Source organism: Mesoplodon bidens, assembly GCF_964165515.1.
Source record: "Mesoplodon bidens genome assembly, chromosome: 6".
Taxonomy (NCBI): Eukaryota; Metazoa; Chordata; class Mammalia; order Artiodactyla; family Ziphiidae; genus Mesoplodon; species Mesoplodon bidens.
Genome location: NC_138162.1, coordinates 91,281,295 through 91,425,473, shown reverse-complemented (window position 1 = coordinate 91,425,473; position 144,179 = coordinate 91,281,295). Strand labels below are relative to the sequence as shown.

Here is a 144,179-nt window from a genome sequence, read left to right as displayed (position 1 = left end):
TTATCACCTGGACATATTGTGAAGTTTATGGGAGAGAAAGTATTAGAATTTGTCTTGGAAACAGCTATAAACATTTCCTGGAACAATCTAGGGTAGAAGGAAAAGGAAAGGAAGGTGGAAACAAAGGAGAAAGACAGCTAATGATGCTGGAGTCTCTCGCTGGGATTTGTGGTATCTCTTATTGAAACTAAGTACAGAAAGTCAGAACTTGACTGATTCTTTCTTGATCACGGTTTGTTTTCATTTTTGTTTTTTTCTTGCTCTCTCATCAGTTATTCCAGCCAGTGCTATGTCATTTTCAGTTTCAGTAAGCATTTTCCATTTGCATTATTCATGCAAACGTTGATTGAACTGATGACCCCGAGTTATCACGGAAACATTAGATACACCAGTGGATACATTTCTTAATTTTAGAAAAAAATTACCGAGTGAAGGTTAAAATAACTCCTCTTAAATTTGTCATTTAAAAAAAAACTTCTCCTGGGCTTCCCTGGTGGCGCAGTGGTTGAGAGTCCGCCTGCCGATGCAGGGGACACGGGTTCGTGCCCCGGTCCCGGAAGATCCCGCATGCCGCGGAGCGGCTGGGCCCGCGAGCCATGGCCGCGGAGCCTGTGTGTCCGGAGCCTGTGCTCCGCAACGGGAGAGGCCACAGCAGTGAGAGGCCCGCGTACAGCAAAAAAAAAAAACTTCTCCTAACATACAATACCTCGTTGCCTAATAATGCCAGATAAATGAAGAATTCCTATGTATTCATGAATGCAGGCCAGTCTGTATATTTTTTGGCAGGTATGACCGTTACCGAGGGTAACAGCCTGGTTTGCTGGCCATGTCCTGTCTCCTAGAAAGTTGTAGTTTCTGTTGTCTTTAAGTTGGTCCATTGGATATCAGAGGTGAATTTATAAAACTATACTTCCCTTTACACTTACTTTGTTTTGTTTTGTTTTGTTTTACTTGAAGTATAGTTGATTGACAATGTTGTGTTTCAGGTGTACAGCCAAGTGATTCAGATGTATATATTTCTTTTTCAGATCCTTTTCCATTATAGGTTATTACAAGGTATTGAACATAGTTGCTTGTGCTATACAGTAGGACCTCGTAGTTTATCTACTTTATATATAGTATACACTTACTTTGTGTGATCCAGGCTGGTCAGACCACATGATTATTTTCACTTCTGATATAATTTTTTCAGGTCCAACCTCAAATCTTTGATAAGAAGATATTTTAAAATAAGTTTAGCATGTGTGTGCTCTAAATCCAACAGTAGTTATTAGAGATATGGTTTTGCACTAGGTATTCCTCTCTTTTTTGTTCTTGGCCAACCAATTGAAAATTAGCTTTTATTTTCTGGTTGGTTTGCTAGATGTTTATGACTATAATAAAAGTCTTAAATTTTGTCTCATATCTTAAAACACAATCTGAATTAGCAACGGATATTGTGCTATACATAGGGGCTGTGATATAAATATAGTTTCTAACTTCAAAAACATATAACCTAGAAAGGAACACAGGCACATATGCAGCAATTATGGCAACTGCATTTGTTTACTACGTGAAATAGTACTAAGATGGATAAAGTGCTAGCAAGCCTTGAACAGCCAAATCAGCTTCAAAAATAGTTGTGCAGTTCTTTAAAAATATTTTTAACGTTTTTCCAACTACATATAGAATATAACAGCATAAAAACGGTATGGGTTTTATTTTAAGTAATTAAGCGTTTTGACATCCTCATAATGAAATTAAATCCAGAAGGAGGTTTCTCTCCATGATCTCTTGAAATGGTCCTTGATCATCCACAGTATTTCCCATCATCACAAAGGTGATACCGAGGGCAGGGAACTCCAACATTATTAAAGTATCATAAAGCAAAGTCAATTTTAAGAATATAATGTCCCCAAACTGATAAAGGTCTTGACAGACAATTTCAAGGGAAGCATAAATTATTTTCTGTTTGTCAGAGGGCAAAAATATTTAGATTGAGTAAATGAATGGTAGAGTTTTTGAGTGGAGTGTCCTTAAAATATTATGTAGATCTGTACTGTCAACAGATGCTAGCTACGTGGCATTATTTATATGTAAACAAATTTTAGAATAAGATTAAAAATTCAATTCCTCAGTTGCATTTGCCATATTTCAAAGATGTTTATTAGCTCCATGTAGCTATTGCATACTGCTTTGCATAGTCCAGGTATAGAATATTTTCATTATCACTAAAAATTCTATTGCGCAATACTAAAATTATACCCAGATATTCACAGAGAAGGCAACCAAGTCTCAAGGAAATAATCTAACTTCCCCAAGGTCACACAGCTATGTTTATAAAGAAAAACAAAATGACACAAAGGAAATAGTAACAGAGGCATTAAAGAAACCCAGTAAGTTTCTGGAGCAGTCAAAGTAGGGTTTAAAAGTGCATACTTAGCTGTTAGCAGGGTTGAAGCTCTTGATGGTTGTTAAGATCTACCTGCCTGAATTTGGACATTAGCATTTTATGCAATGAATTAAAACCAAAAAATCATTTCAACGTGTGGCTGCCAGCTCCATATTTTTAGCCACTGCTGTGCTTCCAGATTATGTTTATCACTTTCATATACAGGGCACCAGTGTGAAATGTGATGGTTTATCTGACCCCAGAGAAATCAAGAAATCTTGTGGGGGCTATGGCTATATTTGAAAAGGTTGATTTTTAAATGCATCATGCAGACTGGCCCTGTTTTAAAAGTGATTCCTGCCATCAAATAATCAAAATGTAAACTCTCTTCTCACCTTGCAAAAGTCAAAGATAGTCCCTGCATCTTTATTATTTCCTTGAAATCCAAATAGTATTTTTCCATTCCCTAACTTGTTTTCCCTCACAGTGTGATCAACTATTGCCAAGGAAAGAAACGTTAGATTTATCAATCAAAGTTTGCTAAAGGCCCCCTAGGTAATTGAACGCTCAGGAGAAACAATCCTCATGTATTCATTTTCTGTTGTTTCAATAGCTTTGTAAAGAGTCATTTCAGTATGTTTGGTTCTGTAGCAGAGGTTCTGTGAAGCGCTTATCTTCCTCAGAGGTCCAGAAAGCCTGCGAGTCTGTGGGTAAAGATGGGTAAAGAGAGAGAGGGAAGGAGGATAGAGAGCGGCTCAGGGCTGAGATAAGGACAGTGTTCTACAGCCTCCTGGGGTGAGGCTGGGGTGCACAGACACCCACGACTAATCTAGACAGAAACTGAATAATCAAGGGGACGACCACTGTGAAGTCATGTGGTCACCTCTCCCTCTAGAAATAAACATTGCCCTCAGTAAGTCTCCTCCCACCCCAGAAGAGCATTAGGAAGGTCTGGAGAGGGGGATTATTGGCAGAAATGGAAAAAGCAGATTGAAGGGATTAGCCTGGAGCACAGAGACCAAGAAACCCAAGCCAGTAGGTGGAAGGCAGACTTTTCATGGAAGTCTCCAGGCCCAAGTCAAGTTCTGGGACCACCAAGTACAAGTCAAAGAGTGCTCATTTAACCCCAAAGGGCCCCCATGGGGGTGGAGGAAGACTGGACAGAGAGGGAGAAGGGGCCAATGAAGGTACAGTATTTACTATGGGATTTAACTCCTGAAAGGCCTCCCAGTAGCTTCAGATCTGCTCAAGAATCCTTCATGTCCTGCTGGTTTGCAGTGAGTGGCTCACAGCTTCAAGGCCTCCTCTGCCAGATAGAGAACTATTTCAACCATCCTGCCTCTATTTTGTACTGTAGCAATGCAGACAGGAAACCTGACCCCATTTTCAGGTTCTAAAGAGAAATTCTAAGTACCTGAAAGACTAAGGAACATGGTGGCTTTTATTTAAGATGGGGAGCTAGAGAGCACATACCTGGACTTGGGCCTGCAGCAGCACCAAATTGCACCAAGAGTTCCCTTTATTTTCTCTCGCATCTCTGTTTCTCCTTTTCTCTCTGCTGGATTAGCCACAGGGACTCCAAGTTCTTCATTGTGTGGTCCTGGTACCAAGATTCTCCTGGGAATTATAAAGCTATTCACCTTCTACACCGAGCACTTCTTATTTTTTCCCGAGCAACGTTAAGTCATCCTTAAGAGGAGTCAGGTGCTAGCTCTTAAATATATTTTAGTCATCCCTTTGTACATTAAGTGCTCTTTCTTGGAGACTGCTCCTGACGTGGCGTTCACTGTGCTCTCAGCTGGCCTCCTGAAGTTCTGCCCTGCCTTCCCCACCAGGTACAGTCCAGGAGCTGCCTACCTCAGGGTGATAGGTTATCTTCTAGTTGCTTTATTCCTGTCCCTTTTACATTTAGAGAATATAATTTGAATATATAAACTTCTCTGTGACCACAGCTTTATTTGCAACCCACAGGTTTTGTTATGGCATATTTTCATTATCATTCAATTAATAAAATTCTAACTCCCATTGCTACTTTATCTTTGACCTACATAATGATCAGAAGTATGTTTTTAATATCCAACTATTTGGTAAAATATTGGTTATATATTTTAAAATTTCTTGCTTATTCGGAGTCTTGTTTTATAAGTGGAATATAGTCAATTTTATAAATGTGCCATGTGCACCTAAAAATTTCTGCGTAATATATATATTCCATCATTGTTGGTGCAGTGTTTTATGTAAATGTAGGCCAAAGTTTTTAATGATGGTATTCAGATCTTCTCTAATCTGCTGATTTGTTCTTGTGGTTCTACGTTACTGATCTAGGTAATTTAGATTTTTCTATTTCTACTTAGATTTTTGGAATTTCCCTTCATCTATTGCATTGAAGTTTAGATTTATAATATATTCCTTGTAAAGTAACAGTGGGTTTTATTATCCTGCCTTATCACCAGTGATACTTTTTGCTTTCAAATCTATGTTAACATTAAAAAATCTTCTTCAATTTTACTTATTGTTGTTAGGACATAAGTTTTGAATCCTTTAATTTTCAATCTGACTCTTGTCTCTTGTAGGTGGCATAGAATTAGGTTTTTTGTTTGTTTCAATAATCCTTGCCCTTTAATTTGAGTATTTACAGTTAATATATTTTCTTATAGACCGTTTACTCCTCGTTTACTATTTGTCCCACCTTGTTATGTTCTTTTTGCTCTTCTTTCTTCCTTTTAGATTTCTTCAAATTTCATTTTCCCTTGTATTAGCTTGTTATTTTTACATAAGTAGCAGTTACACATGTACCATGACTTATTAGCTCTTTTACTGCTTCTCAAGCAATGCTGAGATCTTAAATTTCTTTTACTACTTTTCCTCTTCCATTTGTTTTAATGCATTCTAATTTTTGATATATTTTATTATTACTCTTTTGTGCTGTTAGATTTTATTTAGGTTTATCCACTTATTTATCCTTTCTGTTATACATAATTCTTTATAAATTCCTTATTTTCATCTGTGATAATCTTCCTTCTACCTGCGGGTCTCCCTTTATAATTTAATTCAGTCAGTTCTGATGAGAACATATTTTCTAAATTTTGTTTGTCTGCAAATTTCTTATTTCATCTTTCCTTCCAAACAACATTTTCTCTGCCTCTAGAATTCCCAATGGGCAGTTCTTTTCTTTAGCACTTAAAAATGTTATTCCATTATTTTCTAGTATCCAGTTTCATTGAGAAGAAAGCTGTAATCTTAATCCTATTGTTCCCTTGAAAGTAATCTCTCTCTTTTTCCTCGGGCTGCTTTTAAGATGTCATGTTTTTCTTTACTATTCATGAATTGTACTGTGGTGATCTTAGGTGTGCTTTTCTTTGTATTTGTTCTTGTTGCATTCTTTAGTGCTTATTGAATTTATGGCTCCACATATTCTTTTTAGTTTTAGAGAACTCTCAGCTGTTAATATTTCTGAAATATTGTTTTCATCCCAATCTCTCTCTCCTTTTTTCTTTGGACTCCAGTTTACACATATGATAAAAATGTTTACTGTGGCCCATATGTCTCAAATGCGCTTTTGTGTACTTTTTATTCTTTTCGTTTCCCATGTTTTAGTCTTAATATTGTTACTACACTATCTTCCAGTTCATTTACCTCTCTTTACCTGTGTCCAATCCACTACCGAGTTTTAAATTTCGTATAATTTTTAATTCTATCAGTTCAACTTCAATCAGTTTATAGTTTCTAGTTGTCAAGTTAAGTTCTCCACCTTGTCATCTATTTTCTTGAACTTGATAATATTTACCAAAATATGTATGAACTTTAATGTTTAGGTCATCTATGATTCTGATTCTGTTTTGTTTTTTATTCTAATTTTCCTTTTCTTGGTAGTCTTGGTGGTTCTTCAGTGAATACCAGACTTGGGATATGACAAGTTGTAGGGAACCTGAATGACGTTACAGTTGCCCTTTGAATAACCTGGGTTTGAACTGCACAGATCCACTTATACATGGATTTTTTTTCAATAAGTAATACAGTACTACATGATCTGTGGTTGGTTGAATCCTCAGATTCAGAACCACAGATAAGAAGGGCCGACCATAAAGTTATATGTGGATTTTTGACTGTACATGGAGTCAGTGTCTCTAACCCTTACCTTGTTCACGGGTCAACTATATTTTCTTGAGGAGAGAATTTCCTATTCTCAGGTAGGCAGCAGAGGGGAAGATCACCTCAGTCACTGGACCAACTTCATACTCATTTTCCTTCTTTATAAGGTTCAGTGTAGATGTTGCATCAACCTTCCTAACACACAGACACACACACACACACACACACACACACACACATATGTAAAGACTTTCAATGTCCTAATTCATATCATTCGTTTTCCATTGGGCCACAAATCTTTCATAGGTTCTGAACCCCAATTTTGTCTCTTCAGCATTATGAGCCAACTAAGTCTTTGCTTTGACTTCAGTTAGCTTTTGTTTGACTTCTTAGCATCTTGCCTTATCTACCTATTATACATGGAAAATACTGCAAGGGAACACTGTTGCTGAATCCAGCTCTGTTCTCTGAATCTTTACTCTCTCTGTGATTTTGGTCCTTAAAATTCTAGCTGCCTTGTTATTTCTCAATTCCAACTCTGGTTTCCTTAGTCCTATGACACTGTCCTAAGATCTACTGGCTTTTCTACCTCTTAGGAGCCACATTTGGTTTCTCAGACTTTTGCTCTTCATCAGTAGTTTCTAAATGACTGGGCTAGAAAAGCATGTGCAGAATATTGTTCTCACTTCAGTGAGTTTCTTTCTCTATTTTACTTTTCTAGGTCATGGCTACCTCAGTAGCTTTCTAATGCTCACAGTCCAATGTTGCTTATGATTTATTTGGCCTTTCTAGTACGTTTTCCTAAGGTAAACTGATATAGTTGGAAACAGAAGTTTGTACCCACCATTTAAAAAATTCTGTTTTGTCTTTCTATGAATTCTCTTTTTGTCCCATCTTCTGTCACTTTTTCCTACCCAAAATTCCCATTCTCACAGATAGATTATTTTACGATTAAAAATTAAGATTTTTAATTTTTAATTATTTTAATTTTTAATCTTATTTTAAGATTAAAAATTAAGGTAATATGATAATTTTGAAAGGAATTAATTTTGCTTTGAACAAGAACACAGATTGGTGAATGGAATACGGAAGGTTCCTTAAGAGCTTTCTCATCTCTAAGAGTAGTATCCAACCATCGGTACCATTATAAGTTTGTCAACTATGGAATAAAGCAGTCTTTATAAAATCAGCATTATTCAATAATCTCAAAAACTGCTTCACTTTCCTGCTCATGCCACGAATGTCCAAATGTTCAATAGGAGCAGAGAATCATGGGATGGGACGTGGAGAAATGGCCTGTCATAGTAACTATAAATATTGGAAGAATGAAATTACAAATAAAGAGGGTTTTCTATGAATATATTTGAAGTGTTTGTTCCTAAAGAACTTCTAGAATAAGACTCAGAAGTTTAACATAGAAACACCTCTTGATAAGTATGAAACTCAGTAAAATTTATCTCATCATAGTTTTTTCTTTTGTGTTATGTGATTGTCAGAGTCACACAAAACTGTGTTTTTCTGGACTTCACAGATCTTCTTATTTTTACTATGGGATCAGTGACCCTACATTTTTGAAACGTGGTAAAATCATTAAAATTGGAACATTTCCCCAGAATCCAGGGCATATGACTTACATTTCTGTAGAAGGCAATATTATATTTCTGTCTAGTTCTGGGGTAAACATTTTCATACCTGCCAATCCAATTTGACTAATGTATCGTTTTTACAGTGCATTAGTGTAAAGTAAATGGTAAATTCAGTCAAACAGTCATTTCATACATCAAAAAGGAAAATCAGTCAACACAACTGTCTGACTGAAATGAACAAAGAAAACAATTCAAGGCAAACAACTGTCCCAGTAGACTTGTATAAATACAGTAGTGGTGTCATGTGCAGAATTAATCTTCCCTCACACTTAACTGGAGAACACTCTGCCAGCCAATTCAGTCACTCAAATGATACTGAATTACAATATTCCAGTTTCATTTACTCTCAGTTACTGGTGACTGCCCTTCCTTCTCCTTCATCTGTCCATCAGTGGAGAATGTCAGAGCAGGAGAATAGTAATATTGGCCTATTGTAATGTACTGTCTTGAATTCTACAGCTTCAAAATTCTTAGGCTAACTCAATGATCTTAAAGAGACTGGTGCAAAAAGGATATGTGAATTAAATCACAGACCACTGGCTGACCCTTCCAGCACTAACACCCCTTATTCCTGGTTCTAATATATCACAGAATACTCAAGAGGAAGGTTTTGAGTGGTCAGCATAAATATGGCTCCAAAGCAGGCACATGGAAAAGAAATGTTGTCATCTCTGATCCACTTTAAAGTTGACTTGTCTTTTACTCATAAACCAGATTCAGTGTGAATTCTGTTCTGCTAAAGGTTAGAAAATCTGTTGGAGGAGTGTGACCAATTCTTTTGAATTTTTTTACTGTCTAACTTCTTGTTTTTTTAACATCTTTATTGGAGTATAATTGCTTTACAATGCTGTGTTAGTTTCTGCTTTGTAACAAAGTGAATCAGCTATACATATACATATATCCCCATATCTCCTCCCTCTTGTGTCTCCCTCCCAGCCTCCCTACCCCACCCCTCTAGGTGGTCACAAAGCACCGAGCTGATCTCCCTGTGCTATGCGGCTGCTTCCCACTGGTATCCGTTTTACATTTGGGAGTGTATATATGTCCAAGCCACTCTGTTACTTCATCCCAGCTTACCCTTTCCCCTCCCCATGTCCTCAAGTCCATTGTCTACGTCTGCATCTTTATTCCGGTCCTGCCCCTAGGTTCTTCAGAACAATTTTTTTTTTTTAGATTCTATATATCTGTGTTAGCATACGATATTTGTTTTTCTCTTTCTGACTTACTTCATTCTGTATGACAGTCTCTAGGTCCATCCACCTCACTGTAAATAACTCAATTTCATTTCTTTTTATGGCTGAGTAATATTCCATTGTATATATGTGCCACATCTTTATCATTCATCTGTTGATGGACACTTAGGTTGTTTCCATGTCCTGGCGATTGTAAATACTGCCACAATGAACATGGTGGTACATGTCTCTTCTAATTACGTTTTTTTAAGGGTATATGCCCAGTAGTGGGATTGCTGGGTCGTACAGTAGTTCTATTTTTAATTTTTTAGGGAACCTCCATACTGTACTCCATAGTGGCTGTATCAATGTACATTCCCACCAACAGTGCAAGAGGGTTCCCTTTTCTCCACAGCCTCTCCAGCATTTATTGTTTGTAGATTTTTTGATGATGGCCATTCTGACTGGTCACACAAAGAACTTTGACATGGTGTTCATCATCTAGCTTATCCTAACATGCAGACATTTATGAGAGTAAAGTCAGGTATTTGCCAGAGTGGGTTGCTTATTTGGGCAACTGGGTCCAATCAAGAAGGACAAATGTAGGCTGCCAGAGTAAATAAGGAGAGGAAAAACAAAAAGAATGAGACATATCATTCATCAGTGATTTTCCCCCCAATATTTTTAGCCTCCACCTATCTCCAACTTACTGGTAACACAGGAACTAGACTGAACTATCAGGTAAAAGGTCTCTACAGAAACTGAGGTAATATAGAAAATAAAAAAATAAAATATAAAATTGTAAATTTTCTTCCTAAGAATAATTGAGATGATACTTCAATAATAACATAAGATCAGGGGAAGTCTAAAGAAATTTTAGAAAACTTGGATAAAGTAAGAAAACATCTGTTCACCAGCATCTGAATGTTTGAGAGACACCAAGACATGTGGGCCAAGTTCTGGAGAGAAGGGAAACACAGATGCAAGCTTGACATTAGGTGCAGCTTTTCTCCTTGGGGCATTTGCTGATTCAACTCATACAGCCTAGGAGCTGAAAAGCCAAGGAGTTCAAAAGACTGTAACCACAGAAGCCAAACGGCAAGAGCTCAAGCTAAAAGCAACAACTAATGGAATGACAAGCTACACGTATCCTTAGTCTCACGGGGCTGGGGGAACCATTACATTTAAAGCCTAACAAATACAAGGGTAGTTGGGAATAGGGAGAATCCAAACTTTCACATGATAATCCCAAAGGGCAACACCCGTAGAGGAAGGACAAGACAGAAATAGAGCACCCTTCACACAGACTGAAAAACAGCTTTGAATGAGCTCAAACTGAGAATGGACTAAGGTTTCCAGTCCCTATAGTAACTGTCTGCCATGGGCAAAAGGAAATCTTTTCAAGAGAACAATAACAACATCCAGAATGTGGAGGTATCTTTATAGTTTCCCAAAATAAGTTAAGCCCAATTTTAATATACAAAATAATTGGACATACCAGGAAAAAGACTAAATGATCAAAAGCTCAAAAAAAAATAAAAGAAAGAAAGAAAAAAGACAATATAAATAGACAAGGAGGACAAGAGTTAGTAGGCTTTGGTTAAAAAACAAAAAACTATGATTAAACAAAGAAAATAGACACACGGCAAATATGCATATGAAAAGATGCTACACATTCCATGTCATCAGGGAACTTTAAATTAGAACAATAATGAGATACCACTACACACCTATTCAAATGGCTAAAATCCAAATACTGAAATACCAAAGTTGTTGACGATGCAAAACAACTGAAATTCTCATTTGCTGCTAGCAGGATACTTGGCAGTTTCTTACAAAACTAAACATACTTTTACCATACAGTGATCTAGTAATCATGCTCTTTGGTATTTACCCATAGGAACTGAAAAGTTATGTCCGCATAAAACCTGCAAATGGATATTTATAACAGTTTCTTTCATAATTGCCAAAACTTGAAATCAACCAAATGTTTTTCAATAGGGGAATGGATAAACAAACTATGGTATATCAGTACAAAGGAATAGCATTGAGCAATAAAGAGAAAAGACTATGAAGCCAGGAAAAGACATGGAAGAAGCTTAAATGCATATTGCTAAGTGAAAAAAAGCCAATCTGCAAAGGCTACATGCATATTATATGATTGCAGCTATATGAACTTTAGGAAAAGGCAAAAGTGTGGAGACAGTCAAAAGATCAATGGTTGCCAGAGGTTGTGGGGAGGGAGAAAAGGATGGGTGAAGCACGGAATTTTAAAGGCAAAGAAACTCCTGTGTATGGTTCTGTAATGGTGGATACAGGTTATTGCACATTTGTCAAAAAATCATATAATGTACAAAACAAAGAATGAAGTTTAAAGTAAACCATGGACATTAGTTAGTAATAATGTATCAATATAGGTTCATTAACTATAACAAATGTCTTACGCTAATGTAAGATGTTAATAATAGGAGAAACTGGGTAGAGAGGTAAGGAGGTATGAGAACTCTGTCCTTTCTGCTTAATTTTTCTGTAAACCAGAAACTGCTCCAAAATAGTCTGTTAATTGAAAAAACAAATCTAGACCTGCATACAAAACTTGCACGTAAATCCAACCACAGCAGCATTATTCCTAAGAGCCCCAAAGTGGAAATAACCCAAATGGCCATTTACTGTGAATGGGTAAATGAAACATAGTAATATCCACACCATGGAATATTATTCAGCCATAAAAAGACATCAAGTACTGATGCATGCTACAACATGGATGAACCTTGAAAACATGCTAAGTAATTGTATGATTCCATTTGTATGCAATGTCCAGTCTAGACAAATCTGTAGAGACAAAGTATATTAGTGGCTGCCTAGGGTTTGGAGAAATGGGGGAGTGAGTGACCTATAATAGATTCTTTTTCTTTTGGGGGGTGGATGAAAGTTCTAAAATTGATTGTGGTGGTAGACGCATAACACATTAAATTGTACACTTTAAATAATATGGAAAGTAAATTATATCTCAATGAAACTATTATTTAAAATTATGATTAATGTATTAAGAAAAGGACAACATGTACAATTTAAGCAAAAATTATCTGTGAAATGCAACCAAAAGAAACTTCTAGAATTAAAAAAGCTGAAATTAAGCACTCAGAAGATCGGTTGAACAGTACCTTAGTCAAACAAAAGAAAGGATTACAAATGTCAATTAAAGAATAACTACACAAAAATTTGGAGGGAAAATGATGGAAAACAGAGAAATAAGTACTTAAGACATATAGAGTATATGTAAAACACTGTGTCTAGCCAGCCCCAAGTCACACAGCCTAGGGAGGAGACACACAGCCTACCTGAATCACAAGGACTTCTCCAAAGTAAAAATGAGGTTCTGATGCCAGAAGTGGAAGGAATGAATTACAAAGAAATATAACAATGGTAAACTACAATGTAGATATACATCGGTAAATACATAGGTTCCCTGGGGTTGTGATCTGGTACAACAATAAAAAAAAAAGATAAGACTCATAGTAGAGGCTGATAGATTCTGCTGAGGAAAATGTCCAGGGAGGGAAGAGTTGATTTATTTCATTATTTTTTTAGAGTCCACATATAAGTGACATCATGCACTATTTGTCTTTGTCTTATTTCACTTAGCATAGTGTCCTCCAGTTTTATCCATGTTGACTTAAATGATAGGATTTTCTTCTTTTCTAAGGTTGAATAATATTCTATTGTATATATATACCATATTTCCTTTATCCATTAATCTACTATGGACACTTAGGTTGTTTCCATACCTTGGCTCTTGTGCATAATGCTACAATGAACATGGGAGTACAGATATCTCTTCAAATCATGATGATGTTTCCTTTGGATATATACTCAGAAGTGGGAGTGAGGAAGAACTTATGACACAAATCGACCATGTGTAAAAGATGTTGTAGGAATGAAAAAGTCTGAACACCTAGGAAGAGTGTGGAGTATTTGGAAAGGTCATTGTTCCAGGTCATACAAAGTTTAAAATTATGACATTTCAGTGAGCCTGTGTGCATGAAGGCTTGCTTATATTTTGGGATTTGAATACAGTGCAAAGAGGTGTTGCTAAATTTTCGATCAACATCAAAAAAAGGGTGGAAATGTTTTTTCTTTGATTATGAAACTACAGGCGAGGCAAGCCTAGAATTCTAGGCCCACTAGAATTTTCCCTGATGATAGTGCTAATTTAGGAGAAGAAGAAGGATCCAAGGTTATAGAACAATTTTGCAAGCAAAATAAGACTGCTGAGTCTTCACCCAGTGTATGAGATTAAGTTTTTTTTTTTATTACTTTCTGCTTTATAACAAAGTGAATCAGTCATACATATACATCTGTTCCCACATCCTTTCCCTCATGCATCTCCCTCCCTCCCACCCTTCCCATCCCACCCCTCCAGGTGGTCACAAAGCACCGAGCTGATGAGATTAAGTTTTAATGGCGTATGATGAAGTGACCATGACACAGCCGGCAGAACTCGTTGAGTTGTTGAAAATGGCTCTTGAAGCTATAGGAAATGGACAGTAGACATAGAAAAAGAACAAGGTAAATCCCAAAGAGTGGAAGGACAAAATTAATCAAGAGAAAAGTCAAAAATAGAGAAGAAAAGCAGTAAACTTGACAAATAAAACCAAAAGCTTGTTCTTTAGAAAGACCAATAAAATAAGCAATATTGGGCTTCCCTGGTGGCGCAGTGGTTGAGAGTCTGCCTGCTAATGCAGGGGACACGGGTTCGAGCCCTGGACTGGGAGGATCCCACATGCCATGGAGCAACTAGGCCCGTGAGCCACGACTGCTGAGCCTGCGCGTCTGGAGCCTGTGCTCCGCAACGAGAGAGGCCGCGATAGTGAGAGGCCTGCGCACTGCGATGAAGACTGGCCCCTGCTTGCCACAACTAGAGAAAGCCCTCGCACAGCAACGAAGACCCAACACAGCAAAAATAAATAAATTAAAAAAAAAGCAATATTTGGCAAATATGATAGAGATGGGACTAGCTATAAAGCAGAGTGAATTTTTTTTTTAATTACAAAAGAATACTATGGTAGCTTTATACCAACATATTTGAAAATCTGGACAAAATGGCTGATTATTGATTAGTTACATGCAGCCATTATTTACAACTGTTTTGAGTAGAGAATACAAGAAGCTTTATGAAAATAGAAAATATAATCAAAGATATACACCTTAGAAAGACATGAGTTATTTTCCAATGTATATAAAAAATTAGAAGAGTCCTAATACAAAAATCAGATATGGGGGTTCCCTGGTGGCGCAGTGGTTGAGAGTCCGCCTTCCGATGTAGGGGACACGGGTTCGTGCCCCGGTCCAGGAAGATCCCACATGCCGTGGAGTGGCTAGGCCCGTGAGCCATGGCCGCTGAGCCTGCGCGTCCGGAGCCTGTGATCCGCAACGGGAGAGGCCACAGCAGTGAGAGGCCCGCGTACCGCAAAAAAAAAAAAAGTGAGTGACAACTTAAATGATATATGGAATATTTTGCTGACTTACAAGAGCATGCAGAATTAACTATGACCCAGTTGAAATGTTAATTTTATTTTAATGTGTATGTTGGGGTGGAGTCTTCAAGGTGCCAGAAAACAAGCATTCACCCATCCTGTTTGGAACTGCAGCACACAGACACCTTCAGTTACCAGTTCTGTTCATTCCACAGAATCATCTTGAGAAAACATACTGTTTTTTATGGACCCGGTATATATCTTAATTAGTTTGAAGAATTTCCCAAATACCTGTTAATATGTAGTTCTCCAATTCCAATCTTGCCACATCCTGTACCAGTGACACAGCACATATGAGTTTTATTTCTCTTTCTTTCTCTGGGTCGTTCACAACCAAACGAAAGAACAATGGAATGTCATCAAAGAGATCAGGGTTCTTGACTCAGATTTACCATAAAATAATAGTGTCCTCTTGGGAAAATTATAGTTATTCTAGGCCCTTTTCCTTTTCTTTACTTTGACAGAGCTGCACTAGATGACCCCAAGTAACATTGCACTCTTTGCAGTAGTAGCTTAGATGTTATTGGTTTTCTGAAACAAATGAAGACAATGACACATGAAACTGTGCAACATCTGTGTAACTATGTGTTCTTAGAGTTACCTCCATTTTACAGATGATAAGATGGCTGAGCACAGAAGTAAATGTTTTGACCAGAGGTTCCAGAGTAGATGGAACTGAACCACAAGTTTCCTTCTTTCCTGAAGCTCACTTAGCCAAAATACAGGCTTCTGAATATTAAGCTGTAAAGCATATTATCAATATGCTTTAAAAGAAGTGGTTCTTCTAGGATTTCCAATTAATAGCAGGAGGTTTTGAAATTCTTCAAAGATCATCTAATTTTGTGAGATTTACAGCTATATTTTCCTGTCAAGCAAGTTGTATTAGTGCCAATCATCTGAGCTTCTGGATGCTTCTTTGAACCTCTTGAAGTTTTCTTCTTGCTATCTGAAATTCATGCCAGATAAGCCTTTTTCTAGAGCATATATACAGACTTGTGTATTTTTATACAGGAAAGCGATGCAGTGAGTCAGGACGGGGGTTAAGCCCTCATTCTCAGAGTGGTATTGAGCTCCTGGTGAAATATAATCATCATTTCCTCAGAATCGAAAAGCAGTTATCTCTAGTTTTCAATCCCATTAACTATTTATACATTTATGTATGATACATGTATTTATTGTACCTACTAGGTGTGTTCTCTTTGGGAAGTACAAAGCTCTTTGAGACATAGGTTGTTCATGTTTTTGTTTTCCCAGAAATACTGCGACCTTTTGAGCAGGAAGGTCTATATTTTACTAACATCTAGAACCAGCAGTTAACAAGGTGTCTAAGATGTAGTCAATAAATATGAAGTACATAAATGAACACATTTTTAAGGAAGGGCCAGGACATGAACAAATAGAAATTTTTCATTTTCAGTCACAAAGAAACCAGAGACATAAAAATGATACAGTCAACAAGTGCTACGGTCATTCAAAGAAGGCATAGAATAGATACAACAAGGATCTCCTCTATGGCACAGGGAACTCTACTCAATATTTTGTAATAACTTATAAGGGAAAAGAATGTGAAAAAGGAATCACTGTGCTGTACACCTGAAAGTAACGCAACATTGTAAATCAACTATACTTAAATTAAAAAACAAACAAACAGACAACAACGACAAAAAAAACCCAAAGAGGTCTTAGAAGTTTTTATGAGATTCCATAAGAGAAGCCATATGAGGATGGGAGAGACGGCTTTTGAATCAATTCAGAGGAGAAGTCACAGAGAAACTTGTCTTTGACCTGAACTTGAGTTTCCATTAAGATTGCAACGCAGGGATATTACAGATGAAGGTAATCACATAAACTTACTATACTGAAACTTGCAGAGGTTATGAGCATTGTTCAAGATCCCAAAGCAAGGGCATTGTGGAATCAGAATTTTAAGTGAGGCCTAATGAACTAAAAACAAACAAACAAAAGAACAAGCCCTTTCTGTGATACCATGTTGCCTTTGAAGTCGTTCTATTGGTGGGTTGGTAGAAACTGGTTCCAGTGTTTCTGGCAGCAATGACTAGCTCTGTCCCCCCACTGTCCCCCGCCCCCGAGTTGATCCTCAAAGTTTCCTTTAGAATGGACTTGCTAAAATGCAGACCTGCAAGTATTCATGACGCCTGTGTCCAATCATTTCTCCTGCCATTGCCTACTTCACTTCTGGATTATATGAACAATTCACTGTCTTCTTTTATGCTTTTCCCTCCTCCAAGAATTCCTTTCTCCCTATGGGGCACCTGGGAAACCCACTTCAGTTTTCAAACCTCAGTTTACATATTATGTCTTTTGTGCAGTCTTCTTTTTAGCGTTGTGATCACACGCTCCTTTTTGCTACCCTTGCACTTCTGCGTGCCTGATTGCTGCACTTGCTACACTGTATTATAATTGTATTTTTTACATATCTCTGTCTTCTCCTGGGCAACATTCCTTGGGGCCAGGGACTACCTTTTTTCATCTATTGATGTTGCCTTAGCATGTTACTTGTTGTGAAGTAGTTAGCTATAAAAATGAGATTTGATTAAATTGAAAATTGTTATGTACATATTAGTTATTATCATTTACAGATATAACAGGAAAAAATATTAATGTTGGTGCTGAAAGTTCACTGCTAGTAAATGGTGGTGGTACTTGACTTCACATATTATTTTCCCCACTATTTTGTATCTTTCTACCTGATTATGTCTTCTTTATTTCCATCTATGTTTCTTTATTACTACACCAAGAAAAACAGGGATAAGGGTAGGGCTAGGCCATACTTGGCTGGAATAGTAAAGAAATTGTGTGGGGTTTTGGTGAGAAAATCCTGAAGCATACAGGTCTGCATCTTCCCTTTGCTGCATGTGGAGGGTTCTGCTTCTAAAGACTTTTATTAGCAACTAATCAAGATGGGTTTTTTGGTTTTTTTTTTTTTGTGGTACGTGGACCTCTCACTGTTGTGGCCTCTCCCATTGCGGAGCACAGGCTCCGGACGTGCAGGCTTAGCAACCATGGCTCACGGGCCCAGCCGCTCCGAGGCATGTGGGATCTTCCCGGACCACTGCGCCACCAGAGAAGCCCAATCAAGATGCTTTTGCACAAGGCTCCTGATAAGCTTTTGGTATACTAAGAGTAAATCAGAGTTAACGTAGCTTCTGATTTCTTTTACATTGTCAATGTGGATGATCATTTTTTACTGCTGGGGGTGGTGGTGGTGGGGAGTGAGGGAATGTTCCTTTCCTGCTCCTGATGTTTTAGTCCTGTCAAGAGAGCTCCTAGGGTCCTATTAGCGCTGCTTCTTTACTGACTCTGCCCCAGGGTGATCAAGTGACTTATATTGAAAGCTTGAAAAGAATTAAGCGTGCATGCTTGCCTTGACTAATTCTGTTCTCTCCCTTGAGAGTGTGAGTAAGTGTCTTCTGTTTCTCTCATTCTGTGTATTACTAGTTAGTAAATCTGCCCCATTCTGGGGTTCAGTTATGTGATCATTTCATTCAAACTGGATTCTCAAGCCAGGGTTATCAACAGTAACAGGAATATTCGGCCCTCCATCTTTTCTCTTATTTTCTAATTTATGCCAAACCAAATGGAATTAAGGCATTGTAGCTGCTGAAAGGTAATTAAAAGACCCTAACATTTGGTGCATTAGCTGGGAACACTGAGAAATAAAAAGAAAGGAGCAGACATTTTGGAGAGGAAAATGTCCATGTAGAAAATATTTTGGTACTGCCAAGGAAGGTATTCCAGTGCCTTGGTCTTTAATGTATGGTGGGATGTTGGGACCTTTGACTGTTTGAAAATATTTAAGTTTGTGCAGTAAACTGCTGAAGCCTAGAAAAGGTTTAAGACATGCTGTATTATTCTCCCGTGCTTATTGTAACAGACTACCACAAACTTGGACGCTTAACACAATAGAAATTTACTATCTCACAGTTGTAGAGGTCAGAAGTCTGATATCAAGGTGTCAGCAAGGCTGCTCTCCCTACAGACGCTTTAGGGGAGATTCTATCCCTTGCCTCTTTCAGCTTCTGGTGGTTGCCAGCTTCCTTGGCTTGAGGCCACATCACTCAGTTTTTGTCTCTGTCTTCACATCACCCCCTTTCTGTGTCTGTATCTTCTCTTTTGTGTGTCTCAAATGTCCCTCTGCCCTTCTTATATAATAAGGACAATTGTCATTGTATTTAGGACCCATCCAGATAATATAGGATGGAAATCCCATCTCAAGATCCTTAATGACATTTGCAAAAACCTTTTTTTTTTTTCAAATGAGGTAACCGTCAAGGATGAGGACATGGATATATCCTTTTGGGGGCCACCATCCAACCCACTATACCAGCCGTAAGATACTTTGATTTTGGCTGATGGCTGCAGCTTATGGTGTGGGAAAGTGGCTGTTTCTTTAGAGCCACTTAAGTAAAGGTCTGACATAAAGAAAAGTGGCATTAGGGAGTTGCAGGTGACTGAGCAATACCTGGAGTGGAATGAATAAGGCACCTGGAGGGTCTTTAGTATACCTGGCACTTGACTTGAGAGTGTGCAGGAGTTTACAGGGCAGAAAAGTCTCAGGCAGCTGTCCATCAGCCAGCTGCTGCAATAGCAGCCACAGCCAACTGTACCCTTCAGGTACAGTTTTTCCCAAGCAGGCTTGACTGAGACAAAGACTCAATTGTAAGGAAAACATGTTTTATAGAACTTGTCGGCATTGACACATATGGTCTACCGTAGGCTCAAGTGACTCCCCTTACATGTGGACCCAAGCTGACATTGGATTTGTCAATTATGTTGGAGAAAGAAATGTCCTCTTAAAGGCAGCTGCCTTTGGTCTAGGCAGTTCCATAGCAGAAGGCAGTGAAAATGGCCATGGCGGCATAGGACTGTCAAATCTACGCCTCAGAACTGGAGGTGTAATGTCACTAGACAGAACCCATAATTAGTTCAGTACTGCAGTATGAACCACAAGGTCATCAAACAGGAAGGATAGCTCAAGAGTCCACGTGTGATAGATGCTCAGGGCTGTGCACTGCACGTGGCAAATTCATAGTGACAAATCAACGTCAGGCTAAAAGATTCCTCCTGGTTCAAAGTTCGCAGGTCAGAAATTTCAAAGAAATGGCATAGACTAATGGACATCCTAGTGAGGCTAAAACCAAAGAGACTTTCTCTTTCTCTCAAATGCCATTGAGTTTCTGCTACGTTCTTTGGTCAAATTCTGTACTGGATTCTGGGAACAAAAATGTGCCTAGTTTCACTCTTCTAGGAGTGGGGGATTGGCTTGCTTTTGAGATTGTTTTTAAATTTTGGGGATAGTGCTGTAAAATCAAATTGTATCGTAGTAACTCTTCAGACTCAGCATGGTTCATGAGAGGCTTGATAAACTGATAAAACAGCCAAGGCCCTGAGAGACCCAAACCCGTATCAGTCTGTTCTCTGTGTCTGTGAGTCTGTTTTTGTTTCGTAGACAAGTTCATTTGTGCCGTATTTTAGATTTCACATATAAGTGAGATCATATATTTGTCTTTCTCTTCTGACTTACTTCACTTAGTATGATAATCTCTAGGTCCATCCATGACGTTGCTGCAAATAGCATTATTTCATTCTTTTTATGGCTGAATAATATTCCATTGTATATATGTACCACATCTTCTTTATCCATTCATCCATCTGTGGACATTTAGGTAGTTTCCACGTCTTGGCTATTGTAAATAGTGCTGCAATGAACATTGGGGTGCATGTATCTTTTCTTTCTTTCTTTCTTTTTCTTTCTTTCTTTCTCTCTTTCTTTCTTTTTTTTTTTGTCACACGGCATGTGGGATCTTAGTTCCCTGGCCAGAGATGGAACCCATGCTCCCTGCACTGGAAACACGGAGTCTTAACCACTGGACCACTAGGGAAATCCCAGGGTTGTATGTATATTTTTGAATTAGAGTTTTCTCCGGGTCTATGCCCAGGAGTGGAATTGTGGGACCCTATGGCAGCTGTATCTGTTCTCTGCACGTCTCACATCAACCACCTGCACTGCAATCCTTGCTCTCAATGTCATCTTCGGGGAACCCAACCTGTGACAGGGACCTTGACAAGAAGAAATGGCTCAGGGAAAAGCTACCTGCACAGGGAGGAGATAGAGGCCATCGACCCTGGGGTGTGGCGGGGAGAGTGGGCACAGAGATTTGTCATTTCACCCCTGATACTCAGCCCTCCTGGCTGCCCCACTCCAGGTCACCTCGGGATACAGAGGTGACCCGGTTAGAGTCCCTGCCTGTGCAGGAATCTAGGGGCACCAGCGGGTCTGAATAATATTAGTGCAGGGTCTCCCCCACGGCACTGGGGTTATTTGGGGCGGGTCATCCTCTGCTGGGGGCCCCTCCTGGGCACTGTGTGGGGTTCAGCAGCATCCCTGGCCCCACCCATTTGATTCCAGGGGCCTCTCCACCCCAGTTGTGACCACCAAAGATTTTCCCAGACATCACCGAAAAACTGGGGGAGGTGGGGGCAGGATGGCCCTGGGTGAGGACAGCTGTGTTGAAGCAACCAGCCTGGCCCAGGGCAAGGTCTGCCCCAATCCCGTTAGAGCCTGCACTTAGAACCGCCCCTTCCCTCTCCCACCTCCCCTGCCCTGCAGTGGTCTCCGAGACATCATCCCCATGTAATCAATCACACCTTCTCAGTTTACTGTCCCCAGCACCTAGAGGAGTGTCTGATGTGTAGTAGATGCTTCATAAATACTTGCTGAATAAAGGAGTTGAATAAGGGATGAGTGGATGAATGAATGAAGGTTACCATGGAAGGAGGGGGGATATTCCCTTTCTGGCTCTCGGGGGTTGGGAGATCAAGTGAAAGATCCGTCCTAAATAGGCTGACCAGCCTTCTGGGGTTCCCTAGGAATGAGGGTTTCCCCACAGTTCCAGCGCTCAAACCTGAGCGGTCCTGGGCAAACTGGGGGCGGGTGTTGGTCACCCTATGTAAACAGTAACAATTCCAACTGCAATAGCAATGGCCAAGGACCTCTAGGGTCTTACTGACCAGGCAGAGTTCTTTACCTGGCAGGGAAAGTGACACAGGAGGGAGGGAGGAGTCTAAGGAAGAACATCCCACACGACAATGTGTGCCAATGGTCCTGGGCCCAAGGTTACACCTGACCAGGGCTTGCTTTTTTTTTTTTTCTAGTTTACTTTTTCCCACATGGGTATGCAATTGTCCAAATGCCATTTATTGAAAACTCCTTAATTTCCCCACTTTCTGTCATATCAAGTTCTCATATATCTCTTTCTGGACCTTTATTCTATACCATAGAGCTTTACGTCCCATTCTTGAACCACTAGGGCTGTTTCATCACTCTAACTTTATTTTTTATTCATTTATTTTTTTGGCCGTGCCGTGCGGCATGTGGGATTTTATTTCCCTGACCAGGGATCGAACCCGCGCCCCCTGCAGTGGAAACTCGGAGTCTTAATCGCTGGACCTCCAAGGAAGTCCCCAGGGCTTGCTTTGACATCCATCGAATGATGGCGGGTGGACACGGGGAGCAGCTGTCTGTGAGCCATCCTGTGTAGAAATGTAGGGTGGAGAGCAGGACAGCTGGAGCGGGAGGGGAAGAGGCGGAGGAGGGAGGGAGGGTGGGCGGGCGAGAGACAGACAGAGAGTTTCTGGAGACAATAGCTCTGGCCATGTCCTAGGGCATGAAAGCTGAAAATAGCTCCTAGTGCCCGGAGCCTTGGAGCCGCAGCTTGTGAGCCAGGGTGACTGGCTCTCCTCCCTGGTGTGTGTGTGTGTGGGTAGCTCTGGGCTTCTCAGGCTGGGAATGGGGTGCACGGAGCAGGGACGGAGTAGGGACCCTTCTCTCTGGGACCTCGCGGGCCATCCTTAGCTCACAAAGCTGAGCCACTCCTGGCCCTACAAGTGGGGGGCTTATCCTCTCTGTCCACTGGATCACACCCCCTCACACACAACTTCCCCATGTGTGCTCCCAGCAGCCAAGAGAATCTGTTTTTAAAAGATTTGGGTGTGGGGAGTAAACATACAAACAAGAGCAGAATGCATACTTTTTCAGAATGGGAATGGCTCTGTGTAACCCCACCCCCAGGGTAACCACAGTCCTGACCTCTAACACCCTTGATGAGTCAGCCTTGGTCTGGGCTTGCAGACCCACGGAAGCTTCCTCATCCCCTCCTTCAGACCCCATCTCTCCCTCAGCGTCTTTGTGAGAAGCACCTGGGGAAGTGGCACTGCTAGGCTGTACTGCTGCTAGAACTCCACCTGGGCTCCACCAGGCTCCAGCCCCCCGCCCTGTGCACCTCTCTGACCCTGAGGCACCTCAACTGGTAGGAGCGGCATCACCTTCCCTCCCGGGACTTGTGACACTTAAGGGAGACACCGAAAAGACAAGCGTTTGGCTCCCTGGCTGGCAAAGAGCAGGTGCTCAATTGTCATAAGTGTCCGTATCAGTGAGGCTTCTCCAGACAAACAGAATCCATAGGGTGTGTGTGTGTATATACACACACACACATACATAGTACACGCATACAAAAATATACAGCTGTGTATATATGCAGTATGCATACAAACATATACACATATAGTATATGCAATACACACATACATATATACACACGTATATAAAATGCATCGTTTGTATATATACAGTATGTATACACACATACAATACACGTATATATATACACTATACATACACACATATAAAATGCATAGTTTGTATATATACAGTATGTACACATACATATAACAAGCAATAGACACACCTAGGTACATATATATCATACATATATACACACATACAAAGATATTTAGATGTGTATATATACAGTATACATACATATATAATATATGCAATACACGTACATACATATAGACACATATATACACCTACATATAAAAGCATGTAGCATAAAAATATATATGTACTGTACATATAAATTCATCGTATATATACATATATATCATATATATAAGATATATACACATACATATACACAATGTATACACACACATACACACCTATATGTAAATATGCGCATGTACATACACATATAAATACATATGCAAGTGTGTCTATATATAGTATATACATATATACATATAATACCTATGCAACATATACACATACTGTTATACAACATATATACACACCTATATATAAATATACACTGTATACATACATACGTACAGTGTACATATACTGTATATATACACACACCCATATATCAATATATGGGTGTGTGTATATATACAGCATGTTCACATTTATAATATGTATACTATATATATACACATACATACATGTATACAATATATACACACAAATATATAGGCTTGTATGTATACTGTATATAGTACTTACACATATAATACAAACGCACGCACATATAAACATGTGTATACATATATATAATATGTATACACACATATACAAATTAATAGGCTTGTATATATTCAGTATTTTTACATATATAGTTTTGTTTTAAGGAGTTGACTCATGTGACTGTGAGGCAGGCAAGTCCGGGCAGGACTCTGGGCTGGAGACACAGGGAAGAGCTGATGTCACAAGGCCATTGGAGGAACAGTTCCCTCTTTCTAGGGAACCTCATTTTTCTCTCCAGTCCTTCAACTGATGGACGAGGCCCACTCACGCCGCGGCATTGACAGTCTCCTTTACGCAAAGTGGACCAATTTCAGTGTTAAATCTCTTCTGAAAAATACCTTCCTGGCCACATCTGGAATAATGTTTGTGGTTGCCGGGGCCCCACGCAGTGCGCACATGAGATTAACCATCCCCGTGGCGATGATGACACTTTATTTTCTCCCTTGAACATTGTCCCTACTATTCCAATTAAAATGGCAGTGCCATGAGGGCAGGGCATTTCCTTTTTTGCCAGTACTGAGCGTCCGCGGTCTGGTGCCTAGCATAGGCTAAATACACGGCATTTTTGTGAACAGAAGCCGGGATTCCAGCTGTCATATTTAATGAGGAATTATAGTCTTCTTATTGGGGGGGAGGGGGGGGGTGTCACGGTACGTCAAGGGCGGGAGTCGAACCCGCCACCCCAGGCCCCGAGGGGTCTCCTCGGGTCCCCACTTCGGGCCGGTGGGTGTGGCTGGGGGCAGCCGAAGACGTGCGTGCGTGCGTGCGTGCGTGCGTGCGTGAGAGCGGGCGTGTCCACAGGGTGGGCCGCGCGCGCCGCGAGTGGTTCGGCCCGGTCCCCGGCTCATTGGGCTCGCCTCACGCAGGCCTGAGTTCGCAGCAGCGCTGGAGGCCCGGGGCCTGTGACCACAAAGAGGGAGCCGGGGGCCAGACGGGAGCGCGGCGGCGGCGGCTGAGGCCCAGGCCAGGCCCCCGCCCCTCACCGCCCGCCTGCCTGTTTGCCCCGCCCCCGCCGGCGGTGCCGCGCCCCTCCCCCAACCGCCAGACTAGCATGGTGCGGGGGCGGCGCGCGAAGACGTCGGGGAGAAGCTGGAGCTGAGGCTGGAATCGCTCGTGGGGGCCGAGCCCGCCGTCTGCCCGTGGCCGCTGCCGGTCTACGTAAGTGCCACCCGTCCCCTCCTCCCGGACCCCCGCCTCTCTTCCCCCACGGCGCGCGCTGAGCCCACCGAGAAACGGAGCGACTCGAGTCGCCAGACCTTCTTTGGAGCCCCCCTTCCCGCCCCGCCGTGGTTCTCCGCGGCCGTTTCCAGCCCCCGCGCGCAGGGTGGGCAGAGGGGAGCCGGCGCCGGCCGGGGGCGCAGACTCGGCCGCGGGGACCCCGCGCTTCTGAGGGGCGCCCGAGCCGGTCTGCGGTTGGCTCTGCAGGGCTGGGGACCCCGGTCTCCCCGGGCCTGGACTGCCGGCGGGCTTGCCCTTCTGTACTTTAGGATTTGACATGTAGGGTTTCTTTTGCCTGGTAGTTTATTCTTAGCGCTGTCAACGTGCTTAGGTTTTTTTTTTTTTTTTTTTAATTTTTGAGGGCACCCTTTCCTCCCTCTCTCCAGTTTTTTGTGTTTCTGTTTTGTTTTGTTTTAGTTAGGCATTTTGTCCCTCTGATCTTGAGTGGGTGGGCTGGCAGGACACTTGGAGAGGAGGCGTGCTGTCCCCTGATCTTGAGTGGCCTTTGGAAAATGACACGCCAAAGGGAAATTTACACACAAGTCCGGTGATTCCAGAAATGCAGGGTGTCCGGCCAGGTGGGCGTCCGGCCTCTCGTCCCCTGTGGCGGCGTGGTGCGCGTGTACCTTGTCTCAGGGTTTACGCTTGGGCCCCGCAGCCCACCTTCCGGAGGGAAAGCGCAGCGGGCGCCTTGGGCCGGCGCCTTTGGGGCGCCCTTTCGTGCGCTCAGCTTGCGGGGGACCGGCCTCCAGGCGACCCGGCGGGGAAGCCCGCGCGACCCGCGCGTGTGTGTCAGTTTTGTGGAAAGTGTGTCGCGGCCGGGGTCGGGACGCTGGGACCGCCTGGAGCCGATGTTGACTCCGAGCCCAGGTTCTCCGCAGTTATCTGAGGTCCGAGGGTTTCCAGCCCTCCACTGCGCACTGGCGCTTTCTATTTTTGCCCTTCCTGTGCCTGGAGGCGCGGCTGAGCCTGGGCTCTGGCTTTTCCGGTTGGGTAACTCCAGGCGGCCCGGGTGGGCGGCCTGAGCAGCAGTGGGCCGGGCGGGGAGACATGCCAGGGGAGGGAAACTGAAAGTGGGGAGAACCTTCAGAACTCCAGCTGATCCACTTGCCTCGCCTCCCCGCCCCTCTTACTGCATTTGTCATGCAGGGGATGGCTGGCCGGCACATTTTTCAAACTGTAATAATTTGTGTATCCTTAGTAGCCGTGAAGCATAGTTCACTTGTAGTGCACAGTTGTAGGAGTTTTGATCGCCATCAGGCGGCAGAGCAATCCTGTCATCCCATTTGCTGCCCTTTGGCGCCAGGGTGCCTCTAGCCTCTTGGCCACTAATCTCCTCTCTGTCCCTAAGGTTTTGGCTTTTCCAGAAAGTCAGATAAACGGAACAACAGCACGTAGCTTTTTGATTCTGGCTGCTTTGGCTCAGCAAAAGCTATGCGAGATTCCTCCCGGGTTTGTTTTTTTGTTGTTGTTGTTTTAAATATTTATTTAGTTAGTTATTTACTTGGCTGTGCTGGGTCTTAGTTGCGGCACATGGGATCTTCATTGCCGTGTGCAGTATGTTTTAGTTGCGGCGTGGGGGATCTAGTTCCCTGAGCAGGGATGGACCCCGGGCCCCCTGCATTGGGAGTGTGGAGTCTTAGCCACTGGACCACCAGGGAAGTCCGTCATCCCTGTTGTTGCGGGTATGAGAAGCCACTCCTTTTTCTGGCTGTGTTGTATTCCATTTTCCGTTTGTCCATTCGCCTGCGGGTGGCAGGACTTGTGGGATGTTTCCAGTTTTGAGGGGATCAGGAATAAAGCTGCTGTAAACATCCCAGGGCAGGTTTCCATGTGAACTTGGGTTTTTACCTCACTTGAGAAAATACTCAGGAGTGGGACTGGGGTCTGTGCTAAGTGTATGTTTAACAACTCTTCTGCATCTTAGAAATTGGTATTTTTGAATATTGGAAGAGTTTAGAAATCCACTGTGACCCAGCACCCAGGCACTTGAAACGAAGTTGAAAGTTCATCTGGAGATGGTCACGTTGTCCCCATCACTGTCTTTTATTCGAGGCAGAGCAAGGCCACAGATCTGTAACCCTTGTAAGGAAGGCCTCGTGTGTCCAGGCCCTGGCAGGACCTGGCTTTCTGGTGGTGGACGGTTCTGCAGTGGAGAGCGTCTTTCCCTTGCTGGCCAGACCTCGCTTGGCAGGGTGCGGGGTGTGCTGCCTGCCTGGCCGGGCGCTCTTTCTGCCGGTCAGCAGCCGTTCCTGGTGTGTCTGTCCTACTACCAGGCAGGCGGTCAGGGGCCCTAGTGACGTGCTCAGCGAGCCGCAGCCTTCCTAAAGCTTTGCGGGTAATGTCTGCTACCCTCCCATTTCCCTGCTGAGGAATTTTGCTTTCTCATGGGAAGTGAGGGGCCAGTACTTTATAAGAGTTCATATTTTGTGATGACTCGATGCTGAACACATTAAGAAAATGGGCTCCTTCCAGAAGCTTAACTTCTCAGAAGGTCAGATTTCGCATGTGACTGCACGTTTGAAACGAGTGAGCTTGTTTGTTCATGGATTCATTCATTCTGCAAGCACCTCCTGGGTATTTACAGTGAGTGTTCCAGGGGGCGCGGAGGACAGTAGACAGTATTCTTTTTTTTTTTTTTGATTTTTGAATTTTATTTTATTTTTTTATACAGCATGTTCTTATTAGTCATCAATTTTATACACATCAGTGTATACACGTCAATCCGAGTCGCCCAGTTCAGCACACCACCATCCCCACCCCCCTGCGGCTTTCCTCCCTTGGTGTCCATACGTTTGTTCTCTACATCTGTGTCTCAACTTCTGCCCTGCAAACTGGTTCATCTGTTTGAGACAGCTGAGACAGCTTTGTACTTCCCGCTTCCAGGGGCTCTCGTGTGGGCGCTGCGAAGCGGGGTTTTAGATGGTGCAAGGTGGAGGGTGGGCACTAGAACCGGTGCCCAGTGCCCGGGTGTGCGTGCGCTAGATGGGGCGTGCGGCCTAGGACTCCTGCCGGCTCGGTGACCCCGGCCGAGTGCTCTAAGGCTTCTAGGTCTCAGTGTTCTCATCTGTAGCATGGGCTGAACAGGACTCACTCTCTCTGGAGGTTACAAGGTTGCACTGTGTTAATGCTTGTAGACCCCACAATGTAGGACACTTAGGACAGTTTGGAGCATCGTTAATTGTTCCACAGATATTACCTGGTCTGTTGAACGACTTTGCCTGGTACACGCCAAAGCGATTAGGAAATTGGTATATCCCAGCTTCATTTCCTTTCCATTAAAACAGGGCTCAGGAAAAGAAATTCTGTTTTTCAGTAGTCGTATCATATAGTGGAAAGGGCACTGGTGTGAAGGCAGCTTAGGATTTGAATTCCAGGGCTTATGCTGTCTGTGGCCTGGGCAGGTTACTTTTGAACTGCAATCCCCACACTTGTAAAATGACATTAAAAACCACTCTTTCTGTGGGTCCTTAGAATTAATTAAGCAGGTTATGTGTGTAAAGTATCCTGGCACTTGAATGAGTTGTCAGAACCAAGGGCTGCTGGAGACGATGCTTCCGCCCTAGGTAATCTCCCCTTCTACTGGGCGGCAGGTAGACACAAGCACAGTAGTCAGTGCTCTGGAAGAAGTGAGTTCTGGTGCTACAGAGCACAGAATCTTTTTTTAAATTTAATTATTATTTTATATTGGAGGTTAGTTGATGTACAATGTTGTGTTAGTTTCAGGTGTACAGCAAAGTGGTTTAGTTATTCATGTATCCATTCTTTTTCAGATTCTTGTCCCGTACAGTTTGTTCCAGGCTATGGAGTAGAGTTCCCTGTGCTATGCAGTAGGTCCTTGTTGATTATCTGTTTTATACAGAGTCGTGTGTCTATGTTAATCCCAAACTCCTAATGGATCCCTCCCCACCCCACCTTTCCCCTTTGCAGAGCACAGAATCTTGGAAGGGAAAGTTCAGGGTAGGCTTCTTGGAGGAGGTGCCATCCTTTCTAAGGATATATAGAAGCTCCTGGGGTAGCAAGAGGGAGAAGTGTATGTCAAAGTTTGAGAAATATAAGAAAATATGGCAAAGCTAAGGTATAGGACTGGAACTCAGGGTTTGGGAAAGAAATGAGAGTTGATACTGGAAACCTAGCGGGGCCCAACAGAACGGGGCCTTGTTTGTCCTGTCAGAAGTTTAGATGTTTATCCTGAAGGCTGTGGGAAACCCTAAAGAACAGTGAGATGGACTTCTGGTTTAGAGAAGTCACTTGGACCTCCATGTGCAAGGCACTTGATTGGGTGCAGGGTGAATTGTAATCTAAGGTTTCCACTTAAGTTATAAAAGGTTGGACTGGATTTTGCAGATCTGAGAGAGAATGGGTGGGGCCTGGTGACCAGTTAGAAAAGGGAGGGCAGCAAGCGTGGGTGACAGTTTACAGCTGCATCTTTTTGAGAGATACAGAGCACAGTAGGAAGGGATTGGGGGTGGGGAGAGGATCTTACTTCATCTTCAGTGCTTTAGAGGGGCCTGGTAGACGGGTCTGGGCCCAAGGTTCAGATCTGGGCTTTTGGGGAGGAGAGGTGTTTGAAGGCATGGGAGAGACTTAGGTTACCCACAAGAAGATCCAAAGAATCATAGGTCTGAGGGCTTTTTAAGTGGGTATACTGAGGAAGTTTATAAGCTGAAAGAAAGCAGCCAGCAGAGAAAGGGTGTGAAGATCTAGGAGAGGAAATGATTGTTCATTTGTTTTCAAAAAGCTGAATACTTATCGTGTGCCTGGCCCTTTTCTAGGATCTGGGGTTCTCACCATGTGTTACCTCTTCTGCAAGGACAGTTCAACTCATTCCCTGGTGAAGAGAAGTCAGATTATTCTTTGCATCCCATTCAGGTGTAGGAACTGTTCTGTACCTCTAAAGGGACTTTACTTAACCAGAGTAATAAGTTAGAAATCAAAAGAAATTAGAGCTGGAAGGGACCTTAAAAGCCACTGTACTTAATTTTGCCTAATATTTTACATTGATTGTAAGAAAAATGCAGAGCCCATTCTCTTCAGAATTCCTTCACTGAACTTTCTTTATGACTTTCATCCAGTGGGTCTAGCTTGTAAATTTTGGCCTCCTCCTAAATTTGCTTCTTCATCCACATTACATTTTTCCCCGACTATGGTAGAAACTCCTGGGTGGTTTCGCGGCCCTTGGTCTCAGTTCCTCTAAGTTCATCTGCCTACTCGGGTTGAGTGATCTTCTAACATGACAAGATATGCCTAAAATAATGCTCCTAATGGCTTGCCCACACAGAGTTAGTGCATACTAGCCGCCCAGCGTGTGCTCTGCACAGAGGCCTGTAATCTGAACTGTGCTTTGCCAAGCCTCCTGGGGCTCTTTGCCCTGAGGAAGGGGAGCTTTTTGTGATCACTCTCTTTATCTAATTGGTCCTTCAGCTGCGGGGCGCCTTTTTCTCATCAGCGGAGGCACCCTTACTCAGCCAGTGGTAGCCCCAGGCCTCATCACTTGTGGAATACAAGCCATGCTCTCTCCCAGGCTTGCTTGGGCCAACATCTCTATTTTTATTTCTCTCTTCTCACACTTGGACCGCTGGTCTTTAGTCATCCCCACCTGCAGTATTTACAGTGCCCAGCATGTGTCAGGCTTGAGTGTATTTGCACAGGTGCTCCCTGTGCAGTTAATGCACCTCCAACTCTGCATAGCCTCATCTTTCTTGACTGTACTCCAGGGTTATCATGAAGCCGTCACTTAGATATAACTTTTGGCCTCCATAGGCACTTCTGTGCTTTATGTCATGTGATTGAAATTTTGACTTTATAGATCTTCCTCCTTAATGAGGCTTTAAGGACAGGAGTCATTTCTAATCCTTAGCACAGAGCAGATGCTTTTTAAAGGTGATAAAGTGTATGGTTTAAATGACTCATTTTACAATAATTTTGCTTTAGCTTCTGATAGAAATAAAGTTTCCAGATGTTGTGTTCCTGCAATAAGAAATAAAGATGTGACCTTCCAGTTGTGTAAAGCTCATCAATGCTGTGTAAGTGCGTCAGGTGCGCTAAGGAACGTGGAGCCAAGTGGTCTAGTTGTGAGAGAGACTTAACTATGTTAACAAAGGTAAGCCTTCATTGTGTCCTGCCAACATTTGACAGTTGCTTTTGGGCAAACTAAATTTATAAAATTTTAAACTGTTCCTCCCCTTTAAAGGGACTGAATATTTGGCCACTTTGGTGCACCTGTGTCTTGTGAATTGTCCAATTGGAGATGGAGGTTTAGAAAGTGAATTTTAGTCTTGTTTAAGTCTCTTCCCATCAGACTGGTCTTGTGATTTCCTACACACCATGTTACTTCCTGTCTACCTTTCCTTGGTGTTGTTCATGCCTGGATTGTCTCCTGTACCTGCTCAAACCTTGGTCCATTCTCATTTGTACCATGGAAGTTTGTCATGCCGGATACTGTCAGAACTAATTTTACTTAAGTTTGTGTTAAGGTGCAAAGCACACGTTTTGTATATTATCTGTTTTTTGTGTTTGTTTATATTTTTATGGTTTCTCTTCAAGATATTTTATGAGTAGGGAAATAACAAGATGTAAAGAGAAAAAAGTCATCATTCTCTTTTAAGTTGTTAGAACATCTACCTGCAATCATAATGCACTGTGGTATGTGTTAAAATAGGAAATATGTGTCATATCCCGTAGGAGCAGGAAAGTCAGTGGTGTTAGTGGGGGTGTGTCATGGAAGTAATCACAAAGCAGGTGACTGCTGGTTGGGGTCCTGAAACATTAGTGTGTGTTCCCTGTGTCCAGTAGTGGTCTGGAGGGGTCAGGAAGCGTGCCTTTCAATTTGAGGGAACAGAGGGTTTGAGGTCCTCTCTGTTCTATTGCTCTAGTATAGTATACTGCATAGTAGCTCATAAAATACTGGGTTTATAGTTGATATTTAAATCGCTGATTGATCATCAAGATTGGGATGTATCATTGGAAATGAAAATAGGAAGAGTCTTATGCTTTTTAGGTTTTTCCTTTTTTTCTGATGTCTCAGAAGGCTCTTTGACGGGGGACTTTTTATTCTCCCATACAATTCCATGAATACTTATACCCTGGCACTTATTTTAATGGCATTTTCAATTTATAAATGTCTCTGAAACACATACTGTAAACTATTTGAGGGTAATGACCATGGCCATTGATGGCACATCTTAAATGTGCATCGTGTTAATGTTTGAGTGTCAAGTGGTCTACCATCAGTGCTTCCTTCGTTCACCCAGTTTTCTTCCTCATTTCTTTCTCCAAATTTGTCTCATTTTTCTACTCTCCCTTTTGCTTCTCTATTCTTGCTTTCTCTTTCCCATTGCATGTGTCATTCTTCTTCTTCTTCTTCTTCTCCTTCTGACTTCATTATTATGGCCAACCAAAACCTTTTCTAGGATTGTCTCTATCTTCCTTTCCTCTTCTTTGCCATCCACAAACTCTTACAGAATATTCTTGGTTGACTCCGTTACTTCCTAGCATACCCATGTACTTCCTGGTCACTTTAGAACATTGAAAAGTGTTGGAATTTTTAAAAATAGGTAATTATAATCAGTCTTCTTTCACCTCTGGCATAAGACTCTTCTTCCTCAATCTGACCATTCTTAAATCTAGAAGTACTCCAGCTCATTGGTCTCCCTTACCCCCATGTTTAGGCCAAAGAACTTGTGAAACCTTAGCCCTGTTTAATACTTGAATTTATCAAAACATAAGAGGGCTAATTCTGCCTAAGGGCACCAAAGAAGAATAAAGACGCCACAAATAAACGTTTAGTCCAGATTTATAATGGACTCTTAAGTGCCTAGTTGAGTGCTAACCGTTAACTCACTTGAACAACAGGGAGGTCATGACACAAACTAACATGTTAATTGTATAGACACTTCACTTCACCATTCCTCAATGTAGCTGATAAACTGCATCCAGTTAGCTTAAATAACATGAATGATGAATTTCCCTGTGTATATAAATTGGGAGTTTCTAAAGTTTTCTTTTTCCCTTTGTACAACTACTGACTGCCACCTTGCTTGGTCAGTGCAATAGAAAATGATGACTAAGAAACACATTGTCTCAGTATCAGTGGACATTATGTCCTAGTAGTCTATAAAAATCTCAAAATTCTTAATCTAAAAGGTAGTTCTGCCAATCTTATATCCTTTTCCTTTGTTAATATAAATATCCAATCTATGAAGGTCTCAGTTTCCTTACTTAGAATATGAGGTGGATAGATTTGCTGATATCTAGGGACCTTTCCAATTTTAATATTCCCTAGTTATAAGGGCTGAGCCAAATACAATGGCTCCCTTAATCATTAACCTTGCTCATGATGAAAGTTATCAGCAAGTTCTACTTGTAAGAGATCAAACATTCATATAGATGTATATTGTAGCACATTGACTTTTACAGAACTCAAAGTAACACAACATAGTTACATTCATAGACTTAAGGTCACTGTGGTATACTTTACAATTTTTCTTTTCCCTAGTAAGGAAATGTAGATCCCTAGGAAGGGATTTCTTTCTCTGCCTTTCAGTAATGTAAGCCTTTTATTATCTCTTGGATCCTAAAAATGGGTAGGGTTTTGGCAGATGGAGCTTAGGACAGACATTCCAGGTGACAGGGACAACACGAGAAAGGGCAGAAGGAAGAATGGATTTTCAGAAAGACTTGATATCTTACATGATGAGAGCAGCGTTTCACAATCTCTGTCCTGCAGAACACTGGTTTTAGATGATGTTAATGTAGTTACAAGACAGAAGCATTTGGGAAGAGCTGTACTCTACATCCTGACATGAAATTCAAGTTTCACTTTGTTACATTACATACTCTGAAAAGTTTTGGAGGAAGGAATTGATTTATTTTTGTTTAATTCAGTCTTACTCACAGTTACTTGACAAACCTATATTCAGCTGATGGGACTGTATTTTGTGAAAGGCCAATCGGAGAAATGGTGAGATGGAGCTTAGGATATTTCTCTGTTGGGACAGGCATGTGATTATTTTTCTTACTTACTTACTTACTTACTTACTTACTTACTTACTTACTTATTTATTTAATTTATTTTTTTAAATTTTTTGCTTTATAACAAATTTAATCAGTTATACATATACATATGTTTCCATATCCCCTCCCTTTTGCGTCTCCCTCCCACCCTCCCTATCCCACCCTCCCTATCCCACCCCTCCAGGCGGTCACAAAGCACCGAGCTGATCTCTCTGTGCTATGCGGCTGCTTCCCACTAGCTATCTACCTTACGTTTGGTAGTGTATATATGTCCATGCCGCTCTTTCACTTTGTCACAGCTTACCCTTCCCCCTCCCCATATCCTCAAGTCCATTCTCTAGTAGGTCTGTGTCTTTATTCCTGTCTTACCCCTATGTTCTTCATGACATTTTTTTTTCTTAAATTCCATATATATGTGTTAGCATACAGTATTTGTCTTTCTCTTTCTGACTTACTTCACTCTGTATGTTTTCTTGACTCTAGGTCTATCCACCTCGTTACAAATAGCTCAGTTTCGTTTCTTTTTATGGCTGAGTAATATTCCATTGTATATATGTGCCACATCTTCTTTATCCATTCATCCGATGATGGACACTTAGGTTGTTTCCATCTCCGGGCTATTGTAAATAGGGCTGCTATGAACATTTTGGTACATGTCTCTTTTTGAATTATGGTTTTCTCAGGGTATATGCCCAGTAGTGGGATTGCTGGGTCATATGGTAGTTCTATTTGTAGTTTTTTAAGGAACCTCCATACCGTTCTCCATAGCGGCTGTACCAATTCACATTCCCACCAGCAGTGCAAGAGGGTTCCCTTTTTTCCACACCCTCTCCAGCATTTATTGTTTCTAGATTTTTTGATGATGGCCATTCTGACTGGTGTGAGATGATATCTCATTGTAGTTTTGATTTGCATTTCTCTAATGAGTAAAGATGTTGAGCATCCTTTCATGTGTTTGTTGGCAGTCTGTATATCTTCTGTGGAGAAATGTCTATTTAGGTCTTCTGCCCATTTTTGGATTGGGTTGTTTGTTTTTTTGTTATTGAGCTGCATGAGCTGCTTATAAATTTTGGAGATTAATCCTTTGTCAGTTGCTTCATTTGCAAATATTTTCTCCCATTCTGAGGGTTGTCTTTTGGTCTTGTTTATGGTTTCCTTTGCTGTGCAAAAGCTTTTAAGTCTCATTAGGTCCCATGTGTTTATTTTTGTCTTTATTTCTATTTCTCTAGGAGGTGGGTCAAAAAGGATCTTGCTGCGATTTATGTCATAGAGTGTTCTGCCTATGTTTTCCTCTAAGAGTTTGATAGTGTCTGGCCTTACATTTAGGTCTTTAATCCATTTTGAGCTTATTTTTGTGTATGGTGTTAGGGAGTGATCTAATCTCATACTTTTACATGTCCCTATCCAGTTTTCCCAGCACCACTTATTGAAGAGACTGTCCTTTCTCCACTGTACATTCCTGCCTCCTTTATCAAAGATAAGGTGACCATATGTCCGTGGGTTTAACTCTGGGCTTTCTATCCTGTTCCATTGATCTATCTTTCTGTTTTTGTGCCAGTACCATACTGTCTTGATTACTGTAGCTTTGTAGTATAGTCTGAAGTCAGGGAGCCTGATTCCTCCAGCTCCGTTTTTCGTTCTCAAGATTGCTTTGGCTATTCGGGGTCTTTTGTGTTTCCATACAAATTGTGAAATTTTTTGTTCTAGTTCTGTGAAAAATGCCAGTGGTAGCTTGATAGGGATTGCATTGAATCTGTAGATTGCTTTGGGTAGTAGAGTCATTTTCACAATGTTGATTCTTCCAATCCAAGAACATGGTACATCTCTCCATCTATTTGTATCATCTTTAATTTCTTTCATCAGGGTCTTATAATTTTCTGCATACAGGTCTTTTGTCTCCTTAGGGAGGTTTATTCCTAGATATTTTATTCTTTTTGTTGCAATGGTAAATGGGAGTGTTTCCTTGATTTCACTTTCAGATTTTTCATCATTAGTATATAGGAATGCCAGAGATTTCTGTGCATTAATTTTGTATCCTGAAACTTTACCAAATTCATTGATTAACTCTAGTAGTTTTCTGGTAGCATCTTTAGGATTCTCTATGTATAGTATCATGTCATCTGCAAACAGTGATAGCTTTACTTCTTCTTTTCCAATTTGGATTCCTTTTATTTCCTTTTCTTCTCTGATTGCTGTGGCTAAAACTTCCAAAACTAGGTTGAATAAGAGTGGTGAGAGTGGGCAACCTTGTCTTGTTCCTGATCTTAGTGGAAATGGTTTCAGTTTTTCACCATTGAGGACGATGCTGGCTGTGGGTTTGTCATATATGGCCTTTATTATGTTGAGGAAAGTTCCCTCTATGCCTACTTTCTGCAGGGTTTTTATCATAAATGGGTGTTGAATTTTGTCGAAAGCTTTCTCTGCATCTATTGAGATGATCATATGGTTTTTCTCCTTCAATTTGTTAATATGGTGTATCACACTGATTGATTTGCATATATTGAAGAATCCTTGCATTCCTGGAATAAACCCCACTTGATCATGGTGTATGATCCTTTTAATGTGCTGTTGGATTCTGTTTGCTAGTATTTTGTTGAGGATTTTTGCATCTATGTTCATCAGTGATATTGGCCTGTAGTTTTCTTTCTTTGTGACATCCTTGTCTGGTTTTGGTATCAAGGTGATGGTGGCCTCGTAGAATGAGTTTGGGAGTGTTCCTCCCTCTGCTATATTTTGGAAGAGTTTCAGAAGGATAGGTGTTAGCTTTTCTCTAAATGCTTGATAGAATTCGCCTGTGAAGCCATCTGGTCCTGGGCTTTTGTTTGTTGGAAGGTTTTTTTATCACACTTTCAATTTCAGTGCTTGTGATTGGTCTGTTCATATTTTCTATTTCTTCCTGATTCAGTCTTGGCAGGTTGTGCATTTCTAAGAATTTGTCCATTTCTTCCAGGTTGTCCATTTTATTGGCATAGAGTTGCTTGTAGTAATCTCTCATGATCTTTTGTATTTCTGCAGTGTCAGTTGTTACTTCTCCTTTTTCATTTCTAATTCTATTGATTTGAGTCTTCTCCCTTTTTTTCTCGATGAGTCTGGCTAATGGTTTATCAATTTTGTTTATCTTCTCAAAGAACCAGCTTTTAGTTTTATTGATCTTTGCTATCGTTTCCTTCATTTCTTTTTCATTTATTTCTGATCTGATTTTTATGATTTCTTTCCTTCTGCTAACTTTGGGATGTTTTTGTTCTTCTTTCTCTAATTGCTTTAGGTGCAAGGTTAGGTTGTTTACTCGAGATGTTTCCTGTTTCTTAAGGTGGGATTGTATTGCTATAAACTTCCCTCTTAGAACTGCTTTTGCTGCATCCCATAGGTTTTGGGTCGTCGTGTCTCCATTGTCATTTGTTTCTAGGTATTTTTTAATTTCCTCTTTGATTTCTTCAGTGATCACTTCGTTATTAAGTAGTGTATTGTTTAGCCTCCATGTGTTTGTATTTTTTACAGCTCTTTTCTTGTAATTGATATCTAGTCTCATAGCATTGTGGTCGGAAAAGATACTTGATACAATTTCAATTTTCTTAAATTTACCAAGGCTTGATTTGTGACCCAAGATATGATCTATCCTGGAGAATGTTCCATGAGCACTTGAGAAAAATGTGTATTCTGTTGTTTTTGGATGGAATGTCCTATAAATATCAATTAAGTCCATCTTGTTTAATGTATCATTTAAAGCTTGTGTTTCCTTATTTATTTTCATTTTGGATGATTTGTCCATTGGTGAAAGTGGCGTGTTAAAGTCCCCTACTATGAGTGTGTTACTGTCGATTTCCCCTTTTATGGCTGTTAGTATTTGCCTTATGTATTGAGGTGCTCCTATGTTTGGTGCATAAATATTTACAATTGTTATATCTTCTTCTTGGATCGATCCCTTGATCATTATGTAGTGTCCTTCTTTGTCTCTTCTAGTAGTCTTTATTTTAAAGTCTATTTTGTCTGATATGAGAATTGCTACTCCAGCTTTCTTTTGGTTTCCATTTGCATGGAATATCTTTTTCCATCCCCTTACTTTCAGTCTGTATGTGTCTCTAGGTCTGAAGTGGGTCTCTTGTAGACAGCATATATATGGGTCTTGTTTTTGTATCCATTCAGCCAATCTGTATCTTTTGGTGGGAGCATTTAGTCCATTTACATTTAAGGTAATTATCGATATGTATGTTCCTATTCCCATTTTCTTAATTGTTTTGGGTTCGTTATTGTAGGTCTTTTCCTTCTGTTGTGTTTCTTGCCTAGAGAAGTTCCTTTAGCATTTGTTGTAAAGCTGGTTTGGTGGTGCTGAACTCTCTCAGCTTTTGCTTGTCTGTAAACGTTTTAATTTCTCCATCAAATCTGAATGAGATCCTTGCTGGGTAGAGTAATCTTGGTTGCAGGTTTTTCTCCTTCATCACTTTAATTATGTCCTGCCACTCCCTTCTGGCTTGTAGAGTTTCTGCTGAGAGATCAGCTGTTATCCTGATGGGGATTCCCTTGTGTGTTATTTGTTTTTTTTTGCCTTGCTGCTTTTAATATGATTTCTTTGTGTTTAATTTTTGACAGTTTGATTAATATGTGTCTTGGCGTATTTCTCCTTGGATTTATTCTGTATGGGACTCTCTGTGCCTCCTGGACTTGATTAACTATTTCCTTTCCCATATTAGGGAAGTTTTCAACTATAATCTCTTCAAATATTTTCTCAGTCCCTTTCTTTTTCTCTTCTTCTTCTGGAACCCCTATAATTCGAATGTTGGTGCGTTTAATGTTGTCCCAGAGGTCTCTGAGACTGTCCTCTGTTCTTTTCATTCTTTTTTCTTTATTTTGCTCTGCAGCAGTTATTTCCACTATTTTATCTTCCACCTCACTTATCCGTTCTTCTGCCTCAGTTATTCTGCTATTGATCCCATCTAGAGTATTTTTTATTTCATGTATTGTGTTTTTAATCGATGCTTGATTCATCTTTAGTTCTTCTAGGTCCTTGTTAACTGTTTCTTGCATTTTGTCTATTCTATTTCCAAGATTTTGGATCTTGGAAATAGAATCTTGGATCATCTTTACCATCATTATTCTGAATTCTTTTTCAGGTAGACTGCCTATTACCTCTTCATTTGTTAGATCTGGTGGGTTTTTATCTTGCTCCTTCTCCTGCTGTGTGTTTTTCTGTCTTCTCATTTTGCTTATGTTACTGTGTTTGGGGTCTCCTTTTTGCAGGCTGCACGTTCGTAGTTCCCGTTGTTTTTGGTGTCTGTCCCCAATGGCTAAGGTTGGTTTAGTGGGTTGTGTAAGCTTCCTGGTGGAGGGGACTAGTGCCTGTGTTCTGGTGGATGAGGCTGGATCTTGTCTTTCTGGTGGGCAGGTACGCGTCTGGTGGTGTGTTTTGGGGTGTCTGCAGACTTTTTATGATTTTAGGCCACCTCTCTGCTAATGGGTGGCGTTGTGTTCCTGTCTTGCTAGTTGTTTGGCTTAGGGTGTCCAGCACTGTAGCTTGCTGGTCGTTGAGTGAAGCTGGGTGCTGGTGTTGAGATGGAGATCTCTGGAAGATTTTTGCCGTTTGATATTATGTGGAGCTGGGAGGTCTCTTGTGGACCAGTGTCCTGAAGTTGGCTCTCCCACCTCAGAGGCACAGCACTGACTCCGGGCTCCTCAATTTGGGATGATGTGTGGTCTATTCATGTATTCCACAGATGCAGGGTACATCAAGTTGATTGTGGAGCTTTAATCTGCTGCTTCTGAGGCTGCTGGGAGAGGTTTCCCTTTCTCTTCTTTGTTCTCACAGCTCCTGGGTCTCAGCTTTGGATTTGGCCCCGCCTCTGCGTGTAGGTCGCCGGAGGGCATCTGTTCTTCGCTCAGACAGGACAGGGTTAAAGGAGCAGCCTCTTCGGGGACTCTGGCTCACTCAGGCCGGGCGGGAGAGAGGGGCACGGAGTGCGGGGCGAGCCTGCAGCGGCAGAGGTCGGCGTGACGTTGCACCAGCCCGAGGCGCGCCGTGCGTTCTCCCAGGGAAGCCGCCCCTGGATCCTGGGACCCCGGCAGTGGCGGGCTGCACAGGCTCCTGGAAGGGCGGTGTGGGCAGTGACCTGCGCTCGCACACAGGCTTCTTGGCGGCGGCAGCAGCAGCCCCAGCGTCCCCCGCCCGTCACTGGGCTCCGCGCTTTCAGTCGCGACTCGCGCCCGTCTGTGGAGCCCCTTTAAGCAGCACTCTTAATCCCGTCTCCTCGCGCACCAGGAAACCAAGAGGGAAGAAAAAGTCTCTTGCCTCTTCGGCAGCTCCAGAGTTTTCCCGGACTCCCTCCCGGCTAGCTGTGGCACATTAGCCCCCTTCAGGCTGAGTTCTCGCCGCCAGCCCCAGTCCTCTCCCTGCGCTCTGACCGAAGCCCGAGCCTCAGTTTCCAGCGCTGCGCGCCCCGGCGGGCGAGCAGACAAGCCTCTCGGGCTGGTGAGTGCCGCTCGGCACCGATCCTCTGTGTGGGGATCTCTCCGCTTTGCCCTACCCAGGTATGTGGGGGGTTTTTTGCCTTTTGGGAGGTCTGGGGTCTTCTGCCAGCGTTCAGTAGGTGTTCTGTAGGAGTTGTTCCACGTGTAGCTGTATTTCTGGTGTATCCGTGGGGAGGAAGGTGATCTCCGCGTCTTACTCTTCCGCTATCTTACCCGGAAGTCCCCCATCTACTTTCTTACTTGCCACCAAAATTCCTGTTGGCATCTCCATACCTTTTTAAACAATGATGTCATTTTTGTTGATGTGTATATGTATTTATTTCATCTCCCCGTGCTAGTCATTTAATAGTTGTAGCCCTTATGCCTTCATTATTTAGATTATAAACTGCTGAAATTAAGCTGTGTCATTTCCTTACTTTGCTTGCCTGTATTCCCTCATTGAGTCTGATGAATCAGTCTTGACCCCAGATACCTAATCTCTCCCTCCCCTATGAGGAGGATACTAGTAATGACAGCTCCTTTCTTTACCTGTCTTCTCCTGCATCCACAGCTCCACTGTTGTCTGTACCTAAAAGGAGGGTCCATTTCAAGCCCACTCCATCTCACATACCTTCCTCCCTTGACTGCAGGAGGTGTATCTGTTCAGAAAAACCCCTCCACATATCTTTGTATCTCTGGTATTGTTTTTTTTTAATAGAAAGTTTGGTCCTGACTGTCCCTGAGGTCCCTAGGATTCACAACTGTAAAAACATCCTCTAAAGTCTGAACAATATAAGCTCCACCAAAAGAATTTCCAGGATAGAAGGGGTCATAAAAATGACACATCAAATATATTCTTCAAAAAGTGGCCTTGTCATAAAAAAAGAAAGACTGAGAAACACTGATCCAGATTAAAGGAGACTAAAAACACATGACAACTAAATGCAGTCTGTGATTCTAAATCCTGTAATGGAGGTTTTGAAAAAAAGCCACAAAGGACATTACTCAATAAATTGACAAAAATGGAATATGAATGGGAGATTAGTTAAAAATTTTATGTCATTGTTAAATTTACTGAAGGGGATAACTAACTGTACTGTATGTAAGAGAATCTTCTTTTTCTTAAATAAACAATGAAATATTCAAGGAGAAGGTGGATGATGCATGAAATGTATTTTCAAATATTCAGAAATGTATGCATATTTTTCATATGTGTGTGTGTGTGCGTATTCATATATAGAGAGAGTGGAGGCAGGAAGGGAAGGAGACAGAAACAGAGACAGAGAGAGGAGAGAGATCTCAAATGGGTCAAAATGTTAGTAGGTAAGTCTGGATAAAGGGTACATAGTTTTTACCATCCATGCATCTTTTCCACAAGTTTAGTTATTTTCAAATAAATACATTTAAAAAATGGACCATTGCCTGCTGTCCTGGATTTTACCTAAACTTTGGGATTTCTGCCTTTGATTCTTGCAGCTACCACCATCACCATACCCAAACCCCAGAAATGTGTAATGCCAGCTTCAAAAGTTATCTCACATTCTGTCCCAGGCAAGAAACCTGGGATCCTCTGCACATTTCAACAGGATTTTACAAAATGCTGAAGAAGAGCACCACACCCTCCCCACCAACAAATTTTTTTAAATTAAACACAGTACAAAAAAAAAAAAGAAGGAAAAAAATCAACATGTTTACAGCATGGAACCCCTAATTTTTCTGATCTGGTGCCACCAGGTCATCCGTCTTCTGGCGTTTTGTGGTATGAATTGGTTTGCCAGCACTTCGTCTGCTCTGCTCGCCAGTTACCATTCCTCCACCAGATTTCCAACTTCCAAAAATGTGTTGACATCTTTTGTTGTATCCTCTCTCCTTCTAGTCATCCTTAAGCACTTATTCTTTCTAAATCCTTTGTTTGAATAGTTTTATTGAAATATAGTTCACATACCATACAATTTACTCATTTAAAGTGTGTAATACCATGATTTTTACTATACTCACAGATACGTGCATCACAATTTTAAAAACATTTTCATGACTTCAGAAAGAACCCCGTAACCTTTAGCTATTACCCGCCACCCTTCATCTCCCAGCTCTAAGCAACCATTAATCTACTTTCTGTCCTCTCTTGGCTTCCCTATTCTGAATATTTCATATGAATGGAATCATACGTGGTTATTTGTGACTGGCTTCTTTCACTTAGCATGTTTTCAAGGTTCAGCCATGTTGTATCATGTATCAGTGCTTTTTAATGCCAAAAATATTACACTGCATGGATATACCATATTTTATTTACCCATTCATCAGTTGATGGACATTTGGGTTGTTTCTGCCTTTTAACTCTTATGAATAATACTGCTATGAACATTTGTTTACAAGTTTTTGTGTGGACATATGTTTTCATTTCTCTTGAGTATACACCTAGAAGTGGAGTTGCTGGGTCACATAGTAATTCTATGTTTAACATTTTGAAGCGCTGCCAGACTGTTTTCCAAAACAGCTGCACCATTTTTCATTCCCACAAGCAGTGTATCAGGGTTCCAGTTTCTCCGCATTCTCACCAACACTTGTTTTAATCTGACTTTGTGTTTTTAGTCATTCTTGTGTGTGTGAAGTGTTATATCATAGTGGCTTTGGTTTTCATTTCCCTGATGGCTAGAGATGTTGAACCTCTTTTCACCTACTCTTAGTTTTTTTTTTCATCTACTCTTGCTTTTAATGGCATTTGGGGAAAGAGAGAAGATAAACAAGTGTGTTTTATCTACTGTGTTTAACTCGAAACACAATAGCTCATTTTAACTATGTGACAGGAAAAATATTTTCTTGTAAATATTTGAAAACACATATAGTAATGTCAAGTCTTTATCAACATGCACAGTTTACTACTTATATTCCTTCTGCATGTTATAGTTACTGTGTGATTAAGGGAAAGCAATATTGTGCACTGAATTTGACCTGTAAGATTACTTCTTATATGGGGTTGAGGGAGGAATTCATTCAAATGACTCCTTAGGGTTGACTAAAAGGCAGAGCAGAACTGATTGCCAGAGCCTCTAAAGCACAATGCTTTTTTGTCACCAATGCTGTGTACATCTATTGTGAATAACTGTGTACCACAGGTGATAAATATCAAAGAAATGTGAGAGCTCTGACATGGGCACATAGCATATGTCTTAAGAGATAGATGACAAGATGTTTAAATGGGCTTTTACACTTTAATCATAGTGTAAAAGATGGGATGTATCACACATGCCAAATGATAACTGTGAAAGCTGGGTGAGGGGTGTATGGGAGGTTACATTGTTCTGTCTGCTTTCGTGCATGTTTAAACATTTTTGTACTAAAAAGCTTTAAAAATAATAAAAGATGTAGAGTGACTCATAAGGAGAGGGAGGGAGCAAAAGGATACCTGGCCAGGGTGATCAGTCCATCAAGACTAGAGTTTAGCTATCTCTCAATAAGGAAATTTCAGGAAGTGTAATTCCTTTGACATTGGGAAAGAAACTTCTTTCCATATAACAGGAAGGAAGAAGGAAAGAAGGAATGGGAATTTTTTTTTTTAAGGATTTTGATGAAAATTTCCCATCTCATGACTTCTAGTTCCTCTGTGAATGGTGGTTTGGCACATCTGCTGAGCAAGTGGAGATGGCCTAAATTTGAGAAAAGTGAAGGAGATTTGAAATAGATTTGAGTAGCACTGGAGAGAAAATGGACTAAGGAAACAGTGACCTAAGTTCCATTTGTTTTGTTCACATGTTAGTAAGCATGGAATAAGAACTTGTGGAATGGATGCATTATTTCCAGGTAGCATGAGGGCTGAATTTATCATGGCATCAGTAGACTTGATTGTGAGATTTAATCCAATAGTCATCAGCTACTTATGGGAAGGTATTTCTGGAAAAGGCAGAGATAGGGGATTTTGCCAGACGGGAAGGATTAAAGGTGATTGGATGGGACCTATTTGTAGTGGAGCTTTTTAAATGTTGCTTACCTGATAGACCACCAAGCCTACCTTGGAGAGAAAGAAAAAGAAGACAAGAGCTTGGTGGATAGAGGAAGAGTAAGTGGAAAAACGACCTAAAGTTGAAAAATTAACAAGTAGTATATAAGCTGGAAGGATGGAGGATGAGGCCAAAGGGTGGAATGTCAGACTGTATTATTCCAGATGGCAGAAGTGTTCCTGGTAATAAGCTCTACAGTGTGGCAGTGACTGCACTGGAATGGAAGTAAAAATGAGATGATGTAGGAACAGGGAAGCTGGGTTACTGATAGGTCTATCCACATGGAGGTTAGAGCCCTCCACCACTCCTCACCTCTTCATGTTCCCCACCCTGGGCCCCCTCCCACCTTTTGTCCCTCTCCCGGGGGCTCCACCTAATCTGCCTTCTCTGTGTGACCATAAGCTTCAGATATTATAGGATCAATGTCATAACTCTGGATAAGAAAATAAAAGTAGTGAGAGAAGGCTGTAGTGGACATCTATTTTTGTTTTTTTGTTTTAACACCCAGTATCCATAAGTCTTTCTGGAAAAACTACCTCAGGTGCTCTCTAGGATACTCACCCTATTTTTGAGTCCCAGTCTGTACAAGTAGAGTTGCCTTCCCTCTAGACCTCACTGTAAGGGTGGGTATGTGTGCAGCCTTGGCCAAAAAAAGGAGGTCCATGGTAAGCCCCCAAATGTCTGATACCCCAGTGCATAGTCTAGGACTCACCTCTGGTTCATGAGCTGCAGGTATCCTGGGGAGGTGTACCACGGCTCCACCAAGGCTATTAATATCAGTGGTGGCACCTTTATCTTGATTGGTGAACTGTACACAGTAAGGGCAATATCTTGTATATTCCCATCAAGCATAGATGGAGGGAAAGCACCATGATCACCTTCCCCAAAGAGGGGGATGCCATCTTGATGACATCCTTGGAGATACTGTTTTAGTACTCAAAGACACCCCCATGCCTTTTTGATATAAGGCATCAGTGTGCCGTGCAGTTCTCTGGTCAGCCTCAAGGACATGGTGCTTGGATCAGATTGAGGAATGGGGGAGCAGGACAGGGTCAGAATATGGGAATGATGAGGCACGAACTTTGTTCCACCAGTAAGGACATTCTTTCCCTTCACTTTTTCTTACTTTCCCACTCACTTTAAGACATCTTTTGCTTACTCTCAGCTGTATTTTACCCTGGGAGGTAGGTGGCTGCCTGGTCAACATTCTTACCACTGACAGCTGAGTGGTGCTTTTCCTCTGCAAAAAAAAAAAAACAGTCATCAACTGAGCAGCCTGAAAAAATACCCCGGGAGGGGAACCACTTCCCCAGGGTGCCTTTCTAGTAAGGAAACCTCCATGTGAAGTTTAAAGTATGCTCTCCCGATACATTAACATGACCCACATAACAGATTCTTAAGCAGCTGCTGTGCTGTTCCTGGACCCTACGACAAGTAGCCCAGGGTCCAGTAGAGCAACACCTCCGCCCAAATAGTGCCATTCAGGGTTCAGCCCCCTGTAGGAGCCTCTGGTCACTGAGTTCTAAATAATGATTAAGCTGTTGTTTCTTCTTTAGCATTATTTTCAGAAAGTATACCTGTACTTAACGCTCCTCAGGTATAAAAGACCTATCTCCCCTACTTCTCTAAAGGATATAAAACATTCAGTGAGGGGGGAGATGTGGGCTGCTATACATTTTCATTAAGGCTAAGCTAAGCGGCAGAAGACAAAGCCCATCTCCTCAAATTTCATCAGGGAGGAAATGGGCTTTGGGGCGGGGCGGGGGGGTGGCGGGGGTGGAAGGGGCACAATATCTATTTCTCAGCAAGAACTCCAGAGGACTGGTCACCTTTTAGCCAAAGCCAAAGGAAGCAATCAGTAAGAGCTGAACTATCTCCTTCCTTTCCCTTACACATAAGCCCTGAGTTACCCAAAACCCATGCCCCCAACACAGTACACAGTACACAGAAAAGATACACTATTATTAGATAAATATTTATTGGGGAGAATCAATAATCTCTACAAGGAAGGAGTTACTTCTGGATGGGAAGTCTTCATCCCTGGAAATTCTGGGGAAGTGTTTTCTGTCTAGACAGTAGAGACAGATGTCTGAACACAGGGCCTTCAGCAGTGCTGAGCGCAGTGGTGGGTGCCTGGCCAGCTTGACGCCTGCGGGTGGGGCTTGGATGGGGCACAGGCTCCCTGTGGGACACTGGTGGGGGATGTTTGTGACACAGTCGCTGGTCCTTGAATGCCACAACTTTCTGGGGGTGTCTCTTCTTATCTCTGATCTGTCTTGTACTACTTGGAGGATAACTCTGGCCAGCAAAGATAGCTTCTTGATGGCAGGACTTGATATTTGTCAGTTTACAGGAGGGAGCCCTGTGGTTGAAAGGATGCCCCTGGACAGGCTCTGTCCAGACCTGCACTTGCGCCTTTTGCTGAGTTTTCCTAAACTGCACTGGGGAAGGAAGGGGCTCTTGAGAGTAGGTGACATCCATTGCATACTGACACCCCGGTTTCTCATCTAGGAACTTCCTGATGTCTGTCGCGATTTTCTGAGCTTCAGTTGTCCCAGTAAAGGCAGCTCTACTTTTAACTAGGCCTCTGTTCTGCACAGTTGATATGGGGCTGCCCTTTTCCTGGGCATCCTCTTGCCTTTTGTATTTTATCCCAGAAAAAAAAAGCCATTGCAAGAAGTGCTTCATTCTTTTTCTGGTATGGCCTTCAGGAAGAGGCTGTCCCTTCTGTGATAGGATCTGGGAAGACTTGCTCGCAAGTGTCTTCTCTAGTACCATCTCCTGAGTAGGGAAACTCTTCCTCCTAAGTTGGGATGTCCTGAACCCTTTATCCCCTCGATCAAGCTCTTCTGCCTTGGGCTCCAGAGGGCTCACTCTCTTTGCAGTTGGTGGGAAATTCTTATCCTGGCACCTCCTTAAGGCATGCTTAGGGACCCAAGGTTCCCGCTGCTGCTCCATCCTGATTCCTCTGTCCTCCAAATGGACATGCAGCACCTGGGAAGCTCCCATGTCCCCACCTGAGACACCCTGGGCATGAGTCAGTGAGGCCTCGTAAGTGAAGTTATCTGAAGCAAGGGATGTGTCAGTGGGTTGGCCTTGAGCCTGGCTATGCTCTCTGTTCTCCAGTTTAAAGTTTAACTCACTGAACAGTTGTTCTTTAAGGTCTAATGATTTAGGATCTTGGGGAACTGGTAATTTGGGTGGGGGGCTTCCAGTGGTCACGGTAGTTTCTACTTTATTCTCATTCACATTTATCATTTGGGAGCTCCCTGGCTTGTTGGTTGCCAACATGTCACTAGTTTTTAATTGAAGAGTATCAAGCTCCTCAGCCGTGAATACCTCCCTAGACCATCTGGGCACTGAAACAGGTTCTGACTTCTCCACCTTTTTGCCCTGTTGCATTTCTCCTTTATCACTGGAACTCACACTCCTATGCTTCGGCTCATATCTGGCCCCAGCTTGCTTTGCAAGCAGCTTTTGGGGATATCTGTTGGCTGGTTGAGTCTGTCTATGACCTGCTTTCCCTGTGATGCAGAGGGAGACAGGCAGACGAGTCTGTCTGGCATCCTTAATTCTCTGAACACCCTCTGCCAGCCCACGGTTGACATCAGAGCGTGGTTGTCTCAGGACCCTCTGTCCTCCTTTGCCCACAGGTGAGGTGGCAGGGAGAGAACGATCCAGGTCAGGGGCTGAATTTGTTGTTCCCACTTTGTCTCCATGGAGAGATTTAGAGCTTCCTCTAAAGGACTTGAAGCTCCCAGATTTGGAGTCTGCCTCAGAAATCACATTGGTTGAGGAGGGCAAGTTGGCATGAGACAAGGACTGGCATGCGGCATCTTTCAATTTAAAGATCTGGATGGATTCAAGGACCTTGCGGGGAAGGGCCCACAACATCCTCATATGAAACCTTTTAATATGGGCTTCCGGCATCTGTTGTGGACTGGAATCAACAATAGTCAGGTCCTGGAAGGTATTCAGGGGGTAGGCCTCACCCACTGATGATGGCAAACTTCTCTGTTTTGTTTGGGTGTGGGATTTCACAGAAAGAAGCAATGTTTGCTTGATAGCATGCCATGAATTACACACAGTCTCAGGGAGCCGACCCTTATTTATTTCCTCCAACTTCTTGCTCAAATGTACTTTTAGGACATTTTCAAGTTGTCTCCGACTTAGACTCTTTGCTGACACCCTTGAATTTTTCTCTGAGAGACTCACCATCTGACTGTTTAGGTCTTTCTCAGAGTCATACCCCAGATCCTTACCTGAAGAGCTCTTTGGGTCATTCAACAGGTGATCTTTTGGGCCATTCTCTAGGCTGTGTCCCAGATCTTTCCCCACATCTTCCTCTAGCTGGAACATTACACCAGGGCTTTCTGGAAGTGAGTTCTCAGGAACAGGCTTCAGTAAGATGGCAATTGATTTAGATTGAGTGACAGATAAAGTGCAGTCTGGCTGTGGTGAAACAGACAGAGCTGGTGGTGCATGACGACAAGCAAAAGAATCGGGGTGATTCATTGCCTGGGACAGATCTGATAAGGGGTTGATATCTTGGGAAAGGGTGGGGTCAAGAGAGAAAACGGTATCCGGAGACAGAGTGACCTCTCGTGGGAGAACAGGACCTGCTGTCTGAGTGTCGTGTGGTAGGAGACGGGGAAAGGCAAGGGGTTGGGGTGGGGAATAGTCCACAGGGAATTTGGAATCCAAGGAAGGAAAAGGCTCTGGTGCCAGAGAATGACCCAATGGGGAGGGTGAAAAAGAGTCAACTAAGGGGGTCATTGGGTTAGGGGAGAGAACGGAGGGGGGCATTGGGGAAGGCTCAAGCAGAGAGGCTGGTGTGAGGTCCCTTGGAGGGACTGTTGAGAAGGCAGGGGACAGAGTAAACGATGACTCAGTCACAGAAGCTGTGGAAGCCAACGGGGACACAGAGGAAGTAGAATCTTCCAGGGCCTCTGGGAGTAGCAGCCGACTGACCTCAGCAGTTGCATTATTACACACCTCACAGAAGGGGTCTGGACATAAGAGTTGACGCAAGTGGGTGGTGTCATCGTGCCGGCCCAGGGGGCTGCAGAAGACAGGAAGTACAAAGATGCAACCAGGACCAGAACAAGGAAAGGGGGACCTGCTGGCCTGGCAGGGGTGGGGTCACTGGAAGCCTGCTGCCCCTTCACATTGCTCCACATCCATGAGTTCACAACATGCTCAATAGCCCTCACCTCAAGGCCTTCATCACATACTCATTCCTATGCTACCCCCTGCCATGACTACAGCAGGTTGCACTGAATCCCTGGAATTGCATAGAACATGCTAAGGGGGGATCAGGAAAGAAGAGGAAAGAGTCACCTTTTCAGAATAGAAATCAGCTGCGTTTTCTCCTCTGTTTCTGTCTGGTGACATCTCCAACCTGAGAAACCAGGAGAGTGGGTTATATGTAATGAAGGTAGAAGCATAGGTATAATAAAGGAGTCCCCTTATGGGAAACCCTTGGGATATTAGACTCTGAAAGGCCCAAGAATTAGTAGATGAGGTCAAATGGTCAATGATATTAACATGTGTATGTTGCTTCTTGTAAAGTACTTTCACATGCATTTTATCTCATGTGATGCTCAAAACCACCATGTGAAGCCCAGAGATCAGTGTTGCCTTAGAGAGGGATCTGATCATCCAGGAAGTCAAAGGACTTTTACAAAGTCAGGACACAGAAGTTCTGACTCTTGACATCTCACCTGGCCACCTGTTGGGAAACACCCATTGCCCAGGTCCATCACTGCTTCATGCCCAGCGATGAGCAGAGCAGGGAATCTGAGAAGTGTCTCAGGCTCTGACTGCCTTCCCACAAGCCTCTCCTCTGAGAACTCTGGTTTCTGAGAGAAACTGTACCTAGCAGTTGACATCCTGAGAGATCAGGGACCTTGGATCTCATGGAAAAGGCAGGAAGGGTCACCCTTGGAGAGTTCAGGTGGGATAGGCAGAACCTTACCTTTTGGTGTTCCACCTTTCCTTCTCCTCTTGGCTCTGCCCTGATGCTGAGAACAAAAGAAAAGAATGAAGGGCTGGGGCTCATTTCTCTCACTCTTCTCTAGGAAACTCAGATATTCATTATCCATGAATAATATGACTGTATTTTAATTAACAGAACTTTATGTTCCTTCTTTTTATCAATTTTAAAGGTTTAAAATGCTTTCAATTTTTTTCTTCTTTGACAAACTCAAAGAAGGACTTTCGACTATGAGGTCCACACTTGATATTCTCAGTCAGAAGTCATCTGCCCAAGGAGGGCCTAGCATCTGAGGCCAACAGTCACGTCCATGTCCCTCAGATAGGACCCTGTATCCTGGAGCTCAGGCTCCAGCCTATGCTCAGAGGCTCAGCATTGCTGCTCTGATCAGCCCAGCACAAAGGAAGGCTTTGTCGAGTGATGCCTGACGTGAGAATGTGAGGCATGATCAAGCAATGGGGAACTCTGTTCTCCTGCAGAGATCCCAAACTCTCTAAATAACCCAACCCAGGGCCACAGAATTACTGTTTGGGATTTTATCCTGGAGTTCTCCAAACACTCAGATGGGACATGGGCTTCAACTGGAAGCCTTGGTCCCCCCTGAACCCCTAGCCCTGCCTGGCTTCTTTCCCTAGGAGGGTGGTGTTCTCTCCTCTCCTTGAACTTCCCATCTTAGGTGTCTCTCTGAGCCAACCAAACTCATTTTAAAATGTGGGAATAGAAATGGAAACAACAATAAAGAATCTCCATTGGGGGCTCACCCAGGGCTGCTTACCTTTCGGATGTCTTTGGTTTTACTAAAGATAGATGAAAATGGCAAGCGCACCAGGTACCACAGGAACAGAAGAAGCAACCCCAACCCGCACAGGACGACGAGGTTTTGGTCAATATCCAAGGATGTTGAGTCACAGCTCGGACGTGGGTCAGTAAGCTGTTCAAAAATGAGAGAGCGTTCCATTTTCTGAATTCCGTTTTCTGAATCACAAGGCTGCTTGAAGTTACTGAAGTTATTGAGCAGTCCCAGGCCTGCATCACAGAGCACTGAAGAGTCACAAAGGGTTTCTGAGTGTGGGGGAGGGGACAACATGGAGAGGGTGTGTCCACGGCCCCTCCCCCACCCACCAGTCCAGCAACCCCTTCCGCCCCTGCTGGGCCTTCCAGGTCCCTCTGCCCTACCCTGCCATCCTATTTTCCAACTCCATCCTTTCATGGTTTCATATATTTACGGTAATGAAATTCTCTGCTTGTCCCATCTGTAACCCAGATACTACCTGGGTCCCCTCTACTGTTTGATAGAAACTTGACTTAGGTCTCACCAATTCCACTGCCTTAAGTGTCTGAAATACTGTCTGGAATTTTTGCTTGTACCCACACATTTATACTCAGGATCATATATGTCCTTAAATCCATCTTTCCTATAGAATCTTCTCACTATGCAAACCCAGTTCTAAAGAACTTAAAAGTTCTTTTATCCAGTTTTGTGAATGTTGACTAGGGAATTTTGCTTTTTGTTGCAGTCAGCCATTACCATCTTCAGTCAGAGGGGCTGACTCAAATAATTAAAATGAAGAATTCATTATTCAACATTCACAAAACTAAAGTTACTATAAAATAAATGTAAATAATTAAACTTTCACGAGATCTTGAGGATAAGTCTGTAGCACTTATTTTTCTGAAGTTAGTGAAGCTTAAACTGCATAAAGACTTTTAGGACATGCTACACACACACACACACATACCCCCTTTGACAAACCAATCTGGTATTTTCAAATCTAAGAATAAAGTGTTTTCTCATTTTATTCCAATCTTCCATCTTTTGTTTTGACCCTACTTCTTCCTACTCTACCTAAAATACAGACAGTCCCTGACTAGGGGACATCAATTTTCTAACATGTGCACAAATCCCTGTCCTAGTCAGTTTGGGCTGCCGTAACAAAACACCATAGACTGGGTGCTTAAACAACAAACACTTATTTCTCATGGTCCTGGAGGCTGGGAAGTCCGAAATGAAGGCAACAGCAGATTCTGTGTCTGGTGAGACCTACTTCCTGGTTCGTAAACAGCTGTCTTCTCCCAGCAACCCTGCAGAAAAAGTGGGTGAGAGAGCTCTGTGAGTTCTCTTCTATAAGAGCATTAATTCCATTCATGAAGGCTCCACTGTTGTGACCTAATCACCTCCCAAAGGCCCCATCTCCTAATACTATGATATCATATTGGCCTTAGGGTTTCAACATATGAGTTTGGTAGGACACAAATATTCTGTCCATAACACTACCCAAAGGCTGTGCTAAGCCCTCTGGTGGCACGGTGGGACCTAGGAATGTCAGAGCCTTAGAGAAGAATCGAGTCTTGAGCAGCCTTACCTGATTATCCTTGTGGGCCCTGTAAATATCATCTTTTCTTAAGTGTGCCTTGCCACAAAGGTTGAGAAGCTCTGCTCTACAAAATCATCCCCATAAATGTTTGAAAATCAATGACCTGCCATGCTTTTTTTCAGGCTCCTCTTGTCAGGTTTAAATAATCCCAGTATTTCCCTCCCCTCTTCCTACATCTTCCTTTCTAAACTCTTTATCTTCATGATAGCTGTTCTCTGAACTGTCTCCTAATTTCTCATGTCTTTCTTAAACTGTGATGCCCTTTATTTGACACCCATGGCCTAGCACAGTTACTTGATCTCCTGTGAAAGGGTTAGACAGCCTTCAAACCCACAGAGTCTTCTTTCAATTATGCAGGAACAGGTAACCTACCCTGAGGATAAAATCTGCCAAGAGGCACCACTTCCTCCTGACCTTGATATGCAGCCTCAGCCAAGTTTTCATTTAATAAATATTTCCTGCTGGAAACTAGGAGACACAAGTACCTGTAAGTCGCAGGCTCTGTCCTTAAGGACCTCGTGGTGCAGTGTTAGGGGCAAGCCCTACACAGGTCAAGAGTTACATAACCGCACAGGAGAGGTCCCCCATGGCATTTGTGAATTGGCAAGTGATCTCTGGAATAGATCAGAGAAGGGACAGATACTGTGGGTGATAACTGCTCAGACATTTTATGCTCCTTAGGAAGGTATCCCTGCATGCCTCTCCAATTTTCTGATACAAATTAACGATTCTTGGAGAAGATGGTTAAAGAAGAGCTTTTCTCTTTTAAAAGGGCACATGTTGGCTAGATATCCTTACATACATGTGTGTGCCTTGCGTGTAAAACTTACAAGAAGTTTCAATAAAAAGGCTTTTCTCAAAATGTTAATAAGATTCCTTTTCAGAACCTGGTAGAGCTCCTTCAAAATTGAAAGAAACAAAGGACTAAATGTACAGCACTTTTTTTTTGCTTTTTGTACCAACCACAAATAAACTCCATTGGTATTTAGTAGGAGAAGTTCACAGCACTTATCCTTCCTAGACTAACATCAATGATAAATTATAAATTTATTTGTCTAATTTATAAAACATTTTGCTTTCAGTGATCTCAGTGGATTTTCACAAACATCCTGTGATGTAAAACAGTACAGGTATTATTGTGCCCATTTTATCAGTAAATAAAACTGAAGCTCAGAGACGGGAAGAAACTTCCTTAGATCGTTGAGCAAGTAAGTAGTAGAGCCCTGCCTACTAAATTCCCCACATTCTCAATGCTACTATTTTAAACAATATAAATAAGTGACTTCTTAAAAAGTATGCCCTGGTACTAAAATTAAAGTGGTTATGTGATTGAGAATATTCACTTTATTCATTAAATGAGGCCAAATTTGGGAAGTAAAGAAAAGCTATTTTTGGCATCCTATCACCTCTTAGGTACCTTTTCCTTTTCATTCTCAGCACCAGTATCTTGATAAGTTTTCTCTATTGCCCTCTTAAAACCTACTTTCAAGAACTCTATTACATATGATTCTCAGTAAGGTATAAATGAATAATAAAAGTTTAAAATGTCATCCCTCCCAGGAACACATGTCACACATTTTACATATATCTAACCCCAAAGCCTTGTAATAAAGCTCTCACCAGAGCATTTCAGGCAGCCATCCTGAGGTGGCAGTGGTGGCTTTCAGTAGAGTGAGATCTTCTCCTCTCCGCCCAATGACATCTTCCCAGTTGACCTTCGTCACTACACAGAAGTCTGGTCCCAGATTTCAGGCTGCACATGGTTAGATTATCCCCAAGAAAGAGTATTTTCCAAAAGCTCTACTAGAATAGTACGCTGCCTATTGGAGGAGACTCAGTAGGGATAAGTCGTTTGTCTAGGATTGTCACATGTCCTCAGTGCTCTCGCTCACATCCTGGCCACGGTCCCAGGGATGAGCCACGTAGAGGGAGCTTTTTTTAGGTTACCAAAAAGCCTGAAGAACAACAGATTCTAGAGTAGAATCCTTTAAAACTGAACTTAACACTGCCGCTTTAAGATGTTCTTCGTTCATACACACACCACACTTTCATTGAACTCTACCATGTAGTATTTCTAGTAGAAATATCAAGAAAATAAGGCATTGCCTCTGCCCTCAGGCAGGTCATAGTTCAATAAGTAAGGCCTGCAAACAACTATAATAAAGTGATATGAACTATAAAAGAAGTAGGAATAAGAACACAATGAAAATACAGATGAAAGAGCAATTAATTCTTCCGCCAGGAGGAAGACGAGAGAGAGGCAGGGAAAATTTCAGACGTGGTGCCAACTGAGATGGGCCTTGTGAGGTCACCTCCTCCTCCTCTCCGTCCTTGCCCTGGCCCTCTTCCTGTTCCTCACCCCCTTCCTCCTCACCCTCCTTTGCTTCTTTCTTTAGACTTTAATTTTTAGAGCAGTTTAAGGTTCACAGCAAAACTGAGCAGAAAACACAGAGCTCCCATATGCCATCTGACCCCCCCCAACACCCCTCCACACACACACACAACCTCTCCCACTATCAACATCCAGCACCAGGACTTCCCTGGTGGTGCAGTGGTTACGCCTGCCAATGCAGGGGACATGGGCTCGATCCCTGGTTCGGGAAGACCCTACATGCCACGGAGCAGCTAAGCCTGTGCACCACAACTACTGAGGCAGTGCTCTAGAGCCTGTGAGCCACAACTACTGAGCCCACAAGCCATAAGTACTGGAGCCCACACACCTAGAGCCCGTGCTCTGCAACAAGAGAAGCCACTGCAATGAGAAGCCCATGCACCGCAACGAAGGGTAGCCCCCGCTCACTGCAACTAGAGAAAGCCTGCGCACAGCAAAGAAGACCCAACACAGCAGAAAGGAAGGAAAGGAAAGGAAAGGAAAGAAGGGAGGGAGGGAAGGAGGGAGGGAGGGAGGAAGGAAATAAAAAAAAAAATGCAGCACCAGAGTGGGACATTTGTTACAATCATACCTACATGGACACATCATTATCACCCAGAGCCCATAGTTTACATGAGTTTAGACAAGTGTATAGTGACATGTCTCCACCATTGTAGTATCACACAGAGTAGTTTCGCTGCCCTGGAAATCCTCTGTGCTCTGCCTCTTCACTGCACCCTCCACCCTAACCCCTGGCAACCACCAATCTTTTTACTCTCTCCAGTGTTTTGCCTTTTCCAGAATGTCATATAGTTGAAATCATACAGTGTGTAGGTAGCCTTTTCAGATTGGCTTCTTTCACTTAGTGATATGCATTTAAGGTTCCTGCATGTATTTTCATGGCTTAATAGCTCATTTTTTCAGTGCTGAATAAATACTATTCAGTTGTCTGGATGTACCACAGTTGATGTATCCATTCACCTTAGACATCTTGTTGCTTCCCAGTTTTGGCACCTATGAATAAAGCTCCTATAAACTCTTTTTCTTAAAAAAGCACGTTGTTGAGGCATAATTCACATACCATAGAATTCACCCATTAACAGTGTACAGTTCAATGACTTTTAGTATATTCACAATGTTGTGCATCCATCACTACAATCAATTTGGGAACATTTTCATCACTCTAGAAAAGAAACTCTGTTCCCCCTAGCCTTCACCCTTCAATCTCATCACTCTCCCCAGCCCTAGGTTACCACTAATCTACTTTCTCTATAGATTTGTCAATTCCAGACATTCATATAAATGGAATTATACAATATGTGGCCTTTTATATCTGGCTTCTTTCACTTAGCATAATGTTTTCAAGGTTAGTCCATGTTGTTACATGTATCAGCACTTCACTTCTTTTCATGGCAAGTAATATTTCATTTTATGGATATACCACATTTTGTTTATACACTGATCAGCTGATGAACATTTGGTTTGTTTCCACTTTCAGCTATTATGAATAAAGCTGCTATGAGCATCTGTGTACACATTTTGGTGCAGACATATGTTTTCATTTCTTGCTTATTCATTTTTGCAATAACTTAAAGTCACACTTTGTCTAAGTTTGTTGTTTTCTGAGATTTTGGTAATATAACCATATCAGACTCCCTATGAAATGAAAGCTTTGGAGTCTAAATGCAGTTTTTGTCAAATGTCTGGGTGCATCAATTTGCCCTCCTGCCAACACTCTCAAAATTAGCCCTTGAGTCAGCAGGAATGATGGTGATGCATAATGCTTAACATTTAAAAGTAATGAACACCTTATGTTCTCAAGTTCCTAATCTTAGAAAATCAGAGGAGGGTGTGGGAAGAGAAAGTGAAATCCAGCTAAAGTGAACATGAGCAAACCTATAACATATATAAAAGTGCATCTGTGGTCACACTAAAGCATTGGGCATGTGTCTGAGGATGAGAGTAGCAAAAAAAAATTAGGCTGAGAAAGAAGGGGACTCAACTGTGAATGACTTGGAATGACAGTTTAAGAAGCCTGAACTCTGGACCAAGGGAGTGGGAAGCTAAGGTTTTCATAACCAGAAGAATGGCATTCCCAGATCTCTGTTTTGGAAAGATGACTGGCAAGGTGACTGAGAGTTAGGGGGAAACATGCAAATTATATCACATAGGACTCTTTCTCTTGCAGATGATAGAAAACCTAATGAATTCTAGCTTGAGCAAAATTTTTAGTTTACTGGCTTCTATTTCTCTATAACACAGGAGCAGATTCAGTTTCTGACTTGCTACCTCTTGGTTCTGCTTTCTTGGTGTTGACTCATTCTCAAGCCACTTCTCTTATAGTCCCAAGGTGGCATCCAGCCAGGAAAAACAGAATTGTTGTCCCAGTTTCTCAACCAAAGTCCCAACATTCAAGTGACTGGGACCAGCTCAGGTCATAAGAACACCCATGAAATAATTACTGGGAACCAGAGAATACTACTGGCCTAGTCTAGGTCAGTGCTACTCAAAGTGTGGTCCGTGGACCAATGCCTGTTTCCACATTTTTGTTACCATCTACAACAAGATAAGTTTAGACAATGGAATATTACTCAGCCATAAAAATAAACGAAATTGAGTTCTTTGTAGTGAGGTGGATGGACCTAGAGTCTGTCATACGGAGTGAAGTAAGTCAGAAAGAGAAAAACAAATACCATATGCTAACACATAGATATGGAATCTAAACAAACAAAAATGGTTCTGAAAAACCTAGGGGCAGGACAGGAATAAAGACACAGAGAATGGACTTGAGGACACGGGGAGGGGAAAGGGTAAGCTGGAATGAAGTGAGAGAGTGGCATGGACATATATACACCACCAAATGTAAAACAGATAGCTAGTGGGAAACAGCCGCATAGGACAGGGAGATCAGCTCGGTGCTTTGCGGTCACCTAGAGGGTTGGGATAGGGAGGGTGGGAGGGAGATGCCAGAGGGAGGAGATATGGGGATATATGTATATGTATAGCTGATTCACTTTGTTATAAAGCAGAAACTAACACACCATTGTAAAGCAATTATACTCCAATAAAGATGTTAAAAAAAGGTAAATATAGAAACTGAGGATGGTTAGAAACTTGTACTGCAATTTGAGAGAGTCATTAAATTTAATAATAAAAACTGAGGCTTATATTTTGTATGTCATAGTTCATGTGTCATTTTTCCAGTGATTCATTTTTACTCTATTTTATACAAGTACCAGTCCACAGTGGATGGGGGTGTGGGAGATGAAGCAAACTGGTCCTTCACCACAGATAGTCTGAGAAACCGTGGTCTCATATACATGGTCCACTGTGAAGCCTGCGGGTGAATCAACATTCTGGAAGCACACAGGGAGACTTTGGGGAGCTCTTTCCCCCTCGCCATGAAAGAAGGCAAAAATAAATGTCCACTATAATCGGGATCTTAGTTGGAGAGAGGAAGGACATTCCCAGACTTACTTTAGCTCTCTTATTTTCTCAAGCTTTTGTCCACGTTGATCTGCCCTTATTCAGAGTCCTAGTAAGAATTTACTCTGCATAAGCTTTGGATATGGCCAGTTTAATAGGCTAAACATTACATGGGCATTCACCTACCTTGCCCATTAAAACTTGTATTACTAGAATCAAAGCATTTGAATGGCTCTCTTAAGCCATTAAGAGAAAAACAACTTTGAGCTAGACTAACACAAGGTAATTACTAAGCTGAGCGAAATTCCTCTGCCATGCTCTTGGCACTGAGGTATGGAAACTCTACAGCCCTATAAGAAGTCTGAAGGAAAAAAATGTTTTATACAAATTTCAAGGGTCTAAGTTTCTCATTAAAAGTACATTTTAGAAAGTTGTTTTAACTTGCTAGGGCAGTTGTACGGCAAGCAGACGGATGTAGCAATTTGTCAAACTGCAGCTTTCATCTCTCTTTTAAAATAATATGGAAACAATAAAAACACAATTAAAACTAAAATTAAAACATAATCTGAAAGAGTATTTAGATTTTTTTCTAATTAAAGCTCTGCAATTAAAGTTTTGCTGGAGAACAACCTGTGTTTTTAATCTCACAAAGGGCTAATAAATGCACAGAATTTGAGATGTCTGCTAAAACTCAGAGCTGGAAGTGACCTTGGAGAACCTTCTAGTCTGGCTTTCTCATTTTACAAATTGGAAACTGAGGCCAGAGCAGGTTTATTTCTTTTTTCCTTAATCCTTTCTTTCGTGTGTGTGCATGTGTGTGTTTTCTCTTGGTGTCTGCACATAATTTAGTCACTCAATATAGGACTTTCTTCTTTCCAGTATGAAGACAAGGACTCAACAAACACCAAATTTTATGCAGTACTACCTTGAAATCTGCAATTTTTGCCTAAGTGAACTTCACAAACCATTGAGATAGTAATGCATTTTTGTGAAAACCAAATGGAAATACAGCATGTGCCTTCATGCCTTCTGCAATAAAATAAGCTGAATGTAACTTCAGTATTCTTTGGTGACCCCAGCTTAGTCTAATAAACAGCTGTGATACTGCAGAGGAGCAGGTGTAGGCGGTCTGGGACATGGACACTAATGTGCATTGTCTCCAGCAGTGCCCCACAAACCTGCTATCATTTTAAAAGTCCATCACCTGTATTTTAGGAGTTTACCTCTTTTTCATAAAAACACAACAATTGTTTGCCAAATGTACATATGCAGTGCAAAACTGACCTATGACAGAACTGCCTTTAGCAGGTCACAGGGCTACCCTAAAGAGTTAATGTAGTTTGGATCACTTTTATCCCCTCAGGGGGTGAGGGAACGACAGGAAGGAAATGGAATCTAACAAATAATATGAGATTTGGTGGGTACTTAATTTGTGCCCCAAACTTTCACTCATTTCATTTCTTAACTATCTTGTGAGAGAAGAAATACTTCTCTCACTCACAGATAACAAGACTGAGCCCCAGAAAGATTAAATAACTTGCCCAAGGCCATAAGAGCTAAAAAGTGAAAAAGTAAGGATTTGAATCAAGCTTGCTTTGGTCCCAGACGTGCATCTTCAGTCCACACAATACTGTCTCAGAGAGTAGAGTCACTGGGTGTTGATCACTGACTTCATTTTAACATGCCAGGAGCTGTATTTTGCTGTATAACAAACCACCCCCAAAATTAGTGGCTTAAAACAATGAACATTTTATTTGCTCATAATTCTGCAATCTGGGTTGGGCTTGGCTGGGTGACCCTTCTGTTGATCTTACTGATGGCTACTCACGTGGATTCATCCAGCTGGCAGGTCAGCAGGGGCCTGGGCTTGACTGAGACACTGGGATGGCCAGGCTTGTCTCTCAGGGCCTCTCCCTCTTATGTGGCTTTTCTGACAGCCTCTCCACATAGCTCCAGCAGGCTAACAGAATTCTTATAAAGCAGATCATGGCTCTGAAGAGAACAAAAGCAGAACTTCTTAAGGCTTGGAACAAGAACTGATAGAGCATCACTCTGCCACTTCCAGTTAATTAAAATAAGTCATACGCCCAACTCAGGTTCTAAGAAAGAGGACTACACAGAGGCAAATACTGGGAGATCACGGGGGGCCAACAATGTAACAGTGGTCGCTATACTCTTCTTGAACTGTGGCACAATCAACTGTAAAAGTTGCTGTTTCTTCTATACCTTCCATTTTTCTTATGTCCAGTTTTTCACTCTTTTCCTGTTTGTTTCTCCACTTTCTCCTACCATTTCTTAGCTTTTCTGCATTGTAACTGGCCTTGCCTAGGCAGCCACAAATAAAGGATGCCTCTCCTTCAGAGCAGTGAACTGACCAATCGCATCTTGTCAACCCTTTTCTTCAGGTCATCAGTCTTTGCTAAAGTGTTCAACTGACAAAGAAACCTTTGTCTAGGTTTTTGTTTCATTTTGCTTTGCTTTATAAACTGGGTTCAAAGCTGGAAGTCTAATGTAAAGGAAATAGGACATTACTGCCTCAAGAAGCAACTTAAGTGAGTACATTTAAAAGCTTCACCCTTATAAATAAAATTTAGAATCTATCATACTCCTCTTCAGTTTTACCTGCAAGAAGGCAAGATGTCCAGTTCAATGGCCAAGGCAACAAATCAATGTTTATCATGTTTTACATGCTTTAAATTCCTTTAGCAGTCATTCACCAGGGCAGAGAAGGAAGAGAGGCCTGTAGGAATCAGATAACTTCCAGCATTACAATTCTGGTTCACAGCAGGTTGCTTCTTACACATAGCTAAAATGAGATCCGATTAAATTTCCATTGAATCATTCAACCTGTCTGATCACTGCTTTCTGCTGTCAGGAGAGCATTAATGTCAGCATTCAGCCTTTGCTCATCATGTGGGAGAAGGATGTGTGTAGGGGGTGGAGAGTGGCTTGGGCATGGCTGGGGGGAGGAATGAGGGACGGCTTCTTAGTAAGGTCTGAGAAAGAGGGAGGTTGCTTTATTTGTTGAGATGGGGTGATTCAACTCCCAAAGTGAATTCTGAGAGACAGCTGCACACAGAAGAGAGACGGTGATTAGAACTAATTATTGTTGTTGTAGATGGTTTGCATTTCTATAGCACTTTGTATTTACAAAGAATTTTGTAATCGCTTATTAACTTTCCTGCACCAGAACCTTGTGACATGGGCAACAGTACCACAGATGTTTGTATTTGTCTTCTGGGAAGAATTTTGAGCTGCTTTGGCCATATACTAGAATTAAGGAATCAAAATCCTTATTGCACCTCTTTTACTTCCTTTGTGACTTTGAGAATCCGAATAAGAAGAACTTGAACACTGTTTTATTCTCTAATTTTATTATGAAGAGTAACTGATGAAGATGGTTTAGTACTTTGCTAAATTAAAAAAGATATTATATATAGGTACATAATAAAAACACTACTCAAAAATTGTTTTCTTCAGATTTTTAAAAAATAAAATTAATAATAGTGTCTATATCATATTTTTACATATCAAGTGTTTAGCATAGTGCCTAACGTATTTACCTAATGAGTGCTTAATACATGTTATCCATTATTAATACTGTAACAAGACCCAAGTAACATATGCATTCTTATTGCCTCCACTTGATTTCTTTCTTTCGTGTTCCTGTCTTTGGGTAAAGATGCATGCAGATGTACCTTCACTTATTCAGCAATATTTATTGAGTGACTACTGTTTATCAAGCATTGTCTTGGAGCTAGGTATAGAGCGGTGAACAAAAAAGGAGTGCCTGCTCGCATGAAGCTTATATTCTGGCAGGATGGGGAGGACTCACGTCATTGTGGAGGAGGGACTTACATTCTAATGGGAGTTAGGCTGGGATAGAGAATAGAAGCATGATTAGGGTATATTTAGAATATGTGTGGAAAAACTTGTTCCTGAAACATTTATATCAAAATAGTATTTTGTTATAGCAATAGGTTAAGTGTTTATGTTTAAGCTATTTATATAAAAGTATTTAAATATATACTTGTTTATTTTATTTTAGGAAAAATATACTTAGGAATTTATAAAATATTTAAAGAAAATATTATTTTATTTATTATAATATAAATAATAATACCACCATACTGAAATTTTTTAAGATAGAAAAAGTATCTATAATTTCATTACAATATTATTCCTTTTAAGTCACCTGCTTCAACGTAGGAAAAATGGGCTCAGTTTCCTGACATTTGGGCATGCCTTGGAGCGGCAGACAGCTCAGTGGGATGGCAGCCGTGGGAAAGGATATTACCTAAAGGCATCCTGAACTCCCTTAGCCCAGAGCCTGCTTTGAAGGGATGAGGTAAAGGGAGAGGAATATTGGCCATGCTGAAAAAGAGCAGGTAAAGATGAGTAGACTGGATCAGAATTAATTCCCTGGGACATGCCAGGTGCCAGAAGACCAGAGAGAAGGTTCTGGAGGTCGAGAGGAGCCCCAGGTTCTCACTGTTGCCTTCTCAACCTCAGGTGATTTCTGGGGAAACAGCTGCCCCTACCCCCGCAAGGTAAAGACTTCACACTTTTCTTTCTGTTAGGGTATTAGGGCTGTGGATTGACATGCAAGCCAGAGTCCTTGCTTAGATGACCCTGAAATGAGTTAATTTGGAGTTCCACAATCTGTGATTTTGGCCTCTTGCCCTCTTTTCCAGCTTCCACCAATGTCTTCTCAGTCTGGGTTCTTGCCTGGATACATCTAAATTTTGATGCAGTTTCCCAATTTATTCCTCACTCTTCAGACACTGAAATGAGTTGATGAACAACTTGTAGATTTTTTTTTTTTTTTTTTTTTTTTTTCAGTACGCGGGCCTCTCACTGCTGTGGCCTCTCCCATTGCAGAGCACAGGCTCTGGACGCGCAGGCTCAGCGGCCATGGCTCACGGGCCCAGCCGCTCCGCAGCATGTGGGATCTTCCTGGACCGGGGCACGAACCCGTGTCCCCTGCATCGGCAGGCGGACTCTCAACCACTGCGCCACCAGGGAAGCCCCAACTTGTAGATTTTTAAGGTCAGAATTAGAGTTATGGAATTGAAAAATATGCCCAAAAAGGTCATCTGGGAAGTTTCTCTCCATGTTCCTGACCCTGTCTGAAAAGTTTGTTTGTTTCTTTGTCCTGCTTAAAACTTTAGTTCTCTGACAGCAAGATTTCATAAAATGAGACCAACAGTCACACAGTCACCAACAGTCATACCAGAAATCTTCATGAATATCAGGAGTAAATGTCCCCAATCTTGATGGAAATGTGTTGGGGGTTCTTCTGCCTTCTTCTAGGCCCCTTCCTGAGACACTCCCTTGATTCTGCTCTGGGTGTGAGCACTAGCTGCAAAGCCCTTAAGCTTTCTTTATTCTGGACACTAGGCCCACTGGCTTTCTGGCACCTCCTTTAATGGTGCAGCCTCCATGCTTTGTCATTCTGTTGGAAAATCCTATAAGGTTTAGGAACAAGAGATGTTGTTTTAGGAGAAAACTCCCAATGGTGTCTCTGATCTCAGGTTCCTTCTATGTTACCAAAGGAAAAGTCAGCCAGGTCATCCGCTGACATGAAGAGACCCAGGCAGGAGTCCACAGCAGCACTTCAGTGCACTGAGAAACCTGCATAAACAGATGCCTTGTCCCAGGTGCTGAGAATTTAAACTTCAGGCTTGGATGAAGCCCCTAGACACATTAGGGAGACGACCAACAGTTTTTCTATTTTACATAGAAATGCTAATCTCACTTGCAGAAGAGAAGTACCAAAATAGTATTATGATTATAACAGTAGAAATGTAGGAGTGTGGAATTTGTAATGTTATAGACAAATTAAGCACGAAATGCAAATATCACATCAGAGTGGGCTGTGTATCCAGATCTCAGCTGAAATTCTCGGAAAGGGTTACAATGGCTAACTAGTGCAGCTGACTAAAGGGCTACGATGTGAGGAGATGGAGTGGGTAAAAATAGGTGATGTAGAGAGAGGAGGAGGCAGTCTTAGGTTTGTGACATCTCAGCTCTTCTGGGGAAGTTGTTCATAGATTTGAATATCTACAGTAATGAGTTCTCCCACTGAAATACGTATACTTGAGAATTAATAACTGTTACTTGGGAGGATAATACAGACTGCTGCGTATGATGACGTGACAACTTGAAGACTTAGTACGTTTGGGCTTCTCTAACAATACCATAGACTGGGTGGCTTATAAATAGCAGGAATTATTTCTTTTGGCTCTGGAGGCTGGGAAGCCCAAATCAAGGTGCCAGTCAGTAGATTCAGTGTTTGGTGAGGACCCAGTTCCTGGTTCATAGATGGCCATCTTTTTGTTGCAATCTCAGATGGTGGAAAACAGGGGGAAGCAAGCTCTATCCTGACCCTTATAAGGGTACAATCCCATTCATGAGGGCTCCACCTCCATGACCTCATCTAATCCTAATTATCTCCCAAAGGCCCCACTTCCTAATACCATCACATTGGGGTTAGGGTTTCAAAATGTGAATTTGTAAGGGACATTTAGTCCATACAAAGACATTTGATAACCTGCAAATCTGATTGCTTCAATCCTCTGCTCAGAGTGCTCCAATGGATCCTAGTGCCAATAGCACAAGTCACTCATTATTTATTGGTTTGCTCATATTATTTTTTTCATTCTTTCCACAAATATTTGTTGAGTAGCAGTCTGTGCTAGGTGCTGGCGATGTAGCAGTAAAGAAGACAGACAAGGGAGACCCACCCCTCTTGGAGCTTGTATCTTGTGGAGACAGACAATAAATAAATAATTTAAATGGAGGTGGTATTTTAATAATAAACTAATGTGGATTTGTTTCACAGACATCCTAACCCCAATCATGTTTCCCAAATCCAGTCATATTCCCTTGTAGCCATTCCACCAGTATGTTCTCCACCATAAAGAACCATAAGATAGAGGGGAAACTCCCTCCAGAGAAAATGATGAAGTAAAAGAAAGCACTTTCATTGAGAGTAGGGGTGTGGAGGTGGGAGGATGTAACAGAAATATTCAGATAGTGCGAAGGTGATCTGAGACCCTTTGAGCCTGATGGCAGGTACAAACCTTGGAGAAGCTCTAAGTTTGATGTGGAGGTGGGGAAGGGGAGAGTAGGCAACGAAGGAGCATCTGTGAAGGCAAGTGTCTGGGTAAAACTCCTCCCCAAATGCTGCTCATTCTCAGTGGTCTGTGTTTAGAATGCAGAGATTCAACAGTCCCTGTGTAGCCCTAGAGTACTGTGAGAACAGCAAGACCAAGGGACACCGGAGCCACTGAGATGATGACCGTAATGGAGGTTGCTGGTGGTGCTTGTTGATCCCAAGTGGATTCCAGAAGGACAGAAACTAACAGGGATGGATTAGAGATAAACAGGGTGAAAGAGCTCAATTGAAGACCAGAAGAAAAAGAGTACAGGGACCAGCTGTACTCCCGTGTTTCCAGGGAAGAGTAGTAGACTTTCCCTGACACTGGGACACTGTGTTTGAGAAGCGAGAGGGGAAAGGGAAGAACACTCCTATGAGGGCTGAACTTCGAATTGGCTTAATACTTACCAGAAAGTGACTATCACATATGAGAAGATCAAGAGACAAAGGAGAGAATGAAAAGAAGCCTGGACTGATAGGAAAAGTTTAGCTCATGAGAGTCTTTTGTTTTTGCCACAAAGCAGAAGCATAATATTTGTCAATTGATTAATGTTTTAAAACACAAGTTTCATGATGCCACGCCCCTACTTAAAATCCTTCAATAGTTTTCCATTACATTTAGAATGAATCCTAAATCTTTAATAGGGCCTAAAAACTTCTGTGATATTGTGGCCCTCCAACATCTTGTAGTACTGCTTCATTTTAATCTCACCAGTCAGAATAATAATAAGCTAATATTTACTGAACAATTACAAACACCATATGAGGTAGGTATAAATGAGGAAACCAAGGTCCAGAGAGGTTATGTAACTTTTCCAAGGTCACACAGCAAGTTGGGGGCATAGCTGGGATTCAAACCCAGGCCATTTGACTTTGGAACCTGGGTACTTCACCACCACACTGTACTGTCTGTTTCAGTTCCTCATAGTGCAAGTGCTTTCCCACTTCAACCCCCTTGTGTACTTCCCTGTCTAAAACGTTCTTCTTCAAATAAACTGACTCTTTCAGTCTCAGCCTAAATGTCACTTTCTCTGCAAAGCTTTCCCTGATAGCCATATCCCCAAGGTTAGGCTGCATGTCAGTCCTATACACATCAGGATACCCTTCTTATTCCTAAGTAGCACTTTTTGTAATTTTATATTTATTTTGTGTGATAATATAGTGCTGGTGGGAGGTTGGGTCAAAAATTTTAAACTCGAACACATACACCAAAAAAAGTAGCTTTTTTTTTTAAAAAAAAAAGCTGACCTAGGGAATTCCCTGGCGGTCCAGTGGTTAGGAATCTGCACTTTCACTGCTGAGGGCCCGGGTTCCATCCCTAGTCGGGGAACTAAGATTCCACAGGCTTCGGTGCTGCCAAAAAAAAAAAAAAAAGCTGATCTAATCTTACATTTGAGACCCAGCCCCCTTGTTTGTATTTCTGACTTGTTTTGAAGAGCATTAGGAAAGTCCTTATATATATAGATAAGTGGTTGTAAAATTTAACAATTTATTTTTTTTTTATTTTATTTTTTTTTTATTAATTAATTAATTAATTTATTTATTTATTTTTGCTGTGTTGGGTCTTCGTTTCTGTGCTAGGGCTTTCTCTAGTTGTGGCAAGCGGGGGCCACTCTTCATCGCAGTGCGCGGGCCTCTTACTGTCGCGGCCTCTCTTGTTGCGGAGCACAGGCTCCAGACGCGCAGGCTCAGTCGTTGTGGCTCACGGGCCTAGTCGCTCCGCGGCATGCGGGATCCTCCCAGCCCAGGGCTCGAACCCGTGTCCCCTGCATTAGCAGGCAGACTCCCAACCACTGCGCCACCAGGGAAGCCCAACAATTTATTTTTATGTACTGTCTTTCAGTCTCAGGATTTTCTTCAGTTAAACAGAGCCATTAGAGAAGTTTTATTCCAATTTTTGTAAAACTTCATAGTTTGGTAGTTTCCAGTGTGTTAAAAATTAGTAGAGGGCCCATTAGAGAGTACATGCTATTGTGTATTTATTTTAAAAAAATGTTTATGGGTAAAACAGAGCAATGGGCTTGCATGACATCATGCTTATAATTGAAACTAGTAGTCCTAGGTGGAGTATTTGCTGGTGCTAGGGGTTATGTTCCAGGGGCTGATGCTAAGATGCGTAACTTACTGAAGCAGCAAAGAACAGGATGATTAGGAAGAGTTATAAAGAAAGTTTGTAAGAAAAACTGAGAGTCAAGTTGAGAAGCCAAAAGCAGTTGAGACATCTGGTGGCAGGATCAAGGCTGAAAATGAGAGAAAAATGAGGAAAATGCACGTACAGGTTTTTGTGTCATCAGAGGCTTTCATTTCACTAGGTAAATACTTAGGACTGGGATAACTGGGCTGTACGGTAAGTCTGTTAAATTTATAAGAAACTGCTAAAATGTTTTCCAAAGTAGCTGTACCATTTTGCATTTCCACCAGCAATGTATGAGAATGAGAGTTCCAATTGTTCTACATCCTGACTGGCACTTGGTAACATCAGTTTTTTTGTTGTTGTTGTTTTGGTTTGGTTTTTAGGCATTCTATTAGGTTTATACTAGTATCTCATTGTGGCTTTAATTTGCATTTCCCTAATGACTAATAATATTGAACATCTTTTTACGTGCTGATTTGTCATCTGTGTATCTTTCTTTGGTTAACTGTCTGTTCAAGGCTTTTGTCCATTACAAAACATTACAGATTATTTCCTGTTCCTCTACATCCTTGCCAGCATTTGGTGTTGTCAGTGTTCTGGATTTTGGCCATTTTAATAGGTGTTTAGTGGTATCTCATTGTTGTTGTTTTTTTTTTAATTTAACATCTTTATTGGAGTATAATTGCTTTACAGTGTTGTGTTAGTTTCTGCTGTATAATAAAGTGAATCAGCTATACGTATACAGATATCCCCATATCCCCTCCCTCTTGCGTCTCCCTCCCACCCTCCTTATCCCTCCCCTCTAGGTGGACACAAAGCACTGAGCTGATCTCCCTGTGCTCTGTGGCTGCTTCCCACTAGCTATTTTACATCTGGTAGTGTATATATGTCAACGCTATTCTCTCACTTCGTCTCAGTTTACCCTTCCCCCTCCCCGTGTCCTCAAGTCCATTCTCTACATCTTCATTTTCATTCCTGTCCTGCCCCTAGGTTCATCAGAACCATTTTTTTTTAGATTCCATATATATGTGTTAGCATATAGTATTTGTTTTTCTCTTTCTGACTTACTTCACCATGTATGACAGACTCTAGGTCCATCCTCATTGTTTTAATTTGTATTTCCTTGATGACATGTGATGTGGGGCATCTTTCATGTGCTTATTTGCCATCTGTATATCTTTTTTTGCCCATTTTAAAATTGGGTTGTTTGTTTTATTACTGTGGAGTTTTGAGAGTTTTTTTATATATTTTGGATAAAGTCCTTTGTCAAATATCTGATTTGCAAATATTTTCTCCCAATTTGTGGCTTGTCTTTTCATTCTCTTAACAGTATCTTTCAAAGAGCAGAAGTTCAGAATTTTGATGAAGTACAATTTATCAATGTGATCTTTTATGAATCTTGCTTGGTTAGTGTATTTAAAAACTCTGTTCCTAGCTCACAATCACAAAGGTTCTCTTGTGTTTTCTTCTAAGAGTTTTAGTATTATACTTTGCCTTTAGGTCTGTGATCAATCTTGAGTTAATTTGGAGTGTGTGAGGTATAAGTCAAGAATCAGTTGGTCTTTATTGTGAGGGGGTGCAAATGGATGCACAATTATTCTGGCACCATTTGTTGAAAAGTCTTATCATTTCTCCATTGATTTGGCTTTTCACTTTGATCAAAAATCATTTGTCCATTTATGTGTTGGATCTATTTCTGGACTCCCTGTTTTAGGAATTGACTATAATTTTTTCCTTAAAGGGCCAGATATTAAATAGTTTAGGCTTTGCAAGTCAGATGGTCTCTGTTGCAACTACTCAACTCAGTTACTGTATCATGAAAGCAACTATAGACAACATGTAAACGAATGAGCATGACTATGTTCCATAAAACTTTATTTTCAAAATAGGCTGTCGGTCACATTTGGCCCACAGGCCACAGTTTGCCAATCCCTGCTCTATTCTGTTCCATTGACTTTTGTGTCTCTCTTTTCTCCAGTACCACACTGTGTTGGTCACTGTAGTTAAGCCTTGAAATCAGGTAATGGGAGTCCTCCACTTTACTTTCCTTTTCTTCAATTGTTTTGGGTATTCTACTTTCTTTGCTTTTCCATATAAATCTATAAGAAATCCTGCTGGGAATGTACAGATCAATTTGGGGAAAATTGAAACATTAACTAAATTAAATTTTCCAGTCTTTAAACTTAATATGTCTCTTTGTTTATTTGGATCTTCTCTGATTTTTTTCATCAGCAATTTTTTTCCATCAGCATTTTGTAATTTCCAAATATTTGGGAATTTTCCAGAAATCTTTCTAGTCATTAAATAATGACTTGCAGTTTAATTATTTTATGATCAGACAATATACTGTGTACAATTTTAATTTTTAAAAAATTGTTAAGGTTTGTTTTACGGCCCAGAATATGGCTTATCTTGATGAATACGCCATGTGCACTTGAAATGAATGTGTATTCTGCTCCTGTTGGGTGGCGTGCTCTATAAATGTCAATATGGTCAAGTTGGTTAATAGTATTGTTCTGATCTTCTATATCCTTGCTAATTTTTGGTCTACCTGTTACAGAGAGAGCGGTATTTAAATGTCCAGGTGTACTTGTGGATTTGTTTCTATCTCTTTTCTATCAGTTTTTGCTTCATGTATTCTGGAGCTCTGGGTTCTTAGGAGCATATACATTTAAAATTGTTCTCTTCTTGGGTAGTTGCCCCATTCTTCACTATAAAATTTTCCTCTTTACTGCTGGTAATTTTCCTTGTTCTGAGGTCTGCTTTTTCTGACATTGAAAGAGCCAATCCAGCTTTTTTTCTGATTAGTGTTTGCATTACCTATCTATCTATCTATCTATCTATCTATGTATCTACCTATCTATCTACCTAGTAGGTTTCTTGAAAGCAGCATACTGTTATATAGTTTGGTCTTTTAAAAATTGACTGTGAGAATTTCTTTGTTTTAATTGGTATGTATAGACCATTTATATTTACTGTGATAATTGAAATGGTTAGATTTAGTTGTACATTTTATTATTTTCCTGTTTGTTTCTTGCTCCTCTTTCCTGGCTTCTATTGGAATTTGTGCATATTTACTAATATTCTGTTTTAACTTATTTACTGGCTTTTGGCCATGTAGCTTTGCATCATTTTTAGTGGTCGCTCCAGTGATTATAATATATCATACATACCCAGCTCTCACAGTCTATTTAGATTTAATATCACTTCGAGTGAAACACAGGAGCCTTGCAACCACAAAGCTCCCTTTATCATGTCCCTTTATCAGTGTCTTATGTATTACATCTATAAATACAATGTTGTAATTGTTGGTTTCAACATTCATACATATATTAAAGTACTTAAGAGTAGAAAAATAGTCTATTTATCCTGATATTTACCCTTTCTGTTGTTCTTCCTTAATTCTTGAAGTTTCAGCTTTCCTTCTGGGATCATGTCTCTTAGGCCTGAAGAACTTCCTTTAGAATATCTTTTAGAGCAGGTCTACTGGTGACAGATTCTGTTAGTTTTCTTTCTTATGAGAATGTTTCTAGTTCATCTTCATTTAAAAAAACTTTTAAAATTAAGATATAGTTGAGGTACAATATTATATAAGTTACAGGTGTACAACATAGTGATTTATAATTTTTTTAGTGATTTACAATTTTTTAAGGTTATACTCCATTTATAGTTATTATAAAATATTAGCTATATTCCCTCTGTGTTTGTATAGTATATCCTTGTAGCTTATTTATTTTAATTTTTTTTAAACTTTATTTTTGGCTGCGTTGGGTCTTCATTGCTGCGCACGGGCTTTCTCTAGTTGTGGTGAGCGGGGGCTACTCTTCGTTACAGTGCGCGGGCTTCTCATTGCGGTGGCTTCTCTTTGTTGTGGAGCACGGGCTCTAGGTGTGTGGCTTCAGTAGTTGCGGCACGTGGGCTCTAGAGTGCAGGCTCAGTAGTTGTGGCGCATGGGCTTAGTTGCTCCGTGACATGCGGGATCTTCTTGGACCAGGGCTCAAACCCATGTTGCCTGCATTGGCAGGCAGATTCTTAACCACTGCACCACCAGGGAAGTCCCTGATTTTATACATAATAGTTTGTACTTCTTAATCTGCTATCCCTATCTTGCCCCTCCCCACTTCCCTCTCCCCACTGGTAACCACTAGTTTGCTCTTTATATTGTGAGTCTGTTTCCTTTTTGTTATATTCGCTGGTTTGTTTTATTTTTTAGATTCCACATATAAGTGATACCATACAGTATTTGCCTTTCTCTGTCTGACTTATTTCACTTAGCATAAGTACCCTCTAAGTCCGTCCATGTTGCAAATGGCAAAATTTCATTCTTTTTTATGGCTGAGTAGTATTCCATTGTATATATATACCACATCTTTATCTAGTCATCTGTTGATTGACACGTTGCTTCCATATCTTGACAGTTTGAACACTGGGGTGCATGTTAGTTCATCTTCATTTTTGAAGGACATTTTAGCTGGAATGTGGAATTATAACACTTTAAAGATGTTGTTACACTGTCTTCTGGCCTCTATGGTTTTTGATGAGAAATTCAGTCATTCAAACTGTAACGTAGTATTTTTCTTTTTTTTGTTCATTTTTATTGGAGTATAGCTGTTTTGCAATGTTGTGTTAGCTTCTATTGCACAGCAAAATGAATCAGCCATACATGTACATATATCCCCTCCCTTTTGGATTTTCCTCCCATTTAAGACACCACAGTGCACATTAAGTAGACTTCCCTGTGCTATACAGTATGTTCCCCTCAGTTGTCTATTTTATGCATAGTATCAATAGTGTATATGTGTCAATCCCAATCTCCCAATTCCTCCCACCTCACCCCTTTCAAAAGCCCCTTGGTATCCATACATTTGTCTCTACGTCTGTGTCTCTATTCTGTATTGCAAATAAGGTCATCTGTACCATTTTTCTAGATTCCACATATACATGTTACTATATGATATTTGTTTTTCTCTTTCTGACTTACTTCACTCTGTATGACACTCTGTAGGTCCATCCACGTCTCTACAAATGACCCAATTTCATTCCTTTTTATGGCTGAGTAATATTCCATTGTATATATGTACCACATCTTCTTTATCCATTCATCTGTCGATGGACATTTAGGTTGCTTCCATGACCTGGCTATTGTAAATGGTGCTGCAATGAACACTGGGGTATGTGTCTTTTTGAATTATGGTTTTCTCAGGGTATATGCCCAGTAGTGGGATTGTTAGGTCATATGGTAGTTCTACTTTTAGTTTTTTTTTTTTTTTTTTTTTTGCGGTATGCGGGCCTCTCACTGTTGTGGCCTCTCCTTTTGCGGAGTACAGGCTCTGGATGTGCAGGCTCAGCGGCCATGGCTCACGGGCCCAGCCGCCCCACGGCATGTGGGATCCTCCCGGACCGGGGCGCGAATCCGTGTCCCCTGCATCGGCAGGTGGACTCTCAACCACTGCGCCACCAGGGAAGCCCTACTTTTAGTTTTTTAAGGGACCTCCATACTGTTTTCCATAGTGGCTGTATCAATTTACATTCCCACCAACAGTGTAAGAGGGTTCCCTTTTCTCCACATGCTATCCAGCATTTATTGTTTGTAGATTTTTGGTGATGGCCATTCTGACCAGGGTGAGGTGATATCTCATTGTAGTTTTGATTTGCATTTCCCTAATTAGTGATGTTGAGCATCCTTTCATGTGTTTGTTGGCCATCTGTATGTCTTCTTTGGAGAAATGTCTATTTAGGTCTTCCACCCATTTTTGGATTAGGTTGTTTGTTTTTTTTGATATTGAGCTGCATGAGCTGCTTGTATATTTTGGAGATTAATCCTTTGTCAGTTGCTTCATTTGAAAATATTTTCTCCCATTCTGAGGGTTGTTTTTTCATCTTGTTTATGGTTTCCTTTGCTGTGCAAAAGCTGTGAAGTTTCATTAGGTCCCATTTGTTTATTTTTGTTTTTATTTCCATTCCTCTAGGAGGTGGGTCAAAAAGGATCTTGCTGTGATTTATGTCCTAGAGTGTTCTGCCTATGTTTTCTTCTAAGAGTTTGATAGTTTCTGGACTTACATTTAGGTCTTTAATCCATTTTAAGCTTATTTTTGTGTATGGTCTTAGGGAGTGATATAATTTCATACTTTTACATGTACCTGTCCAGTTTTCCCAGCACCACTTATTGAAGAGGCTTTCCTTTCTCAACTGTACATTCCTGCCTCCTTTATCAAAGATAAGGTGACCATATGTGTGTGAGTTTATCTCTGGGCTTTCTATCCTGTTGCATTGATCTATCTTTCTGCTTTTGTGCCAGTACCATACTGTTTTGATTACTGTAGCTTTGTAGTAGAGTCTGTAGTCAGGGAGCCTGATTCCTCTAGTTCTGTTTTTCTTTCTCAAGATCGCTTTGGCTATTTGGGGTCTTTTGTGTTTCCATGTAAATTGTAAAAATTTCTGATCTAGTTCTGTGAAAAATGCCATTGGTAATTTGATAGGGATTGCATTGAATCTGTAGATTGCTTTGGGTAGTATAGTCATTTTCACAGTATTGATTCTTCCAATCCAAGAACATAGTATGTCTCTCCATCTGTTTGTATCATCTTTGATTTCTTTCATCAGTATCTTATAGTTTTCTGTGTATAGGTCTTTTGCCTCCTTAGGTAGGTTTATTCCTAGGTATTTTGTCTTTTTTTGTTGCAGTGGTAAATGGGATTGTTTCCTTAATTTTTCTTTCTAAACTTTCATTGTTAGTGTATAGCAACGCAAGAGATTTCTCTGTATTAATTTTGTATCCTGCAACTTTACTTAATTCATTGATTGGTTCTAGTAGTTTTCTGGTGCCATCTTCAGGATTTTCTTTTTTTTTTAATTTATTTTTTGGCTGCGTTGGGTCTTCATTTCTGTGTGCAGGCTTTCTCTAGTTGCTGTGAGCAGGGGCTACTCTTCATTGCGGTGTGCAGGCTTCTCATTGTGGTGGCTTCTCTTGTTGCAGAGCACAGGCTCTAGGTGCTCAGGCTTCAGTAGTTGCAGCATGCAGGCCCTAGAGCACACAGGCTTCAGTAGTTGTGGCGCATGGGCTCAGTAGTTGTGGCACGCAGGCTCAAGGGCACGCAGGCTTCAATAGTTGTGACACACGGGCTCAGTAGTTGTGGTTTGCAGGCTTAGTTGCTCCATGGCATGTGGGATCTTCCCGGACCAGGGATTGAACCCATGTCCCCTGCATTGGCAGTGGGTTCTTAACCACAGTGCCACCAGGGAAATCCCTTTAGGATTTTCTTTGTATGGTATCATGTCATCTGCAAACAGTGACAGTTTTACTTCTTTTTTTCCAATTTATATTCCTTTTATTTCATTTTCTTCTCTGATTGCCGTGGCTAGGACTTCCAAAACTATGTTGAATAATAGTGGTGAGAGTGGACACCCTTGTCTTGTTCCTCATCTTAGAGGAAATACTTTCAGTTTTTCACCATTGAGAATAATGTTTCCTGTGGGTTTGTCATATATGGCCTTTATTATGTTGAGGTAGGTTTCCCTCTATGCCCACTTTCTGGAGAGTTTTTATCATAAACGGGTGTTGAATTTTGTCAAAAGCTTTTTCTGCATCTATTGAGATGATCATATGTTTCTTTTGTTTTTGGGTTTTTTTTTTTGCGGTACGCGGGCCTCTCACTGTTGTGGCCTCTCCCGTTGCGGAGCACAGGCTCTGGACACGCAGGCTCAGCGGCCATGGCTCACGGGCCTAGCCGCTCTGCGGCATGTGGGATCTTCCCAGACCAGGGCACGAACTTGTGTCCCCTGCATCGGCAGGCGGGCTCTCAACCACTGCGCCACCAGGGAAGCCCGATAATATGGTGTTTATTCTTCAATTTTTTAATATGGTGTATCACACTGATTGATTTGCATATATTGAAGAATCCTTGCATTCCTGGATAAATCCCACTTGATCATGGTGCATGATCCTTTTAATGTATTGTTGGATTCGGTTTGCTAGTATTTTGTTGAGGATTTTTGCGTCCATGTTCATCAGTGGTATTGACCTGTAATTTTCTTTCTTTGTGATATCTTTGTCTTGTTTTGGTATCGGGGTGATGGTAGCCTCCTAGAATCAGGTTGGGATTATCCATCCTCTGCGATTTTTTGGAAGAGTTTGAGAAGGATAGGTGTTAGCTCTTCTCTGAATCTTTGATAGAATTCACCTCTGAAGACATCTGGTCTTGGATTTTTGTTTGTTGGAAGATTTTTAATGACAGTTTCATTACTTGTGATTTGTCTGTTCATATTTTCTATTTCTTCCTGGTTCAGTCTTGGAAGGTCGTACGTTTCTAAGAATTTGTCCATTTCTTCCAGGTTGTCCCTTTTATTGGCATATAGTTGCTTGTAGTAATCTCTCATGATCCTTTGTATGTCTGTGATGTCAGTTGTAACTTCTCCTTTTTTATTTCTAATTTTATTGATTTGAGTCCTCTGTGTAATGTAGTATTTTTCTCTTGTTGTTTTCAAGATTTCTTTATCTTTGGTTTTAAGAAACTTTTAAGAAACTTGATTATGATGTGTCTGGGCATGGTTTTCTTTTAATTTGTCCTGTTTGGAGCTCATTGAACATTTTGAATGTGTAAGTTTATGACTTTTATTAAGTTTGAGCAATTTTCAAGTCATTGTTTCTGAAATTATTATGAAATCCTTACAACTATTATGAAATCCTTACAATCCTTACAATTCTAGAACTCATAAGCTAAAATTATATTTCCAGATCTTTAACCTTAAGAGCTTGATCATTAAACAAATGATTAAGTTAGTTAATAAACCATCTTTGGATACCTGAACTATTTCTAAGAAACAGATGCATAAATACCACTCACTAAATATAATTTTGATTTACCCTCATTTCTTGGAATGACAGTATATTAACAAATACGAAAAAATATGCAAATTCACCGGATGATTATTTGCCATCTCAGTTTTTCTTAAGATGATATGTAGTAGATGCCCATGGAAAAACTACCTAAATCACTCTTGCTTTTCTGTCTTCTAGTTTTCTCCTATGTCTGGAGAAAAGAAAAGCTGGTTACTTTAGTTAAAGATGATCATTAATATAATTGGTTGACTATTCTAGGCATTTTTCTCTGTTTCTTCAGTAACTAGAACAATGCCTTTAACATACACCAAAGCACCCAATTAAAATCTGTTGATTCAACTGTGGCAGTGAAGATAAACACCAAGATTGAGCCTAAGCTGTCTTTACAAGAAGTACCCCTTTCGCAATGTAAAAACATTTGTTTTCTGGGGTATGGGTGGGGTATGGTATTAGCTCCATAAGTTAGAAGAGAAAGAAAAAACTTACAGAAAGAAAAAACTCCAATAAAGAAATTAATAGGACTGGGAGGATAAGAAAATAAGACACCAAAAGAAAAAAAAATACAAAAAGAGGACTAAATTGGGTCAAAGGAAGGACAAATGAAAAGACATAGAATGTGACGGATAAAACATAGCAGTTTGAGACACTAGCCTTTTACCAATGAATGTTTTATTATTAGAAAAAGAACTTTCCAAGGTCAATAGGACAATCAATTATCAACTACTTAAAATACTAATGATGTGTAGGAGTTTCACATTTGGGCTTTGGACAAAGGTTCAGCTCAACAGCTTCTCACTCCCTTTCCTCTCTTTCTTCTCCTCCTCACCTCTACTCCTTCCTCTCTCTTTCCTTCCCATTCCCTCAGGACTACCTGTGCACACACCCACAAAGATCAAAAAGTCTGTAGAGAAATGCACCCACGCAGACATTTATACCTAGAAACACATATGGTCAGATTCAGGAGACCCATCTACACAGTTCATGTCCACGTGATGCAGAAAAACACACCCACAAGGAGATATCCACAACCTCAGTTTTCACACAAAGACAAAAAGAAATCTAAACCTCACTTCATTGAGATCGAATATATACAAAATAAAATGTACCCATAGTAAAATAAATATTTCAGGAGTCCTTCTGTTAGTTCCACATATCATTACACAGAGGCACCAGCCGCTTTATCCATGCTGACTGCTGCATGTGGTTCACTCTCTTCAAATTCCACGTATTAAAATCCTCTGTCTGCTTCAAGCACCAGTTTAAATGCCATTTTCTACAACATGGAGCTTTCCCAGATCACTTCAGCCAAAAATAACCTCTTTCCTCTTTAGAGGAGATTTATGTAGTTGTTTATCTGTACCAGGCACATTCTGAGATGTTTTGAGTGTTTCTGTATAACTAACTGTTATTTCCTGCTTTTAAGTTATCGGGATTCACTTATGGATAACATTTATTACTCTCCCCCCCACCCAAATGCTTTATTCAATAAATAGCCTTTGATAGATACTACTCTGTACTAATGGGAAAAAACTGAGGCACACAGAGGAAAGTAACTCAGACTGAGAAATAGTGGTGCTGCTCTCCTCTGTGAGGAGGCCGAGGATTGTGGTCTTTGCAGCAGCCTCATGTTTAGAATTGCCCTCCCTGCCTCTGCAACTGGTCAGGAGAGTGGAGACTAACTAGGAGGAACGGAAAGGAGGGAGAACTAGAAGTCAGTGTTCCTCAGCTGTACAAGTAGAAAGACTACATCTTGTCAAGGTTCTCTGAGCCAGTTGGTTTCCTGAAGAAACCAACTGTATTTAAACTGAATTACCAACTGAAATTAAACTGAAAGGAGTCTGAGGCATAAAATCGTCATGCTAATTTACAAATTTATATTGAGAAATATAATCCCGAGGGACCTGGAATACTCCTACATGCTAGTCAGGTCATTCTCTTCGTATAGGTCCATTTACACTGTAAGTTACATTCTAGTCAGAAGGCACTTGATGAGCCTGTAATCAAGCCAGGCGTGTGAATGGGACAGTCTCAGATGCTAATGTCACTGGGCTGTTGCCCCTGGGGGACATACCTGATGAGAAGTAGGTATGACCTGGACGACATTGGACACCTTTGGACCCAGCCTTGCTGTTTGGCTCCTGTTTTAGAGTCCTTTTATTACTGTGGCCCTTCTTTTCAAAAACAACTGGACATGTGAGTAGTCTGCAGTTTCAAACATCTTCTAATCATATGTTATGTCCATTTCCTCTCAACTTGATTGAATTGAAGGTTGCAAGACTTAGTGGAGTTTAGAAACAAACTTTTTATCCATCACTAAGTTGCTACGTGACCTCAGGCTAGTGTTACTTTACTTACGGGTGATTCAGTTTCCTCGTATATAACATGGCAAAACAGTACCTGGGTCTGGTTGAGGGTAAGGACTGAATGAGGTGATGTGTGTAAAGGGCCTGGCACATAGTACTTTTTCTCAGTCAGGGTCAATTCTCCTTTCCTCCTTGTGTTCCTGAATTCTTAACTTCCATTTACAGATCACTGTCTAAGTTAGGTCATTGCCAGAGATGGCCAAACTCACCTATTATAGGAGAATTTTTTTTATAACATCATCCGCAGATAGCTGCTTCAAATTTCATCCAGCAATCCCACTTCTGGTTATATATCTGAAGGAAGTGATATCACTATCTCCAAGAGATATCTGTACACGCATGCTCATTGCAGCATTATTTATAATAGCTAAGACATGGAAACAACCTAAGCGTCCACTGACAGATGAATGGATAAAGAAGATGATATCATGGAATATTTTTCAGCCATAAAAAAGAAGGAAATCCTGCTATTTGCAACAACATGGATAGACCTTGACAGCATTATGCTAAGTGAAGTAAGTCAGACAGAGAAAGACAAATATTGTGTGATCTCACTTATATATGGAATCTAAAAAAAACACCAAACTCATTCAAACAGAATAGATTGGTGGTTGCCAGTGTCAGGGAGTGGGGGTGGGAGAAATGGATGAAGGTGATCAAAAGGGACAAAATGCCAGTTATAAGATTAATAAATTCTGGGGGTCTAATGTATAGCCTGGTGACTGTAGTTAATATATTTGAAAGTTGCAGAAAGAGTAGATCTTAAAAGTTCTTATTACAAGAAAAAAATTGTAACTCTGAGGTGATGGATGTTAACTAAACTTATTGTGGTAACCATTTCACAATACCTACATACATCAAATTATTATGTTGTTCCCCTTAAACTAATACAATGTTATGTGCCAATTATATCTCAATAAAACTTGGGTGGGAGGAAGAATTGTTGCTCTTTGGAGGCCATTTGCTCCCCAGTACACACCCCAAAGCCCAGTGCTCTATTGCTTGAGGATTATTTTTGACACTTATTTAATACATAGATTGAAAGACTGTGCCCCTAGAGATTCTGATTCATTAAGTCTGGGGTGAGGCCAGGAAATGTATATTTTCACAAGCTTCCCAGTGATTCTGATGTAAGGCCAGGATTGAGAGCCATTGGAACAGACGGCCTTTTAAAGTTCCTGAAACGGAGTCCTCGGGACTCATTGGGTGGGCACGTGCTGCCCTCTAGTGCCTCTAGCTGCTTGCTACACTTCTGCGTAGCGCAGTAACCTGCTGTGAAGCGCTGGTGGTCTTGCAGATACTACTCTGGGGTGTGTCCAACTCTTCCTGTCCAACTCTTGGGCATTAATAAAAATGCTAGCATATAAAAACGTTGCTTCTGAATGGAAGAAGCTATGCCTCTGTCCCCATCACCTGAGACATCTAAGGTATTCACTAGTGTTTTCTGAGAATGAGACACAGCAAAACTCCTAAGTAAGGCTTGTGTGGAGGGACAAAATCACATCAGTGTCCTGTCAGGATTTTTCTTTATCGGGCTGTGATATGACCCATGGTGCATATGAATCAGTAATCACGAACAGTTTCCTGAAGAAATTCTACTATTACAGTAATTGTGGCACTGGAGCATTATCATGCAAGCAGGGTCCAGCTTTACCAAGTTTTCTAGAAACAGACGAATCTGAATCCTTTACAGTTGTGTAACCCTCCAGAGTCCACAGAGGCCTTTGATGTACTTCATCTCCCTTGTTTGCCGTTCAGGATACACCACGAGGCAGGAAGGGCAAAGCTGAAGGTCCACACCCACATCATTAAAAGCAACAGTGGCCATCATCACAAAATCTGCAAACAGTAGATGCTGGAGAGGGTGTGGAGAAAAGGGAACCCTCTTGCACTGTTGGTGGGAATGTAAATTGATACAACCACTGTGGAGAACAGTATGGAGGTTCCTTAAAAAACTAAAACTAGAACTACCATATGACCCAGCCATCCCACTACTGGACATATACCCTGAGAAAACCATAATTCAAAAAGAGTCATGTACCACAATGTTCACTGCAGCTCTGTTTACAATAGCTAGCGTTTTTATTAATGCCCAGGACATGGAAGCAACCTAAAGTGTCCATCGACAGATGAATGGATAAAGAAGATGTGGCCCATATATACCACGGAATATTACTCAGCCATAAAAAGAAACGAAATTGAGTTATTTGTAGTGAGGTGGATGGACCTAGAGTCTGTCATACAGAGTGAAGTAAGTCAGAAAGAGAAAAACAAATACCGTATGCTAACACATAGATATGGAATCTAAAACAAAAACAACAACAAAAAAAAACTGGTTCTGAAGAACGTAGGGATAGGACGGGAATAAAGATGCAGACATAGAGAATGGACTTGAGGACATGGGGAGAGGGAAGGGTAAGCTGGGACGAAGTGAGAGAGCGGCATGGACATATATATACACTACCAAATGTAAAATAGCTAGTGGGAAGCAGCCGCATAGCACAGGGAGATCAGCTCGGTGCTTTGTGACCACCTAGAGGGGTGGGATAGGGAGGGTGGGAGGGGAGATGCAAGAGGGAGGAGATATGGGGATACATGTATACGTACAGCTGATTCACTTTGTCATACAGCAGAAACTCATGCACCATTGTAAAGCAATTATACTCCAATAAAGATGTTAAAAAAAAAAAAAAGTGTGTGGATTTCCCTGGTGGTGTAGTGGTTAAGAATACGCCTGCCAATGCAGGGGACACAGGTTCGATCCTTGGTCTGGGAAGATCACACATGCCACGGAGCAACTAAGCCCGTGTGCAACAGCTACTGAGACTGTGCTCTAGAGCCCACGAGCCACAACTACTGAGGCCGCGTGCAACAACTACTGAAGCCCGTGCGTCTAGAGCCCATGCTCCGCAACAAGAGAAGCCACCACAATGAGGGGCCCGCGCACCGCAGCAAAGACCCAACGCAACCCAAAATAAATAGATTAAATAAATTAATTTAAGAAAAAAGAAATGATCCATTAAAAAAAGAAAAACGATGGTGTGTTCATTACATGAATGTGCCCTTGTTTAGGAAGACGCTGATCCCACTGTCCTATCCACACAAGCACCCTCTGTCAGTGGGTACCAAATCAATAAATAAACCAGTACTAAAAGTCTACTCTACAGAAAGGCATAAGATTGTCATTTGACTCTACCTCAGCTCTGAGACAGAGGAGCAAGGGTGGATAAGTTGCTATAGAGCAGTTTGCAGCATATGGTTTTAACAGTTTGGTGGGATGACAGTGGCTGTGGATTATCTGTTAAGTAAATAGTATGCTCGTTGGAGCTGGTGCCAATGTTGCCAAATGTGGTGATTTTGTCTGGGGCAAAGAGGTCAGGCTAATGGAAGACTAAGCAGTGTTGCAGCAGTAGCTGCAGAAAGCAGGAGCTGGTTGTGTAGGAGATATAGTGTTCTATGCACCTCCTCTTCATTCCATTGGTAACCCTGGGGTTCTGGGGATGGCCGAACGAGCAACATCTGACACTGGACCTATAAGACTGAATGAAGTTTATTAATTACCTACATTCATAGTCCAGGGAAGGAGGACCCCAAGCACCACGCAGTGCCATACCGGGTCAGGTTAACGGGAGACTGAGAACCTTTGCAGCAGCATAGAGGCCGGCAGCAGCTGCAGGAAGCTGGAGCTTGGTTTGATAGGAATAACAACAGTAATAAAAGATTCAAGCCACTTTGTACGTATCTTGATCTACTGCTAAAAAGCTGATGCAAGATGCTTTTTCACTGATGATTGTTTCCCTGTCATTCAGTGCTCTTTAGTTGGAAAAGTCTTCTCATTCCTGTATTATGGAATTTACAAGTTCAGGAAAGATGTTGAAATGGCTCAAATTCATCCCGTCTTCAGGGTGAGACTCTTCTTAAATTATCTTAAATGTAAGGATCTATTTTGTATTTATTTTGTTCTGTAAAAAAAGGGCATTTAAGAAAAACATTCACTAATCCATTTTTTTGCCAAATTATTTTCAGAATATTCTTCCTTATAGGTAGCAAAAAATCCCCTCATGCTAACGATTGGGTTTTCTTGGCCTTTTGTTTTTTAAATTGTGGTAAAATATACTCAATATAAACTTTACTATTTTAACCACTTTTTTTTTTTTTTTTTTTTTTGCGGTACGCGGGCCTCTCACTGCTGTGGCCTCTCCCGTTGCGGAGCACAGGCTCCGGACGCGCAGGCTCAGCGGCCGTGGCTCACGGGCACAGCCGCTCCGCGGCATATGGGATCCTCCCGGACCGGGGCACGAACCCGTATCCCCTGCATCGGCAGGCGGACTCTCAACCACTGCGCCACCAGGGAGGCCCAACCACTTTTAAGTGTACTTGTCACTGACATTAAGGACATTCACAGTGCTGTGCAACCATCACCACCGTCCGTTTTCAGAACTTTTTCATCATCCCATACAGAAACTTTGTACCCATTAAATAACTCCCTACACCTCTCTTTCCCAACTCCTAGTAAGGCTGGTTCTTGATTCAACTCTTAATAAGGTGGGTTCTTGATTGTGAATTAATCTTGTCTTTGAAACTAGGTTTTTAAGTGTCTTGAGAGCAGGCAGGTAACATAACTCAAATGTCTTTGTACCTTTGACACTGTCCAGCTTAGGGATGAGACTGGGAGGACTCCTTCTTTAACTCTCAGTAAGTTATTTAAAAGAACAGAAGCTATGTCCTTTCCTTGACACATTAATCACTGTTCTTTTCCTGAACCTCTTGATACTGACCACCTATTGCCTGTGGCATCAAAACCTTCACCGTCCAAGACTTAACAAGACAATGTGTGCACTGTCCTCTTGTGTGTTTTCTAGTTATCTTCCCAGTACAGGTGATATAGTTCATGGAGTTCCTCTGTAGTAGGAGGAAGAGAGACAGTAGCCACTGTCTGTTTTAGGGCAGACTCAGTTATCTGGGGATAGATGCCAGACTGTTATCTGAAAGAAGAAGGCTGAGCCAATAGGATATAGAGAATAGAGCATGGAAGAGTATTTGCTTCCTGTGACTTGGCACCTTTAGGCTCAGGCTCTGCACTGTGTCACATGAGTTTCTCCTAGACAAATAAAGGTCTGTGATGCTATGCATGACGGGAAACAGGAGGGCTTTGTGATGCAGTCTACTGGTCTGGTTCTGTGCTCTGTGAGGCAGAGATGATAGGTCTAGAATTTGGAGGCATTAGGTTCTAAGACCCTGAAAGCCTAGGAAGCCTAGAAAGGGGGATGGCTAGTGAGGTTTAGATTATGTTGAGGCCTACCTTTATTCTGTGGGATGTTGGATATCCTCTTTACACTTATGGCTGCATCATCATTATTGCATTAATTATTTGGCAAGTGAGAAAGAATTACCAAGATTTAAGATTGGGACCTAACAGGAGCTGCTGCTGGGTAGGGAAACGCTATGACTACGACTGAACCAATTAAGCCTTAAACAAGGTTTTATCCCCTCACTGTCTCTTGTTACTCTTAACCCCTTACCCCTGTTTTTTTTTTTTTTAATGGAGGAAGTTTCCTCATTGGATCCCAGAACAGCTTCATATTTGGGTGATTCTTCTGGTTGGTGGACATTTAGGGCCTTGGATGGCTAAAGTCCTTTGGCTACTGTGCCACCCATCCTTTATTCTGTTCCTCCCTTTCTCTTGTCTTATCCTGATCTCTCCACAGAACTTGTTCAGGGAATGGGGGTGGAGGTATGGAGTATGAAGAGCCTAAAAATGAATCAGAAATAAGAGAAAGGAAATGATGGTGTGAAAAAGGTAGAGTAGGAAAAAGCAAGGTAGGAGAATGTGTAAAATTGGAACACAGAAAAAGCTAGGGAAATATTTGCAGGTTTTGTCTCAGTTTAGACATGAAAAGAAGAGAGCACCCCAGCTTCACACTCTCTTTTGCCTTTCAGCGTCACCGGAGAGTCAAACAAAGGGCTAAAGATAAAACATCAAGAGGTAACGTCCCAGTCTCTGCTCTGACTTCTCTCCACTGTGGGTGAGGCTCCCATGAACCCTGTCCCTCAATGACCCCTGGTGCCAGGCACCAAGTGCTCTAACCACTGAAGGCCCAGTTCCCCAAGTGGACAAATTCTCCCAGAAGACTTTTTTGGGTGGGAAATCAGAGCCTGGGAATATTCCAGAATTCTCCACCTTACCCCTGGGAGTGAAGAGGAAGTAGGGGAGTGAGTAAGCAAGGGCTCTGTCCTTAACTGTGTCATTTACTAGTTTTATGACCCAGTGAACGTCGCTTCAGCTCTCAGTCTTGTTATCCATAAAATGGGCACGATGGTGCTGTCTCACTCACAGTGTGGTTGTGAAGGTCACAGGAGATGAGGTCCAGGAGAGCACGTCATACCTGGTTACGTTGTAGTCAGACGTGCGTCAGAGCACTGGCTGTTGGGGTTTGCAGTCTCCTGTCATTCAAAGATCTCCAGCTTCCTGTAGGATGTCCCTGAACCCTCTCCCGTTCCATGTAACACTGTCTCCTGGTTTCTCAGCTAGGAGACTTTCCCGGGAAGAAGCTGAGAAGCCATGGGAGCTGCTGTCTGTCATGAGAAGGTGATCTCTTGCTCTTTGCAGTCTCCCAACTCCCAGCCTGGCCTGTGATCATTTCTCCACTTGGCCTGGGGCAGGGTCGGGGAGGAGCATAATGGCTGGGAGGTAGCCAGACACAGTGGAGCCTGGACACTGGTTGAGGGTTCCCAGAGGAGAGGGTGGGATCAGACGTCTCAGGAGACAGGAGTCCTGCAGTTCTGCTCTGGGCTAGGCTCACGAAGGTCCTGGAATTCAGGATTTGACTAGTGCAGGATTTAAAACTACATGGGTTTTCACTCAACCACAAGACAAGTTAGGAGGCTAGATAATTAAGTGCATAAATTAGTCATCATTTTCATATTCTCTTTACAGCTAGACCCTTTCAAGGGCAGACCCCTGGACCCTGCTGACATACCTCCTCTGGTTTTATCTTCAGGGAGGCCAGTTCCTGGGACAGCCCTCGGGCAGGAGCTTGTCATATTATCCCCCTCTTAAGATCTCTAGAGAATAGGGATTGGCTTCCAAGAGATGTTGTGTATGCCCTGTAATCCCCAGAATGCAGAGTTCCCACAAGGACCTCCGTAGCCCCAAATGAGGCTGACTCCAGGTTCTATCTGGTGATGTTCCTGGTGCTGCACCATCAGGTAACCATGGGCTCCCCCATCTGCCTGGTTGCCTTCTCCTAGTTCAGCTTCTCAGCACAGGTCAGCAGAGAACTCACCCACCTCCCAGGCTCTCAAGGCCCTGCGTTCCTTTCAGTTGTCTGAGACTTTGCCCAACAAGCCCCAGGCTCTCAGCCCAGCACACCATAACTTGCCAAATGACATTTCCCTAGGAAGACAAGTAGATGAGTAAACACCCAGTGGGTGCAGGCCTCAGAGTTTACAGGGCTAAGGGGGGCAGTGTCAATCTCCAGGCCACACACTTGAAAAGAGGCAGATGTCATTCCATGAGTTACAAACGGTTGCCATGTTTCCCTTCCCAGCCAGGACTGGCTTCCTCAGGAGGGGAGCGTGCGGCAGATCCTGTGTGCAGATCCCTGCTGCCAAACCTGCAACGCTGTGGCTCTGGAGCTTCAGCAGGTAGTGGTGGGTGAGAACACTGATCTCCCCCACTTCAGGGGGGTCATCGCAGGGCTCTTCTTGCCTAGAGGTTTTGTCCATGTCTAATGTGTCTTTTGAACAGAGTCTGGAGCATGGCCCACACTCCAAAGACCTTTCACTTCCATCTGCTACCCTCACAGTGTCACAGAAATCCTTAACCCAGTCAGCTGCGCAGTCAACTGGTGCAGCCAGCATCCATGATTTCTGGGCTGAACACCTCATGCTAAGGCAGGGATTTCAAGTGCCAGAGATGCCCAGGGGCCCAGAGACTATGTTTTCTTCAAGGATTGAGGAACCTAGGGTTTCAGTGAAGCTGCAGGAGATGATGCAGAGCAACCTCAACCTTGTCTGTGAGAACCAAGGCCATCAGCCTTTAAATTCCCAGGTCTCTCCGCTGACCCTGAACCAAGAAATTACTACCCTGATACATCCTGTGGCCTTGCAGACGGTCACTGTCCTCCCTGCCCACCTGCCGTCCCTGAGTCCTGAAGTCCTGAGGCTTCTTGAGCTACATGTAAAAAAATGGATGCATTTCCAGAGGTGGGGGCTCCCCAGATGTGTGGAAGAGTCTCTGAGGCAGCTTATGCCAAATCCACCATTATTTTACCAACCTGTATATAACCAACCAGTTTCTTTCATTCAGAATGATACTTCTCAGTTCTCTGTTGAGAGATTTGGGACCATTTCATACCAGAACTGGGGTCCATGTATGGCTGGCCAGCCTACCCAGGCCTTCTGGGTTTCTGAATGGTCCATTATGGACCCAGAACAAATACACTGTTACCAGCAAATCCCAAACCATATGGCTCTTGCCTTGCCCTCTTCAGCCCTTAAGGAATTAAGTGGCCTTTATCTAATGCCTGGGCAACAGGCTAATGACTCAGTGGGCCATGTGCAACCGAAATATAGCCAGCTATTCTGTGGTCTTCCTTCTCTGCACAGTGAGTCCCTGGGTGACACCTTCTTGGGTTCTCAAGGCCTCTCCATGAATGAGAACATGTCCAAGCCCCGCTTAAAGGACCCTTTTTTTTTTGCATTTTTTTATTAGTTTCTGCTTTATAACAAAGTGAATCAGTCATACATATACATCTGTTCCCACATCCCTTCCCTCATGCATCTCCCTCCCTCCCACCCTCCCCATCCCACCCCTCCAGGCGGTCACAAAGCACCGAGCTGATCTCCCTGTGCTCTGCGGCTGCTTCCCACTATCTATCTACCTTACGTTTGGTACTGTATATATGTCCATGCCTCTCTTTCGCTTTGTCACAGCTTACCCTTCCCCCTCCCCATATCCTCAAGTCCATTCTCAAGTAGGTCCCATTCTTCCCGCAGCAGCATGCCAGGAGGCAGCTGGAATTCCACCTCCAGAGACAGTTGATTCACCACCGCCGGGGCCTGCCGCAGAAGATCCAACAGTCCATTCAATTGTTCCTGTCCCCCACTAACCAGCAGACTATGTCCCGGAGCAGCACGTCCCTAGACAGTGTGAATGGTCCCCGGCCTACATCTCTAGAGTCCGCTGGGGCTGATGACCCATTCTCACCCATTGTGGACCCAGTGACAGTCCCCATGCCACACTTGTTTGACCAGACCAAGGCAATATTGCAGAGCCATATCGACTCCAAATGTGGGCAGATTCACCAGGGCAACATCCCTGCCTGTGTATATAGCTCTTGGGAGTGCATAATTCCTGGGGGCCTGGAAGTGGCTCCCTTCACCTGCATCCCAGAAAGCAAGCCCCTGGAACTACAGGCAGCAAGTGACTCGGACCTACAACAGAAAATTACACCCTGGATGCCAACGGCCCTTGATCAGCAGCAACAAACCTCACCAGATGCTGTCATTGAACGTCCTAAGCTGCTCCGAGCCCTGTCCGAGGGAGCCATTGAGAAACTGGAGACAACTTTACGGCACAAGTGTCTGGCCTTCTTGTTAGGGCTGCCGGCTCTTTATTATGTGGCTCCCTCTAGGGTCATGGCCCCAGCAGTCACTTCCCAAGCTATGATCACAGAGATGGTACCTAGGCCTATCAAATTCCCAACAGAACCTCTGACTCAGATGACCTCACCTGAAGAGCAGGGTCTAAGTCCTGGGTCAGGCTTTCAAGATGCCAACAAGGCTTGTGCAGACATTGCAGATGAATTCCAGGCTGAAGTGCAGGTGGAAGAAGTAATTGAGATGGTGCCTCTAGAAAGACAGAGCCTGCGAGGCCCTCCTCACTTGGAGAACACATCTTGGCCAAACTAAATTTCCATCTGAGAAAGAAGAGGCTAGAGATACAACTGGGAATTCCCATAAAGGCAAGGAAGTCCAGGAAACAACTTGTAGCAACCTTAGAGAACATATGCACACAGGAGTCTCTTGGGAGTCTAAACAACCCAGGAAACACACTGCTCCAGGAACTCCCCATCCCACGAGATATGCCACGTGCCCCAGATCCAGAATGCCTCTATCTCAAAGAACAGCTGGCCACTGAGTTGAAGGCAGTGTATCAGAAACAGGAGCAACCCAGTTCCAGTGCAGTATCCCATGGTTCTGTCCACTGGGCTTCCAATATCTCTCAACCCAGTGGGGACCTGACAGAGGCCCAGGTGCTTTGTGGTCAGCTGGAGGCCAGTGTGAACAACCACAGCCTGAAGGAGCCCTGGAGCCCTGAGCCCCAAAGCCCTGACAAGAGCAAGGACTTAGCCCAAGTACCCACACTGGCAGAAAAGAGAGAGGAATCAGGCAAACCCAAATCGGCCGGGGACCACAGAGAAGGGGGTGCCGCGTTTGCAGTCTCCTCCACAAGAAAGAAAAGCCACTCTGCTGAAACCGAGAGGCCAGAAGGGATGCTTCTGAATGGGACACACTGCAGCCCCTGGCGACGGAGACATCGCTTTCACCCTGGTGCTCCCTGTCAACACTGTCCCCAGCATCGCCCTCAGCTTAAACTCCCAGAGCTACCTCCTGGAGTCCCTGGGGGGAAAGACTCTGAGAAGAATGACCTGCAAGACAGTCAAGCCAAGCTCAATGTCATCCTCAAACCAGCAAGGGTTCCTGAGAATGCCCAGCCTGTGGTGCCTCAGGTGTCACAGGGCCAGCCTTTCCTGGGCCAACTCACTCCGGGTAAGCCGTTGCAGGGCCAAAGTTTACAAGGTCAGGTTTTTCAGGGGCAGGTGATGCAAGGCCGTACTCAAAAGAGGCCCAGCTTTTCAGAATCTGGCTGGAGAAATAAGATGAAATCTTTTCTGCACTTTATTAACCCCAAGACAAAAGGCAAAGGGCATGAGGAGTCCATGTCCTCCACATCTGAGAAAGTGGCCAACCCCAGAAAAGAAAATGTGGAAAAGAGCCTGGCTTCAGCCAGAAGTCCCAAGGGGCAAACTAAGATGGAGAAGACAAGAGGGGACCCTAAGGCCCAGTTTCCGCCCACTGAGAAGCAGGTGGGCTTGGCGTTCTTGGATGTGCCCCACTCCCCAGACAGTAAGCTCCGGCACCGCCCCCGCTCCCATCAACTCCACTCTGCCTCAGTCCTGGGCATCCCCTGCCGCTGCCCTCGAGTGGCTTGTGTCACCCAACCAGGGAACCCACCCTAATTCCCAACTCTCACCTCGGAGGGAAGCACTGGTCTGCTCAAGAGGACCCAACTCAGTCAAGAGACTTTGTAGTCTATCCAACGTCAGCATTCCTTGAAGAGGACTGCTACTGTCATTTTCATTGACGTGCAGGTGGACAGAGGTGCCACCCAAAATACACTGTGTGTCTCTAAGTAGAGAGGTGTGCATCTGCTCCTTCTCTCCACTGCGGTGCGTTCAGGGAAGGCATAAGGGAGGTAAATGTCCTTCCTATCTGGGGAAGGGGCTTTAACCCACACTTAAGCTGCGTAGCATTCCACCCCACCCCCACCCTGGACTACGGGTAAAGGGACTTGAACAGAGAGGGAAGGCCCTTGTCTAAGGTACATTGAAGGTAGAGGTCAGGCTTGAATTTTATCATGGTGTCCTTCGGCCCAGAGGAGCAATGTGGACATGAGGCTAGAACTGTCAAGGAGGAGTGGCCAGGAATCTCACAGGCAAAATTCACTGATGACTTCTATATGTGCCCACACTCTGGAAGGGAGGTTTTTAGGAGAGTGCCAGTGTTCCAGCCTTGAGCAGGTGCTTTGTGTTTATCAACAGCATATAGATAATATGACAACCGTCAAAAGCAAATGATAGAGTCTCCCCTCTCTGCTCCCTGTTGGTTATTGGTTAGATATTTCTGGAGAACTCACTTGGGAGGCCGCTGTAGCTCTCTTGCCTCTATCCCACCTCCACTGTCTATCAGCTGCATGGACTGAATGACACTGGGAATGAAGATCACAGTAGAACATGGAGAGGGGCTGGTCCCCACTCCCAAGGGTAGGCAGGGAGAGAAGCAGGGAGGGAGAGCATGTAGATGGAGGTCTGAATATCTGGGGTAGAAGTTGACATGTTCCTGAAGAGGGCATGATAAGAGAAAAGGCTGGTTAGCTGTGCACTCTAAAGAACCTTGAGCCAGGAAGCCAACCCAATACCCAAGTGCTTTTAGGGAATGGAGATGAATAAACTGAGTTTTGGTCTGTTGTCCATAGTGTGATGAAGAGCAGTGAGTTGAGCCTTGTTTTCAAAGGCAATGCATATTAATTTACAATTTCTGAATACTCACCCTCAACCCCACAAAACTGTTTTCCAGTGTCAGGGATTGGTATAACTATAAATCTGTGTTTTTGCTCAGCTCAAACATGAAGTCAATGACTGTGTTCTAATCTTGATATATCTCAACTTTGCCCCCTTTTTTCTGTGTTTACTGCCTCTGCTTGTTAGATTACTCATCCATTCTTGCCTAAATAATACAATAGTGTCTCATATCCCCAGGGCTTAGGATAGTGGTGGCATAATAATACCTTAATAGTACTTGAATTGAAAGTCTGGGCTTAGGAGGCAGACAAATCATTACATTAGTATGATGAGTGCTATGGAATAGGGAATGCTGACACACGATTACTGGGTACTCAGCTCATGAGGACCTCAGTTCACAATAAAAATAACCTTGATTATGCTGTACACCTTAAACTTATACAGTGCTGTATGTCAATTATATCTCAAAACTGGACAAAAAAGAATTTAAAAAATAATTTTGAGAAATATCTTACACTCGGTTAAAATATTTACTTACTATATGCAAGGGACCATAGCTAACATGACAAAGACACAGGACTTGCACAATGGAGCTCATGATTGCATGGGATACTCTCACATGCCCAAATTGTCTAATCAACACATATACTTGAATGTCTAATATTCACCTCAAACTATAGAACAATGAACTCCTGATTCCCTGATCCAAGCCATCATCTAATTACACGTATGAAACAGTCTCCAATCACAGTATTCCCAACATCACTTAATGGCAGCTCCATCTTTCTAGTTGTTCAGGACAAAAACATTGGTGTCATCCTTGATATTGTTTCCCTAACTGTCCATATCCAGTCCATCCTGTTGTCTCTACCTTCTGAAATGAATTCAGAACATGATGACGTCTCTCACTCACTCTGCTGCTATGATTCCTGCAGTAGCGTCGTAACTAATCTCCCAGCTTCTGCCTGAGACCATACTTCCAACAGTCTATTCTCAGCACAGAAATTTGATGGTCCTCAGGGAAGGTCCTGGCTGTAGAAGACTAGATAGAAAGATTAAGATTGAATGATGATGTTGATGATGATGAAGATGAATATGAAGGAGGAAGAGGAGGAGAAGAATGAAAGGAAGAAAGAAAGAAAGAAGGAAAGAGGAAGGAAAAGAAGGAAGGAAAGAAGGAAGGAAGGAAGAAAGGGAGGGAGGGAGGGAGAGAAAGAAGGGAGAAAGATACGTAAAACCATGAGACTGGATAAGATCACCAAGGCAATGATTGTAAATGAAGGGAAGGTCTAAAGACAGGCTCTGGGACACCTCAACATTAAGAATTTGGAGGACAAAGTAGGAACAAATAAGCAGAGACTGAGAAGTAGCAGCCAGTGAGGTAGGAGGAAAACCAGGAGAGTGTGGCATACTGGAAGGCAAGAGAGGAAAGTATTTCAAGGAGAAAGTGATCAACTGCGTGAAAAGTCGCCAATCCGCCAAGTAAGATGAGGATTCAGAGTTGATCGTTAGATTTAACACAGAGATCATTCATGGCCTTGAGAAGAATAGAGTCAGGTGAGAAGTGAAGGTAAAAGCATGACGGGAGTGGATTCGAGAGAGAGGAAGAGCAATTGGTGATAGCAAGTGTAATCAACTGCTTTAGGGAGCTTTGTTCCACAGAGGGGCAGAAAAATGAGATAGTGTCAAGAGGGCTTTTTAAAGGTAGGAGATCCAGCATGTTGGATGTTGACGGAAAAGATCCAGTCTAGAGGAATAAGCTGATGATGGAGGGGAGAGAGGGAGAAATGCTAGAGCAATGTTGTGGTGCAGCAGTAACATAATAGGAGTGAGTCACAGGTTGAAGGGTTGGCCTTGGCTAAAAGCACAGACGTTTCACTGATGGTAAGTAGAGACAAGGTGACAGTAATGTGGAGGGACTCTGTGTCTCATGAGAAGAGTGGTTTTTCTACAATTAAGAGAGCAGGGCAAATACCTAAGAGGGTGAATGAGGAACTGGGAAGGATCATGGCTGGGGGGAGGGGCTGATCCATAGAGCCAAAGCTGGAGACAAAAAGGACTTCTGGAAGTTGCCATGGCAAGGTTTTTTATTAGGGCCTAAGGAGTTGATGGCAGCATGTGAGCCCAGGTGGGCAGAACAAAGAGTTGAAGTTGGTGATCACGTGGTAACAGGTATGGCATCCTAGTGTTCAGCCGGGGACCAGGGAGTTTTGGTGTTTGGAGGAGACAACTGGGAAGCAGAAAGACAAAGAGGCTGCCCTGAGTGGTTGGGAGGGAACTCTGTTTTGGACACCTCATTTCTCTCAGAAGTTGGCACCTCTGTAGTCCCACTTTCTGACCTACCACAGAGGAGAGAGTAAGGGCAGAAAGTGCTGTGGCTTCCTCATGGTGTGGTATGGGGGACTGTGGGATGCCCCCGCCTCAGTGTTTCCTAAGGAAACCCAAGATGGCTCAACATACCGTCAAACCAGGAGGTGGGGGCAGGAATCTCTTCCTCTGATAGGACTCAGCACTTAGCACAGTGTATCCACTGCTAGCAGGATGCAGAAAAGCCAGATGGGAAGAAGCATGAATGTGTCCCTCCTCTGAATGGTGATTCTGTGCCTAAGGGTTGGGGGCCCAGCCCCTGGGGGTAGAGAGATGAGCTGGAACCAAGACCTTCAGGATTCTCAAGTCTCAGCAGAGTTAAGAGCTGAGAGAAGACAGGGTCAGAGCCTATAATTCACGCAGGATGTTGTAGAGGGATGAAGCCTTGCTCATTCCATCCTGTAACCCTAGCACAAGCCCCACCTTCCAGCTCCCCCTAGGCTCAAGAGGTAAAATCAGAATGAAAACTCTCATGGCAGGGCACAAACTCAAGTATTTACTCTTCCAGAATTGGTGGTAGATTCTAGGAGTACGTCAATGCTTGCTTGGGAACTTTGGAGTTTCCTCTGCCTTCGGAGGTACCACATTGTCATGGCGAAAGGTTTTGACCTTCTGGAGCCCTTCTCCTGGTCTCTGAGGAAAGCATTTCAGAATTCTGTAGAGAGAATTTAAGGCAACTGCCTTCCTGCAGTGGAGGAGAATGGCTTCTCCACAAAATCACTTCTGTGAAACACTAAGTCCTAGCGAGCAGGGAGCGTGGCTGCTTCCTTTTTGTACCTCCTCACTGCAGCCCACACAGGGCAACAAACACAGGACGGGCACAGGAATAAACCCCACAGAGATGCTGCATCCTGCACCATGTGAGAGAACAATAAGGATAATCTTATTTTAATAAGCCAAATCCTCTTAAATTTTATAAATATTTATAACAAAAGTGTACAGATTTTTACACAAAATATGGGTTTGATCCTCATCAACATTTCTAGTCTTAATTTCTAGGATTAAAATATGTTAACTCAAAAAGAAAACAATTTAAAATAACAGATTATCCTTGTGATTCTAACTTAAAGTATATAATTATACAAATGTTTTATTCATGTAAGCTAGGATTTACATCCTCACCACTCTGAGGTCTGTTTTTTCTCCTCCATGCAAACACGGTAAGAAAATGACTGATTAGTATAACTCAATTACCAGTAAACAGGTGAATGCCTAATTTCTGGGTGCTGTTTCCTTTGTATACCAGCTATCTCACTTTCCCTGGAGGTATTATGTACTTTCACACCTATATGTGTTTCTTCAGGCTTTTCTAGACACCCATTTCTGCTTGGAAAAACTTAACCCATCCTTTAAGGCACAACGGAAATGTGCCCTTGGCTGACGTTTTCCCCCTCCTCCTCTAGAAACAGGGTTTTCTATGTCCTCTGTGGTGTTCTGCTTTCCCTGCCCTGAAATAGGTATGTATGACTGCCAATGGTAGGATCATGCATCCATAAAGGCACAGTGTCCGGTCCATACTAATCACTTAATACATGTTAACTTGAGCTAACCTAATGGGTTAAATTGGCATGAGGTAAATATGCTGACCAGCTAGATAAGAGATTACTCGGCCAACTCTTATTTAGGATCCCATAGAATCATAGATATTTGAAAGATAATCTAGCTGTGGTTCATATTTTTGTGTTTTATGGAGAATTTAATTTGAAGAAAGGTTTCTATGGCATAAAACAGCATGAAAGCCACTGATTCTGGACAAACTATTTTCAGATGAGTAAACTGAAGATTTTTTAATATAAAAATCTAGGTAATCTGATTTGAAAAATTAAAAGACCCAGCAATAAGGTTTTGTTTTTTCATTCTTGAAAAGTGTCAGTCTTCTGGAACTCACTCCAGTTTGCCACAGTCCTCACCATTCCCTAAAGTGTCCCTGATGCAGAAGCTAAGTATCGAGAGTAGCACTAAACTCCCAAAATGATGAGTCTGGCATACCATGGAAATACACCTGACCTTCTCCCTGCATTTGTGTTACTTGCCTGTCACTGAAGGCAATTGAACTTGAGTCCTCAGATTTGCAATAGATGTGTTTCTATGAAGTATTGGGGAAAATATTGTTTACAAATTAAACTTTATCTGAAATGTATGCAGTTTGCTAATCAGAGGAATCAACTGTAACTATAAACTAATTCTTTTGTACATCAAATGAGCACCGTTGATTAAATTTCTATTCCCTTGACAAGAGCTACATCTTAGCCTGGCATATAATTCTGAGAGCTCAGCTTGTCCTATTAAAATTCTGTAAAAATTTCTTTCTTTTATTATCATGACATTTACTTTTGCACAGGAGAAGCTTGGGTTCAGTGTGATTATTCTTCCTTTGCAAGTAATCTTTTTGTTTGGCTTTCTTTTCCTGCATGGATAAGATCATAGTTCTTACAGTTTTTATCACGAAAATAAAACTGTTGCCAAGAAAATAAAACTGTTGCCAAGTTGAAGACTGAACAACATTAAATTAATTTTTGCCAGGGGCATGGTGAGCTCATTAGAGCTGTAGATTTGGAACTTTTTTTTTCACCCTAGCAAGTTTTCCTTTGTGTATATAGTTTTAAAAAACTTTTATTGGTGTATCGATTTCATATAAAATTTATACATGCTAAGTGGTAAACAGTTCAATGATTTTTGGTTTCAGAACATTTTCATCATCCCCCAAAGTCCCTTTGTCCTCATTTGCAGTTAATCACTGCTCCCACTCACCCCAGCCCTAGCCAAGCTTGAGCCAGAAATATACTGGTCCCAGTTATGACCTCAACCTTGGGCAGGTATTGGCCCTCCTTAATCACTCATCACTGAGGTCATCACCTCCACCAACAACGCCTTTGGACATAGGTGTTGCCAACCACTCCACATGGAGTGAACTCCCACCAAAGTACAGCCTGCCTGCTGCCCTGGCAGAACCTTACTGAGCTGAAGGGGGTGGGGAGTGATTGGAGCTGCTTCAGCCGACAATGCGTCAGACTCCCACTGTTGCTACTTAAAGTTCAGCTGTTTTTTAAGCACAAATGTTTCACAGATGATTGTTTGCACTTGTTTTGGGGAAAAGGATTTGCTGACCTCCTCAGCCATTAGCCAGGAGGCTCACTTTTATGTTGTTTTTCTCAATGATAGCAATTGCCAACTGATTGGAACTTTTTATCATATCTTTATCTCTGTTCCTTCTGCTCTGCAGTGCCTTTGAGATGGGCTTTAGTTAGCTATTGCAAGGTTAGATTTCTTTAAGTTTGTGTTGTGTCCTTGCTCTCTACCTTTTTACATCACTCTGGCATCTCAGTTCTATTTTTATTGTTTTTTTAAAATTAATTTTATAAAGTTACTTTCTTCTGTGTTTTTGCAAATGTGCTTTAAAAGTTTTTATCTGATTTCATAGTATTGATAAGAATAATTTTTCTCTGTATTTTTGGTGCAAGAATATTCTTTGATTTTCAAATGCTGCATGTTATATAATTTTCCTGATTACTCAACTTTGAACAAAGAAGATACATTCCGGTCTGATATTTGCCAGCTGATAGGACCCATATTCTATTTGGAGTTTCTCACCATCCACCAATGTACCGTCAGAATTCTCTTTCAGGAAATAAGCTAGAGGCCAAGCAGATGCACACATCCCTAGCATTTAAGTTTTAATATCTAGAAGACATTTATTCAGTTCAACATTACTTTATTGAGGCATGACTTTGTTCCCATTGCCTGGTTTTCGAACTATGAGATAGTATATTTGTTCCTGAAAACTTTGAATCAGCATGAAGCTCTTGCTTTGCTGGAAGTAGAGCATGGGGAATCCAGTCTCCAAAGTGGATTGCTTCCTCTTTCTGCCCCCACCTACTCATGCCTTGACACCACAGGGTACAATATTGATGGGCCTTTGAGCTCATGGCCAAGTTCAGTCACTGGGCGTTATAGGAATCCAGAGTGAATCTAGGAATGAGACACTGAAGAATCCTCAGGGAAGAATTTCCTTAGGGAGGAAGATTCCCCTCAGGAACTAGGTCTCTTAATATAATGGTTCATGTTTGTGGTTGTGTTGCTGTCTTTCAAAGACACTCATATGAGCTCACTGGCCCAACCCCATTACAGTTAGAACTAATTCCTCCCAATGACTGAGAAACATCATTGATATCATTGATTTATATCTTTAGTTTCCTCTGCTATTGTGTTTTCCTACCACATTGGTATTAAGTCGGAGGGGAAAATTAGCAACCTGCTACCATATACTAAACATATCCAAATATTGGCTAACTAATGAAATGTTTTCATGTTCAGAGGGAATTTTTTTCTATGACCCTTAAGATTTTTAGCTTAAATCCCTGAAAAATACATTTTCTGCTCTAGTTTATATACACAGAAATATCTTGGAGGAGTGTGTGCTAGAGCAGCGAATATCAAATTTTAATATACAGTGCTTCTAAAACTTTAATGTGTGTATGAATCCCCTGGGGATGCTGTTAAAATGCAGATTCTGCAGTTCTCACAGGCTCCCTGGTGATGTGGATACCACTCTTAAGAGCACTAGGGTGCTAGAAGAGCTGGCATGCGATGTCCATGATTTGGAGCCCAAATCACTCATATTAGAATTACCATTCAGGAAGACACAAACAGGGAAAATTCTGCAACATCTCCATTGCCAGACTCACCAAGGGCCTAGTGCTCTGTGACCCCTGCCTCCAAAGCAGAGACTGTCACCAAAGAATTACTCCATCAATATTCATGTGCCATTTCACGTTTAGATATGACCTTTTTATCTGGGAGGAGACTGTTAGAGTAAGGAGGTGGCAACTAGAGATATGACTTATCATTTTCATGACACCAATAATATTTATTTGCTTATTTATTTATTTAGTTGCCCTGGGTCTTAGTTGTGGCTTGCGGGCTCCTTAGTTGTGGCTCGCCAGCTCCTTAGTTGTGGCACATAGGCTCCTTAGTTGTGGCATGTGAACTCTTAGTTGCAGCATGCATGTGGGATCTAGTTCTCTGAGCAGGGATCGACCCTGGGCCCCCTGAATTGGGAGCAGAGTCTTAACCACGGCGCCACCAGGGAAGTCCCTTATTTGTTGATTTTTAAAAAGCTTCTAAAAGTTTGAGTTTGTTGTGTGCATAGCAGGTGGTGTCATAAAAATTCAGACAGTCCTCTGAGGCCATGGGTACAGGAGGAGGAGATTACAGAGCTCCAAAAAGGATTTCTGAAAAGAATGCAATAATAGCCAAGGGTGTATTTGGAGCTATGGGAAAAGAAACTATGGTTAAAAAGGTTGGCTCTGCTCTAGAAGAGCTGAATTGTTGATGTTTTCGCATTCAATAAAAATAAATACCCTTATTGATTTGGAAGATTTAACAGTCGATAAAAATAAATGCCCCGGGACTTCCCTGGTGGTGCGGTGGTTAAGAATCCACCTGCCAATGCAGGGGACACGGGTTCGAGCCCTGATCCGGGAAGATCCCACATGCCACAGAGCAACTAAGCCCGTGTACCACAGCTACTGAGCCTGCGCTCTAGAGCCCGTGAGCCACAACTACTGAGCCTGCATGCCACAACTACTGAAGCCTGCACGCCTAGAGCCCGTGCTCCGCAACAAGAGAAGCCACCACAATGAGAAGCCTGCGCACCGCAACAAAGAGTAGCCCTGCCCGCCGCAACTAGAGAAAGCCCGTGTGCAGCAATGAAAACCCAATGCAGCCAAAAATAAATAAATTTAAAATAAATAAATAAATAAATGCCCCTATTGATTTGGACGATATGTTGTAGAAGACCCCTCAAAATAGATTCCGTTGTAGTCTTTTGTAGTCTTTTGCATGGTGTTAAACTTAAATCAGAGTTAATTTTCAGGATAAGACTGCTTTTATTCCCCTGCCTGCTTGTCATCCACTATATTCTACACCTCTCCTCCAGCATAATTACTTTCTTAGTCTAATATTTTCTTTGGAGAATCTTCTTCATGATCGACAATTTCAGTTTTGGGTTATGCTGTAGCTCAGAATTACTAGGCATTTAGCTAGAAATGCCTAAAGAGTAAACTTGAGCCCTCACGTAAAACAGAGATAATGGTGTCATTTTCAGGGATAGCGCCATCTGAAACTAGCCTGCTGGGATTATTTGTCCAGTGGGTACAGGTAGGAAAGCAATGTGCCCAGGAAGCTTTAAAGGCCTTAGATGTTTGGAAAAAGCAGATTAACACAAGTACCACTGACACCAATTCTATAGCCTTGGACAAATCATTGTAGTGGTTTTGTTTGTTTTTTATTGGAGTATAATGCTTTACAATGTTGTGTTATTTTCTGCTGTACAATGAAGTGAATGAGCTATATGTATACATATATCCCTTCCCTCTTGGACCTCCCGCCCCCCCCATCTAGATCATCATCTAGATCATCACAGAGCACCGAGCTGAGCTCCCTGTGCTATACAGCAGGTTCCCACTAGCTATCTATTTTACACATGGTAGTGTATTCATGTTAAACCTAATCTCCCAATTCATCCCACCCTCCCCTTTCCTCCCTGTGTCCACATGTCCGTTCTCTACATCTGCATTTCTATTCCTGCCCTATAAATATGTTCATCTGTATCATTTTTCTAGATTCCACATATATGTGTTAATATACGATATTTTTCTCTTTCTGACTTATTTCACTCTGTATGACAGATTCTAAGTCCATCCATATCGTTACAAATGACCCAATTTCATTTCTTTTTATGGCTGAGTAATATTCCATTATATATATGTACCACATCTTCTTTATCCATTCATCTGTCGATGGACATTTAAGTTGCTTCCATGGCTATTGCAAATAGTGCTGCAATGAAATTGGAGTGCATGTGTCTTTTTTTTTTTTTTTTTTTCGGTACGCGGGCCTCTCACTGCTGCGGCCTCTCCCGTTGCGGAGCACAGGTTCCGGACGTGCAGGCTCAGCGGCCATGGCTCACGGGCCCAGCTGCTCCGCGGCATGTGGGATCTTCCCGGACCGGGGCACGAACCCGTGTCCCCTGCATCGGCAGGCGGACTCTCAACCACTGCGCCACCAGGGAAGCCATGTCTTTTTGAATTATGGTTTTCTCAGGGTATATGTCCAGTAGTGGGATTGCTGGGTCGTATGGTAGTTCTATATTTAGTTTTTTAAGGAAACTCCATACTGTTCTCCATAACTAAAAATTAGATTGCACTTATGTCTTAAAATAGGTCAGCTCGTTAGCATAATGTTCAAGTTTTGTATATCCTCTACCAAAAAAAAATCTTTTAAGTATCTTTTCTCTTGCTTTTGTTTTACTTCTGTATCATTCTGATAAAGCATTGTCCAGTGGACCCTGCCCCAGCTGATGCAACTTCTGACTTCAGTCAGCAAGGTTTTTTTTGCTTTTTCTTAAATATTTATTTATTTGGCTGCATTGGGTTTTCGTTGTGGCATGTGGGATCTTTCATTGCACTGCAAGTTGCAGCGTGGGCTCTTCATTGTGGTGCACGGGCTTCTCTCTAGCTGTGGAGCATGGGTTTTCTCTTCTCTAGTTATGGCACGGGTTCCAGAGCACATGGGCTCTGTAGTTTGTGGCACGCAGGCTCTCTAGTTGAGGCACGCGAGATCAGTAGTTGTGGCACGTGGGCTTAGTTGCCCCGCAGCACGTGAGATCTTAGTTCCTTGACCAGGGATTGAACCCTTTGCACTGGGAGTCGGATTCTTTACCACTGGACCACCAGGGAAGTCCTAGTCAGCAAGCTTTTGAATATTTATTTGTACCACTCTATTTTTCTTATTCCCAGCATGAACCCGTCTGTTACTATCTTGCTGTCTCTAGCTCTTTGTCCTTCCTTCTTTTTCAACATTCATAATTGTCCTATTTTCTATCTACTAAATTGTGTTCCACTATTGTAGAAAATCTCATTATAAGACAGACCTAGCAATATATTTTTCAAGATTAACTTTTCGTACAAATATTTCACAACTCTTAGCTCCCTACTCCAACTTACTCAGTTTTTATGATTATTATTTTTTAATTACATACTTACTAACTTACTCATTTTGCATCTAGTGACTGTGTTCTTTTTTAATGTGTACTATCAGGGTTAGTCCATAAACCCACAATTCCCCAAATAGTATTTGCTACAATAAGTAATACTAATTGATAGAACAGACTAAAGAGTACCAACGTAGACAATTATATGTATGCAAAACTCTGTATGTTTAAAGAGGTTAAGGAAGGGTTGTTTAAGATAGGGTATTACAGAAACAGGATAGCATTTCAGTAATTTAAGGTGAATCCCTGCTTTATCATGTTTCAAAGTCAATCTGTATGGAATAAAAATATAAACATTGAATCAAATTATAATAAAAATTGACAAAGATTAAATCATTTATTCAATATATAGAAGGAGGATAACGTCTTCATTTTTGAAGAAATTAAAAAATTGTAAATGGATGATTGATAGCTTCAAGAATATACGTATATAAAATTTCTATACCATTAAAAAAACCCAAAGGGGCTGATATATACAATATTTTTAAAAATTCATGTTTATAAAGAAGACATTCACACTTGGAAGGATAAACGAAAAAGAGGATATCAGTGCATTTCACTAGACTGTAAGCTCTGAGAGGACAGGGACATTTCCTTGTACTTCACACATAATAGGTATGTAATAAATATTGAAGAAATGATAATAAATGAAATAAAAGCCAACTTCTAACAGCTTGTTACTGCAAGAATAAATATGTGAAATAAACAACTCTGGACAACTAAAATATGCCAGCTAAAATAGTTTAAAAAATTATACAGTATCAGCAGTGTTGTAGTAGAATTGGTACACATTCCTTGTAGTGGCTCTATAAATTGGTTATCTTTTGGAGGTAATACGATAATTTGTAATAAGGGCGCATCATCCCCCATGCAGAAATTTATCCTCATGAAGTAGCCAAGGTTAGATATTTCATCAGATTTGCATCACTGGTGTTGTTTATGTCAGCAAGAAAAGGATTACAGATCTACATTTCCTTTTTTTTTTTTTTTTTTTTTCGGTACGCTGGCCTCTCACTGTTGTGGCCTCTTCCGTTGCGGAGCACAGGCTCTGGATGTGCAGGCTCAGCGGCCATGGCTCACGGACCCAGCCGCTCCGCGGCATGTGGGATCTTCCCAGACCGGGGCACGAACCCGTGTCCCCTGCATCGGCAGGTGGTCTCTACCATTGCGCCACCAGGGAAGCCCTACATTTCAATTTTAAGGGTCACCTGAGTTGAAGAACCTTGTAAAAGAGTTCTGCAATTTTTCTGATTATCTGCAGGGTTCTACTTGCAGAAGCATTTCCTTTAGTGATAGAAGGCCGGCATAGGCCTTGTATCAGTGCGGAAAAGCTAGATTATGTTGTGGTAACAAACAACCTTCAGATCTCAGTAGCTTAAAACAATAAAGGTTTTGCTCATGCCCGTCTTGGATGGGATGGAGGCTCTACTCCACAGCTTCGTCGTGCTCGGTCCAGGGCCTGGGCTCGGAGAGCAGGCACTGGCTGGAGTACTGGCAATTGTCATGGAAGAAGGGAAAGAGGATGTGGTGAAACATGCACTGCATCCTAAAGCAACTGATTACATTTCATAGTCAGAGCAGCGAGCTCCGTGGAATGGGGAATTGGAATCCTACCACATTCCTGGAAGGAAAGAGAAAACCAGACATTTGTGAACAGCCATCCTGATATCACAATCTCTTAGAGTAGAGTTGTGGCCAAGGTAGTTTTAGTTTTCCACCTGCCTCTCTAATCAACTAATCTGTAGTTCTGATGAATTTGATGATAACTATTCTGGAAGGAAGCAAGGCCTCCTTCAGATATTTTTATTTTTTATTTTTTATTTATTATTATTATTTTTTTTTGTGGTACGCGGGCCTCTCACTGTTGTGGCCTCTCCCGTTGCGGAGCACAGGCTCCGGACGCACAGGCTCAGCGGCCATGGCTCACGGGCCCAGCCGCTCCATGGCATGTGGGATCTTCACGGACCAGGGCACGAACCCATGTCCCCTGCATCAGCAGGCGGACTCTCAACCACTGCGCCACCAGGGAAGCCCCCTTCAGATATTTTAACAGAAACTTTGATGTCAATATATATCAGCTGCAGAAGGCAATGAGTCATTATGGCTTTCCATCCAAAGCAGCAAAATCAGATGTGCTGTCAAGTATCACAAATATACTTTCTGCACACAGGGTCCATAAGAACTGTTTGGAAAATACAGTATCATTTTAAAGATATCAGTGTCTTTACCAGTTTCCTAAAAGGTGAAAGCAAAACAGAAGTTCGTTGTTGAGGGTGTTGACATGTAAATAAGAGATGAAAACCAGGAAATGGCTGCACTGAGTGATAGCAATAATTTTCTCCAACTACCTGTGTAATGAAAATGGTGAAACTGCTGGCTCTCCACGGCTTGCTTCGAAATGGCAGATGGCATGCCTGATGGGGAGGGGAAGTCTTCATCTCCAGGGCTATTGCTTCAGTTTCCTTCCTTTGCTCCAAGCCTTAATGTAGGATAACCATTTCTATGACGTGTAACTTTATCAAGGGTCCTCTGATCATTCTTCTCAATGTAAGAAGCTTCCTTGTAGGGTGTTTTAAGATAAAGACTTTATATTAAATCAACTCCATGTTTTAGTAAAGTGCCAACTTTTTAGAGTTGAGCCTCGTGTTCACAAAGAATACATACTGGTGGTGTAAATTTGTGAGTGTCAGGTAAGATTCTCTTTCAGCTTTTCTAATTTTGTGCATCCAGTGGGAAGAAGTATATCATATAAAAGCACTGTCACTTTTATGTCCCACTATATTTGGTGATAAATCTAAAAGCAAATGCTGTGTAAGACTCACTATTTCATTTCTTTGTCAATTTCTGACTGAAGCTTGGCCTGGTGGTAAGCAAAGTTAATCCGTATAATGATCATGATGTCACTGTATGTTTTCCTTAATTTATCTCCCTAGGAAACTATTCTTGGCCGAGTAACATGGTGGTGATGATGGAAACTATACTTTAAGTGGCCACGCCACTTAAGGAGCATTCCATATCCCTTACACAGGTATATTCTTTGTTCACAATCAAAGCCTTGATAAAATAATTTGAAATAAAAATATGTTTTCTACAAAGACAAAATCAAAGCAACAGAAAAGAAATCCAAGAAACAAAGATACATATATCTGTGCCTGACTTATTGAGCCCTCCAAAGTTGATGTAATTAAAGTGCATTGTTTACCAAAACAAAATCCTCTTTAGATAATTTTGTGGTTATTTGAATAGTAAACTGTGAGCTTTTGGTATTAAATCCTTTTTTTTAAATAAAGATGTTATTGAGATATTTCTTTTTTTAGTAGACTTTCAGCCTTCAAGGACTCTCCATTAATGTATGCCATATGACAGACAAAGCCATTAAAGCTTTAGTTGAAAAGCCTGGGAACAGGTAAGTAACGATAAATTTCTCATTTACATGTACCTTAACATTTATATATCACCTATTAGCTTACAGAGTACATTCTGTTGTTGTATTTGTATTTAATTATTTGGTGTTCTCATCAAGCATTCATTGAGGTAAGCATGATCCATATTTGTCAGTTGAGTAAACTGAGGCCCAGAGACATTAAGTGACCTGCTAAGTGACAAAGTACGTTATAGAAGCTAGACTTTCCAGTCTCAAGCAGAGTGTTCTTTGTGTTATAGCACAACTCAAGGGAACATCTTGAAAACATTTTCCCTCTCTCTTGTTCAGAACTTCAAAGCTAATCACAAAAAACTAGAGACTTTCCCATCGTGATTTGATTTCCACTGTCTTGGGCTGAAAGAGTTGATGCCATGCTCTTCCCCCATTGTTCTGGAAAGATTGTCAAATAGCTGTATTTTCAGTAACTGTCATTCTCCCACAATTCGGGGGAGAAATTCCACCCACTACAGTAAGATGACCAGTAGCAGATGGCACCTGCAGGAAGGTACTCCAGACTTACAGGATTCCTAAGGGTCTGATGAGGTTTGACTTCTGTAACCTGAAGCCTCATCAAGCGAGAGCATGTGGAATCCTCAAATAAGGTGGCATCAAAGATCCATGTCTGGTCTCTCAGGGCAGCTGCTGCTGCTCCTACACCTATAGAAACCATCTAGAAAGAAGCTTCATGAACAGCATTGTGGGCTTCTTCCATATTTGTGAGGTGAAATGATTCGGTGGGTGGCAGATTTTTATTCCTCTAATTTAAGTCTGCTTCTTACTTGAGTCTGCTTCTCCTTTGTTCCAAAGGAGTCTGGTGAGTTTTACCCAGTGTGAAAACCAAGGTGTAGGCTCTGTGCATAAACAACCCCTGGACAAACAGAATTTTTCTCTTGGTCACTCCCTCTGGAGAAAGGCTAATGCCTTCTCTTCAACTTTTTTTTTTTTTTTTTTTTAAATAAAATTTCCCAACGCCATCAGCCTGGGAAAGTCTAATTGAATAGTACATTGGATGTGATGATGTGTTAAAAATATGGTGTATGATGACCCCAACGTGAACTGGAAGTCTGATGTATTCTCAAGAATCTGTTTGAAACATCCTCACTTTGATCAACTCACTTCCTTATTACTTTATAAATCATGAAGCATAAAAATCAGTTTATATTATGTTTTTGGAAAGAGTAACTGAGAGACTCTAGATACTTGCTTGATCCTGTGGTTATTTTGATGCCTTAGACAGTCTACTTTATAAGCAGCAAAAATATTCTACTAAACTGATGTAAGTAATTGGCCAACTTGTTATGAGGAGGACGTGTTGAATACATTATAATTTGTTTACAGATTACCTGTCCTTTTACCTATTGATATAGTACTCATTTTCCCCCTCAAATTCTTACTTCTCTTTGAAGCCTTCTTTGAGTAGTAGGGGGAAAAAGCTGGGACTCATATAGACCTGTTTATTAGTCACGTGAATTTGGGAAAGTTACATATTTTCTGAGCCCAAGTTATTTATAAAGTGTGGGTCATAATGATTATCGTGGAGAGCTGTTGTGAAAATTTAAAAAGATAGTGTATATAAGACCCTTAGTGACTAGTATTTAGTATGTGCTCAATAAATGCTACTTTAATTATTTTATTCCAGCCTACATTAATTGTCCCCCTCTCTGAATGCCCATGGCACATACTGTTCCTTAATATTTCTATAACGATAACCTTGTCTCCTTAACCAGCTTTTAAAGAAAGAATACTTTTTACACCTTCAAGATCTGGCACAATGCAGGAAATAATTTGGGGAAACACCATGAATCCTCCCAACGTCAAGAGCCTGTGAATTGTGTAATAACTTATTTGGTAGAAAAACGCACCAAGGGGCTTCCCTGGTGGCGCAGTGGTTTAGAGTCCGCCTGCCGATGCAGGGGATGTGGGTTCGTGCCCCGGTCCGGGAAGATCCCACATGCCGCGGAGCGGCTGGGCCCGTGAGCCATGGCCGCTGAGCCTGCGCGTCCGGAGCCTGTGCTCCGCAACGGGAGAGGCCACAACAATGAGAGGCCCGCGTACCGCAAAACAAAACAAAAAAACACCAAGGAGTGTGGCCCCTATGATAAAGAAAGGCTGGAGCTGGCCAATAAAAACCTCATCAAATCCAATTCTGATTGGCAAAGTATACAGGTAAATTAAGGAGGCCAACATTTCTTATATAAGTTGGCAACAGGTTGTGGTTTCTCTGCATTATCTCAAGTCTTTTGAATCCTAGCCCTTGGAACGATTTTGACATAAGTCAACCTTAAATGGAAAGATAAAATGAGAAATGAAGTCTTGGCAGGGAATTCCAAAATGGTCCCTGCTGCCACAGTTTCAAATCTCACCTTCATTCACTTTGGAATATTAATACCAATGCTGTGGTTCAGAAAAGTTCCAGTGTATTTTTTCTTGTTCCTTTTTTAAAAGTTTTACTATCTGGATATATTTGCTTCCAATTGTTTCTAATGCATAGGTTAATTTTTTGAATAGTTGTACCTATTTTTCTTTTTAAAATTTCAGCAAATATTTTCCTACTTTATTAAAAACTTGCCGTTAGCATCATAAGCTTTGAACAGTTAGGATGTTTCTAATATTTTGAAGCAAATGCTGCCCCAATGATACATCTTTTTACACGGAGATTTCCATCTCCCCTTTAATGACTATTTAGGCTAGATTTTCGAAAGTGGGATTTCTGGGTCTAACTTCATGAAATAAAACACTTTAAATCTTGATTTACATTTCCAAATGTTCTTAAGGATTGGACTAATGTGTACTCCATCAACAGTGGAAGAGAATGTCTCTTCATCATACCCTTGCCAGTCACTGTTCTTTGAGGCGAGGTGGGGAGTTGAGGCACAGGGACAAAGTGAACTTCACTTATTTGACAGGGAAAAGAAGTTTTTTCTTTTGCAAGATTGCTTTATTATTCTTGTCTTTGGTTATTGGGTTTTATCTTTAAATATGTTTGCCATTTGCATTTCTTCAATTGTAGATTTTCTGTTCAAGTCCTGTTGAAGGCATAGTGGTTTTTGTAACAAAGAAATTTCATTCATTATCTTTAAGAGAGCACAATTCTTTTCTGTCTAGATCTCAGATTATTATATCCATATTTTATTTTACTTGTTATCTATTTGTTGAAAATTGACTCTTAAATCCATAAGGATTTTTAAGTACCATGCTTATTTTTTAAAAAATAAGGATTTTTTAAAAATTTAGGACATATAGAATTAAAGAAAATTAAAATTGCCCTTAATTTTACTACCCAGTGATAAGCACTGTGTACATCTTATATATTTCCTTTCAGTCTTTATTCTATGTGTGGAAAAATGTTTTTTAAAACAAAACCATAATCATAAGGATAGTTTTGTGGCATTTATTTTCATTAAGTACACAGAGTATTCTCAATCCATTAAATATCTTTTGAAAACACCATATTTTAAAAAAAATTATTTATTTATTTTTGGCTGCGTTGGGTCCTTGTTACTGCGTGCGGGCTTTTCTCTAGTTGCGGAGAGCGGGGGCTACTCTTTGTTGTGGTGCGCGGGCTTCTCATTGCAGTGGCTTCTCCTGTTGCAGAGCATGGGCTCTAGGCGCGCGGGCTTCAGTAGTTGTGGCTCGCGGACTCTAGAGCACAGGCTCAGTAGATGTAGCACACAGGCTTAGCTGCTCTGCGGCATGTGGGATCTTCCCAGACCAGGGCTCAAACCAGTGTCCCCTCCATCGGCAGGCAGGCAGATTCTCAACCACTATGCCACCAGGGAAGCCCTCTTTTTTTTTGTAAGGTAAGTCTTCCTTGATGATACTTTCTTTTTTTAAACAATTTTATTGAATTAGAGTTGATTTACAATGTTGTGTTAACTTCTGTATAAATTCTGTATAGCAAAGTGACTCAGTTATACATATATATATATACATATACATATATATGTATATATACATATATATACATTCTTTCTCATATTCTTTTCCATTATGGTTTATCACAAGATATTGAATATAGTTTCCTGTGCTATACAGTAGGACCTTGTTGTTTATCCATCATGTATATACTAACTTGCGTCTGCTAATCCCAAACTCCCAATCCTTTTCTCCCCACCCGCCTTGGCACCCACAGGTCTGTTCTCTATGTCTGTGTGTCTGTTTCTGTTTCATAGGTATGTTCATTTGTGTTGTATTTTAGAATTCACATATAAGTGGTATCATATGGTATTTGTCTTTCTCTTTCTGACTTACTTTGCTTAGTATGATAATCTCTAGGTCCATCCCTGTTGCTGCAAATGACATTATTTCAGTCTTTTTTATTGCTGAGTAATATTCCACTGTATATATATATATCACATCTTCTTTATCCATACATCTGTTGATGGACATTTAGGTTGTTTCCATGTCTTGGCTATTGTGTTCATAGCTAGTGCTGCTATGAACATAGGGGTGCATGTATCTTTTCAAATTGTAGTTTTGCCTGGATATATGCCCAGGAGTGGGATTGCTGGATCATATGGCAACTCTATTTTTTCTTTTTTTGAGGAACTTCCATACTGTTTTCCATAGTGGCTGTATCAGTTTACATTCCCACTAACAGTAAAGACGGTTCCCTTTTCTCCACACACTCTCGAACATTTGTTATTTGTAGACTTTTTAATGATGGCCGTTCTGATTGGTGTGAGGTGTTACCTCATTGTAGTGAAAATAATTTTTAATGGTTCCATAAAACGAATGTGCAACTTCACTAACAGATATTTGTATAATTACTAAATATTTGCTATTATGTGTAATATGATGAAAATTTTAGGATAGAGTCCTCAAGGTGGAATTATTGGATCAAAGGGCAGGGACATAAATACTGCAAAATAGCTTTCTATAGAGAGGTAACAAACAATATGCATCCCAACAGAATGTGAAAATGTAATCTAACCTCATTTTGCTAGCTTTGAGCACTATTATAACTTTAAATAAAAATATTTGCTTCTTTAATTGGGTCATTTGTAGAGACGTGGATGGACCTAGAGTCTGTCATACAGAGTGAAATAAGCCAGAAAGAGAAAAACAAATATTGTATATTAACGTATACATGTGGAATCTAGAAAAATGGTACAGATGAACCAGTTTGCAGAGCAGAAATAGAGACACAGATAAAGAAAACAAACATATGGACACCAAGGGGAGAAAGCGGGGGTGGTGGGCTGGTGGTGGTGGTGGTGGTATGAACTGGGAGATTGGGATTGACATATATACACTAATATGTATAAAACAGATAACTAATAACCTGCTGTATAGAAAAATATATACAATAAAATTTAAAAAACTAAAATTTCCTTCTTTGATAGATTTGAGTTATACATCATCATTTTGCTTTGCTGCAAAGTTGAACATTTATTAGAACATTTGTTTATTGATTATTTGCCTCTATTCTTCTGTGGAATACATGCTTGTATTCTTTCCACACTTAAATATTTATTATTTTTTGGAATATATTATTCTTGGATGTTATTGGATATTGTTCTTTGGAAACTAAAAATGTACAAAAAACATAATTATATGTATTCTTAACACCCCCAATTATCTACTATTAATGTTTAATTTTTTTCAATCTTCCTTTTATATTTTCAAGGAAAAGTCATCTACTTATAATTTATATGGTCATTATACATAATTTTATTTTGCTTTTCTTCATAATCGGAGGATTGCTGGAAATTCTCAGCATTTTATTGACAGCATAAATTCTGGGGATGTTGGGGTGGGTTAGAAACCAAGTCATACTAATCCTTCTCTGATCCAGAATCTGTTTCTTTCCTTTTAAAAGTTTTTGAAATTTATTACATTCAATGACCCTTGTCTTTGTTGGGTTGCCCTTGAAGAGTTTTAGATATTTTCAATTTTTTTTCGTTTCTGTTGTTCATTTTATTGGCTACTGGGGAAAAGAGATTTAATGTTATAGTTAAATATTAGACAACCCAGAAAGTCCCTCCTCACTCTTATTTTTGTCACCAGGGTAAGGTGAGGATTTGGCATAACTTCTGTGAGCTGGGCCAATTTTCTAATACTACCTGCCAGATAGTATTAGAAATATTTCTAAATGGTATCTGGTTGGTTTGGAATGCTTTCTTTAACATATAGTTAGTTTTCCTCCTCATCAGAAAATATTTAATGACTATCCATTCTATTACACTAATTTGTCAATTACTGTACTAATATCCTGTTTTTCTATATATTTTTATTAAATATTCTGATATATGAAAGAAGTTCCTTTTTTTTTTTTTCTTTTGCTGTACGCGGGCCTCCCACTGCCGTGGCCTTTCCTGTAGTGGAGTACAGGCTCCGGACGCGCAGGTTCAGCGGCCATGGCTCATGGGCCCAGCCACTCCACGGCATGTGGGATCTGCCTGGACCGGGGCACAAACATGTGTCCCCTGCATCGGCAGGCGGACTCCCAACCACTGCGCCGCCAGGGAAGCCCCAGTTCCTTATTTTATTTGTAAACATTTTACTCTCATCCTTCCCTGTTTGTTTTTCTAGAAAATATTTATCAATAGAATTATTTTCTCATCAAAAATTCTCTTTGAAATTTTCTGATTAAATTCTTTGTAAAACTTTAAGCTATTGGTTCTTCCCTGGTGGTGCAGTGGTTAAAAATCCGCCTGCCAATGCAGGGGACATGGATTCGAGCCCTGGTCAGGTAAGATCCCACATGCCATGGGGCAACTAAGCCCGTGCGCTACAACTACTGAGGCCACACGCCGCAACTACCAAAGCCCGCGCGCCTAGAGCCCGTGCTCCGCAACAAGAGAAGCCACCGCAGTGAGAAGCCTGCGCACTGCAACAAAGAGTGGCCCCTGCTCACCACAACTAGAGAAAGCCCGCGCACAGCAAAGAGGTCCAACGCAGCAAAAATAAATAAAATAAAATAAATAAATTTATTCAAAAAACATTTTAAGCTATTTTGGAAGAATTGTTAGCATTTATAAACATGTGCATTATGCATATTGTCTCCAGAGCTTTTTCTGTTTCATTAATTCTTCCATCACATGCAATTTGCCATTTAATCCATCAATTGTTTTAAATTTAAATTTTTACATTTCATTCTTAGAAATTTTCTTTTTTTTCAAATCTGCTTAAACAATTTTGATAGTTTCTTGTTATTTGCTCATACTTTCAATGCTGTCTTATTTCTTTAGTGTTAATATGCATTCTTATCTTATATTCTGTACCTAAAAACTCCAATATCTGCAGGCTTTGCCCATCTGACTTTGCTACTCGTTTCTGGTAATTCTTGCTCATGGTGCCTTGTTTCCTCTAGTGGTTTGACTTTTTAAATGTCAGCTGATGTTTCAAGTTCCCCTGGAAACACTTGGAGGACTGGGTGAACACATAATTTCTCCAGTAAGGATTTGCTTTTTCTTCTTCCTGGTTCCTGGAACACTACTAACCCAGAATCACTTTAAAAGAAATTCTGGACTTAGGGCTTTTCAGACCAAACAGGTGATATAAATTTAGGCCACAAATCAGTGTGAAGGCCAACTTATGATTACCATAAATACTCAGGGGAGATGGGCAATTTCTGTGGTGTCTCCTTTTTTGGGGCAATCATAGTTTATTCTTTCACTGAAGGTGGAGACATTTAAGATCCTGGCTCTGTGGGCATATTTCTCTTCTGACTTCTCTCTTTGTACACGCCCTAGGCTTTAAAATCCCACGTTCTGCGGTGCCCTTAAAATATAAGGTTTGAGACAAGTACCCCCATCTAACTCAAGTTGGTAGACCACCCATATAGGACATGCTAAGAGAGTATAATATTGGTTTTGCAGGATGGCAGACACTTAGCCTCAGCCTGTATGAGAAGTGGAGGTTGAAGAGTTGGGGGGAGGGATTTTTTTGGAATGAGTCATTGGTATACCCTTATGGGGGAGGGAAGTGTCCTTGACCTCAAGTCAAGAGGGAAGGGGTGATGAGAACAACCAGGAGAGTTGGACCCAAGTTCCCTGTGGTTTAGGAGCCCCAGGGCCTACTGTCTTCTTTGTGTTCTTTGAGTCCATTCTGCCTCCTAAATATGGTTGTTCTGATAGTTGTCACCTGTCCCCATTGAGATGATGGCCACTTTGCCCAGGCTGATGTGTGACAATTGCTCTGAGGCCTTAATAATGCTAACTACTAGAAAGGAATACAAACATTTAACTTTCTTTAAAAATATAATTGGTAAGCCATAAAATACTTTTTTGATAAACTTGTAAGAGTTCAGTGTCCACATAAATCTGTGGATTCTTATCAACTTGATACAGAAGTAGCAAATACAGACAAAATATGTTCCCTCCACTTTGGAAATTAATTATTTGGAATTAGAGAGATTTAGCCTCTTGATGAGCCCATAAAATATTTTCACTGTTAGGAAAAATGCATTGAATCTCATTGAAAGGGGAATATATAATATTGCATCTGGGAAGAAATTTAGATGGGCTAAAGCTTGCATGGAGGTAGAAATGACAATTTTTTGACTAACAAATTGTCAGCACGGGGCACATTCTTTCAATTTTCAGCAATTTGAAATCTCAGCATTAATCAGCTTTTGTTGAATGCCACCCACTGTTCATACAGCAGTGAGGAAGGCATTAATGAAAAATTGAAGAACAAGCACTAGATCAGAGATCATGCTGGCTGTCTATTTTGTGTGAAGACGTTTTTTGTTATTCTGGAATTGGTCAAAACATGCTTTGTCCTCATCAAATGACTTCTGTGAGTGCTTTCTTTCAGAACAATAAACAGTGCTAATAAGTTGGCCAGCCTCCCACCAACTAGACCTTTGATATATGTTGTGTGAGCACATTAATAAGAAATCAGAATCACAGAAACATAGGGACTGTTCCGCACTCATAATTGTCTTTTTCTGTGATGCAAAATAAATAAAACTATCATATTGCTCCCAGGAAGCCTAAACCATTTATAAAAGCATGACTTTGTTTTTATAAATTGGTTTAATTTATCCATTTTAAAATTGCTTATTAGTTTCCTACAACGTGCAAGGCACTGCAAGGACTAAGTAGATGCACAAAAATAGCCCTGCTGTAAAAGAACACACAGCATCTACATACACTCCATCATTTGGTCCACAAGTTTTTACTTCCTCTATATTCTTGGTCTGTATTCTTCCTCTACATTTTTGGTCTGTTGAATAAATGTACCAATGTTCTTCATATGTGAATGTGACACTGCTCACTCCTCTGTCTGTAAGCCATTGCTTTGTGCTTTTTTCTAGTATTAAGGCTAGGGGCTGCCAGTTCATCACTTCTGGTGTTCTTGGTCTCCCTTGGTAGCAAATTATGTCACATTTTCAGAAAGACTTCTCAAGGCTAAGTAGCATATAGACTGTCACCTAGAGGGAGAACAAAATAAATCGATTGATACAGGACTGGATATTGTGACCTGGGCAACTTTGTTATTGGCTATAACTATGAGTAGTTCCATGGAGCAAACAAGAATGTGAAATGGAAGTTCAATTATTTGTGGTTCAAAGAAAGGAGAGCCAACCTGTGGACTGTTCTCAGTAGAGTGGTTTAGTAATTTGTGATGAAAACCTCAGAAAGTCTTAAGTTGGGTTTAGTGACTGCTTCAGAGGGTCTGTGAACTTCCTGAAATTATGAATAACATTAAAAAAATTTTTTACTGAAGTATAGTTGATCTACAATGTTGTGTTAATTTCTGCTGTACAGCAAAATGACTCAATTATAGATATATATATTCTTTTTCCTGAATAACATTTTATATTTAAGAAGCTGTGTGTTTTCTTGAGTAGATAATCTGTAGCTTTCACTGGATTCTTTGAGACAGTCATGAATTCCTAAAAAAGTTATGAACTATTGACCTAAGTCAGGAGTTGGTGAATTTTTTCTGAAAAACATGAGATAGTATATATTTTAGTCTTTGAAGAACATAGAGTCTCTGTAAACAAATGAGTGTGGCTGTGTTCCAATGCAACTTTATTTACAAAAGCAAGATGGTTCAGGGGCCGTAGTTCTCCCACCTCTGGTTTAGGCTATGATTTGGTAAGATGGAACTTTCAAAATACTGTGCTGAAGTACATCCAAGTTTTCCCTTTTATATAAATCATATTTAATGTGTGAATTTTATTTATTTAATTTTCTTTTTTCTTTCTTATTGAAGTATAATTTACGTGGAGTAAAGTGAACAAGTCTTAAGTGTACAACTCAGTGAATGTTTGCATATGTATATACCCATGTAACCACCACCCACATCAAGATATAGAGTATTTCCATCACTCCAGACAGGGCCTTCATGTTCCTCTTTAGTTATAATCTTCTCCCTCCCCTGGAAGTAACCACTCTTCTCTCTTCTATCATCAAAGCTTAGTTTTACCTTTTCTTGAACTTCATTTAAATGAGATTGTAGTTCTACCTTTTAAAAAATTGTGTGTATTTGAAAAACTCCTTGCATATAGACTGATATTTGTAACATACAGACAATTTAAAAGATAATTGTAAAGTACGGAGACTAATTGGAAATCACTCATATATCTATCACCTATCTTAAGAAATGGAATATCATCTATTGCGTAAAAACCCTCTGTGTATTTCACCCTGCCTCTGTAATAGAGACCATCAATGGCCTGACCTTTGTGAGAACCATCACACTGTTTTTATTTATAGTTTTACCACATATATATGCATCCTTTAAAAATAGCTTAATTTTGCCAGTTAAAATTTTTTTATAACTGGAACCATTCTATTTATATCATTTTGTGATTTGTTTCTTTTGTTTAATATTGTTTGTGAGATGCACTATTGTTAAAGCATATGGTTATGGTGCATTCATTTTAGTTAATATATAGTATCCCATTGCATTGATACATTGCACTTTTTGTATTTATCAGGTCTATTATTGATGGACATTTAGGTTGTCCAATTTGGCTTATTGCAAATAATGTTTCTATGAACCGATAGAGAAAACTTGGAAGTGAATGTTATTTGAGGAGGAAAATTTGGAATGTGTTCTTGGCTATACTCAGTTTGAAGTGCTTTGGGATATATCAGTGGAGATGTTGAGTAGGTATAAGGATATAGGACTCTGGAGCTGAGACCAGGATCTGCCTGGAGATGTACGTTGGAGAAGCTATGGCCATGGTTGACATCCAGAGAGATATTATGGTGTAAGGGAGAAGAGGATCTCGCCTTTAGCCTTGAGAAGCTCCAATAGTCAATGATCAGATAGAAGAAGCCGAGTCTGCAAAAACGAGTGAGAAGGAATAGCCAAAGAGATATGAGGAAAACCAGAAGAATATGCGTTTTGTTTTGTTTTGTTTTGTTCTTTAGAAATGAAAAGAATAAAACATTTTAAGAAATAGGCAGTGGTTAACAGTCCTGTGCTGCTTAAAGTATATAAAATCCATGTTTGTTGGATTTAGCTACTAGCAATCATTAGTGACCTTCATGAGAATTATTTTGGGGGAGTGACAGAGTGAAAAACCACATTGGCATGAAATGATGAATGAATGGGGAATAAGAAAATGGAGATAGAAAATAGCAATTTTATCTACAAGGGCAGGAAAGAAAGATAAAGTGATGACTGGATAGGAACGTGAGGTCAAAGGAACCTTTTGGTTTTTCATTGATGAAACTTGAACGTGTTCAAATTCTGGTGAGGAGGATCCATTTCAAACAGAATGATTGGATATATAAGATGGAAAAAGTATAGATGACAGCATATATTTCTGGAAAAGGCTGGAGTTAATGGGATCCAAAGATTAGGAATTAGCTTTTGAAAGGAAGAGAAATGGTCAACTAATGTAGGAGGAGTGGAGAAAGTTGAAAAAATATGTGGAAGGATATGGTAGTGGCGTGTTGAGCATGAGGTAGGCGGCAAGGTCATTGGCTATCAGGAAAAGGGAAGTTGGAGCTATAAGGACATGTCTAGAGATGAGTGACATAGGTTTGAAAAGCATTTCAGAGAATGTAGTGTTTTGGCCAGACAAATGTAACAGGTTGCTGATCACTTGTTTAAAATGTAAATATATTATGTACCTTGCTCCAGTGCAAGGCCAGAGAACATGGATAGCAATTTATGTGGATTCTGACTATGACAGACAAGGGAGACAGGACTTTGGGATACTGGCTAGATTATCGGTGAAATGGTAGGTCATGGGATTTAAGCAATAAGAGAATAAAGTGAGTCTTTTGTATATATGTAGATACTTGCATGATATACTGTAGTCAACATTGATTCCCCAAAAGGTCTTGCTGCTGTCAGGTGTTATCACTACATTCATCATAACTGTGCTAAACACATTTCACATGTAAATAAACATGGGACATCTGGGCTTGGGGAAAAAAAGGATAAAATGAAGAAATTAGAAGGCTGATATTAGGAGTGAAAGCAAAGAAGACAGATATTTGGAGGTCCTGATGACGTGGAAGAAGGTCTCAATGGGAGTAGGTAGAAAAATAGTTATAAGCTGGAAAGAAAGGTCCAAGGCCATACTAACAGAGTGGGTGGCTGATGGGGTGCAGAAGACAAGGGTCTAAGTTATGGGGTCAGAACCCAAGGTTAAGGTGTTAGATGGGTCATCGACTTGGCTACTGAAGTCCCCCAAGTATTGGCAGGACTTAGGGTGAAGAGGAAGACTGTGATTGTGTAGTAAAGTCCTTCATGAAGGTTGGTGATTGATGTGTAACTGCAAGGGTGGTAACTGACAGCTAAGAGGAAGGGGAGAAGCTGTCATGCATGATGTGAGGAGAGGTGATAATTTTTGGCAAGTGATGATGGGGAGCACAGAGGACAAAAACTCCCTGTCCTGATTTTGAGCTACATGACAGTGAGAGAATGAACAGTCTCCACTTGTGAGGGGTGTGGGAAAGTATTTGCAGCAGGGGTCTCCCTTAAGGCAAGGTAGAGGGATTGAGCAAAGAAACAGATAAATTCATAGAGGATTTGGAGTATGGAGCAGGATTTCCATAGAGCTCAGTTCAAGGGTTTAGATGGGGTAGGGTAGGGATGAGCTGGGTCAAGGTTCCAGAAGTACCAAGCAGAAGGGAGGAGAGAATGGATGGCCAGAGGTGCATTCTTTGGATATTCCTGGTGAAAATGCAAGCTGGGCTTTCAGTTAATCCCTTTGCAAAGAGGGAGCAGTGGACTTCTAAGACTTCTCTTAGAAGATGTTGGGCTGAGCAGCTGCAGTTTCTGCAGTCACTTGGCCTTGGGTGGTGTTCTTCTAGGCTGCAACCCTGCAGCCAGGGCATTCAACGTTATAACCAAAATTTCTGGCTATGATTGGTTTCAGCTTTTATATCCTACCACCATACTTGCTTGTCATAGTTGGCTAGGTTCTATAATAATGCAGTCATACACTTCCATAATGTTTAAAGCTTTTAGAACAATTCCCAAGGTACTTTCAGTCAAGTACATGATCCCATATAATGCCACGCATTTTATTTTTATAAAAACAAAGCTTTGCTCTTATGGTTTGTTCACAATTAAGGCTGAGAAAAGAGAATTTTATTTTGGGTTTATAATTTCTGTTAGACTAATTGGTTTGTCAAGTGGAAACAAAAAACACATTGAGGGGGGTTAAGATTTGAAAAATAAGCTTGGGGAGTGAGAGGCAAGGTGTTCCCCTTGTCAGTTGTCAGTGACTCTGAATGGGTGAAGTTGAAACTAATTTAAAGCAAGTGGGTCTTCATGCTGTTCTCTAGACTTGATGATGGCTTCCCTCCATTCTTTATTTTTTCACTTTTAACATAGTGTTCCTCAGTGCAGGAGTCTGTATTCTCTCATTTAGCTTTGTGACTCTTTGAGATTGGGTGGAAGTGGCAGATATTGTGAACAGTTAGCTGGTAGTGTGAAGCTCAGTTTTGGCCTTGGAAGTAGCAAAAAGAGGTAGAAAGGGCATGAAGTGTTGAAACTTAGCATCTTACAGATGCTCAAACTTGAGTAAGCTGCACAACAGCTCCTGCATCCCATTTTCCTCCCTGTTAACAATGAAAGTAACGATACCCATTTACCTGGAATAAAATAGACATTGAATAAATGTGAGGCTTTCATTTCTTCCTCTTAGCTGAACTGTTGTTTACACTTGGCCCTCAAGTGAAGTTTGAAAGTGTAGGAAGGCTGTAAAGAGGTCTTTTTCCCAAGGCAAACTAACCTTGGTAGTGGGCAAGTCTTAAATAATGTAACATTTCATTTTACATGTTCTGGATATCCTGATACTAGTTTGGGCAGTTAAATGTTTTTAGAGAGCTGACATTGTATATCACTGTAACTGTATTAAAGTATACAAAACTATATTAAAGTATACTAAATTAAATGAGGGGTTTGACAGTTGATGCTGTCTACCAAGAACCAAATCATTGGGAAATGCAGAATTGTTTAGTCAGATGAAGCAAAGAATTTTTGGGGATTTGTCATTGAGATTTTCTTTTTATGGGAAGAAAAAGGAAATAATTCTTTGCAGTTTGAATGGTCTGATACCACCAGGTATATTTGTGTAGATGCATTCTCGCTCCTTTCCTTGAGCAGACACACTGATTACCAAGTGCTCTGACATTGCATACAGCATTTTGATTAAAGGGTCTGTTATATTGTTCATCTCCTTCTATCTCATAGACTAACTCAGTGTTTCTTACCATCTCTTGAAGAGATTTTACAGATATCATGAAAAGAAGACTTTCAGAGAATTGCTTCTTTTCAAATTTCCTCTGTTGATTGTTTTATAATTATGGAGTTATGGTTCACAGTTGTTTTTTTTAACGGATTCTTATTTCTTTAAACAGGAACAATGAATTTGGAGGAAGAGCTTTCTCAAGCAAAAAGTTGTTCACTTTATGGAAACTGTATGGAAATATTCATGTAAATCTAATACCTAGAATGAGCCTAAAGAAAAATCCATTGATACCATTAAGATCAATGTATTTTCCTTTTCCTTCTGTTGATAAGTCTTACAGGAATTTTCACACCAAGATTTCTGAGTGCTGTATTTGGAGGATTCTTTCATCAACTTGGCACAGATAAAAATGTCATCTTGACCTTGTTTCTGAAGGATGTTTTAACCTCACTAATTAAGCAATCCCCATCAGTATTCAGTGAAGCTGTCTTGAGAGTGAAGGGCCTTTGATAGGTAAATTCCCTAATTGGATAGGACCTCTTATCATGAAACAGTCATAACATGTTGATTATAGTTTTACCATTAGGAATTCCATTGCTTAACACAAATGGATTATAACAAGAATTTGATTAAACTAAGTCAATTTTAGCCTGGAGATATTTGGAACCATTGAAAAAAGTTCAAGTAACCTTAGTAATCCAGGCGTCTGTGGAAAGAGGATGAGCTTTTGATTCATGATAGCAAAATACTGTACAATAGAGTTTGGGTTTGAATATAATAGCAGTCCTCCAATGATTGCTAATACTTCTTTTCCCTGTCTCTTAAATTACATTAAATGTTTTTATTATGAAAATATTCATGAATACACAAAAGAAGAACTGTATAACGAATTCCCATGTACCTCACTGAGCTTCAGTAATTACCAGTTTTTTTTTTCTATCTTCTGTTATCAATCTCCTCCCTCTTTTTTGTTTGTTTGCTGGGATAATTTAAAGCAGATCACGCATGTATTATTTCACCCATAAACACTTTAGTATTCTCCTCTGTCAATCTATTTTTATGCTGTTAAAATAACTATAAATGCTAAAAATTACACAGTGCTTTATAGTTCCAGCCTGCCTTATTTCATTAGGTTATCACAAAAATTTGATCAATATTATCATCACTGTCGAGCAGATCAAAAAAAACCAGAGGTTTTGAGTGGTTAAATGACATTCTCAGGGGCAGTGGGTTTCAAACCTGAGTCTCATAAATATTTCAGTCAGTCTTACACTCTGGTGCAGAGGTGACCATACCAAGTAAAAGCTATTCCTTGGGTATTTGACTTCAGCTGCTCTGGGTAGAGGCTCCCTTCTTTTGGTCTTGTGATACCTGTGGACCAACTAAAGAGTGTGAGCATAGCCAGAGGGAAGTGGCCTTTGGAGATGTGTATTAAACATGTCTTTTTATCCTGATGTTTTGACATCTGGGGCTTTGCTGACCCTGGAGAGACTGCCTTTCCCAGGGCTCCAATTCCTAGACATAGTAAAGGACTCACTTGCAAGTGCACCTTTCATAAGCAAACCAACCCGTCCAATGCCCACGTTCCCCAACCACCTCCTTTACCTAGTTCTTACACTCCAGGCCACTATCTGCCAGTCATAATCTCCCCCGGGCCAGGTACCTGACAACTAGGGGCGGCCCCTATGCCCTAGAATCCACCCAAATGTTTCAATCCAGCCAATCCTACACCTGCTTGCTCTGTCTCACCATTCCTTCCAATGAAGACCACAACAAAGGCTCTTGCCCACATTTTTCCCTCATTCCTTTGCCTCCTGACACTGGTACTTCCCCATGTGGCCCAGTGTAGTGTGGCATGCTACTTCCTCTTGGGAACTGTGAGTATAACAAACTCTCTTTTCAATGGCAGTCATCTCCTGATCTGCTGGCCTGGCCATACCTGGATAATAATAAAACCTGCACTTTAAAACAAAATGGTTAAGGCTGAGTAAAATCTCTGGGGCTTAATATCAAGGCTTGTTGCTGGAAGATCTGACAAGCTTAGTTGGAAGCAGGTGACAGTCCTGGGTCAGGTAATTGGGTTGGAGATCAAACTCTAAAAGCAATAGGGGACAGGCAATGAGGTCAACAACATGTGAGAGGCATCATAATTGAATGGCAATAGACAATCATTCAGTTACCTTGCTGGCTTCCCAAGGTGGGCTCAATTCCAGGGGGAATTATATTTTTTCTTAGGTAGCAATATCATCTCAAATACGTTCCCCTAGGACTATAGGAAGGCAGTGTTCCCTCACACCCTGTTGTTGATGCCTCCCCAATATTTCTTCCCTTAGGCCACCATTTCTGCTGGTCCTGTGTATCCCATCCAGTCTTGCACTGGTCTACAGTGAAGGGCTATATCTGAGGCTCTCAGTACCTGACTCTACCTCAAGTGTTTCCTCTTCTCTGAGACTCTAGTTTTCAAGCTAACTCTTACATTTCCAGCTCAGTTTCCATCTCAGGTAGAATTTTATTTTATTTATTTATTTTTTTGTGGTACGCAGGGCTCTCACTGTTGTGGCCTCTCCCATTGCGGAGCACAGGCTCTGGACACGCAGGCTCAGTGGCCATGGCTCATGGGCCCAGCCGTTCCACGGCATGTGGGATCTTCCCGGACTGGGGCACGAACCCGTGTCGCCTGCATCAGCAGGCGGACTCTCAACCACTGCGCCACCAGGGAAGCCCTCAGGTAGAATTTTAGATCAGACACCAGAGACCCTTCTAAATCCAACATCCTCATTTTACATATGAGGAAACTGAGCTTCAGAGAGGTAAAGGACTTGTCCTAAGAACATAGGCTGCAAAAAGGTGAAGGCCTTTTGATACTAAGATACACATTATTTTACTATTCTGTTAATTTTTGGTAAAATCTGACTTGTATTTAATATAGATCATATCTCACAATAACAAGTTCTAGTGGACTATGAGTTACTTGTCTGTAGCACAGTCAATATAATATTTATTTAAATAACTGGGAACTTAATTATTTCCTTATGAAAAAGTTCTTATAATAGTTTATGTCATATTTCATTATAATACCTGCACTGTATAGTATGTTAGGTTTTTTTAATACAGCAGTTTCTTATTATCTATTTTATACATATCAGTGTATATATGTCAGTCCCAATCTCCCAATTCATCCCACTCCCCCAATATGTTAGGTTTTGTCTTTTTTTTTTTTTTAAGATTTTTTTTTGATGTGGACCGCTTTTAAAGTCCTTATTGAATTTGTTACAATATTGGTCCTATTTTATGTTTTCGTTTTTTGGCCACGAGGCATGTAGGATCTTAGCTCCCCGACCAGGGATTGAGCCTGCACCCGCTGCATTGAAAGGTGAAGCCTTCACCACTGGACCGCCAGGGAAGTCCCAGGTTTTGTCTTTCTGACTTTTGCTTACATACACACAAATAAACATAAACAGCCACAAACGCACAACATACACACACCCCACACCTGAATACTCACTTTCCTATTGCCTTATAAAAAACCAAAACTTCTTAACTCAAATTAACCTATATAGATGGATGGGGCAATAAATAGTTCATGTGTTAAAACACTTCACAATAACTGATTCATTTTAATATGAATTGATTTTGAAATAATGTCCTAAAAGTATGCTGTCAATTTAAAGAGGTATTTTATTATTTTGTACTGGTTCTGGGAAATACATGATTAAAGCGTCATTATTCAGTAATGAATTCACTTATCCAAGATATAATCATGGACTCAGGGCTCATATACCTGTGCTAACTACTAAAGTGACCTGGGCGTGATTAGGAAGATTCCTGAGGTCAGTGATTCGCAAACTAAAGGCATGAGAATCAACTGGCGGGGGGGGGGGGCTTGTTAAACCACAGATGGCTGGGCTCCACCCTCAGAGGATCTGGGGTGGGCCCCAGGTATTTGTATTTCTAACAAGTTACTGCTGGTTCAGGAACCACATTTGGAAAGATGCTGCCTTAGGTAATCATTCAACTGAAAGTCATGCAAGAAGAGGGGCTGGTGTGAGTTTCCTGATTCCTTCAGAACCAACTCATGGACTTGCAGTCTTATACCAGGTAGACAGAGTTATTATTACTTACTATCTTCCCTGTGCCCTTATTGTGACCTGAAAGGAAGACGCTCCTAAAACCCATGCAAGTAGTAACTCAAGTCACATAAATATGTGTGAAAAATACACCAACAGTACCTGATGCTGGAACAGACACTAATACCTGCAATCCTTAATGCTTTAAAAAAATCAGGTTTTTCATGTCCTGTAAGTTGAGGGTGAGGGGTGGTTCCATATTCTTGTGTACTATCAATTTGTAAGAAATGTGAAAAATTTTTGATATATCTCCACTGCCATGGATCATGGCTATCCTGTAATTTAGGTATCACTAGCACATACTAAGGTAGTGCTGCTTCTACTGTAAGCTGCCTTTGACCATATATGCTGTTGCTGATTTTTTTTTTTTTTTTTTTTTTTTTTTTGCGGTAGGCGGGCCTCTCACTGTTGTGGCCTCTCCCCTTGCAGAGCACAGGCTCCGGATGCGCAGGCTCAGCAGCCATGGCTCACGGGCCCAGCCGCTCTGCGGCATGTGGGATCTTCCCAGACCGGGGCACGAACCCGTGTCCCCTGCATCGGCAGGCGGACTCTCAACCACTGCGCCACCAGGGAAGCCCCGCTGTTGCTGATTTTAATGTATCGATATTGTTGATCCTTATTATTCATGGATTCCATATTTAAGAACTTGCCTACTTGATGAAATTTATTTATAACCCCAAAATCAATACTCATGTTGCTTTCCTGGCCATTTGTGGACACGTGCAGAGCAAGGACAAATTTGAGTAGCCCAAGGTGTATGTTCTCAGCTGAGATCCAACAGGGTGAGGCTTTGCCTTCTTGTTTCAGCTCTCATACTGTAAAGAAGTGTCCTTTTCTTGGTCCATTTAGTGCCATGTTTTTCACATTTTTTGTGCTCTTTATTAGTGATCTTGCTGTTTAAAATGGCCCCCAAACATAGTACTGAAGTGCTGGGTAGTATTCCTGAGGGCAAGAAGGCTGTGATGTGCCTTATAGAGAAAATATGTGTCAAATTAACTTTGTTCAGGCATGAGTTATATTGCTGTGGTCCATGAGTCCAGTGTTAATGAACCAATAATATATATTAAATAAGGTGTCTTTAAACAAAAGCACACAAAAAACAAGGTTATATTTTGATCATTCGACAAAAATGTTATGTTCAGACGCTTGCAGAAACCTAACCCTGGTACCTCCCCTAGGAGCAGTGGTTGAGTATTTGCTAATCAGTGTTTGCAGCAGCTTCGTATAACATAGGAGGATCAATGGGCTTGGATTTACTGAGGATACCATGCTTAGTGAATTTTGTTCATCTGTTGATTAAATTTAACAATTCATTTCATGTTATCAGCACCATATATTCACTTCTCATTAAACATTAAAATGCAGACTTTCCACCATGAAGTAATGCTCTGAAGTGTGCATTTTAGGAGGGAAAGAATCCCAGAACACCTGTGTGATAGAAAGGGTTTGGACATTGGATTCTTTCTTCTACTCAAAAGAAGAAATATTTGAAACTGTTTCCCTGAGGAAACATCGCTATTTAGTTAAGGAATAGGTAATAGATCTAAAAGTCGGCCCATTAACTGGATCTTCTGCCACTTTTCTAACTGAGCTAAAATTTACAATAATTCAATAAAACTATTGAACAAATGAGAGATAATGATAATAGTTATTATTTACTGAGCCCCTTCCATGTTCTAGAAACCATACAAGGCACTTGTTACACACGTTGTTTCATCAGCTTCCCATCTTCCCAATACTACTTGTGAGAAGTAGCATTGTCCCCAGTTTATAGATAGAGTCATTGAGGCTCTGGAAGTTGAAAGAGAAATGATACAGGTCACAAAGCTAGTAAGCCTGGACCCAAACTTGCTGTTTTCCCCCCACTGCATCCCCCTTGGCTTCCATCTATGTGGAAGGAGAAGGGAGTCTGACTTCTCCCTCAGACATGATTAGCCAAAAGGTGATATAACAGTGGGACAGACTGATTTCCACAGACTGAATGTTGATTGCAATTCTGTGAATTTGGAGTGGACAGTACTTCTGGCTGAGAACAGACTGTTACCATGCTTTTTGATACTGGTTGATTGGAAGCCAGTGAAAGGATATTCTGACATAAGCAGTTGAATTAAACATTTTATGTTCTCAGTTTTCTCTTTTACCAGGTTCACCTTGGGCTCTGAAGTGTTCTTGCCTTGAACACTGCTCTGAATGAAGTAATGAGAGAAGAATAATACTTCATTTCTTCTTTTTAATCAAAATGTCATGTCCTTGAAAGGAATTCTCCTTTAAAAGTTGACAGTCCACTCTTAACTTGCTTTGGGATGTATTTAGATATATTTGGGGAAGTCTAGCACAAACTCAAAATTCTGGAAAGAAATAAACTCTCATTCTTAGTCTCTTCACTCAAAACAGCAAACTCACACAGCAACACTAGCTTAATCTTACTCAATTTCTAGGCATTTACTTCTAATCCATGAAGAGCTCCTAAATTAGCATTATGTGTGCCATGTTAGATTACTTGGTATCCTAAATAAGATGATGGATGCCATATAAGGGCAGAGCCTATTGCTTAAATTATTTGAGCCTAGTGTAAGTGTTGTATTACGATCATATTTGAGGTTCCTTAGTTAATCTAGGCAAAATATGGGATAAGCACTTCCGTGACTCTCTGATTTATATATTCAAATGGGGATTCTGTAGATTCTGTCACAAAAACAGACATGCAAGAGTACAGATTTGGAGCCCAGCCCCAAAAGGTATGTGGGGCTCTAGGTATTGATCATGAAGCAAAACACAGTTCCTTGCATGTGGTCGGTGCTCTGTAAATTTATGTTAACTTAATGACTGGGTTGAGACCAGGCTATGAAGGCCACACCACAGTAAATAATGTGTCAATTGAAATTTTGTGAATCAAATACCATCTTGAATGTGTAGTAAGAGCTTGTTATATTTAGGAACTTCGCCTGGAATTATCTGTAAAATGAATAGCTACTTCCTAATTTGCCTACTCTGTAAGTTTTACTTTTCAAAAAAATAATGTACTGTATTCCCACACTCTTCTCTTTTATTTTGCCATTGGAAGTTTGTACCTCTTAATCTCCCTTACCTATTTCTCTCCTCCTCCCACCCCCTCCCCTCTGGCAACCACCTGTTTGTTCTCTGTATCTGTAACTCTGATGCTGTTTTGTTAAATTTGTTCATTTGATTTGTTTTTAAGATTCCACATATAAGTGAAATCAAACAGTATTTGTCTTTCTCTATCTGACTTATTTCACTTAGCATCATACCCTCTAGGTCTATCCATGTTGCCTGAAATGGCAAGATTTCATTCCTTTTTTTTTTTGAATTTTTGAATTTTAATTTATTTTTTATATAGCAGGTTCTTATTAGTTATCTGTTTTATACATATTAGTGTGTATATGTCAATCCCAATGTCCCAATTCATCACACCACCACCACCATTGACCCACCCCCCGCCACTTTCCCTGTTTGGTGTCCATACATTTGTTCTATACATCTATGTCTCTATTTCTGCCCTGCAAACCAGTTCATCTGTACATTTTTATAGGTTCCACATACATGCATTAATATACGATATTTGTTTTTCTCTTTCTGACTTACTTCACTCTGTGTGACAGTCTCTAGATCCATCCACGTCTCTACAAATCACCCAGTTTCGTTCCTTTTTATGGCTGAGTAATATTCCATTGTATATATGTACCACACCTTCTTTATCCATTCATCTGTTGATGGGCAGTTAGGTTGCTTCCATGACCCGGCTATTGTAAATAGTGCTGCAATGAACATTGGGGTGCATGTGTCTTTTTGAATTATGGTTTTCTCTGGGTATATGCCCAGCAGTGGGATTGCTGGGTCATATGTTTTTTAAACGAACTATTTTTAGTTTTTTAAGGAAACTCCATACTGTTCTCCATAGTGGCTGTATCAATTTACATTCCCACCAACAGTGCAAGAGGGTTACCTTTTCTCCACACCCTCTCCAGCATTTGTTGTTTGTAGATTTTCTGATGATGCCCATTCTAACTGGTGTGAGATGATACCTCATTGTAGTTTTGATTTTCATTTCTCTAATAATTAGTGATGTTGAGCAGCTTTTCATGTGCTTCTTGACCATCTGTATGTCTTCTTTGGAGAATGGGTTGTTTGTTTTTTTAATATTGAACTGCATGAGCTGTTTATATATATTGGAGATTAATCCTTTGTCTGTTGATTCGTTTGCAAATATTTTCTCCCATTCTGAGGGTTGTCTTTTCGTCTTGTTTGTACTTTCCTTTGCTTTGCAAAAGCTTTTAAGTTTCATTAGGTCCCATTTGTTTATTTTTGTTTTTATTTCCATTACTCTAAGAGGTGGATCAAAAAAAATCTTGCTGTGATTTATGTCAAAGAGTGTTCTTTCTATGTTTTCCTCTAAGAGTTTTATAGTGTACGGTCTTACATTTAGGTCTCGAATCCATTTTGAGTTTATTTTTGTGTATGGTGTTAGGGAGTGTTCTAATTTCATTCTCTTACATGTAGCTGTCCAGTTTGCCCAGCAACACTTATTGAAGAGGCTGTCTCTTCTCCATATGGTCATAGATTAGTTGACCATATGTGCATGGGTTTATCCCTGGGCTTTTAAACCTGTTCCATTGATCTATATTTCTGGTTTTGTGCCAGTATCATATTGTCTTGATTACTGTAGCTTTGTAGTATAGTCTGAAGTCAGGGAGTCTAATTCCTCCAGCTATGTTTTTTTCCCTCAAGTTTGCTTTGGCTATTCGGGGTCTTTTGTGTCTCCATACAAATTTTAAGATTTTTTGTTCTAGTTATGTAAAAAAATGCCACTGATAATTTGATAAGGATTGCACTGAATCTGTAGATTGCTTTGGGTAGTATAGTCATTTTCACAATGTTGATTCCTCCAATCCAAGGACATGGTATATCTTTCCATCTGTTTGTGTCATCTTTGATTTCTTTCATCAGTTTCTTATCATCTTCTGAGTACAGGTCTTTTACCTCCTTCGGTAGGTTTATTCCTAGGTATTTTATCATTTTTGTTGCAGTGGTAAATGGGATTGTTTTCTTAATTTCTTTTTCTGATCTTTTGTTGTTAGCGTATAGGAATGCAAGAGATTTCTGTGCATTAATTTTGTATCCTGTACTTTACCATATTCATTGATTACCTCTAGTAGTTTTCTGGTGGCATTTTTAGGATTCTCTATGTATAGTATCATGTCATCTGCAAACAGTGACAGTTTTACTTCTTCTTTTCCAATTTGTATTCCTTTTATTTCTTTTTCTTCTTTGATTGCCATGGCTAGGACTTCCAAAACTATGTTGAATAATAGTGGTGAGAGTGGACATCCTTGTCTTGTTCCTGATCTTAGAGGAAATGCTTTCAGTTTTTCACCATTGAGAAAGATGTTTGCTGTGGGTTTGTCATATATGGCCTTTATTATGTTGAGGTAGGTTCCCTGTATGCCCACTTTCTGGAGAGCTTTTATCATAAATGGGTGTTGAATTTTGTCAAAAGCTTTTTCTGCATCTATTGAGATGATCATACATTTTTTATTCTTCAGATGATTGTATGGTTTTTATTCCTTAATTTGTTAATATGGTGTATCACATTGAATGATTTACATATATTGAAGAATCCTTGCATCCCTTGGATAAATCCCACCTGATCATGGTGTATGATCCTTTTAATATGCTGTTGGATTCTGTTTGCTAGTATTTTGTTGAGGATTTTTGCATCTATATTCATCACTGATACTGGTCTGTAATTTTCTTGTTTTGTAGTATCTTTGTCAGGTTTTGGTATCAGGGTGATGGTGGCCTCATAGAATGAGTTTGGGAGTGTTCCTTCCTATGCAGTTTTTTGGAAGAGTTTGAGAAGGATGGATGTTAGCTCTTCTCTAAATGTTTGGTAGAATTCACCTGTGAAGCCATCTGGTCCTGAACTTTTGTTTGTTGGAAGATTTTTAATCACAGTTTCAATTTCATTACTTGTGATTGGTCTGTTCATATTTTCTATTTCTTCCTGGTTCAGTCTTGGAAGTTTACACCTTTCTAAGAATTTCTCCATTTCTTCCAGGTTGTCCACTTTATTGGCATAGAGTTGCTTGTAGTAGTCTCTTAAGATGCTTTGGATTTCTTCAGTGTCTATTGTAACTTTTCCTTTTTCATTTCTAATTTTATTGATTTGAGTCCTCTCCCTCTTTTTCTTAATGAGTCTGGCTAAAGGTTTATCAATTTTGTTTATCTTCTCAAAGAACCAGCCTTTAGTTTTATTGATCTTTGCTATTGTTTTCTTTGTTTCTATTTCATTTATTTCTGCTCTGATCTTTATGATTTCTTTCCATCTACTAACTTTGGGTTTTGTTTGTTCTTCTTTTTAGTTTCTTTAGGTGTAAGGTTAGGTTGTTTATTTGTGATGTTTCTTGTTTCTTAAGGTAGGCTTGTATTGCTATAAACTTCCCTCTTAGAACTGCTTTTGCTGCATCCCATAGGTTTTGGGTCATCATGTTTTCGTTGTAATTTGTCTCTAGGAATTTTTTGATTTCCTCTTTGATTTCTTCAGCGATCTCTTGGTTATTTAGTAATGTACTGTTTAGCCTCCATGTGTTTGTATTTTTTATGTTTTTTTCCCTGTAATTGATTTCTAATCTCATAGAGTTGTGGTCAGAAAAGATGCTTGGTATGATTTCAATTTTGTTAAATTTACCAAGGCTTGATTTGTGACCCAAGATGTGATCTGTCCTTAAGAATGTTCCTTGTGCACTTGAGAAGAAAGTGTAATGTGCTGTTTTTGGATGGAATGTCCTATAAATATCAATTAAGTCCATCTTGTTTAATGTATCATTTAAAGCTTGTGTTTCATTATTTATTTTCATTTTGGATGGTCTGTCCATTGGTGAAAGTGGGGTGTGAAAGTCCCCTACTATGATAGTGTTACTGTCGATTGATTTCCCCTTTTATGACTGTTAGCATTTGCCTTATGTATTCAGGTGCTCCTATGTTGGGTGCATAAATATTTACAATTGTTATATCTTCTTCTTGGATTGATCCCTTGATCATTATGGAGTGTCCTTCTTTGTCTCTTGTAATAGTCTTAATTTTAAAGTCTATTTTATCTGATATGACAATTGCTACTCCAGCTTTCTTTTGATTTCCATTTGCATGGAATATCTTTTTCCATCCTGTCACTTTCAGTCTGTATGTGTCCCTAGGTCTGACGTGCGTCTCTTGTAGACAGCTTATATATGGGTCTTGTTTTTGTATCCATTCAGCCAGTCTGTGTCTTTTGGTGGGAGCATTTAATCCATTTACATTTAAGGTAGTTATCGATATGTGTGTTCCCATTACCATTTTCTTAATTGTTTGGGGTTTGTTATTGTACATCTTTTCCTTCTCTTGTGTTTCCTGCCTAGATAAGTCCCTCCAGCATTTGTTGTAAAGTTGGTTTGGTGGTGCTGAATTCTCTTAGTCTTTGCTAGTCTGTAAAGATTTTAATTTCTATGTTGAATCTGAATGATATCCTTGCTGGGTAGAGTAATCTTGGTTGTAGGTTTTTCTCTTTCATCACTTTAAATATTTCCTTCCACTCCCTTCTGGCTTGCAGAGTTTCTGCTGAAAGGCCAGCTCTTAATGTTATGGGAATTCCCTTGTATGTTATTTGTTGCTTTTCCCTTGCTGCTTTTAATATTTTTTCTTTGTATTTAATTTTTGATAGTTTGATTAATATGTGTCTTGTTGTGTTTCTCCTTGGTTTTATCCTGTATGGGACTCTCTGTGCTTCCTGGACTTGATTGACTATTTCCTTTCCTGTATTAGGGAAATTTTCAAGTATAATCTCTTCAAGTATTTTTTCAGTCCCTTTTTTTTTCTTCTTCTGGGACCCCTGTATTTCGAATGTTGGTGCATTTAATATTGTCCCAGAGGTCTCTGAGACTGTCCTCAATTCTGTTCATTCTTTTTTGTTTATTCTGGTCTGCAGTAGTTATTTCCAATATTTTATCTTCCTGGTCACTTATCCGTTCTTCTGCCTCAGTTAATCTGCTATTGATTCCTTCTAGAGAATTTTTTATTTCATTTAGTGTTTTGTTCATCACTGTTTGTTTACTCTTTAGTTCTTCTAGGTCATTGTTAAACCTTTCTTGTATTTTCTCCTTTCTATTTCCAAGATTTTGGATCATCTTTACTATCAGTACTCTGAATTCTTTTTCAGGTAGACAGCCTATTTCCTCTTCATTTGTTTGGTCTGGTGGGTTTTTACCTTGTTCCTTCATCTGCTGTGTTTTTCTCTGTCTTCTCATTTTGCTTAACTCACTGTGTTTGGGGTCTTCTTTTCACAGGCTGCAGGTTTGCAGTTCCCATTGTTTTTGTTGTCTGCCCCCAGTGGGTAAGTTTAGTTCAGTGGGTTGTGTAGGCTTCCTGGTGGAGGGCACTGGTGCCTGTGTTCTGGTGGATGAGGCTGGATCTTGTCTTTTTGGTGGGCAGGACCGCGTCTGGTGTTGTGTTTTGGGGTGTCTGTGAACTTATTATGATTTCAGGCAGCCTATCTGCTAATGGGTGGGGTTGTGTTCCTGTCTTGCTAGTTGCTTGGCATAGGGTGTCCAACACAGTAGCTTACTGGTGGTTGAGTGGAGCTGGGTCTTCACGTTGAGATGGAGATCTCTGAGAGAGCTTTCACCATTTGATATTATGTGGGGCCAGGAGGTCTCTGGTGGCCCAATGTCCTCATCTTAGCTCTCCCACCTCAGAGGCTCAGGCCTGACACCCGGCTGGAGCAACAAGACCATGTCAGCCACACTGCTCAGAAAAAAGGGAGAAAAAAAAAAGAAAGAAAGAAAAATAAAGTTATTAAAATAAGAAATTAAAAATATATTATTAAAAATAAAAAGGTAATTTAAAAAAGACAGAAAGAAGAGAGCAACCAATACAAAAAAACAAATTCACCAATGACAACAAGCACTAAAAACTATACTAAAAAAATCCTCCAAAACCAGAAATGGACAGACAGACAGTAGGACAAATGGTGAAAGCAAAGCTATACAGACAAAATCACACAAAAAAGTATACACATACATACTCAGAAAAGGAGAAAAAGGAAAAAAAAAATATATATATATATATTAAAAAAAGGCTTCCCTGGTGGCGCAGTGTTTGAGAGTCTGCTTGCCAATGCAGGGGACATGAGTTCATGTCCCTGTCTGGGAAGATCCCACATGCAGTGGAGCGGCTAGGCCCGTGAGTCATGGCTGCTGAGCCTGCGCATCCAGAGCCTGTGCTCTGCAACGGGAGAGGCCACAACAGTGAGAGGCCCGCGTACCGCAAAAAAAAAAAAAAAAAAAAAGGAAGAGAGCAACCAAATCAATAAACAAATCTACCAATGATAATAAGCTCTAAATACTAAATTAAGTTAGGCATAAAACCAGAAACAAATTAGATGCAGAAAGCAAACCCCAAGTCTACAATTGCTCCCAAAGTCTACTGCCTCAATTTTGGGATGATTCATTGTCTATTCATGTATTCCAGAGATGCAGGGTACATCAGGTTGGTTGTGGAGCTTGAATCTGCTGCTCCTGAGGCTGCTGGGAGAGATTTCCCTTTCTCTTCTTTGTTCGCACAGCTCCTGGGGTTCAGCTTTGGATGTGGCCCTGCCTCTGTGTGTAGGTCGTCTGAGGGCATCTGTTCCCTGCCCAGACAGGACGGGGTTAAAGGAGCAGCTGATTAGGGGGATCTGGCTCACTCAGGCCGGGGGGGGGAGGGAGGGGTATGGAATGGGGGGCGAGCCTGTGGCGGCAGAGGCCGGCATGACGTTGCAACAGCCTGAGGCATGACGTGTTCTCTCGGGGAAGTTGTCCCTGGATCACAGGACAATGGCAGTGGCGGGGTGCACAGGCTCCTGGGAGGGGAGGTATGGATAGTGACCTGTGCTTGCATACAGGCTTCTTGGTGGCTGCAGCAGCAGCCTTAGCATTTCATGACTGTCTCTGAGGTACGCGCTGATAGCCGCGGCTCATGCCCGTCTCTGGAGCTTGTTTAGTTGGTGCCCTGAATCCTGTCTCCTCGTGCACCCTGAAACAATGGTCTTTTGCCTGTTAGGCAGTTCCAGACTTTTTCCTGGACACCCTCCTGGCTAGCTGTGGCGCACTAGCCCCCTTCAGGCTGTGTTCACGCCGCCAACCCCAGTCCTCTCCCTGGGATCTAAGCTTCGAAGCCCGAGCCTCAGCTCGCAGCCCCCACCTGCCCTGGCGGGTGAGCAGACAAGCCTCTCAGGCTGGTGAGTGCTGGTCGGCACCAATCCTCTGTGTGGTAATCTTTCTGCTTTGCTCTCTGCACCCCTGTTCCTGCACTCTCCTCTGTGGCCCCGAAGCTCCCCCCCACCCCGCCACCTGCCATCCCCACCAGTGAAGGGGCTTCCTAGTGTGTGGGAACTTTTCCTCCTTCACAGCTCCTTCCCCGAGGTGCAGGTCCTGTCCCTATTCTTTTGTCTCTATTTTTTCTTTTGCCCTACCCAGGTACATGGGGAGGTTCTTGCCTTTTGGGAAGTCTGAGGTCTTCCGCCAGCATTCAGTAGGTGTTCTGTAGCAGCTGTTCCTCATGGAGATGTAGTTTTGCTGTATTTGTGGGGAGGAAGGTGATCTCTACGTCTTGCTCCTCCGCCATCCTGAAGCTATGTCTAATAGAGATTTTTGGTGTTTCTGCCTATAGACTTATTTTCAAGAATTTGTTCTTTGAAGTATAAATTGTTTATGTTGGTAGAATCATTGAGAATGATTCTCTGGCATCAGTATTTTTTATTCATCATGTCACAGCTGAAACTAATACATGGCCAAGGCTGTGAATCATTTTTCAGGCCAGTGGTTCTCAGATTTTTTGTGCATCAGGATCACCTGAAAGACTTGTTACATTGGTGAGCCTGACCCCTGGAATTTCTGATTTAGTGGTTCGGGGTGAAGCCCCCCAAATTTCTAACAATTTCCCAGGTGCTGCTGCTGCTGCTGCTGCTGGTCCAGGAGCTATCCTTTGAGAACTTGTGATTTAGGTTATAGAGATCCCTTGTCCTGAAGGAGGCTTTTTGACTCCTGAGATCTAGGTAAACATTTGCTTAAGGTTATCAAAATTCCATGCCCATAATTTTGACGAATTCTGGGGTGGGATCTATGTGCTTATGTTTCCTCCTGTCTTCTCTTGCCTCCTGGGCTCCTGCTCCCTTTCACATGATCAGTGTTACATCAGCCTCTTCTTCTAGTTCATTTGTGAGCAAAACAGATTTCAGCAGAAATGTTTCAGGTACCCTAGGAAGGGCTTATAGCACTTTCACAAGTTCTTCCACTGGCTCCCCAGTAGCCTTCTCACCTTGCTGGCTCCAGCCTTTCTCCATTTTTCTGTCGTCTCTCTTCTCTCCACTGTCTTCCTTACTCACTTGTCAGGAGGAAGAAAAATCCATCCTTGTCTATGAAAATTGGCAGAACTATTACATGTTATTCTGCAGATTCTTTTCTCTTGCAAGAGTCTATCAAGGTATTACCCCAGGGACTTCCCTGGTGTTCCAGTGGTTAAGAATCCGCCTTCCAATGCAGGGATGCAGGTTCGACCCCTGGTCAGGGAACTAAAATCCCACATGCCATGGGGAAGCTAAGCCTGTGTGCCGCAACTACTGAGCTTGTGCACCTCAACTAGAGCCCGCATGCCACAAACTACAGAGCCCATGCGCCACAAACTACAGAGCCCACGTGCTCTAGTGCCTGTACACCACAACTAGAGAAGAGAAAACCCTCTCGCCACAACTAGAGAGAAGCCCGCACAACACAACGAAGATCCCGCATGCCACAACTAAGACCTGATGCAGCCCAAAATGAATAAAGTTAAATAATAAATAAATAAATCTTTTTTTTTTTTAAATAAAGGTATCCCAAACTAAGATGGTTCCCTTCTGGGAGTAATTCCAGTGCCAGATGTTAAGATAATGATTACTTTTACCTCATTATTATTAAATACACATCAAAATGATAACACTGTAACAATTATCTCGATTTGTTTACTTTTACCATTTTTCTCAGAATCTCAGAATGAAACTCTGACATCTTTAAATGTTTACTTTTTTACTTTATTTTTATGGTATGGAAATTGTATTAGGTATGTTCATTGTGTGTGTTTCTGGAAGGTCCAGTTGTAGCCTCAGCCTGGTTGGGAAGGCAGGACCAGTAGGTGAGGAGCAATGGGGTGGGGTTAGTGGATATGCAGGGCCAAGGTAAATTTGAGGGTTGAATTTTTGTAAACTTTGTAAAAAGTGCATTTCACAATCTATTCTAATAACCTTTTGTCCTCTTCCTTCTTTCCAGGGTTTGCTCATTGGCTAACTATTGTCATATTAGTTTGGAATGTGTGAAATTCAGTTTCTGCAAGAATGTCATCCTGGATGTGGTTAAAAAACTTTGTAAAAACTGTCGACGGTAAGAGAATGTTGATTTTGCCCACTTCTGTGTCTTTCAGTCCCAAATGCCATTATGAAGTGAAGAGGAAACGTGATATTAGTTGTGCATTGTTTTGTGCTTTATAAATCCTCGTGGTTGTTTCCATTTTATTAACAGAGTTCTAGCAATCATTAAATATTTCCCAGAAAATAGCTTCTGGTAACTTTATTTAAGACCAGGGCTTCCAATAAACTTACCTAAGGAGACAAAAGACCTGTATGCAGAAAATTATAAGACACTGATGAAAGAAATTAAAGATGATACAAATAGATGGAGAGATATACCATGCTCCTGGATTGGAAGAATCAATATTGTGAAAATGACTCTACTACCCAAAGCGATCTACAGATTCAATGCAATCCCTATCAAACTACCACTGGCATTTTTCACACAACTAGAACAAAAAATTTCAAAATTTGTTTGGAAAAACAAAAGACCCCGAATAGCCAAAGCAATCTTGAGAACGAAAAACAGAGCTGGAGAAATCAGGCTCCCTGACTTCAGACTATACTACAAAGCTACAGTAATCAAGACAGTGTGGTACTGGCACAAAAACAGAAAGATAGATCAATGGAACAGGATAGAAAGCCCAGAGATAAACCCACGCACATATGGTCAACTTATCTTTGAGAAAGGAGGCAGGAATGTACAGTGGAGAAAGGACAGCCTCTTCAATAAGTGGTGCTGGGAAAACTGGACAGGGACATGTAAAAGTATGAGATTAGGTCATTCCCTAACACCATACACAAAAATAAGCTCAAAATGGATTAAGACCTAAATGTAAGGCCAGAAACCATCAAACTCTTAGAGGAAAACATAGGCAGAACACTCTGTGACATAAATCACAGCAAGATCCTTTTTGACCCACCTCCTAGAGAAATGGAAATAAAAACAAAGATAAACACATGGGACCTAATGAAACTTCAAAGCTTTTGCACAGCAAAGGAAACCATAAACAAGACCGAAAGACAACCCTCAGAATGGGAGAAAATATTTGCAAATGAAGCAACTGACAAAGGATTAATCTCCAAAATTTATAAACAGCTCATGCAGCTCAATAGCAAAAAAACAACCCAATCCAAAAATGGGCAGAAGACTTAAATAGGCATTTCTCCAAAGAAGATATACAGACTGCCAACAAACACATGAAAGAATGCTCAACATCATTAATCATTAGAGAAATGCAAATCAAAACTACAGTGAGATATTATCTCACACCAGTCAGAATGGCCATCATCAAAAAATCTAGAAACAATAAATGCTGGAGAGGGTGTGGAAAAAAGGGAACACTCTTGCACTGATTGTGGGAATGTGAATTGGTACAGCCACTATGGAGAACAGTATGGAGGTTCCTTAAAAAACTACAAATAGAACTACCATATGACCCAGCAATCCCACTACTAGGCATATACCCTGAGAAAACCATAATTCAAAAAGAGAGATGTACCAAAATGTTCATTGCAGCTCTATTCACAATAGCCCGGAGATGGAAACAACCTAAGTGTCCATCATCGGATGAATGGATAAAGAAGATGTGGCACATATATACAATGGAATATTACTCAGCCATAAAAAGAATCGAAACTGAGCTATTTGTAATGAGGTGGATAGACCTAGAGTCTGTCATACAGAGTGAAGTAACTCAGAAAGAGAAAGACAAATACTGTACGCTAACACATATATATGGAATTTAAGAAAAAAAAATGTCATGAAGAACCTAGGGGTAAAACAGGAATAAAGACACAGACCTACTTGAGAATGGACTTGAGGATATGGGGTGGGGGAAGGGTAAGCTGTGACAAAGTGAAAGAGAGGCATGGACATATATACAGTACCAAACATAAGGTAGATAGATAGTGGGAAGCAGCCGCAGAGCACAGGGAGATCAGCTCGGTGCTTTGTGACCACCTGGAGGGGTGGGATGGGGAGGGTGGGAGGGAGGGAGACGCAGGAGGGAAGGGATGTGGGAACAGATGTATATGTATGACTGATTCACTTTGTTATAAAGCAGAAACAAATAAATTAATTAATTAATTAAAAAAAAAAAAGACTAGGGCTTCCCTGGTGGCGCAGTGGTTGGGAGTCCGCCTGCTGATGCAGGGTCAGGAAGGATCGCACATGCCACGGAGCGGCTGGGACCGTGAGCCATGGCCGCTGGGCCTGCGCGTCCGGAGCCTATGCTCCGCAACGGGAGAGGCCACAGCGGTGAGAGGCATGCGTACCGCAAAGAAAAAAAAAAAAAAAGACTAAACCAAGGTGACTCATAGCAGACGGCTGTGGCTTCCCCTCCCTTGGTCCTAGCTCCCACTTGCCTCCTTCCTGGGCTGCTCAGGTTATATGGGGCATGTAGGCTTGGCTGCTGCCCTGGAGGAACCCAGTGGTTAGGATTGGGTTGGGCTCAGTAAATTTTGTAAACAAACCAATAAATGTACCTAGGCCCTGAAAAAAAGATTAAAAAAAAAAAAAGACGAAACCAAGCTTTCATGACATCTCAAATGTACTTTGGAATTCATAGAAAAGTTCAGAAAAAATATTTGGAAAACTTAAATGAAATACCTTTCAGTTATTTTGGCCTCTGTCCTTGGAACACCATTTACGAGAATTATACAAGCTAAGGAAATAAAAAGATTTCAGGAGTCACCGGAGTTGAAGCTACCATTTCAAGTGTTCCATATTTCAAGAATTATTTTATTAGTCCTAGTCTACTCTCTGAGATCTGAGCTCTTTGTTTTTTTTGTTTTGTTTTGTTTTTTATGGTACGCGGGCCTCTCACCGTTGTGGCCTCTCCCGTTGCGGAGCACAGGCTCCAGACGCGCAGGCTCTGCGGCCATCCGCGGCATGTGGGATCTTCCCGGACCGGGGCACGAACCCGTGTCTCCTGCATCGGCAGGCAGACTCTCAACCACTGCGCCACCAGGGAAGCCCTGAAATCTGAGCTCTTTGAATGAAATCAAATATTTTTGTAATAATCTTTCATGAAATGGGGGAATCCATAGAACAAATAGGGGAATACATAGAACAAATACTTGTATGTGGGGCCCTGGAACTTTTTAGGTTTCAAAACAAACAACATGTTGGAATAGTCTGGAATATTGGAAATCCCTTTTGCCAATTGTAAATATCTTATAAAAATTAACTAATAATTTATTACTGGAAGACGAATTGAGAGCTTAAAAGACAATGAAATATACATTATTTTAAAAAATCATCTCTAAAGGTATGGCATTCTCAACAAATGTGTGAGTGGGCAAGAATTCTATCTCATTGTATGGTGCAAATGTGACCTCTTTTTCTTTTTATAAAGCTAACTTTTCATTTTATTCACTCATCTTCTATAACATTAAAGACTTACAAATTAAGCAATACATGTAACAACATTAGAAATTCTTATTCTGTATTTCTAATTACTACATTAGTAAAAGATGAGTATCTTAGTTCATTGCTAAGCTGAGTCTCTTGGGTATTGGTGAAAAGAGCCTTATTTGAATATCTCATCCTTTGAATTCTGAATTATATAATGCTTTCCAGAGGAATAGGAATGGTTTTAGAATTTTATAGATCTCTTTCTGACTGATCTTTTGTCTCATTTTGTACTCTGGGAATAGGAGCTTTAATCTTTTTTGGTCTAAAAAAAGGGATTAATATTTTAACATCTTATATAGAATTGGGAACAACTTTCATGTCACACAGAAATGTACATTTCTCCATTATTTTGCATGAATATAAATATATCTCTGATCTAACAGTGCACACACTGCATTCCCTAGAGCTAAAAGTAATTTTTGAGTATTTGAGATAAAATTCATAGGCTTCCCTAGGAAAAAATTCATTGTGGTCTTAGGACATGATCTGCCTACTGTTAGAATACAAGTTTTGGAAAAAGTTGAGTGTGTCCTGAGCAGCTGTAAAATAATTAGTAAATTGCTAACAAGGAAATATTGACATAATTATCATTCCAATATTATTGAGATTAAAATGAACATAGCTGCCTAATAGTTGTTTATAATTATTTATAATTTATAAATCCTGCCTACTGTCAAAAAGGCTTTGGGACTTTTTATGGTTAAACACACACACACACACACACACACACACACATACAGCTGAGCAATTCACAATTATACAAAAAAAATTTGATCAGAAACCAACTAGAGAAAGAGCAGAAATGGAACCAAGGTCAAACTGAGTCCCTCAGTTTAACACTAAACGTAAGCTGAAATCACTGGCAGGGAAATAAGATGGGAAACATCATGAAACCTTGGTCCTTTTTGCTTTCTAAAAGGAGGCTTGGCAATTCTTCATTAAAGGGAAAGTTAATAAATTCTAAGCAGAATTTATCATAGGATTCTTCTAAATTGCTGAGGAACCGAAAAACTTAACAACCAGACAAAATTGCACAAGATTCGGGTCTGTTGGTATTTTCTTATTTTAAAAAATGTTAAATAAGTTACCATTAATAAAATTTGTGCATTCTTCCTTTATCCTATCACCATTCCCTTGTGATGACTTTAATTCTTCTCCTGTAAGTTGAATTATTATGTTTTTATTGGGTTTGAAGAGTTTTTAGAGGCACCGAAGCTACCTTCAGGGTAGAAGAATGGTTTGAAATTAAGACGATTCTTTGCCAATGCATTACCTTCCTTCACATCTTCAAACAGAGCAGGGTTAGCAAACTTTCTCTGTAAAGGGCCAGGGAATAAATATTTTAGGCTTTTCAGGTCATATGTATCTGTTGCAGCTGCTCAGGTGTGCTCCTGTAGCGTGAAAGTGAATCGGCAAGACTGTGTTCGAAAAAATCTTTATTTATGGACAGTGATTCTCACAGCAGGGCCTAATACCCTTTCCTTTGGAACACAGGTGGTCTTTAACTTCAGACATTCTCACTATTCCTTCACTTATGGGACAGATTTAAAGATATATATCTGGGGCTTCCCTGGTGGCGCAGTGGTTGAGAGTCTGCCTGCCGATGCAGGGGACAGGGGTTTGTGCCCCATTCCGGGAAGATCCCACATGCTGCAGAGCGGCTGGGCCCATGAGCCATGGCCGCTGAGCCTGCGCATCCGGAGCCTGTGCTCCGCAACGGGAGAGGCCACAACAGTGAGAGGCCCGCGTACTGAAAAAAAAAATATATATATATATATATATATATATATATATCTGTTTTCTCAAGTTTGATGGCATCTCCTTTGAGAAACAAAGTACAAGTCAAGGTTACTTTAAAGACTTTCCATGCATTTAACATGCTTAGAATCTAGGCTCAACTGTATCTCCTCCACATAATCTATGGCCTTGTCTTTTCTTTTTTTATATTGAAGATTCTCCATCTTTGCAGCTGTACCATCACTTCTTACCTGTGCAAAATAAAAGAAGCTTACGAAAGAGTCAAAGTATTTCACAACACGTCTGCCCTTACCTGCTAACGTTTTCAGGAAAATAGCATTTCTAGCAACAAAGACTTTGAAAATATACTTAAATATGCCCAGAAATTTTCCCAATTAAAATAAGATATAAGATTTTTTGAAGTAACCTTATTTTATTCAGTATTTTGAGTCATAGATTGATCAGTAATACAGACATCAGGCTTCCCTGGTGGCGCAGTGGTTGAGAGTACACCTGCCGATGCAGGGGACATGGGTTCATGCCCCAGTCCGGGAAGATCCCACATGCCGTGGAGTGGCTGGGCCCGTGAGCCATGGCCACTGAGCCTGCGCGTCCAGAGCCTGTGCTCTGCAATGGGAGAGGCCACAACAGTGAGAGGCCCACGTACTGCAAAAAAAATAAAAAAATAAATACAGACATCACTTTAAGTTCTGCCAGCTGTAGATATAAATTATTTTAAAATTTAGATGGAGATAGGTAAGCAAGAGGTAACTGCACATGAAATTTTGACATCATACAAAAATAATGCATTTTGCATGCCAAACATCTCTGTCCTCTCCACCCCTCTAAATAATGATAAAGTGAAAAAGTACAGAATTTTAAGTGTTTGTATTTTCTTGCTTGCTTGTAATGCATTTAAATTTTTACCTGAGATTACTATGGTACATTACAATCTACTTTTCTTCAGTTACTCAATGTATTATGAGACAAGAATAAGTTGGATAACTCTGAAAGGAATATTTATTCTCTTATAACTCACAAATATTTAATTGTATACACTCTGGTTTTGTATGTACTACAGTGTACTACAGCAATGTCAGATGTGTTGATTTCAGCAGGACTTGTGTCAGGGCATTGCAGTGACTTCTAGGTAGCCCATGTATTCCATAGGGCCCTTTCACAAACTGCAGACAATGCCACGCCCTTAGACTTGAGTTACTGTGGAGAATATTTCATGCCAAGGAAATAGTTGTGCACTGCCTTTAGCTGTTTCTGGATGCTAAAATAGAAAATAAATGCCTATTTCTTTTTTCTCCTCTCTTTCCTCTAATTTTCAAAATAGTAAAGATAGATTATGTAACCTTTGCCTTCCCCTGAGTAGGGATATTCAAAAACATTCCTTAGTACCTTGTGAGGTACTTTAAACACTTAAAAATACAAAAAGCAACCCAATAGGACTCCTTTAAGAATCTTTTTATAAGCTGAAGAGTCCTTTCAAAATGTGAGTGATTCCTCAATAGAACAGACTACAAAGTCCAGAAATAAACTCAAATACGTACAGGAATTTAGTATATGCCAAAGGTGGTATTTAAATCCATGGCGAAGAGATTGTTGCATAAATGGTGTTGAGACAACTAGGCAGAAATTCAGAAAAAAATAAAGTTGGATCTACAACTCACACCTGACCCAAAATAAATTCCAGATGAATCAGAGTTTTTGTTTTTGTTTTTGTTTTTGCGGTACGCGGGCCTCTCACTGTTGTGGCCTCTCCCGTTGCGGAGCACAGGCTCCGGACGCACAGGCTCAGTGGCCATGGCTCACAGGCCCAGCCGCTCCGCGGCATGTGGGATCCTCCCGGACCAGGGCACGAACCCGTGTCCCCTGCATCGGCAGGCGGACTCTCAACCACTGCGCCACCAGGGAAGTCCTGAATCAGTGTTTAAACGTGAAAAATAAAACTGTGAAAAAGACTAAAAAAAGAAAAAAGCATTCCTGTGGCCTGAGCTGACATAGTACATGGTAAGCAATGTCCTTGTAAGTGACAGGTCATAATGAAATTGTGGAAACTTTGGTAGGAAAAGCAGGATCCAACTCTTTCCCTAAGGCTGGGAAATGGTTTGGTTAGGGAGAAGTGAAAAAAGCTAAAGGATGTTCAGTATTTACATTTTGTCATGAC

The 144,179-nt window shown here is 41.1% G+C and overlaps 1 protein-coding gene and 1 long non-coding RNA gene across 3 annotated transcripts; both read left to right on the top strand.

Annotated features, from left to right (window-relative positions):
- The first annotated feature begins 24,607 nt into the window (after window positions 1–24,607).
- Window positions 24,608–142,995, top strand: LOC308619427. 2 transcript variants are annotated; one of them, XR_014016180.1, is made up of 3 exons: window positions 24,608–25,364; window positions 136,772–136,882; window positions 142,219–142,995. It is a non-coding gene; the product is annotated as an uncharacterized lncRNA (long non-coding RNA). The 2 variants fall into 2 exon arrangements; XR_014016181.1 differs by lacking the exon at window positions 142,219–142,995 and having other exon boundaries at window positions 136,772–137,174.
- Window positions 84,596–93,822, top strand: LOC308618781 (protein SPATA31F1-like). The gene is given in 7 exon segments (XM_081237055.1): window positions 84,596–85,562; window positions 86,069–86,129; window positions 87,091–87,204; window positions 87,206–88,241; window positions 88,523–89,408; window positions 89,411–90,771; window positions 90,773–93,822. Coding segments are annotated over 7 exon segments (3,699 nt in total). The 5' UTR covers window positions 84,596–85,432; the 3' UTR covers window positions 90,884–93,822.
- Window positions 142,996–144,179: the final 1,184 nt, after the last annotated feature.